This window comes from Stenella coeruleoalba (genome assembly GCF_951394435.1).
Source record: "Stenella coeruleoalba genome assembly, chromosome: 5".
NCBI classification, from domain to species: Eukaryota; Metazoa; Chordata; class Mammalia; order Artiodactyla; family Delphinidae; genus Stenella; species Stenella coeruleoalba.
Genome location: NC_137150.1, coordinates 39,134,578 through 39,278,756, shown reverse-complemented (window position 1 = coordinate 39,278,756; position 144,179 = coordinate 39,134,578). Strand labels below are relative to the sequence as shown.

The 144,179-nt window shown below is 41.7% G+C and overlaps 3 protein-coding genes across 4 annotated transcripts; 2 read left to right on the top strand and 1 right to left on the bottom strand.

Annotated features, from left to right (window-relative positions):
- The first annotated feature begins 54,986 nt into the window (after window positions 1-54,986).
- On the top strand, window positions 54,987-97,187 carry RARRES1 (retinoic acid receptor responder 1). Its single transcript, XM_079922012.1, has 6 exons — window positions 54,987-55,493; window positions 82,131-82,193; window positions 84,603-84,786; window positions 88,327-88,463; window positions 95,922-95,984; window positions 96,064-97,187. Exons 1-6 carry the CDS (start codon window positions 55,215-55,217, stop codon window positions 96,211-96,213), a joined length of 876 nt encoding a protein of 291 aa, XP_079778138.1. The 5' UTR covers window positions 54,987-55,214; the 3' UTR covers window positions 96,214-97,187.
- A 3,382-nt stretch (window positions 97,188-100,569) lies between these two features.
- GFM1 (G elongation factor mitochondrial 1) lies at window positions 100,570-143,084 on the bottom strand. Of its 2 annotated transcripts, XM_079922009.1 has the most exons (18): window positions 142,882-143,084; window positions 141,425-141,577; window positions 140,427-140,559; window positions 139,774-139,978; window positions 137,691-137,807; window positions 133,935-134,085; window positions 130,251-130,405; window positions 129,598-129,682; window positions 127,137-127,274; window positions 125,251-125,352; window positions 123,534-123,590; window positions 120,419-120,556; window positions 119,446-119,528; window positions 108,950-109,112; window positions 107,191-107,335; window positions 102,419-102,579; window positions 101,588-101,641; window positions 100,570-101,429 (listed from the first exon to the last, which is right to left on the bottom strand). In XM_079922009.1, exons 1-18 carry the CDS (start codon window positions 142,978-142,980, stop codon window positions 101,298-101,300), a joined length of 2,271 nt encoding a protein of 756 aa, XP_079778135.1. In that variant the 5' UTR covers window positions 142,981-143,084; the 3' UTR covers window positions 100,570-101,297. The 2 variants fall into 2 exon arrangements, with proteins under 2 accessions (XP_079778135.1, XP_079778134.1); XM_079922008.1 differs by having other exon boundaries at window positions 101,309-101,641.
- On the top strand, window positions 112,941-119,443 carry LXN (latexin). Its single transcript, XM_079922013.1, has 6 exons — window positions 112,941-113,668; window positions 114,996-115,058; window positions 116,172-116,349; window positions 116,665-116,801; window positions 118,747-118,809; window positions 119,077-119,443. The coding sequence occupies exons 1-6, from the start codon at window positions 113,540-113,542 to the stop codon at window positions 119,173-119,175; spliced, it is 669 nt and encodes a 222-aa protein (XP_079778139.1). The 5' UTR covers window positions 112,941-113,539; the 3' UTR covers window positions 119,176-119,443.
- Window positions 143,085-144,179: the final 1,095 nt, after the last annotated feature.

Sequence of the window (144,179 nt, the reverse complement as noted above, 5' to 3'; positions counted from 1 at the left end):
ATGAAGCACAAGTAATCCATCTTCCCTGTGTTACTAAGGCAGGTGATGAGCACCTTGGGAAAGACTGGGCAATGGTCCTACTTCATGTTTGATTTCATGCCTTTTAGGGGCTGCAGCAGAAGTGCCCCACCGTATCCTCCACAGGCACATGGCATGCTTCCAGCTGCAGCTCTTGGCTTCAGGGCTGGCTGTGGCCACCAGAGCCCACTGGGCCCATGCACAGGGTAGACTGGAAGTTCCAGGTAATTAATACCAACTGAGGAGTTGGTGGATAAATATTACATCCCCCCTTGCCACATAAGTGCATGTTCTACAATCGTTCCAAATTCCCCAGAAGAATTTTGTCCCATTCACCCACTCTGGTAACTTATTTGACAATATATACCCTTAAGGCCATCATCCCTTCCCTTCTTAGTGTCTCCTGGGATCACCTCCTGTGTTGAGGTCTCCAAGATCACCCCTAGGTTCAATGATTATGTAGAAGGACTCACACAACTCAGAATATATTAGTACTCGTGGTTTTGATAGATTACAGCTAGAGGACACACAGCAAACTCAGCAAAGGGAAAAGGTGCATGGGGTGAAGTCCAGAAGACCAGGAACAAGCTTCCAAGACTTCTCTCCCAGTAAATCACACAGGATGTGCTTCATTCCCCAGCAACAAGTTGTGACATGCTGTGTGTGAAATGCTGTCTTGCCAGGGAAGCTCTTGAGAAGCTCACTGTCCAATGTCTTTCATGAGACGTGGTCACATAGACACCCTCTGCCTGGCCTGTGCCCAAATCCCAGGCTCCCAAAAGGAAAGCATGTGTTTAGCACAAACCACATTATTGGCACAGTTTAGGCACAGTGAACCATTCTTATAAGGGTTTGGGGATCCTTCCCCAAATCCAAGTTCTCAGATGACCACCAAGGGCCTCAGGATAGCAGTCTCAAGCCTGCATGTTAATGCTTTTCTCTACCTCTCAGGTCCCTGTCTCAGGGTTCACTTAACCCAGGCTAATCCTGGAGCATGCCCTGCCTCTGAGGGTACTGTCCAGTAACTGTGTCATAACTCAACATATTTACTTTTAAAACTCCTTCATGGACTTCCCTGGTGGCGCAGTGGTTGAGAGTCCGCCTGCCGATGCAGGGGACGTGGGTTCGTGCCCCGGTCCAGGAAGATCCCACATGCCACGGAGCAGCTGGGCCCGTGAGCCATGGCTGCTGAGCCTGCGCGTCCGGAGCCTGTGCTCCACAACGGGAGAGGCCACAACAGTGAGAGGCCCGCGTACCGCAAAAAAAAATAATAATAATAACTCCTTCATGTTTCACTCATTTTCACAATGCTTTGGATTTGTATAAAGTGATACTATACAAACTAAAAAGAACTGAACATGCTCTGGGAGTCACAGGGGTCTTAACTTCTCATCCATATGTACCTCACATAAGGACTGGCTCACATTGGTGAATTGCAGTTTGTTACCACCAATAATCCCTTGTTAATTCCAGTTTTAGTCCATTCAGGCTACTATTGAATAAAACAGAATGCCATAGACTGAGTAGCTTATGAATGACAGAAATTTATTTCTCACAGTTCTGGAGGCTGGCAAGTCCAGGATCAGGGTGCCGGCAGGGACAGTATCTGGTGAGAGTCTGCTTCCTAGTTCTTTTCACTTCATGCTTACATGGCAGAAGGAACAAGGAAGCTCTCTGGCTTCTTTGTTATAAGGGCACTGATCCCACCTCCCAAAGGCACCACCTTCTAATACCATCACATTGGGGCTTAGGGTTTAACATTGAATTTTAGGGGGAAAACAAACCTTCAGTCTGTCGTAATTCACTACCTCCATAAACCCCACATTTCTTTGATTTTTGTCTAAAAATTTTAATCACTTTTATTAAGGCATAACTTACATTCAGTAAAATGTATACCTTGTCACTGTACAAGTCAATGACTCATGACAAATGTATTCCATTATGTAACCACCACCCACATCAAAACATCACCCCCCAAAAGTCCTTCACGGCCCATTACAGTTGATCCTTTCCTCTACTCCTGTCCCTATACATCCACTGATCTGGTTCCCTTCATTACAGTTTGCCTTTTCTAGATTTTTATATAAGCAGAATCATAGAGTATGTAGTCGTCATTGTCTGTCTTCTTTCACTTAACATAAGCCATTTGCGATTCATCCATATTGTTGTGTGCACCAGCAGTTTATTCCTTTTATTCCTTTGAAGGGATATAGAATGGTTTGTCTATCCAACCACCTTTGATGAAATCTTGAGTTCCTTCCAGTTTAAGCTATTATGAATAAAATTGTTAAGGACAGTCATGCATACGTCTTTGTAAAAACACAGGTTTTTATTTCTCTTGAGTGAATAACTGTGAGTAGGATTGGTCAGTTGAATGGTAAGCGTATACTTAAGTTTTTAAGAAACTGCCAAACTGCTATGCAAACTGGGTGTGCCTTTCAGCATCCCCAACGGAAATGTATGAGAGACCCAGCAACACCACGTGCTCATGCACACTATGTATTGTAAGGTTTTTTCTTTGATTTTAGCCATTCTAAAGGATATGTAGTAATAGCCCTTGGTAGTTTTACTTTATATTTCCCTGATGACTAATGATGTTGAGTGAACAACTTTTCATGTGTTTATTTAGCATTTATATATCTTCTTTGGTTAATTGTCTATTCAAATCTCTCCCCCATTTTTTCAAAATTGAGTTGTTTGTGTTCCCAATATTTAGTTGTAAAAGTTTTTTTTATATATTTGGGATGTAAGTTCTCTAATCAGATTATATTTTGTAAATATTGTTTCCCAGTCTGTGGCTTGCATTTTTATTTTCTCAATGAGGTCTTTTAAAATAACTTTATTGAGATACCACTAACATACCATACAATTCAACCATTTAATGTGTGCAATTCCATCGATTTTGGTATCCCTACAGAGTTGCGCAGCCATCACCACAATCTAATTTTATAACATTTCCACACTCCAGAAGGAAACCCTTTACCCATTAGCATTCACTCTCCATTTCCCCTTACTGTCCCCTACCCACCCAGGCCTCAGGAACCACTAATCTGTTTTCTGTCTCTATAGATTTGCCTGTTTGGAACATTTCATACAAATGGAGTCATATGTGTGGTATATTATGATTAGCTCCTTTCATCTTATAAAATGTTTTCAAGTTTCATCTGTGTTGTAGCATATATCAGTACTTCATTCCTTGTAATTGCCAAATATTAGTCCATTGTGTGAATATACAACATTTTCTTTATCTGTTCATCACTTGACGGACATTTGAATTGTTTCCACTTTTTGGCTATATTGAATGCAGCTGCTATGAACATTCTTATACAAGTTTTTGTGGATATATGTTTCAGTTCTCACTAGTAATGTATAAGGGTTTCAGCCTCTCCACATCCTTGTCAATACTTGTTATTGTCTTGTCTTTTTTTATTATAGCCATCCTAGTGGGTGTGAAGTCATATTTCTTTGCTTTGCATTTCCTGATGGCTAATGATATTGGGAATCTTCTCATGTGCTGATTAGACTTCATAGATCTTCTCTAGAGAAATGCCTATTCAGATCCTTTGCCCATTTTTAATTGGATTGTCTTTTTATTATTGGACAGAATGAATAGTTCTATCCATTCTTTTCTGGTTATATAGACTACCCAAAATGTAGTGGTTTAAGCAATAACCAATTGATACTACGTGGAGGAAAATACTTTATAGCTGGGGAAGCCTTGTGAAAACATAAGGGATTATTACTACTGATGCTCCAGGCTAACTTAAGTTCTCACCAATTCCAGCCAACTAACTGGGAAAGGAGTAAAATAATGTCTAATAATGTACTAATGCCACAGTTCTGAGCAATTGTAATCCTGGCCAACGTCTAACCAGCAATGTCTCATGTATACTCTAAGGTGAAGTCACCTATCAGAGAAGGAACTGGGCATAAATCCTCCTCCCCTCTCTCCAGATGAGGCAAGCTATGGCAGCCCAGTCCCCCTGAGAAAGAATAATATGGAAAAGAAGATGCCAAGGCAAGATGACACATGGGAAACAGGGACAAGGAGACAGGTAGTTCATTCCTTCCTTCCTCCAAAAGATCCTGGATCTTGTCAAACATTCCTGCTTGGCTCAAGGATGATCCAGGTTCTAGCCTGGCCCTACCACTAACTTCTCTATCACCTTGGACAAGTCCACTTCATCTCCCTGGGCTTCAATTTTCTTACTTTTTCCCGCCCCCCCCCCCAGCTTAATAGCGATATAATTGACAAATTAAAATTGTATTTACTTAAGGTATACAATGTGATGTTTTGATATATGTATCCACTGTGAAATTATTACTATAATCAAGCTAATTATCATATCCATCAACTCACATAGTTATCATATTTTGTGTGTGTTGTTAAAACACTTGAGATCTACCTTTTTAGCAAATTTCTGTTAGTACTTTGTTATTAACTGTAGTCACTGTGCTGTACATTAGGTCTTCAGAAATTATTCATCTTGAAACTGAAAGTTTATCCCCTTTGGTCAATATCTCCCATTTTCTTCCACTCCCACCCCTGCCTGTGGTACCCAACCACCTTTCTACCCTCTGCTACTATAAGTTCCACTTCTTAAAAAATTCCACATATAAGTGAGATCATGTGACATTTGTCTTTCTGTGTCTGGCTAGTTCACTTAACATAACATCCTCCAGCCTTATCCATGCTGTAGCACATGGCAGGATTTCCTTCTTTTTATGGCTGAATAATATTCCATTTTATATACCACACATTTTGTTGTCCATTCATCTCAACACTTGTGTTGCTTCCATATATTCCTAATGTGAATAATGCTGCAATATAAAATGAGGAAATTTAGCTGAGTCTATGTGATTTTTTCCAGTTTTAAAATTTTATGACCCAAAGGCAGTACAGTCAGCCCTCCATATCTGCGCATTCCACATCCACAGGTATGAAGGGCCAACTGCAGGTCTTGAGCATCCATGGATTTTGGTATTCATGGCCGGTCCTGGAACCAATCCCCTATGGATACTGAGGGACGACTGTAGTTGCTAACCGCCTGTTTGAGTGCACAGTCCTCACATATGCATATTTATTTAGTTTCAAAATGTATGCATGTATCACAGTACTAGTACCTTATAGTAATGAACACACACACACACATTTTAAAAGATGAGAGTTTAAAATGAAATAATATTTTAGATATTTTGATAACTGGGATGCTCTATATATCATTATCACTATCTCAAGCCACAATATAGATTTTGTCAATAAGGATAGTGAATGTGAATCCATTTTTGATAGTATTTTTAATCTTAAAGTTTTGTGTGTTGATTTTTATTGTTGTTTGTTGTAGCTATGTTTTTTTTCTCCTGCTAGGAGAAAGAGGCATGTCTGCTAGTCACTTTCTTCTTCATTTGTCCCTGCCTTGTTATTTAGCTGAGAGTCAACAAATAACCCTTATCTGTTACCCATGTGTGTTCCAAGACACAGTCAGAGATGGAGATCAAATTGATAGGTGTTACACTAAAGGGCCTTATGTACAGAGAAGAGTTAACATAGCAGGTCTGCCCTGCTTAACTTGAAAACGCTTGCAAGGTTGGCCGTTGGCTGGCATCTGGGAACTTAGATTTCAAGAGGGTTCCCATCCATTAACTGATAAATGAGGCTCACTGTGCCAAACTGTTTGTACAAATAGTGTAGTTTATGGTAAACACGTGCTTTCCTTCTGGGAGCCTGGAATTGGGATATGTGCTAGATAGAGTGCTGTGTGATCAGTCTCCAGGGAAACCTCTAGGCACTGCATCTCTAATGGACTTTCCCGGTTGGCAACATTCCGTATGTATTGTCACAGCTTGCTGCTGGAGGAATTCAGTGTCCTCTGTGACTCCTCTGGGAGAGGACTCTTAGAAGCTTATGCCAGACTTCACCTCATCCACCTTTTCCTTTTGCTGATTTTGCTTTGTATCTTTTCTCTATAATAAATCACGACTACAACTTACCTTGCGTCCTTTGAGTCCTCCTAGAAAATCATTAAACCTGGGACCTCATGACATGGCCTGCCAACACTCCCTGAAATGAAATTGTACACCTCCCTTTGTTGAAGTATTTGAAAAGAAAGAGCCTTTGTCAAACTTTCAATTTATTTATGAAAACAAAAATAAGCCCACATACAATATCTTGAGAACAATAGCAAGGAACACACAAGCTAGTCAGAGGAAAGCAATACAAATCTGTGCCTTTGGCCCATGCAAATTTTCTTTTTCCCTTCCTTTTGGCCTTACTGTATACACATAGGCTGAACTCAATAAATGCTTACATACTAAAAATATGCATTCTGCAAATGAAAATGGAATCTTCTCCAAATTTTTCATAATTTCTTTCAAATGTTTAAAACATCTCTTAAATTAGCATTAGGGATATTGGGTGTTTTTTTTAATTATGCTGCCAACCACCTCTTAGATGAACTAAATGCATTTTTGTCCAAACTTGTTTTAACACTGTCTAAAAATAAACATTTTTCTCTCATTAAAATGGACTCAATTATAAATAATGTTTCCCTGTTATGAAATTACTTTGAATTTAGACTCTCTTTACTTTGGTTTGTACTGAAGTAGTTCTTAATTTAATTATGCCAGCGTAGTTGTATCCATGCTGGCAAAATAAGCATGAGACAGTCCACATAAAACTAAACAGACCTCAAGGGAATTATATTTGAATGGAAAAAAAAAAGCCAATCTCAAAAGTTTACAAACTGATTTCATTTATACAGCATTCTTGAAATAAAAAAATTATAGAAATGAAGAAAAGATTAGTGGCTGCCGGAGTTGGGGACTGGGCGAAGGAGGCGGGTATAAAAAATAAACAGAATATGATTATTAATCAGAAATGTAGAAAGGTGAAATCCTATATATCATTTATTTGAAAAATATCATTACACATTTAATCTTTTTCATTTCCAACCATGTATAGTTTTCACCTTGGTGATGACCTTGCTGAGTGGGAAACATAATATCTTTAATACATGAGTTAAATCTAAGATGATGATCAAGAGGACTGCAGGTAACCATTTATGTCAATAATAAATACAGTAGATTACTTAAAAAACCCATACTTGGGGCTTTTTATTACAGATGCAATTGCTGACTTACCATAAATCAATGTGCTTAAAGTGCCGTATGATATCAAATGTTTAGCTTAACAGCATAAAATTGAGCAGAAACTATAAAACGTGTTTTATAGATGCTATAAAACCCTGAGGCTGGAGGTCCCGCTTTTTTGCATTACTTTGATCCATCAGGTCCACTGAAAATTCTCGATAGCCAGTACACTTGGGAACTGAAAATTGGCTTTCAGAGTTTTACTCACTTCGGTTATTATGACCTCCAAGGAGAGCATTTTATGTTTCCTAACATGAGGAGAGAAGCAGAGGCTAGTGTAGGACCCACTGAGAGTTAAATCATTGTATCCTTTGTAATGCTCTTTGTTACTAGTCCTTCCTGTTGTATCAGGTCTCCCCTACCCCCAACCCCTTGTGGGCCTTTAGTATCTGAAAAGAAGCTAATTGATATGGCAAGAGGGTAGTCTTGTTTGTCTTAAAATGTTTGTTTCTGTGAGCATTCATTTAGCAAATTGAGTCATTAAACACTGTTCTGTGGTTTAGCAATAGAAAAGACTGGGTAGAGGCAGTAAGAAAGAGTATGGAGGATGTGGATGGATGTGAGGGACCTTTAATATATAGAGGCGGTCAGATTTGGTGATAAAAAGAGATGAGAAAGAGGGGGGAAGTCAAAGATGATGCCCAGGTTCTAGGCTTGGCAACCTGGTCGATGGTGGTGCTATTGCTGAGATAGAGTACAGAGAAGCGAGCCAGGGCAGAGAGGGAGGATGCACTGAATTTGAGATACTCATGGGTAATCCAGTATAAATTTCCAATAGCAATTGGTTATTGGATCAAAACCAGAAGGCAAATTAAAAGGAGTTAACTGTTGTAAACACCACTGATGGTGTTTTCCTTTGTTGCAAATGTAGTCCCTTCCATGTAAAACCATGTATCTCATGGATTCCTTCAAAGAATTACCTAGTTCAGCCTTCCATTTTTATTTATCCATCCAACCACTAATTTCTAAGCTTAAACCATCTATTGCCCACCTCTTAGCACTCAGAAAGTTTGCTACTTTTCTTCTTCAACCTATGAAACCTGGAACTGAAAGTAATACCTTAGTATGTAGCCAGAGATCAGCACTGAAGACATGAAAACACTAAGTAAAGAAATCTATGACATGTTAATGAAGGGGTAATATGGAATGATAAAAAAATGTTTCAGTCATTCAAGAGAAGGAAGGAAAAATTTTAAATGGAACATAAAGCAGGCGGGTTAATTAGAAAACAAATAGTAAGATAGTCACTATAAACCCAACTATATCAAGAACTAATATAAATTAAGCCAAGTAAAAAGCTAAAACTGTAATACTGTATAAAAAAATAAGACACATTTGAAATATAGGAACACAGAAAGATTGAAATTGAGAGAATGAGTTCTCATGCAAATGTTTACCACAAGGAGCTGGGGTAGCTCTCCTAACATCAGACAGTAAATTGTGAGGCAAGAAGCATCACCCAGCAGGAAGCGGGACACTTTATAATGACCAGAGGTCAATCCACCAGAAAAATAACGCAATCTCAAATGCTTACACACACAATAACTTAGCTTTAACTTAAAAGTACAAAAAGTAAAAAATTGACAGATCTGAAATCCACTGAGGGAAGTCACGGATCAAGTTCAAAACTGATCTGAAGAGTGACTCACTTCTAACTCTGAACTCATTATTGCAAACCACCTGACTTTCTTGAGCACCATTGGCCTTGAAGTTGCCTCAGGGACAGTCAGGAAGGGGCAGCAGCTGGACAGTGAGCTGCATCCATCCCACTAGATCTCTTGCTTAGTGAGACCTCAAGGAAACATCTCCAGGCACTTCAAGTAAAACACTGTGTGTTTATTACATCATTAAGTGAGACAGTTGCATTCCATCTGCATTTTTCTAAATGAATTCTAATGTCAGCAGATCACCAGGGCCCTGTCCTGCCTTGGGATCCTCTAGCTTCTAGTCTTGTTGTCAAAGGACCGGGTACCGGGTCCCTCAGGAGCCCTCCTCAGACACTTAGAACAGTGAAGCGCTCCAGGAATATGGTCCAAAGGATGGTAAATATGTAGAGGATTTTAAAATGCTGGTTTCCTCCCCAGCAAGGAGCACATCGTTCGGTTCCCTGTGTCATGACTAATTTCTGCCCCAAGAGCTATTGTTACATGAGGATCATTTAACTCTCTCCATCGAGTCTGCAGAGTCACCTGCTGCCTGCCACCTTAACACACACTGCCTACTCAGGGCACAATCTCAGGTCAGAGGTCGCAATCTCTGCATTAGAATCCCTGTCTCTAGGAACAGGATATTACTCTACTACATTTAACCATCAAAGAACGTGCACCATTCTTTTGAGGTGTCCCCTCTCCCTGACATAGGGCTTTGGCCCTAGAGTTCACCCACTTCCTCTTCCTCCAGGAGAAAAGACCCCCTTACTCTTCTTTAGTGCTGGGAGAACTTCCTGGGATTCCAGCCACTGCCTTCTCCCCAGAACTCCCTGTATTTCTGCCATCTCTGCAGGATCCCACATAATCCACCTCCAGCAGTTCAGGAAGTAAACCCAGCCTCTCTTGCTGAGGGTGGCTGGAGGGGTGAATTCAACAATGAGTAGGTTATTATTAACAAACATGGTGAGATGTTACCTTGAGATATTAGTCTGTGGATTTTTCTTTCCCTGCTTCCTTATACAGTGACCAAGTGACCTCATGGGAGAGTAAAGTTGATAGAAGGTGATTGAAAAGAGCCAGAAATAGTTAATGTTGAGATTTGTGACTCCAAAGCAGCTTTAGAAAAGCAAAAAGTGAGGCTTAGGGCATGAAGCATGGAGAGAAACAGAACAAGGAGAGAGACTAGAGGAATTGCCAGGCAACTGCACCCCAGTGCCTCCCAGGGAGGCCAGAGTAGGTCTGCTGGGCTGGGCAAGGGGAGGAGCAGGTAAGAGCACCTGGAGAGGAACAGGTCAGCATCAGGAACCTGGAGAGCACCTGAGAGGGCTCCCCATCAGCACCCTTCCTCCTGGGAGGCTTTTGGGGGCAGCATACCCCTGGAGATGTTTGCTAAGCCCTTTCCACACTCCTCTGATTGGACACCCTCCCCACTTCCACGTTTCAGGACTCTCACAAGCCCCATGTATCTGTTAGGAATGCTTTCAGTTGCAAACAACAAAAAAAGTATATGATTTGCAGTGCCTTAGGCACCAGAGGTTTCTTTTTCTAATGTAACAAGAAGGCAACTGCATTTCAGGACCCAGTTCCTGAGGACCAGATTCAATTAGTTCTGGAATAACCTTCGAGGATCTGTAATTTTAGAAGCTTCCCAAGTGACCCAACCAGATGTGGAGCCACTGTTCCTGAGCTCACTGAACCTACTGTGCTCTCCCCCCTTCTGAGTTTCCAGAGTCCTTTAGCTTCCAAAGGAGCCAACAGCACTACCAGTAAACACCTGATTCATTTATTCATTCAAATAGTCAACCAGCGGTAACTGCTCACCTTTTACATGGCAGACAGCTGAGCGAGGGTCATGAACTAGACCTATAGATGCGATGATTTAACAACTTTCTCAAACTAGGTAGAATTGTCATAGAATCTATTTTAAGTACTTTTTTTCCATTGAAAGATGGGGTAACCTTCCAAGTAAACATGGTGGATTAAACACCCTCTTTTGCCTCCATTCTGTCTCAAAACCTCATTACGATATAAAGATTTTGTTAAAGGCAACAAAATCCTCAAGGATAAAGCTAAAAGAAAAGGCAATAAGAATGGAGAGAGAGATGTGAACAAAATGTTGGAAACTGGAAAGCAGATAGCAAGTAAGAAGTGACTTAGAGACCAGGCATGAGTTGCAGATAGGGGGCAGGAAGCTAACAGATTGGCCCCATAGAGCCCCTGAAAGGCAAGGGATTGGAGACACCAGGAACCTCTCAGGAGGTGGGGTGTGGGCTAAGAGGCTGTACTAAATGCAGGGGGACCCCTGGATCACTTCTCCACCCCACCAGTGAGGCATCTACTTCATCCAACAGAAAACATGCTGGAGAAGGAGCTTAAAGGCAAGTTGGCATGCTGAATGAATGGTGAGAACCACCAGCTACAGGTTGGAAAGTTCTTCTTTAGGGTAACTGAGCTCAAAGAAAAGACTTATAGACCATGATTGTTGGGAATCCTAATCAAACACAGGAATTCAGAGGAAATTAAGGCAGCCCAAAGAACAGCATAAACTTTCAGGAAAATCATAATTAATATCTTCAGAGAAGTAATGGAAGATAATTGCACCAATGAAAAAATACTACTTATAGAATAAAAATGAGTTCTCAGTTTTAAAAAAATATAAAGACAGAAAAAAAAAATCAATAGAATCCAAGCAGGCTTTATTGGGAAGCTACTGGAGGATGTGTTCCACCCAAACGAGGGAGTAAACCAGGGAAAGAGAAGACATAGGTTTCAAGAAACAGGGATTCAACACAGGAGAGTTGGATGACACATCAGAGCAGGAGGCCAGTGGGCTCCAGAGGGGCTGTGTTAAAAGTAAAACATCAACAGGTTACCGGACACCTTTGACTGTTATGAGGAGATTAACAATTCTGGCAAAGAGTTGAAAGAACATCCGGAATAGTTATAAATCACAAGATAATTTTGAACTCCAGGGAGAAAAATAAATGTTGCATTACAAAGGAAACATTATCAGTTCGCCTGAGCTAGGGAAAATATTTACAATAATCACCACAGTGTTAACCTTGACTATTGATTTAATAAAAAAAATTATGAGACAGTTACATTGGAAGAATGGGCAGAACAAGAGTGCCAAATCCTCATCTTTCACAGCAGGAAGTCAAGAGTTTATATCTAAATCTGAAAAATCAATACAGAAGCATATGATTTAGACACATGGAGGAAAGATCCAGAAGAAGCAGCGGAGCCAGTTGAAATTGAGACTCATTTCTCCGATGAAGAGGAATATGTGGGAAATGGTAATCTGTCAGACCACAGGGACTTTTCTGGTCAAGTAGTCCCAGACTTTTGTAATTCTTTCCCCCTAGTTCACAGGGTTCAGCCAAAGTCCTCCCTTGAGGATTGCCAAGTGTAAGCTCTAAGGAAACATACAAACACACACAATGAACTTCAATTGAACTTTGTTTCATCCTTTTTTTTCTAAGCCAAAAGCATCATAACAACTAGGGAAGGCGCCAGAGCCACACGGATAGCTGGGGGTGTCTGTGCAGAGGCTCTATTCCCTGAGCCTCTTGTCAACATGGAGACCCATGAGTGTCTTCACCCAACGTACAGGCACAGGTTTGAATGAATGAATGAAAGCGAAAGAAAACCCTACTATTTTTCATACATCGTGAACGCTTAACAAATTTTAGGACCAACACTGTTTGCCTCTAGCGCTTCTTTCTGTCTCGCTCAGAGATTTACTGGTCCATTGTGTGTTTTGATATATATGAAGTGTGCATCTCTAATGTGCAAGGGACACTCCTGCCTTCAAATATATTACTATCTGTTTGGGGGGGCAAAATGTGAACAAAGGAAAATTTAAGCTTATGGCCGTGGGCAGTTGAGCAGTGGGTGCAAAGGAAGAAGTTACTATGGGACTTGAACCCATAAGCTGAGTGAGGGTGTGGCGCAGGGAGGACTGACTTTCCCGACACTGGCTGCAGAGTCCCTCTATTTTTTCCCAAGTATTTTGTTCACACTGAGGATGGAAAGAAGAGAAGACAAAAGTCAACAAAGTGCAAATTTGGTTGGCTTCCCGCAAGCATTCTCATGTTTACCTTAAGGCTTTCACTCTAAGTCAGAGAAATAAGTTTCTCTGGTGATGAAATCTCACCAGTCTTTCCTTCCTGCCGGGAGGGCCGTGGGAGGAGTGCTAGGCAGCTGCCTGCTCTGCTCACTCCTTGACTCCAGATATCAATTGATTTCCTCCATTTGTGTATTTCTTCCCACTGGAACAAGCATTAAACCATTATCCAGGAGTAGCTAAGAGAACTTTCACTGGTCTAGGCCCCTACTTTTGGTGTTTTCTAATTCTGCAATTCTGTGTCTCCACTTCTGTGTCCTCAGGAATTTACTGGGTACAATGCCAGACACACCAGTTCACATCAGAACAGCCCCTTCCACATTCTAGGAGGAATGTCCCAGTGGAGGAGAATTCTTGGTCTCACATTCCACTTGTTCAGACTTCCAAGTATAGTGTCTTTATTTCTTTAGCTCCAGTTCCTTTGCTTCTATTTACTCTTGTAAAAATATCTGGAGAGCAATACTCTCAGTTTTGTAAATATTCCTTTTTAGCAAGAGGCATGCCCTTGACATTTAAACATCCCTGACTTTGGGAAATAAGATAACTACAACAGGTGTACAATCTTAAAAGGCTCTTGAACTCTATAGGTTGGTCACTTCCGGGGATCTGGTTTCTTGTATGTGTGTGTTGGAGTGCTCAGTTCTAACCATGTGTGTCCAGAACAGAGCCTTGCTTAGAGAAGTCCCTCCATAAAGATTTGTAGGTGAATGAAAAATAAAAACCTTGCATCTGATAGCCGTAAGCTTTTTCTACCGCACAAGAGAGTGTCAGAGAGTTCTCTTTTGTGTTCTTTTCAAATCCACTTGTCTATCCTGTGAGCTTCCATAGACTCTACCAATTTTGTTTGAGGCTGGCCTGGAAGCCCATGTATGCTGATTAATCTAGTGGTTCTATGGCTCAAATGTAGAGGAAAAGGCCTCTCTCCTGGCTCTTTTCAAATCATCTCCTTTGTGAGTCCAGCTCCTGGAGGCTGGGGCTCAATCTGCCATTTTCCATGAATCACACAGGCTCTCTAGAGTGGTTTATGGTGTAGGAAAATCTGTGTGGACAGAAAGCAGGTCTCCCCTTAGAAGGCATAGGAAGAAGGTCCCCATACTCTGTGTCCTGACCGTGCTCCATTTAATGGTTCTCTTGGGGGTGCTGAGCACCTACTACATGTCAGTGGTAAACAAGACAGACACGTTTCTGCTTTCAGGGAACTCGAAGTCTCGTGGAGGAGCTGGAAGTTGTAGAGTCTTATAAGGCTACATAAAGGGACACATGGCCCAGATACCCAGAGAGTGATCTCTAAGAGCTGAAACCAGGCCAGAGCAGGTGGGCAAGGAGAGTTCCCAGCAGGGGAACAGCCCGTAGGTGAGAGATGCTGCGATATATTTGGGCTAAACCTGGAACAGAGAATGCACAGAGTGCAAGAAGCTGCAGATGAGGGAGGGTGAGGGAAGCAGGGGGAAGATCACAGAGGCATCATATTAGGAGGTTTGGGCTTTATCCTGAGAGAAATGGGAAGTCACTGAAGTATCTTAAGTGCAGGGCAAGGGGGGCATAATCACATTTGCATTTTAGAAATATCAGATGGTGATTTGAACAAGCAGAGTGACAATGGAGATGAAGAGAAGCAGCAGAATATTAAGAGTCTTTTAGGAGACAGAATTTATATGTAGGAGGGAAAAGGATATGGGGGATGACGGAGGAGGAGAAGTCAAGATGAAGCTGCAGGCTTCTAAAATAAGCAAGTGGGTGAACGAGGCGCCATTCCCTGAGCTAGAGCCCACAGAGGAAAAGCAGGTTTGGAGAAGGTGGGAAGACAGCTGATTCAGTTTTAACCTGTTGAATTTGACTTACCTGCAGGAAATCCAAGCATAGATAAATGTCCATTAGATGGACACTGTGTATTTGGGTCTAGAGCTCAGCAGAGAAGCTGGGCTGAAAACAGGGACTTAGATAGCATCAGCACAAAGATGGTAAGGAAAGCCGTGGAAGTGGATGAGAGTGTGTCAGAGAAGAAGAGAAAACAAGGACAAAGCCTTGAGGAGCCCCAACATTTAAAGGCAAGACAAACGAAGAGGAGTCTGTGGCGGAGACTGAGGGGAAGCAGCCAGAGAGATGGGAGAAAAACCAGGAGTATGGAGACAGGGAAGGAAGAGAGGAGAGAGTTGTAGGGGGAGGTGGATATCTTTGTCCAGTGATGCTGAAGGATTAAGCAAAACAAGGGTGGAAAAGTGTATGTTGGATTTAGCAGCAAAGCAGATGTTTTGAGTTGAATTGTGTCCCCCATTCCAAATTCATACGTGGAAGTCTTAACCCCCAGTACTTCAGAATGTGACTATATTTGGAAATAGAATCTTTAAAGAAATAATTAAGGGACTTCCCTGGCGGTCCAGTGGTTAAGACTGCACTTCCACTGCAGGGGCCACGGGTTCGGTCCCTGGTCTGGGAACTAAAGTCCCACATGCCGCGCAGCCAAAGGAAAAAATAAAAGTAATTAAGTTAAAGTGAGGACATATGGGTGGACCCTAATCCAACATGACTGGTATCCTTATAAAAAGAAGATATTAGGACACAGACCACACAGAGAGAAGAGCATGTGAAGACACAGGGAGAAGGCAGCCATCTACAAGCCAAGGAGAGAGGCCTCAGAAGAAACCATCCATCTGACACCTTGATCTCAGACTTCCAACCTCCAGAACTGTGAGAAAATGAATTTCTGTTGTGTAAGCCACCCAGTCTGTGGCACTTTGTGGTGGCAGCCCTCGAAGACTAACTCATCAGTAGTGGTGACTTTGACAAGAGAGGCAGCTTTGAAAGCAGCATGAGGGGAAGCCAGGTGGCAGGGAGTGAGGAGTGAGCAGGAATGAGGACATGTCAACGATCGTAGTAAATGTTTTCCCAAACCCTGTCTGTGAAGGGAAGGAGAAGACACAGATGGTACCCGGAGGAAGCTGTGGGGTCAATGGAGGGGAGTTGACTAGTTAGTTGCTGGATTAGTTAGTTGGTTTAAAAGTGAAACAGCTAGTTATTAATAGCTCTGCCACTGAAGATTCATTTCAAGAAGGTCACTTTGTTTTTTACATGTTTTATAAATTTTATTTCTAAAAAGTATATGTTGTGCTAGTGTAAATGGTATTTTTTTTAACATCTTTATTGGAGTATAATTGCTTTACGGTGTTGTGTTAGTTTCTGCTGTATAACAAAGTGAATCAGCTATATGCATATGTATATGCCCATATCCCCTCCCTCTTGCATCTCCCTCCCACCCTCCTTAATCCCACCCCTCTAGGTCACTTTTAACATTCCAAGGCTAGAATTTAACCAAGACCAAGCTAACACCCATTCAGGTCAGGGTTCTAGAGTGGCACTCTCCAATAGGGCAGCCGCTGGCAGCACGTACTTATTGCAATTTAAATTAATTACAATTGAATAAAATTTAAAATTCAGTTCCTCAGTCACACTTGCCACCTTTCAGGTGCTCAATGGCCGCATATGGCATATTAGGCAGCACAGAGGATATAGAACATTTCCATCGTCACAATGGTCAATGCTGGTCAGTGCTGCCCCAGAATTTATACTATCGTCAAGTGAAGAGCTGGCGCAGACTCCACCATGTCACATGGTACAGCTTAAATGAATAGGGGAGGGTCAGCAAGAGAATGTATGTCGATCCCAAGCCACTTGTCATTCAAGAAAGATATGCTCCTATTTACAATAGCCAGGACATGGAAGCAACCTAAGTGTCCATCGACAGATGATAAAGAAGATGTGGCACATATATTCAATGGAATATTACTCAGCCATGAAAAGAAACGAAATTGAGTTATTTGTAGTGAGGTGGATGGACCTAGAGACTGTCATACAGAGTGAAGTAAGTCAGAAAGAGAAAAACAAATACCATATACTAGCACCTATATATGGAATCTAAAAAAAAATATATGGTTCTGAAGAACCTAGGGGCAGGACAGGAATAAAGACGCAGACGTAGAGCATGGACTTGAGGACACATGGAGGGGGAAGGGTAAGCTGAGACGAAGTGAGAGAGTAGCATTGACATATATACACTACCCAATGTAAAATAGATAGCTAGTGGGAAGCAGCTGCATAGCACAGGGAGATCAGCTCGGTGCTTTGTGACCACCTAGAGGGGTGGGATAGGGAGGGTGGAAGGGAGACACAAGAGGGAGGGGATATAGGGATATATGTATACATATAGCTGATTCACTTTCTTATACAGCAGGAACTAGCACAACAATGTAAAGCAATTATACTCCAATAAAGATGTTTAAAAAAAAAGAAAGAAAGATATGCTGGCTCAGACCAGGCACAGCTGGACACAGCCTGGCTGTGCTCCAGGAGAGAGAGTCTCCTTGGCTCTCCCTTTTGCTATGGACTTTGAGATTTGAGACCAGGCAGTAGAACCTGACCGATGGTATGACTTTTATGGTCAGGAGGCCTGATAGTGGAGATGAACTTCCTGCCAGCTGAGCAGGGGCCCCTCTCCTAGGGGCCAGGAGTGAAGCTGAGCCATGGGAGTCCCAGGGAAGGACCTCTGTGTCAGCAGCTTGGATTGTCCTTCCTAGAATTTCCAGGCACTGTCTCTGGTGCTAGAAAGGATGAAATGGGTTACTTTTCTTTAACCATTCTACTGGTACTGTTTTTTGCTGCTGTTATTAAAATGGATGTATTTGTTGCTTTTCATTTTTTAAGACACAGCCATGTTTGACTGCGTCTTTTTTCTTTCCTTTTTTTTTTTTTTTTTGTTGTGTTAAAATACACATAACATAGTGCTTCCCTGGTGGCGCAGTGGTTGAGACTCTGCCTGCGGATGCAGGGTACACGGGTTCGTCCCCCGGTCCGAGAAGATCCCACATGCCGCGGAGCGGCTGGGCCTGTGAGCCATGGCCGCTGGGCCTGCGCGTCCAGAGCCTGTGCTCCGCAACGGGAGAGGCCACAACAGTGGGAGGCCCGTGTACTGCAAAAAAGAAAAAAAAAATACACATAACATAAAAATTTACCATCTTAACCATTTTTAAGTATACAGTTCAGTGGTATTAAATATATTCATCTTGTTGTGTAGCCATCACCACCATCTATCCCCGTAACTCTTTTCATCTTGTAATACTGCAGCTATACCAGTCAACAATAACTTCTCATTCTCTCCTCCCCCAGCCCCTGGCAACCATCATTATACTTTCCATCTTTATGATTATGACTACTCCATATAAGTGGAAGCATACAGTATTTGTCTTTTTGTGACTGTCTTATTTCACATAGTGTGATATCTTCAAGGTTCATCTATGTTCTAGCATATTGCAGAATTTCTGTACTTTTTAAGACTGAATAATATCCCACTGTATGTATAGACCACATTTTGCTTATCCATTCACCCACTGATGGACACTTGGGTTGCTTCCACTTTTTAGCTATTGTAAATAATGTTGCTATGAACACGGGTATACAAATATCTCTTCAAGACCCTGCTTTCAATTCTTTTGGGTATGTACCCAGAAGTGGAATTGCTGGGTCATATAGTAATTTTATTTTTAATTTTTTGAGGAACCTCCATACTGTTTTCCATAGTGGCCACACCATTTTACATTCCCACCAACAGTGCACAAGTGTTCCAATTTCTCCACATCCTCACCAACACTTGTTGTTTCCTATCTTTTTGATAGTAGCCATCCTAATGGGCGTGAGGTGTTTCTCCTGGCACTTTTTTGGAATACTCTAGTGTAAATATGTCCATCCAAAACTGACCACAAAGCTGACCAGTCCAGGGTTACCTGAGCTTAAGCTGTCAGTAGGGTTTGCTGCAACCCATCACTCTAAAGGGACCTATTACACTAGTGGCCAGCAAAACCACACACACACACACACACACACACACACACACACACACACACGTTTTAAAGAAGTTGTCATTTAAAAGAGGAATGTGACCACGGTTAAAACGTTCAAACAGTATAGAAGTATATAAAGTGAAAAGTAAATCTCTTTCCACTGCTTCTCAATCCCCAGAATTCTACCATCAGGAGAGAAACACAGTTGACCTGTGTATCCTCATGGAAATTTTCTATTCACTTCCTCACACACCCTATTTTATACCACCTGCAAACTGATCAGGAAGACACAATAAATCTCATAAATTTTGTATTTTAAAAATATATATGTGTATGTGTGAATACGCACAGTTCACTCCTACGTTGTGATCTCCCCCCCATGTCGTGGGCTCTCAGCTAATAAGAGCTAGTGCGGTCACCTGTGGGGTGTGTCTATATGAACCTATGTATATATTTTACACAAATGAAAGCTTACCTCATATGCTTTCTGTATAAGTAAGATACAGTAAGATACACTTACTTTTTTTTTTTAACCTTTTAAAGGTATCACAGTGTGATGGGTTAATTTTATGTGCCAACTTGACTGGGCCACGGGGTGCCCAGATATTTGGTTAGACATTATTTCTGGGTGTGCCTGTGAAGGTGTTTCTGGATGAGATTAGCATTCGAATCTGTCGACTGAGTCAAGCAGATTGCCCTCCCCAGTGTGGGTGGGCCTCATCCAGTCCATTGGAGGCCTGTGCAGAACAAAGTGTGAGGTAAGAGAGAATTTGCTCCCTCTGCCTGTCTTCAGCTAGAACATCCATCTTCTTGAATACTTGGACTGGAACCACACTACCAGCTCTCCTGGGTCTCCAGCTTGTAGATGGCAGATCCTTTTTTTTTTTTTTAACATCCCTATTGGAGTATAATTGCTTTACAGTGTTGTGTTAGTTTCTGATGGCAGCTCTTTTAATGAATCTTCGTAAAATTCATGATCTACTCTCACTGTCCTGACCTTAAGCTGCTTAACATTTTTGTCTAATTAGTTTTCTCTCCAAGAATGGCTCTGACCTTTGCTAGGGTGATCACCTTAGAGAGGACACCCCTGAGGTCCCACGAAAGGCCCCTTGGGGAGGGGAGAGCAGCCCGTCAGTGACTCGAGGAGTGGATGGCTGCCTGCACGCCTCAAGGGCAGGTCGGGAGGAAGGACCCTAGGTGTTGCCCTCATTTCAAAATTCGACATTCCATTGCTTGGCCCTTGCAACATGTCAGAATTGGATATCTTTTGTTTTTCAAGAGAACCAATCCGTGATTTTATTTAGTTACTTTTCAATAAGTTTAAACCTTGAGGGGGTACAGCATTGCACAGATTCTACGTGCAATGGCCCTAGCAGGAAGACCGTTCTTAGCAGTTCGGCAGGAACTGCCACTGTTTCCATGGGCACGAGTTACCTTTCTCCAGATTCCTCTGGTTTTGTTTGGTTTGCCGCCAGAAGTCACTCTGTTGCGCTTTATGCACACGCCTCTTGCCCAAATAGAGTTCGGTTTCATCTGGGGGCATAAACACTTTCAGTTTTAAGAAGAGCTGTGTGCTCCTGGTTGCAGAGACCTCACTTAGAGCCAGCAGAAGTGGCCCTAGGCCCCAGCCTCCCCAGCGGTTACTGCTGTAGAAGTCCCGTTGCTGGCAGGCTTCCACAGGTGCCAGGATGGTGAACAGAGTGGATTTGATCTCTTTTGATAGGGTAAGAATCCCTCTGTTCTAATTAGAGAAGAACAAAGTACCTTTTAAATGTAATTTGTCGCAAAATAAACTATTTTGATTGCTGAATCCAAGATGCAGTGATACATGTAGTCCTAAATCTTACTCAGATTCCCTAAAACCAGCTTTAATTTCCAGAAGGTTGATACCATATTATTTTGTTGGTACCATTTATTATTTTGTGTCAAAAAATTAACACTACAAAAATGTAATAGCTCCATTAATAGTTCTGCCAGAGAAAACTCACTTCACTTTTTTAAGATTTGAAAGACAGCATATCAGTTTACACGGACATTGCCTCAAAATTCATAATTAATCCTCAAATGATGTAAGTGAAAGTTTTGCAGGTCAGTAAGGAGGAAAATAGAAATGAATTTCATTAAGAATTACGACTGCTCCAACTATGGCCTGAAGCCATGCCCTCTCAGGCTCTGTAGGATGGTGTCCTCAGGCAAAGTGGGGTTGGGGTAGGAGAGAACACAAGCAGGACACCACCAAAAAGCACCCTGGGGTCTAGCAGGATGCGGCAGTTATGATTTAGGAAGCCTCAGGCCCGTTGGGTCAGCGACAAAAATATTTAGCCCTCCTGGGGTGCTTTTGAAACCTTAGAAGCTCCTCAAAGCCCCACCGTAGGCCCAGGGCACCGAGTTGCTGAGAAAGGTCACCGCTACAAATATTGTGTAACCTGAGGTCTTGGTGGACAGACTGGGGGGAAGGAGACGCCAACACTGAGTGGGTGTTACAATAACACCCTCTTCACTGAGCTGCCAGCATCCTCCTGTGCCTGTTCCTGTATGTTCACAGCAGGGCAGCCAGAGTGACCCTTTCCAGACACTTCTGATCGTGTCAGGCCTCTGCTTAAACATTCAGGCCTCATGTCACTCTTAGAACAAGGACCACATCCTCCTAGGGTCTTCAGGCCCGCCTCTCCACCTTCATCGTCTACTTCCTGCTCCCACGCACCAGCCTTCTGTAAGCTCCTCAAGCATTCCATGAGGGCATTTTGCTGCCCTGGAGCTCTGTACAGGCTGTTCCCTCTGCCGGGAACTCTCTCCCCTCGCCTTTCCTCTGCCTTGTCTCACACTTGTGCTTCAGATCTCAGCCTAAAAGTCAGTTCCTCCATAAACTTCCTGCCCCAGGCTAGATTGCCTCTCCCAGCACCAAGTGTCTTTCCCTCAAGAATTTATCACAATAGGACTTCCCTTGTGGTGCAGTGGTTAAGAATCTGCCTGCCAATGCAGGGGACACTGGTTCGAGCCCTGCTCCAGGAAGATCCCACATGCCATGGAGCAACTAAGCCTGTGTGCCACAGCTACTGAGCCTGTGCTCTAGAGACCGCGAGCCACAACTACTGAAGCCCGCGCGCCTAGAGCCTGTGCTCCGCGACAAGAGAAGCCACTGCAGTGAGAGGCCCACGCACCATAACGAAGAGTAGCCCCCGCTCACTGCAACTGAGAAAGCCCGCATGCGGCAACGAAGACCCAATGCAGCCAAAAATAAATAAATTTATTTATTTAAAAAAAAGGATTTATCACAATATGCAATTATGCAGGCATGTGCATGATTATTTTATGTCTTCCTCCTCCACTTAGGCAGTGATCTCCACAAGGTCAAGGCCCATGTCTTTTTCGCTCACCATGTTATTTCCTAACGCCTGGCACAGGTACCTCATAGGCTCTCAATAAATGCTTCATGCATGAATAAATGGTAGAGTGCTGTCCCATCCTTTATAAATGTAAGATTGGGGTTCAGTCCCCAGCACTCCAGCACAGGGTATAATCAGCATGCAAATTTCTATCACAAATACAGTGAAGGTTGCCTCGTATCTTATCCTCTAGGATTTAATTGTATTTTGATTACTTCAATTCGTGTATCTCTGTCCTTTAAAGACAAAGAAAATCACAGACTCATAACAGTGAAGGGGACATCGTTATTTTGACTGGGTAGTTTAAATATTAGGCAAATGTTAAGCAGTCTAGTCTAGTTAACTGAGCTTCCTAAATTTTTCTACTGTTAGAGATTATCTCCCTGCCCTGGAAGTCTAGTCAAATGCCACTTAAATCTTCATGCACCCTAATAGACAAGGAAAATTTCTCTTTGCTTTTCATGTACCCTCCCTCTGACTGATGGTCTGGGAAGGGAAGATCAACCAGATGTAGTTGCAGCATCTTCCTCATCCTTCATGAGCTCTCTGAGTAGCTGACGGATGCTATGCCCTCCGTTCTCTGAAACATTTCTAGCTTCATTCCTTTATTTAAAGTGGTTTTTCTTCTTAACTTCTGTGTAGGTGCCATGGAAAAGGCAACTTTGGAAAGAATTGTAAGGAGGAACCAGCTCTGCCAAATATTAAATACATTATAAGGCTACGATAACTGATGAGACGAGCGCCAGGATTTCTGCTTCAGTAGCCATGTCCTTCGGGCACCAGAGTAACTAAAGCGCTGGAAATCCCGGACAGTGCTGGCCAGGGCTGTGATCCCTCATGGCTCCTCAGGGGGTTCCCCACTTGACCCACTTGAGGCTACCTCTAGGCCAAGGCACCCACTTAAGGATCACAGTTTCAGCCTGAGAGTGCCTAGCTTCTCCTGGCTTTCCCGGCCTCGCTTGTTTTCCGGTCGCTATCCCTTTTATCCTCTGAGTGAAAGCCCTGCTCTCTTCTCTTCCCTTACAATATCTGCGGTTAGCTTATTGGGAAGACCCTCAATTGCCCTTTCAGTGATAAGCCCCACTTGTCATAAACTGACAATCAATCCTCAAGGGCAAGTGGTGCCCATTCTTCATCACACCTGATAAGTCTCATCTTTACTCCAAGGAGAGAAGAGAGGTGTTACCTCTCAGCCCTAGAGAAATTGGACCTCACACCCAGAATGGACCAAGCTCTACCATCCACAAAGAAAAAGACAATGAAAGTTGAATATTCATTTAAAGAGAAAGTTTATATTCTGCTTTTCAGACTATAATCCATTTAATACTCACAAATATCTCCAACATACACACACAAAAAAGTGATTACATTTTTTTATATTTAAAAAACTCCCCTTGGAAAGAACACTCATTGTAATTTGTATTTTGTTTAATGTTCAATTTACTAAACCTTCAATTTTAATAAAACTTTGAAAGTCAAATTTTCTTATACATTCAAGCAATGATCATATACTTATATTACCATAAATTACCTAAGCTACAATTAAAATTTTAGCATGACTCATTTTTGAACACTTCACACACGAACACAATGACTACGGAACCCTTCAAACTACTCTAAATTATCAACCCAATTCATTTCCTAATTTTTTCTATACTTTCTAAGCCTTCTCTAAGTTATACAAAATCTAGTACTATTTACTACAATACCTTTCTAGTATTATGGAAATTTTGGTCCAAGATTTGTTGAACCCACTGTTTTTGGAAAGCCAGCTGTAATCATGGCCCAACAGAAGAAATAAGTGGGTGTGTGTTACTGTTCTACTTGTTACAATCAACCCAAAGTTAAACACGTGTCATCGCATTCATTCTTCTACTATGACCTCCTCTTCATTCATCTTATATTTTCTTTTTTTTTTTTTTTTTTGCGGTACGCGGGCCTCTCACTGTTGTGGCCTCTCCCGTTGCGGAGCACAGGCTCCGGACGCTCAGGCTCAGCGGCCATGGCTCACGGGCGCAGCCGCTCCGCGGCATGTGGGATCTTCCCGGACCGGGGCACGAACCCACGTCCCCTGCATCGGCAGGCGGACTCTCAACCACTGCGCCACCAGGGAAGCCCTAACTTTTCTTTTAAATGTTATTAACTTTGTACAAATACAACAATTCCAACTATAATTACCATTCCCTTTGTGATGGTCAAAGGCAGGTGGGAACCTCCCCAGGTCAATTCCTGTGTCCTTCCAGCACAACTCTGGAAGTCCTGGAAATCATTCTTGCTTTGCTCCACATATATCCTGAGGGTTTCTCTGCCCTGGACATGGACTCAGCTACCCTCTGGGAGTCCTGTTTCCTTGTAGAGACCAATTCTGGGTAGAGGGGTGCACAAGAGAGTGAGTGTGGGGAAAAGTGCCTCCACTGCTTTTCTCCATCATTAGGAGTGCTAGCAGGAAGTGTCTTTAAGGACTTGCATTACAATAAGGTGCTCTGATTTAACAGATATTGTTGTAACCCACTTTTCTCTTTTCTTTTTCTGTCTTGTAATTGTTACCATTTATTATTTTTTTAATTGGAGTACAGTTGTTTTACAATATTTTGTTAGTTTTTACTGTACAGCAAAGTGAATCAGTCATATGTATACATATATCCCCTCTTCTTTGGACTTCCTTCACATTTAGGTCACCACAGAGCACTGAATAGAGTTCCCTGTGCTATACAACAGGTTCTCATTAGTTATCTGTTTTATACATATTAGTGTATATATGTCAATCCCAATCTCCCAGTTCATCCCACCCTCCCTTTCCCCACTTGGTGTCCATACTTTTGTTCTCTATGTCTGTGCCTCTATTTCTGCCTTGCAAACCTGTTCATCTGTACCATTTTTCTAGATTCCACATATATGCGTTAGTATATGATATTTGTTTTTCTCCTTCTGACTTACTTCACTCTATATGACAGTCTCTAGGACCATCCATATTTCTACAAATGACCCAGTTTTGTTCCTTTTTAGGGCTGTGTAATATTCCATTGTATATATGTACCACATCTTCTTTATCCATTTGTCTGTCAATGGGCATTTAGATTGCTTCCGTGACCTGGCTATTGTAAATAATGCTGCAGTGAACACTGAGGTGCATGTGTCTTTTTGAATTATGGTTTGTAACCTACTTATAGTGTGAGATTCATTCACCACCACGTTATTTTCTTTTCTACTCTTTCTTTCCTCAAGGCAACTGTGGCTGAGAGAGCTTATGTAATGGGTCCCAGGTGACATCATCAGTAAGCAGCAGACGGTATTTCAAACCTGGTCGAATCCTAAAGCTCATATTCTCTCTGTTACACAGCACTTTGTGAACCAGAAGCTATGGTCCTAGTCCTTTGTTCATTTATTCCATCAATCAGTCCTTCCATATAGCTTAGGACTTGTCTTCTTTCTCCATCCTCTGTCGAGTGTTATAAGGTGATCCATTCTGGACACACTACCAATGAGGAAGAGAAAAAACGGTTCCTGTGATTTCATCAAAATGAGAAAGAGTTCTTTTTAAAATTATTTTTATACCTTTAAGAACTATTCTCTCAAGGCGATAAAATTACCTTATGTTTCAAGGTCAAGGTCAGGATAAAGAGTAGAGTATACATGAACAACAAAAGAAATAACCTGGACAGTGCAAGCCAGCAGAAGGATAGTTAATGAGGATTCAAATCTCGCTGAGCCCTAAATTTCACAATAAACGACTTGCTTCCTCCTTATACAATTGGCCTGATGATCAAAAATCAGCCCATTTAAAGCTCTTATCCCAGCACCTGGCATAGAGCAAGTGCTCAAAAAATATTATCGACCATTAGTAGAGTTACTTCTTTCTGAACCAACCAGCTTTTGGAACACCTACAATATGTACAGTATTATGATTCAGTCTGGGGGTTAGTATAAACAAAACAATCCTGCCTATCACATAATTAAAATAATGATTTCAAGAATTAATGTTGCTGATAAAAATGTTTATAAAAGTCACAAGGTGCTGTTTTGAGTCAGAGGAAGAAGACGGGCTGGCAGCAGGTGGGGGTGAGCCAGCTCAGAGTGATGGGAGACACTTGCCATGCTTCAGTGGTACCCTTCCACCCGTCCTCTTTCACAGCCTGAGAAAAATAAATGAGTCAAAAATAACTGAGCTCAGAACTGTGGTGGATTAACATAGACTAAAGGTACATCTTTATTAAATATTAAGTCAGGTGGTTTAAGCATTTAAGATGTCTTGCCTTCATCAAGAAGTCAAAGGGCAATCTTGTTTTTAGACCTAAAAAAGACTTTATCTCACCCCAATCCTACTTTCTCCAAATATGTCACACTAAAGTATAACTAATACTTTAGTTATTAATACTTAGGTTTCTTCGAAATTGAGTTATTTGTAGTGAGGTGGATGGACCTAGAGTCTGTCATGCAGAGTGAAGTAAGTCAGAAAGAGAAAAACAAATACCGTATGCTAATACATATATATGGAATCTAAAAAAAAAAAATGGTCATGAAGAACCTAGGGGCAAGACAGGAATAAAGATGAAGACCTACTAGAGAATGGACTTGAGGATAGGGGGAGGGGGAAGGGTAAGCTGGGACAAAGTGAGAGAGTGGCATGGACATATATACACTACCAAACGTTAAATAGATAGCTAGTGGGAAGCAGCCGCATAGCACAGGGAGATCAGTTCGGTGCTTTGTGACCGCCTAGAGGGGTGGGATAGGGAGAGTGGGAGGGAGGGAGATGCAAGAGGGAAGAGATATGGGGACATATGTATATGTATAACTGATTCACTTTGTTATAAAGCAGAAACTAACACACCACTGTAAAGCAATTATACTCCAATAAAGATGTTAAAAAAATTTTTTAATTAAAAAAATAAAAAATAAAATGTGAATACCACAGTCTAAAAAGAAAACTTAGGTTTCTTCATTCAGAGTGATTATAGTCCCAAATGGGGGTCTACTAAAGTCTTCAGTGGCCTTCCATCTGTAGGGCTGCTGGATCAAAAATACTGTAATCAGCTCAGTAGGATGTAGTAATAAGTAGGTGAGAAATTTGGAAAGTCCCTGTCCCACATATTATAAAAGTTATTTTGTGTAAAAGCAGAAGGAAAATCCTCAAACCACTGGTACACAGCAAATCTTAGTCAAAGCTGATCTCATTTTCTGTAGACAGTGGTACAAATAGATAATAAATAATTCCTTTTAGTTCCTAATTTCTCAAATACAGAATAAGTTGGCTAAGATAGCTGAGCAACCTAATTAGTAGCTTCAGCCAACTCAGTAGAAGTTTTAAAAAGATAATTTTAAAATATTATATATGACTGAAGTCTTTCTATCAAGCTCAAAAGTAGTGTTGGAAATACATGCTAGAATAAACACTACAATGAAAACCTAAGCTTATACTGTTATATATTTTTTCCCCTTGTAATTGGCACTTCTGTATCATTTGATCAAGTGTTCATTGAGAGAGTCACCTCTCAAATTTCTAATAAACGTAGCACAAGTTTTGTAACTCTCTGTGAACCCTTCCATGAAAAGGGGGCTAGAAAAACTATACACATAAATATAAGTGATTCCCCCAGGACTATGGGTGTCCAGCGAGTTTGTCATCTGTCTGCTGCTATGGATAAAGAAGAGTAAGTCTTTCACATGAAATCAAATCCCCAGGCTTACTCACTCACAGAAATAGGAGCCACGTGTACGTTATTCCCAGAGCACAGGAATCCTAATCCAAAAAATTAAACAGTGCAAGGCAGAAATAGAGACACGGATGTAGAGAACAAACGTATGGACACCAAGGGGGAATATTGGGGGGGGATGATGAATTGGGAGATTGGGATTGACATATATACACTAATATGTATAAAATAGATAACAAATGAGAACCTGCTGTATAAAAAAATAAAGATGTTCAAAAAAACCAAAAACACACAAAAAAACAAAAAATTAAACTGAGAGCTAGTCTGGGACTCCAAAAGCCCTTCGATCTAAGAAAAGGCAGACTACCCTGTAAGGATACCAGAAAGAATTAGTGTTTCAAAAATTTGGAATAATCTGACCATGTGCCCAATGTTAGGAACATATTTTTTTTCCTGTCACACTTAAAACATTTATCAAAGTTGAATATTTACAAAAATTGATCCCTGAACAACAACAAAAAGAATCTCAGTAAGTACAAAAAGTCAGTACCACCAAGAAAATACAATCAAAAACAGATTTTTTAAATGAATCAAATGTATTTGAACAATAAGAAATAGTTTTCTAAGTATTTCATGTGTTAAAGAATAAACCATTATAAAGATTACAAAATATTTAGAAATGGGTACCATTCTACATGTGGAATGCAACAGTGCTTAGAGAAGAACTTAGGTACAATAGAAAAGAAGAATTAAAAGCTAATGCTCTAAAGCATTCAGTTGAAGACATAAAAATAATAGTAAAACAAAGTAGAAACTAATAAATGTAAGAACAGAAGTGAATGGGAAGCTAACTAACTAGGTTTAATAAAAATCAAAAGCTGACTCTTTACAGACCTGTAAAATGGATAAAACTCTCCAAAATTAGTCAGTAATAAACAAGAAAAGGCACAAATAAATAATACTAAATATGAAAATTAAATATTGATATGGGAAAAAATTTTTTAATTTCATGAAAGCTGTGAACAATAGAACAATTAATAATTAGATGCAGTAGACAATTTTCTAGAAAAACATTAAAAAATCAAACAAGAACTTTAAAAGCCTGAAAAGATCTATAAACTTTAAAAAATAAGTCAAATCAGTAATAAAAAAAAATTCAACAGCTAAAAAATGGCAATGATCTTTCAAAATGGTTCAGCAACTTGGGAAGACAATTTGGCAGTCTCTTGCAAAACTAAACATACTCTTACCTATGATCCAGCAATCACACTCCTTAGTATTTACCCAAAGGACTTGAAAACTTATGTCCACACAAAAACCTGCACATGGATGTTTATAGCAGCTTTATTCATAATTACGAAAACCTGGAAGCAACCAAGATGCCCTTCAGTAGGTGAACAGATAAACTGTTCATTGGTTGCCAGGGGTTGGAGGGAGGGAGGGATGAATTAGCAGATTGCAGAGGATCTGTAGAGCAGTAAAAGTACTCTGTATGATACTATAATGGTGGATACGTGTCCTTATGCATTTGTTAAAACCCATAGAATGTACAACACCAAGAGTGAAACCTAATGTGAACTATGGACTTTTGGTGATAAGGATGTGTCAACGTAGATTCATCAGTTGTTAACAAATGTACCACTCTGTGAAGGATGTTGATAACGAGGGAGTCTGGGAGCCTGGGGAGAGATGGAGTTTATGAGAACACTCTGTACTTTCTGTTCAACTTGGCTGTGAATGTAAAACTGCTCTTAAAGAAAAATTCTATTTAAAAAGAAAAAAAAGCGAGGAGCTAGCGACAGGGAGGGCAGGGGGTCTGGGCTTAGTTTTGGGGGAGGAGGTGGCCAGTTTAGGGTCTCAGGAGACAGGTGGGGGAGATGACAGAGTTCGATGGGACTGGGGGGGTGGGGGTGCCAGGAGAAGGAAGGTTGAAGGAGAGACTTGATGTTGGGGGAACTGTGCTGGGAAGAGCTGCGTCAGAAGTGCCCACAGTAACCCGGGGGGAGGACAACACCCCAGTCCTGGCTGTCGCAGCTGCCTGCTGGAGAAGGGGAGCCTGACCTCTAGGAGGGCGCCGCTCCTGTGTAGGCTGAGCGGCCCCCAGTGCCCTGGTTTGTATGGAAGGAGGAAGGCAGAGAGACAGGAGGAAGAGGCTGATGGTCTCGCGGCCCTTGCTGGAGACACACTTGGGCAGTCGACGCCCTCTAAATTTGCAGGAAGGAAGGCAGTGGGGTACAGGGATGCAGATGGGCAGGGAGGGCAGAACTTGAACTTGTCAATACCAGCAGCCCCCTTTTTTCCAGACAGAGGGTTGTGAACCCGCCTGGCGTTGTGGAAACTGAACTTAGCTTCGCGGGGCTGACAGTTCTGGCCCAGGGCGGTATGTAATTCTGGCTCGGCCTGGGACAGGGTCCAGCCAGGCCCAGCTGGGTGGAACCCAGGTCTGGGTGTGAGGGTGGTCTAGGGAGTGATGGAGGTCAGGTGCCACCCTGAGCGGTTACTGATATGGCACCTGGTGTATCTGACAGGCGGGAGCTGTAGGCAGACAAAATTGACGCCCACTTTATTTTCCAGGTGGCAGTGCACCCCTTTGGACTTTTCCTCTAGGTCCCATGCTTACCTCTTCTGTGACCTCACTCTGCCCCTCCTCCTCCCTCTAACTCTCTCGAGGTTACTCCTTCACTTAAAACGTTGCTTCTGGTAATCTGGTAAGCCGGGAAAGTTGCTGGAGTCCCTGCCGGAGTCGGTATCGTCGGTAATCCCGAAGGAGGAGAGGCGTCCCCAGCGGAGACTCTGGGTGGGCGGGTTGGTCTTGCTTGCCGGTGGAGAGGGTGGGGATTGAAGGTGCACCCTTGGGTGGGCCCACAGCGATGGTACCAGCTGAAAGCTACAAAAATGCTTCGTAGACCGTGGTTTGTTACTGTAGTGTTCATCATGGCAAGCTGGTGGCACCAGGAGAAATGGAGCCCCTGGCCAGTGTGAGTCGTAGCAGTGCAGGAGGGGAGACCCTGGAGAAGGAGAGAGCCCGCCAAAATTGATGTCTACAGATTGAATTTCCAGAGGCTTAGGAGGAGGAGTTCTTCAATGTCCTGTTTCCAGGCCTTGCTCAGGAAGCCCTGTATTCATTCAGGAGACCATCCTTTAAGGTTTTCCGATGAGCTTATGAGGGGGCAATCTTTAAAAGTCCAAAGCAGATGCATCCGGGGCCTTCATCAGATGTGTTGCTTTGAGTGTGTAATCCGGGAGCAGCGATCTATGGGCACGTGAATGCCAGCAGGCACCTGTCCTGTTCCGGGGTGGAGGTTTTCAGATGCTGCATCTTCTAAATTCAGCCTCCTGTTGTACTAGTTCTGTGCTACGCACCTTGCTCCCAGAGGACTCTGAAGCTGTAGAACGTTTTAACGCGATGCCACAACGCAGAGTGCTGCCTTGTAGATGGAGCTTGCAGATGCATCTCCGTGACCCTCTCATCTACCCGCCCGCCTTCCTGTGCATTGGTCGGAGGAATTCTTAGTGTGATGATATAATCTGTGTGTTGGGAAAGTGTTCAAGATTGAAATGTCTTAGGCAAATACTTAAATGAGCAACTGGCAAATTGAGGGGGTCATTGTACTGTGCTGGAGGTACGAGTTGGTCATGCCCAAATTGTGATAGAAATGGCAGGTCTAGTTTGGGCATTCCTACTAAGAAGGGAGTGGTCAGGGTACCGATAGTGATCTTTGATTCATCTTGCTCTATGTGTTTTTTAACTTCGATTTTACTTGATCAGATTTCAGAGCAATCTTAGTGTTCAAATGAGAGGACCCTGAGGTGAGGGGTGGTGGGGAGGGAAAAGCCTGCGGCAGGTGCTGGGAGGGGTGGGAGGGGCGGGCCTGAAGAAAGGGAGAAGGGGGGAGGGTTGTGGTTAGGTGTGGGTTGTAGAGGGTGGGAGTGGTAGGGAATGTGGGTTGAAGGGAATTCTCTGGAGAAAAGATCAGTAGGCAGAGCTCTGGGGAATTATATAGAGCTCATGGGCAAATAAAGTACTAGTTAATAGTAAATTGTTAATGCTAGTTAAATTATCGCTTGGAAGCACACAAAAAAAGTTGCTTGGAAACTTTCTAAAATGCTTAGAACTCTGCTAAGTGCAGGGGAAAAAGCAAAATTGCTTTGCTGCAAGATGGGGAAGACTGAAAAGATAACTGAAGACCTGGTTATTGGTGGCTTGAAAGATTGGTGTCCGAAACTTGCATCAGCAGGTTAACATCCTTCACTGCTTTCAAGCGTCTTACATGGTTTATCTGGAGATGTGTGGTATTTGGGAGAGGTCTTCGAAAAGACTTTAAATACCCATATTGTGGGCTTTTAAAGTAAGCTTGAGATTTTGGAGTGCACTTAAGAGGGTGAGATGTACTCTTATGGGTTTGCAACATTTTTTTCCACTGAGGTTTTGCAGTTGAAAACTTGAGCAAAGTGAAAATGCAATGATTTCTAAAGGAATTTTGTGTTACTTCCTGCCTTATAAGCACATCTCTTCTTTGTGATGAGTATTAGAAACAGCAAGAGTTTTGACTTTTCGTCGTCATTGTAACAAGGAGAACCTAATGACTTTTTGTGATCACTGTAAAATTACTGTAATATTTGGGAGCAAACAATCCATGTAGGCTTGCTAAGGTTCCAGTTAGTAATCCACTGTATCTTTAGTTTGAATGTTTGTGTTTTTTAAGTGATAACCGTATTAGAGAGGAAGCTATCAGCCAAAATCAGTTTGGAAAATAAGCAAAACTGGGGATGGGGAGGTGCTTTATTACTAGATTATGGTGTGTTTGTGAAAATTCAGGGAAAGATCGGAATCCTTTGTGATAAAGTAATACCAGTGGCTTTTTTATCATGTCCCTCTTCCCATTGAACTTCACTTTGAAAATTTTAAATCTCCAATATTTATACACTTGGGATCTTTCTAGGTTCTCTTTTTAATGTTTAAAAATATGTTGACATGATAGTTCAGTTCTTAACCTGTGATTTGGGCATGATGCAGTAACTGTCATTGGTATTTAAAGAATACTAGTCATGCATGTATGGGGAGATGGTAAGCTGTTGTGAAATTGAAACTGTAAAAATAGGAGGAAAAAGTACTTTTATGTTGCTCTGTATGGGAAGAATCAGTCTTGTTACACCATGTATGTGACTGCTAATCATTTTTCTTCCCCTTTCCAGCATGAATAAAAGTTTGAGTTCTAAACTCAAAAAAAAAAAAGAAAAGAAAAAAAAGCAACAATCCTTGATAGTTTTCCAAATATTTGAAGAAAGATAACAAAAATCTTAAATAAGATTTTAGCAAACTAAATCCAGCAATGTATTAAAACCTAAAAAATAAAAAATAAAGTGAGGTTCATTGCCAGAATGAAACAGTGGTTTAGTTTCAGAAAATCTATCAATGTAGGGGCCAGTTAGCATGTTAAAAAAGGAAAAATACATAATTATTTCCATAGATCTGGAAAACTCATTTAACAACTTAAAACCCATTTATAATTAGAAAATAAACTCTTAGCAAAGTAGGAATAGAAGGGAAAGCTCATGACCTCATAAAAGATGTCCTCCAAGAAATCACAGCAAACATTATACCAAATGATGAAACATTGGAAGTGTTTCCTCACAATCAAGAAAAATTCAAGGATTTTCAATATCAGCTCTTCTATTTAACCCAAGGTTTCAGCACCCACAGTAAGACCAGAGGTGAATATAAAATGTTTAATGGTTGGAAAGGAAGAAAAAAATCTTACCATTAATTGCAGACAATATAATTGTTTATGTATGTATTTGTTTTCTGTTTCAGGGTAATAAATTATCACAAGTATAGCAGCTTCAAACAGTACACACTTATTACCTCATAGTTCAGTAGAATTTTGTTCTCTGCTCAAGGTCTCAGAAGGCAGAAATCAAAGTGGCTCCCTGTTTCTATTCTCAGTTGGAGCTCAGGGTCCTCGTCCAAGCTCATGCAGTTGTTGGCAGAATTAAATTCCTGTGGTTGTAGCACTGAGGTGTCCATCTCCTTGATCGTCTGGGAGCTGCTCTCAGCTCCCAGAAGCCGCCTGCAGTCCCTTGCCACATGCCCCGCCCTATGACAGTGTACTTACTCAAAGCCTCCAGGAGAGTCTTTCCTTTCCATGTGCTAAGACTGAGTCTTGTATGATATAACAGTAATGGGAGTGACTATCCCATCATCTTTACCATGTAAAATAACCTATTCAAGGGAGTGACTATTCCACCATATTCACAGATCTTGCCACACTCAGTGGAGGAGATTACATGGGGGTGTATATCAGAAGGTGAAAATCTTGAGGACTTTCTTAGACTTTTGCCTACCACAACACAGAAAATCTAAGAGATCCTTTAAAACTATTATACCTAATATGACATTTTAACAGGTTGCTAAATATAAAAGATCAACAGATGAAAAAACAAAAGTATTTAGACAAGAGTCAACTAATAAAAATTGTAATAAAAAAGAAGTTTCCAATCTTAATACAAAACAAAACAAAACCACCAGGTATTAAACTAGGAAAAAAATTCTAACAAAAATAGTACATGATCCAGGGGAAATTATCAAATTATAATGAAGGACATGAAAATGAAGTACACCTAAACAAGTAGACATATGTACCACAGTCACAAATGGCAAAACTTAATATTTTTGTCTGTTTGTTCTGTTGGGTTATTTTTGGCCGGGCCATGCGGCTTGTGGGAACTTAGTTCCCCGACCAGGGATGGAAACCAGGCCCACAGCAGTGAAAGCGCCAAGTCTTAACCACTGGACCACCAGGGAATTCCCCAAAACTTCTTATTTTAAATAAGTCATTTCTCTCCAAATTAATCAATAAATGCCATGCAATTCCAGACAAAACCCCAACAAATTTTTTTCATGGAACTTGTCAAGTTCATTCTCAGATTAATAGCAAGTAACAAAAGGAAAAGTACAGCTAAGAAAAAAATTGAAGAAGGAGGAGGAAGAGAAGGAGATGGGGACTCACACTTCTGGATAATACAACTCACTAAGAAGGAGACACTAAAATAACGAGTGCCAGGTGTCTGTAAAATAACAAGCCCAGATAGACAAATCAGCCAAGGAACACATTTACATACAGGTCCCCACACGTGTGAAAACCCCATTCATGGCAAGGGTGGCATTACAGTTTAGACCAGTGAATGATGCTGGGACAACTGGCTGTTTATTGGGGGGAAAAGTCACTTTTTCACCCGCACATACAAAATTATAGATACTAGGGACCAATGCAGAAAACAACATCTTAACACAGGTAGAAGAAAATAAGAGCCTATTCTTACGACATCTGAGTAGGAAAGGAATTTCTTTAATGAGATAAAAGCACGAACCATGAAAGAAAATCTAACTCTGATTACATTAAAGTGTAAAACATATGTAGAACAAAAGTCAGCATACATGAAGTGAAAAAAGCAATCCATAGACTGAAAGAAGTTTTCAATACCCATACTCGACTACGTCAACGGGGCTCCACCGCTTGCTTCCACTGGGTTTATCAATGGAGAGCCCAGTGGAGTGGAGGCAGGCAAGTGCTCTGAGGTCAGAGCATCTATCCTCCCCGTATCCGTGGATGTCCCCATGACTGACTGTGACTCTCAACCAAAGACCGCAGCTCCTGAAAGAGCCCTCTCCACACAGCCTCACTGTCCCCAGCTTTCTCCTCTGCTCCACTGGCTTAGGGGTCCAAGGGCCCCACTGTTAATAGCCCTTATGGTTTCCTTAAACCCTGCCCACACCTTAGGTATACTCACTTCTGATCGCCTAATTTACGTCGGCCATCTGTTCTCCCCTGGGACACTGACTAGTAAACCTGGTACAAATGCTGCTGCTAATGTGGTGTAGCCCTGTTAGGCAAGTTACTTAACCTGTCTGACTCCAATTACTTCATCTATAAATGGTGCAGCCGTGGGAATTAGTTAGTATGACTTACATAAGCTCCGCAGCACAGCATCCAGCACATGAGCAGACAGTAACGGTTGCTATTGCTGTCATAATGGTGGTGGTTATTACTGATGTTACCGCTAATACTTCTTCATTGCTACCCAGTGATGTAAGTAGGACCTAACCATAGCTGGGCAAAAACACCAAAGCTGAACCTGAGACAGGATTCCTAAAACATAATTTGCTATCTGACTTAAAGAACTTCCCAGAGTTTTCCTAACGTCACCATCATAATAAATGTTTCACGATTTACTATTTCCACACTCTTTACGAGGTAGTATTACAGAGAGTTATCTTCTGTCCACTTATGATGAATGGGCCAGTCCAGTTCCTCTCTGGCAACAAAAGAAGTCTTCACTATTTGCAAAGCCAGGCCCCACCAATCACTCACATTCACCGGACACCTGCAGGTGTGTCAGCCACAGCAGTCAGCGATGCATTTGCAAATGCAGGGCTCCTTAACTAGCAGCCAACACAAACCAGTGATGGAGGCCAGCCGGCACCCACTCCTGCACCTCTGCTGGCTGCAGGCTTCATGGGTCAATTCTGCCAACCAATGACCATGACATTGGTCCTTACGTACCTAATGACACTTATGTCCAGACAGATTCAATTTTATATACATATTTGTTAAATACTACAAGTTACAACACAGAAGAAACACTTTTTAATTGTTATGACATGTTGAGGTATTTGAAAAAAATTATGCAATGGGAATTGTGGGGAAACAATGTAGTAAACACTTGGTTACCTTGCCCCGTGGAGAGGGAGGGACATTCTAAACTGGAGGGACAGTTGAATGTAGGAGGGACATTCAGATCATGTATATCTCTTAATTTTATTCTTAGAGCTTATTTACTCCACCCTAATTATATCTGCATGGTGTCTAAGATCTGTTGCCATGTTAGAGCCTTAGACCGTGTGAAGGGTAAAGGAGGGACCTTCCTAGGGTGATGGACATGCTCTGTACCTTGATTGGGGTGCTCATTATATGGACGCATACTTTTGTCAAAACTCTTGGAACTGCACACTGAAGACCTGGGCGTTTCTCCGTAGGCCATAGCTCAGCTGTAATCGAGGTTATAGGAACAGGTAGAGGAATAGAAAAGTTAAAACACAAGTTCTAAGAGGATACATTTGAAAGTATAATATATCCCACGGTACCAATTTCTTTATGTGACAGAATGAAATCTTGGAATACTAAGCAAATCGATCTGAACTCCCCAGGGGTTTACTAACTAATTTCTGGTGAGAGGAGGAGACTCAGAGACCTGTGAGCGACCAAAGGGAGTCAATTGACCATTAGGGCTTTGCAGGGAGTAAACCGCCCAGGTAATTATAGGGTCAGTGCCTCAACTATCTGTGCTCATTCAGGTGGAGTTGACCTGGTGACACCCTCACCTCTTTGGGAAAGGCTTCAGCCCCTAAAGTATCTTTATTTTTCAGGAGCATATGCTCAAAGTCATTGTGGTTTACCCCCAAGGGCCAAAACACAGTGAGATGGATTCCTAGGTGGCTGAACAAGAAAACTACAGATTATTGACTGACAGCTTGTTGTTACTCTAAAAGGATGTCTCGGTGGTGTGCCCCAGGGCTCTTTGTCAAACATAATCAACAATTTGGATGAGGGCATAGAAGAAGTGTTTACCAAATATTCAGAAGTCACACGCAGGCGTGAGACCACCAGTAAGAGATGCTACATGCTCACCATTCACATCACCTGGACAAGAATGATGCCTGGGCCCAAGCCAAAATGTTAAACTAGAATAAATTAAAAAACAAACTGCCATTAGTTTGAAAAAGCCAATTGCCAAATCCAGGGTGAGAGCGGGGAAACCAGACTTGAGGGAAATAAGCCCTATGGTTTTAATTGACCACGTGTACACTTATGAGCCAATGGTTGTACAGTTGGTTACAGATTGACTGCATTGACAGGTCTGCTGAACTCAACACTATTGTCTCTGGTTCCAGGTGCTGCATTTTACGAGTGACGTTGACAAGCTGGAGTGTGCCAGAGAGGAGGGACAGGGTGGGAGGAGACACCTCATTCTACTACCAACATTTTAGGAAACATATTGCTTAGCCTGAAAAAGGGTAGACAGGTACGGGTTAGGCCCTTAACCATCCTGATTTGCCCAGGACTGAGAATGTTTCCAGACACAGAGCTTTCAGGGTTTTGTTTTGTTCTGTTTAAAAGATTTTTTTGATGTGGACCATTTTTAAAGTCTTCGTTGAATTTGTTACAGTATTGCTTCTGTTTTATGTTTTGGTTTTTGACCACAAGGCGTGTAGGATCTTGGCTCCCCGACCAGGGTTCGAACCCACATCCCCTGCATTGGAAGCTGAAGTCTTAACCACTGGCCCACCAGGGAAGTCCCAGAGCTTTCAGTTTTAAAGCTGGGATAATCCTAGGCAAACCAGGACAAGCTGTCACCCTAGGTCGAGGTGACAATGGGGTAAGAGGTACCAGGACATACGACTGCTGATTTCCAAATATTTGGAGGGGCTTATTCTCAACGGCCCTTATGTGGACCAGATCAGTGGTAGAACTTACCCAGAGGCAGAGCTGAACTCCAGGTAAGAAAGACTCTGAGATTCCCAGGGAACTTTCTCAGGAGAAGGAACAGCACAGGGCAGGTCTGCATGAGGAGGTGGTCATGACTCCTGGGGTATGAAAACCCTTTAAATACACACGCACCAGAAAATTCATCATGGTCACAACCTCTGCATTCAGTGATGCTTTTATTATATTAATATAGATTATATATCATTCTACATAATATATATATTATTCTATTATATATATTATTTTATTACATTAATCACAACAGTGTCTTGATACATTTGGAAACTGGGAGACATGATTTAACCTTTCTATACAGAATGCTCTGCTCCCAGCTCCCATGCAAGTCCTCCAACCCCCTCGCCACTTCCGAGTTTGCCATCCACAGGGGATAGGGTGAGGCTGGATGTTGCCTGAGATTCCTTTCAACTCCAGGGTTCTGTGTGTCCTGGGCTTGGCATCGTGCTTGAGCTACAGTAAGTGCTTATCATCAGCATCATCAGTGGCAGGGAGCATGCTCATGTCCTTTCGCAATCACTTCTTTTCCTTCCCAGACACCACGCTGCCTGAGGCAGAGCCCTCGCGGGTAACTGAGTAACCAAAAACCTGACAGAGGCCTCGCTGAGTAAGGGGTTTGTTTTCTCACAGAAGAGGAAGTTTGGAGATCAGCAGCTGCAGGGAGGTCATTCAAGAGACAGGCTCCTTCTTTCTTCCTGCTCCAACTTCCTCAGTGTGCAGCTCTTGTAGCAAAGTGGCTGCTGCAACTCCAAACCTTGCACCTGAATTCCAGGAAGGAAAAAAAGGGAAAGGGGGGCTTCCCTGGTGGCGCATTGGTTGAGAGTCCGCCTGCCGATGCAGGGGACACGGGTTCGTGCCCCGGTCCGGGAAGATCCCACATGCCGCGGAGGGGCTGGGCCCGTGAGCCATGGCTGCTGAGCCTGCACGTCTGGAGCCTGTGCTCCGCAACGGGAGAGGCCACAACAGTGAGAGGCCCACGTACCGCAAAAAAAAAAAAAAAAGGGAAAGGGAAGGCCATAAGAGCACCCCAGCTGAGCCAGACCCCTTTTAAAAGCCATTCCTGGCAGCCCCATGCAGAAATTCCTTGGATGTCATTGGTCAGTACTGGGTCACACAGCTACTGCTGGCTGCAAGGGCATTGCCACGGCATTTAGGGGACACATTGCCACCCTGCACGACACTGGGATCTGCTTAGTAAGGAAGAAAAGGAGAACGGATATTGGATAGGCAGAGAACAATGTCTGCCTCAGCCACCTCTGGGCATATACACTTGTCACCTCCCTGGCTGTCCCTGCTCCTTGGGGAACTAAAAAACCACCAGTCCTAATGGCAGGGCTGGAGTCTGCAGCCCCAATAGGAGGGCGAGGATGTCAAGAAGAGAGTGAGTACAGGCTGCCATGCCGTGTCTCGGCAGGGAGCTCCGTGACACCCAAAGCAGAACTGGTCGAAGTTAACCCTGGGCCCAGGGAATTTTTGTTTGTGACAACAGCACGGTTGGAAATGGTAAAAGGATTTGGGTTAGCCTTTTTTTTTCTCAAGACTGGTGGAATTGGCATAACTGTTCAAAAGAATGTTCTACCAGGACCCTCTGTTCTAAAAACAAAACCAGAATGACTGAAAAGTGAGCCGAGAGGAGGCAGGCCTTGTGCAGAGTGAGGAAGGTTAGTTACATGGTTTGTGCAGTGATGAAAAACACAGAAGAGCTAGTCCTGGTTAGATGATTCTCCCTGGCTTGCTGTCTGCCAGTGCCTGGAAGGTGCCAGTGTGCGTACCTACATTAACCTGGTAGCTCCCAGCACCCCCACACACAGGCACCCAGATGAGAAGGCACGTGAAGCTGGTTTTGCATCACCCCAGCCACAGCTTCCTAATCCAGCCCTGCTTGAAGCCTGGTCCCTGGACCCGAAGCAGCATCGCCAGCAGCACCTGGGAACTCGGTAGAAATGCAAAACCTCAGGCCCATCCCAGACCTACTGGGATTCTGATATATAGGCAAGTTTGAGAATCCCTAGCCTAGGTCAGTGTCTAATAGCAGGGAAGTATTCAATAAGAGTTAACTGGTCTGTGGTTTTCTACCATATAGCTATCACAAGAGAATTACTAAGCCAGTAAAAAGTGAAATCAGTACTATCTAATAAGTTCAGAAAGAGTTTAGGGTGTTCAATGAATTAGGGAAACTTTCTCTATAGGCCTGCCATTGAATTTACATTTCTTAAAAAAAATTTTTTTTTTAATTCTAATCACAGCATCTGTCTTAAAGGTCATAGCAAGAAATGATTTGTTTGCAGAAGTTTATTTCATCAGAGTTTTGGCACCAATTATAGGGATAAGATGTATCCAAAAGTTCTGCATACTCCTAGCATTGTCATAGCCCCAATTAACGAGACAGGCCCCAATTTTAACATGATATCTGTTATGGGATAAATTGTGCTCCACCCACCCCTCACCCCAAATTCAGTCCTAACCCCCAGACTTTAAAGAGGTGACAAGGTACAATGAAGTCATTAAGGTGGGCCCTAGTCCAATATGACTGGCGTCCTTATAAGAGGAGGAGATTAGGACACAGACAGGCACAGAGGGAAGGCCATGTGAGGACACAGGGAGAAAACGGCCATCCACAAACCAAGAAGAGAGGCTTCAGCAGAAACCAGTACTGCCAAGCCTTGATCTCAGACTTCTAGCCTTCAGAATTGCGAGAAAAATTTTTCTATTTGATCTACCCAGTCTGTGGCATTTTGTTAGGGCAGGCCTAGCAGACGAATAACGTTATACAAAAGACTCATGATGAAGTTGGGCCTCTCCTGGCACTTATGTGGTGGTAGGCATTTGTGCTGTTCCAAATACTTTCAGCTCCCTACCTCCTGGGGAACGTCATGATACTGTACCTTCCACCCTCTGAAGAAGTTAGGCATGGCCATGTGATGTGCTTTGGCCTATAAAAGGTGAGCAGAAGTGACATCACTTCCGGCAGGAACTTCACGAGCCTGCGGACAGTTGTGTCTGCTCTCTTTCCCCTCAGCCACAGCAGGGAACAGTCTCCTGAGGAAGCTATTCCATCAGCTTGGCCCCGGTTGGCCCCCAACCAACCCAGTAATGGACTCACAGTGAGAACGGCAAGTAAACTTTTGCTATTTTAAGCCCTGAGATTTTGGCATATTCATTATTGCAGGGAACCCAGACTCTCCTGACCGCTACATCAGTTTACTCACCATTTCAGATCTGAGTCATCTCATTTACCCAATCTCAAACATTCAATTGTTTTGTTGAATTCAGATGATAGGCCTATCCATTAAACCATTGATGGGGGGGCAATGGATTTTTTTAAATCTAAAATACATGATACTTGCATGCTAGTAAGAGGGCACAGGGCTTCTTACAGAAGGTGGGAAGATGTCACTGAGGTTAGTCCCAAGAAAAGACAATTTCGCAAGTCTCCCTGCACTGGGTAGGCACAGCTAAAGGAGGGTACAACCAACGTGCTCCAAACTGGCAGTTCCCTCTGATTATCATCGCATTCATCCCACACCTGGCGTTTTACACAGAAGAGACTGAAGCCAGTTTGGGTGGTTGAGCTGGGACTAGACCTCATCCCTCCTGCCTCTCAAACAAGAGCCCTTTGCACTAGACTGTACTTGTTTGTCCTTTAAGAATCAAAAGACAGGGCCTCCCTGGTGGTGCAGTGGTTGAGAATCCGCCTGCCAATGCAGGGGACACGGGTTCGAGCCCTGGTCTGGGGAGATCCCACATGCCGCGGAGCAACTAGGCCCGTGAGCCACAATTACTGAGCCTGCGCGTCTGGAGCCTGTGCTCCACGACAAGAGAGGCCACAACAGTGAGAGGCCAGCGCACCGCGATGAAGAGTGGCCCCCACTTGCCACTAGAGAAAGCCCTCGTACAGAAACGAAGACCCAACACAGCCAAAAATTTAAAAAAAAATAAATTAATTAAAAGAAGACTCAACATTAAAAAAAAAAAGAATAAAAAGACAAGAATCTCACTCTAGCCAGCAGTAGCAGCTCCTTATCCTAAAACCTGGTCATAATTCTATTACCAATGAAAACTGTTTTGCACGAACATTTGTTTCCAAAAATGAATATTCCTATGATCCAACTTGTATGCTTTTTTCAGCCTAGGTGTGTAGAACTTCTGAGGACCCTCTAAGAACAAATCCCGTTTCTGGGCTACCAGGTCTTCCACCTTTTGGCTTTACCCCAGGTAGCCCCTGGTGCCACTCCAGCCAGCCTCACTGCAGCCCCATGTTTGCTTGCTCAGTAACCCCTTCTGCCTGAAACAGCCTGCCCCTTGATATTCTCCCAACTTGCTGTCTCTTCTAAACCCACCACAAATCCAGCCTGTCTTGAATAGTTTCCTGCCTTGAAGATCCACCCACTGCATCATTACATTCTAAGAAACACAACCAACCTCTGTATGTATATAAATTGTCTAGGCAATTGTGTTATCTATGTATTACTCAGATGATTTACTTATCAGCACTTTATTCTCACTATTAGATGCATGCCCTGTAATGTACCTGTGGAAAGAATGGTAAGGAGGGAAAGAAAAGCAGAATGGAATGTGGGTTTTCTGACATATTGTTGTGTTATCTAGGCTGCCATATGTGGGCAGATGCCTTCCTCTGTGGTGTGTGAAGTTGGTTTTGGTTTCCCTGATAACATACTCTATGCAAGTTTGATTGGTGAACAGTAGTGTCATTAACAGTTTCATAAGTCAGTTGCTCCAGGAAGTTTATGGTATACAAATATTAACAACTACTGGAGATTTTTCTTAGAAGACTGTAAAATTCTACGATTATTGCCAGGAAAAAAACACTTTAAATTCCTTTATTTCACTCTGTAATGCATATTCTCAAATAGGAAGGAGTAAACTTTATAATTTCAAGTTTAAATATTTTTTGCTTGGGAAATTAAAACGGTCCCAATTTATAATTTATTTCACATCACAGTTTACAGATCGCCAAATAGAATGTTAATTCATTCTCAGAATGGCAAACATCCTGTCTTAAGGGAGTGATGGAAAAACAAAAGGCCATGCCAAGTTAACCATAATATGTATAACTGGTCTACAGTGATGTTGTGTTCTTAACTAGCGTGACATGCCAAAAATGAGGGCTTACTTTGGAAAATTGCAAAATCCTATACATGCAATACTGACTGTGTTCATTTCATTACATTTTATAAAACTATCTGTTGGCAATTGTGTGTCAAAATGGGCTTGTCAAATCTTTGCAAGAGAAGGAGTTGTTTTTTTTTTCCTCAAAGCTACACAATCTAAATTACTTTGTTTCAAATGTGAAACATGGTGGATTTTTAAAGAATTGTTTCATGCCCACAGGTAAGTGGAGCAGAGAATTGCATAACAGTTCTATTCATCTGCTCAAGCTTGGCAATAACTCCGCATCAAGAGTGGCCCAGCAGAGAGGCTGTCCACACTGTGTGCTTTTGCTAACACCAGTGTTGAGATCTACGTGTAATCTGAGTACAGGCTTCTGCTTTTAGAAGCCACCAGTTTCTGGTTAGCCTAAATGCTACTCACAGTGTCCTAAGGCTGTCGAGTTCCTCCTGCACCAGAGTTGGCCCACGGGGACCTAAGTCCACTCAGGCTCATTGAGATGTGGAGAGAGTGCCCCCCACAATACAACTAAGACTTTATTACATTCTCCCATGGCCCCCATGTTAACCAGAATTAAGTGCCGCTTTCACTAGTGGTGCCAGAGGCAGCCTGCCACTCTCTTGCAAAAATTAAATCTTTCAATTTAGTACTAAAGATTGAGTGCTTCCTTCAGTATTCTTCTCTTGAAATAAGATAATCCCAACTTCCCTAACCACAAAGTCATATTTTCCGGCCTTAATTAGCTTTGTTGCTGTAACCTAAACCCCTCCAGTCCATCCTGAGTCTCTCTGGTTGTGGCACATACAAAATGGTGCTTGGAGAAAGAAGGCGCCAGACCTAAGTGTGAACCCCTTCCCTGACCCCTCTAGGGATGCAACCGTTGGCAAGTCACTTACCTCTCTCTGTTCCCCAGTTGACCCCTCTAAATTGTGGGGATTAGATGAGATAATTCCGTTACGGAAAGTATCCAGCATTGTGTCTGAAATGCAGCTCCCCAAAATACTACTTTCTTTCTTTCCCCAAATCATTATTGTAGTGAAAGTCAGTTGTCTATAACTGCGTGTCTAACGTGATCATCACCACCCACAAGTGGCTGTGTATATTTAAATCAATTAAGATTAAATATGGTTTAAGATTCAGTTCTTTGCACTAACCAGATCTCAAGCATTAAGTAGTCACTTGTAGCTAGTGGCTACCATGTTGGACTGTGTGGATGTAGAACATTTTCATCAGAAAGTTCTATTGGATTGTGCTGGTTACCATATTCACTTGGATTTCAAGGCTTCCAAACACATCCATGTCAGTCTCTACCTAAACTGTGTCATGTGAAATCTGTAAGGTCGGATCTTAACAAACGGCACCGCGAAACAGAGGAAAGCTTCAAGTGAGCTTTATTAGGGAGCGCTCCTGGGCGAGGTTCACTGGACCGAGAGAAAGGGGCCAGAGAAGTCGCACCCGGGCAAGGGTTGGGCAGGATTTTATAGGGGAAGAAGGGAAAGGGGTGTGGTGAATCTGGGAGGGCGCAGGGTATTCCTTATTTGGTGGTCTCTTCGGGTATCCTGGGGGACCGTTAGTCCCGCCCCTCGAAAAGCGGGAAGGCTGGGCTGGGTTCAAAGTCCCCAGGTCAGTTCCTGGAACTGGGTGGTCCGGAATGTCTCCAGGGCAGTTTCTGGAACTGGGTTGTCCGGAATGTCTCCAGGGCAGTTTCTGGAACTGGGTGGTCCAGAGAATTTCGGTCTGATGCAACCTGTGAATCTGATTGTGTTCCCCTGCCTCGGGCCAGTTGGCCTTACAAAATCTTCCCTCGGTTAACAGGAATAAATGCAACCACTTTGTTTCCTATCACATCTACTTTTTTTAAAATTTATTTTGATGTGGAAAATGTTTAAAGTCTTTATTGAATTTGTTACAATACTGCTTCTGCTTTTTTGTTTGTTTTTTTATTTATTTTGGCTGCGTTGGGTCTTTGTTGCTGTGCGCGGGCTTTCTCTAGTTGCGGCGAGCGGGGGCTACTCTTCGTTGAGCTGCGCGGGCTTCTCATTGGGGTGGCTTCTCTTTGTTGCGGAGCACGGGCTCTAGGTGCGCGGGCGCAGTAGTTGTGGCATGCGGGCTTAGTTGCTCCGCGGCATGTGGGATCTTCCCGGACCAGGTCTCGAACCCATGTCCCCTCCATTGGCAGGCGGATCCTTAACCACTGCGCCACCAGGGAAGTCCCCTGCTTCTGTTTTGGTTTTTTGGCTGTGAGGCATGTGAGATCTTAACTCCCTGACCAGGAATCAAACCCACACCCCCTGCATTGGAAGTGAGGTCTTAACCACTGGACTGCTAAGGAAGTCCCTCAGATCTCTTTTAGAAAGAACCTTGTCTCCAGTTGTGTGAGTCTCACTAGATTCAGCTAGAAATGCTCTCTTCTTGGCCCTCACAGATTCAGAAAACAATTGTCAGCTGTCGCACCGCAACCTAGACCTACATCTAGTGCCCTTGGCACTGAAGCCTCTGCCTTGCCCTTGAGGATCTGGTGGGGTGTGGGCATCACACTGAAAGCTCCACTGGTGGTCTTCCCAAAGCAAAAGGCCATCTTTGGGGACTTGCTGCAGCCAGTGTGAGCCTCAGGGAGCTTATGGACCCTGCGTTGAGGACACGGGGAATTCCCCCACGAGTTCCAAGCACCCTCAAAGGAGAGATAAAGAAGCCAAATGTCTAGGACAGCAGATGGAGTGAGCAGGGCTTCTGTTCTTTCCATCACCAGTAAAGTGTCTCCCTCCAGGGGTTTCAGGAGAGATGTTGTGGGCCATGGATACAGCATGGAAAATGTGCAGGTTTGCAGGGTGAACCAAAACAGAAGACAAGAGGTCACTTCGAGCATGCTAGATGCAAACCCAAAGAACCAGGTGAGCTGCACAACGCTTTTCTCCACAAGCGTTTCTAGTTCCGCGGCTTGGAGATAAAGATCATCTCCGTCACACCTGAGCTACAGTTAAGCAGCTTTCAATAGTCAAGGATTGATTATCCATATTCTCCCAATTCCACCGACCTTCACCTAGGTCGGTAAAGAATAAAAAAACAATAGAGAGTCACATTTTCTGACTTGCCAATAGCTCCCATAAAAGATGAGATTAAGAAGGCTAAAAGTAATAGCTAAGATTTTATATAATGACCCAGCAGTTTTTAGTCCCTACTATCTCTTCTCATCATTTGTGAAAAGAAGTCCACAGCTGATTGCATTCCTTTCAGGATAACACCCAGGGACTTCCCTGGCAGTCCAGTGGTTAAGACTCTGCGCTCCCAATTCAGGGGGCCCAGGTTCAATCCCTGGTCAGGGAACTAGGTCCGCATGCAGCAACCAAGAGCCCACATGCCGCAACTGAAAATCCCGCATACTGCAACTAAGACCCGGCACAGCCAAACAAATGAATTTAAAAAAAAAGATTACACCTAAATTTTTAAAGTTAATAACAGTAATCTCAGTCATAGCCATTACTGTGAAGTGCTTTACTTATGTGTAGATATTAGGGCACGTGAGCCTCACCAACGACTCTGTGAGGGAGGATGTATCCCCAAGGCACAGGCTGGGGGTGAAGCAACTGGCCTCAGCTCACACTGGTGCAGCTGCGCTTCAAACCAGGCAGCCTGGCTCCAAGTCTGAGCTCTGAGCCGCTGCGCCATCTGCAAAGGAAAACAGAAAGGAACCGAAGAGTTACAGTTTGAGTTAGCCCCTCCTGCCCCCAGCTCCCTTCCACTGTTAGCAGCTTCTGACTGTCCTTCTTAGAGATGTTCTGTGCCAACATCAGTATCCAGAAAGGAGAAGTTGTGGCATTACATCACGTGTAATGGCACATAAACTCACTCGCGTACAAATAGGGGACGTCTTCATTTTTTTCTAGTTACTGACATAGACTTTGCTCTCCAAGCCTCCACGGCGGGAGAAAACGTTGTCAATAAGGGTACTCGGGCCTTTGCGAGAGATCCCATCCACCCCGGTGGTGCTGCCCTGGACCCTCCTCTGAGCCATGGCCCGGGTTCCAGTCTCTATCTTAGGGATTCCTTCTCCTCTAGCAGGGTCTTTTCTCCGTCGCACTCCTCCTGAGTCTGCTCTTCTTAGAGTAGAGCCTGAGCGAGTGCAGCTGACAGCTCTCCAGCCTGGGCAGGTCACTTCGCATCTGGGCTCACGGCCTGGCTTGGCCCCTGTGGCTGGAGAAGGTCCACAGCCAGGCTGGGAGTCGTTGGGGGAAGGGTGTCCCTTCACCACCTGGTTCAGCCTGACGCTGGTGGAAGCTGCCAATATGGTCTCCTCAGGTTAGAGGCAGCGGAGGTGTTCCCTGTCCCTGGCACAAGCAGACCCCCAAGGGCAGCCTTATAGCTCTTTGGTTCCTGCAGTAGTACCTGCCTCAGCAATCCGTTAGGAATTTTTCAACTGGGGCAGCAAAAGCATGCTTCAGTTGGCTTAAACAATAAAGTTGGCATATTGGCTCCTATAATGGAAAGGCCTGGATAGGGCAGGCTTCAGGTAGGCCGGGAGCCAGCAGGTCAGTAATATCCCCAAGGACCTGGCTTCCTTCTGTGCCTCACCTCAGCCTTCATCCTGAGGCCCGCTCCCCCGAGGACGGCAAGATGGCATCAGCAACTGCTGGGGCCACGGCTTCCTCTCAAAGTCCCAGCAAGGGAGGGAGGAACATGCTGTCTCAGAAGGGCGAGGGAGCTTCTCTCCAAGACCCCACCAACAGCTCCTCGTGACTCACTCGCTGTACGGTCAGGCCATTCAAGATGGCTGTTCTCGTGCTCTCTGTACATCCCCTGCTCGACCAGTCCCTGCTTCACTCACATCACCAACCAGTCCTCTTAATTATAGGGCTTAATCAGAAACTGCCTACATGCTTGCCTCCTGTCCCAGACACTGGTCTCCCTGGTAACTGATGAGTCAACTTGATGTTAATTCCCCCTATAAACGGTAGCCTCCTTCTCCCCAGAGCAGTGAAGATTGCAGCCGGTGTCTTGCCTACTGTACACAGTGGGGTGTCACTCCAGGACCTTTCGCTTCAGACTTGTAAGTTTCCCCTATCTGATAAACTGTTGATGTCTCTGTAGCTGTATCTGGGCTCTTTCTTCCGTCTCATGGCTGGGCAACTCCAAGACTTGCTGGCCTGTTGGGTGCAGCCCAACACTTGCCCAAATAGGTCCCGAGCCTATGCCTAAGCCCCCTACAACGACCAGGGGTGTAAGGGTGGAGGAGGAGCCAAGTCAGGGCCCCTGGAGTGAGGTGTATTCAGCAGCATTGGAGAGGGGCAGGCAGTGATGAAAATCAGAGCTGCATCACCCAGAGGAAGAGGGGACACTGCTGGGAGGCCCCAGCTTTTTTTTTTTTTTTTTTGCTCTTTTGCTTTCCTTTGCTAGAAAAGGTGTTTTCCTCCCATTTTATTTGATAACGCATTTTCACAGAAACATGAGTGTTTACAAATATGTCCACAAGAGACTGCTGGTAAAAAACCTTAAACTGAAACTTTCATCAAAAATTAATTTACAAGGGCTTCCCTGGTGGCACAGTGGTTGGGAGTCCGCCTGCCGATGCAGGGGACGCAGGCTCGTGCCCCGGTCTGGGAGGATCCCACATGCCGCGGAGCGGCTGGGCCCATGGGCCATGGCCGCTGAGCCTGCGTGTCCGGAGCCTGTGCTCCGCGGCGGGAGAGGCCACAGCGGTGGGAGGCCCGCGTACTGCACAAAAAAAAAAAAAAAAAAAAAAATTAATTTACAAGACCTCCCCCCCCCCAGTTGTCCAAAGGGGTCCCAGGGTGGAGAATCTGGACAGTGCTCTGGGCTGGATCTGTGCAGAGATAAACTTTTCAGCTCTTCCAACTTCTGTAACCTCAGATGAGCCGAATGCCCACTCGACGCCACCTGTTCTCAGGTGTATTCTCAGGGCTTGGATAAGGAACATGGGGCTGCAGGTCAGGGAACTGGCCTCTGAGTCCTCATCCACACTCTCTAAAAGCCAGCAGAGCTGGGAATAGCCATGACAGTCATGTCACCATGCCTTTCTTTCTCTGCACATCATGACCGAGTCCCGTCAGGCCGCTGGTGAGGGTACTTCAGCAAGCCTGTGTTGAGCCACGTCCAGGGAAGATGCATCCCAGCCCCTCCTTCCTGGAGGAGGGAAGCCAACAGTCAATGCCTCTCGAAACCCTCCCATTCAGCGCTCTGGCCTGTTATTACTCAAAGGCATAGGAAGGGGCAGGTGCAGATGCTCAGGGCTGCTAAATGCCTCTACTTCGCACACTGAAGAGCTGCCAGTGCCTGCAATCTGTTCAATCAGAGCTCAGGTCTCTTGGGCTCAAGACTTGGACCCTATTAAAATGACTGGGCCTGAGGCAAAAGGGGAAACATGACTGGGCCTGAGGCAAAAGAAGGGTGTTGGAAGGGTGGGGTGCAGAGGCAGGAAGACAAGCCTGAACTGTATGTATAAGGTGAGGTCAGGCTTGCTCAGACTATGCTGAGTGATAGAATTGTAACGTCCCTGTAGAAATGGTGACGAAGAAACTGATACGAAGTGCATCCATACACAGCATTTCATTTATGTAGTTATTTAGAATGGGTAATGCACGTTAGAAAAAAAAATACTGCGAAAGGGTATATAGTAAAGTTTCTCACACCCCTGTCTCCCATCTTATAATTGCTAATTTCTTATGAAACTTTTCAGACATCTTTGCACGTTTCCACATTTATGTACTCATATGTGTATGTCATTTGTTTCGTTTTAAACAGTAGCGCACAATTTGCCCTACTCTACACCTTGCTGTCTGTTAACATTATACCTTAGAGATAGTTCAATATCTACACGCCTGGATCTCACTCCTTAATAGTTGTACAGTATCCCGCTAGATGGAAGTACCGTAATTATTCAGCCGTGGGAGTTAGATTTTTTTCCAGCCTCTTACTCTTCATTCTTTCCTAAAGTTTGTACTGATGCCCAAGATGTGCCAGGCACTGCTCTAGGGATGGAGAGCAGAAAATAAGATATTTGAGGAATTTACAATCCACATACAGAGAGGAACATTCTCTGTGTACATGTGTGAATGTATCCTTTCTATAAACTATAGAGGTAGAATTGCTGAGTGAAAAGGTACATGCATTGCTAATTTTGATAGATATTGCAAATAGCCCAAGAAAATGTTGTATCAATTTCCTCTCACTCTCTGTTCTGAATATTTTCATGCGATTAAAAGTCACTATAATTTTTTATATTTCTTAAACTAAATTCTGCATATAAAAATGCTCACAATCACTTGAGCAATGGCTAAGGAACTAGGAAACATGACATATGGGACACTCTTGGTGGGGGGGGCCAGACCCTGCTGACTAAGATTTTCCTCCCTGCCTCCTGCAATGCCAAGAAGGAAACACGGGGGTGGGAGGTGGTACATGTGACCCAAGAGGACAGGCCCTTTGGAGAACATGGTGTGCAGTTAACAGAATCGCCCATGCACACGCTATCTGACAAGGAGGAATACACACACACACACACACACACACACACACACACACACACACACACAGTAGGAACTGAGGAAAAAAATATTAGTGATACCTATGACCTAGGCCTGATTTCCTTAGTATTTAAAGAACTTCTACAAATCAATTAGAACTCCAACAACCCCACAGATAAATGGACAAAGGACAAACACAGTTCTCAACGAAGGAAGTGTTCTCCTGTGTTCCAGAAAATCTGCTAATAAAATGAATGCTGTTAATTAAAAACTTTTAAAATGTGTGTTTCTGATTAACATCAATCTGCCCCAAGTGTAGTCATTACCACTATTAAAAACAGCTGGCCTCAGAGGAGTCCTCTGCACTCAGCCAGCCACACTTGTTCCCCTGGCCCTTTCTGTGTCTGTCTTTCTTCCTGTGTAAGACTTTCTGTGACTCACCATCTCATAAGCACTGATGCTGCCATCAGCCATTCCCACCCTCCCCTCCCGGCCTCGGTGACAGATTCCCACTTGCCTGCTTCTATCCACTCTCCCTGCAGGGACCCCGTGGGGGCTCTGCCCAGATCCCCAGGATCCCTTTCCCTGATTCTGCCCCTACCACTAAGTATGCTTTTGCTTCCAATCTGAGGTACCCGCAACACTTCTCAGGAGGGCTGTCCTGTACGACTGCCCCTTTGTACCCAGATAGAGAGCCTGAGTGCCTGCATTATGTTAACCAGGGTGGCCCCTAGCCAAGAACCCACAGGCATAGATATGGAAGCCCAGATCCCCTGCGGGGAGAGGAATTCATATTCCGGAGCTCCTCTGCTGACCAGGTGAAGTTACCCTTCTTGTAACTTTGTCTGAGATCCTTGCTTGCTACCCTTTTTCTAGGTCCTTACTGGTTTCTCCTGGGAGTGTTTCCTTCATAAACCACTCTCACATAATCCTTGGGTGTGCCAGCAGCAGGCTCTAAATGCGATGTAAAACAAAGTCTTCTTCCTTAGTAACAAAATCCTGATTTCTTTTTTTTTATTCTGGCATGCAACTTCTCCCAAAAAAAGGCTACCTTTCCCAGCCTCCTTTTCAACTAAGGCTATGACTAAGTTCTTAACAATGAGATATAAGTGGAAGTGCCCTATAGGACTTCTCAAAAGCCTGTAAAAGGGCACTCCTGCTGATGGCTAGAGCTTGTCCTGTACTCTGAGGATGGGGGCCACACCCTCAGATGTGGGAGCAAAGATCTGGAAAAACCCTGGGCCCCTAACAATGTCATGGACCTGCCAAAACTAACCACAGATTGCCTACAACTTCTTTTATGTGAGGTAAGTTTCTCTCCTGTTTAAGCCAATGTCATTTGTTTTCTTCGTCCTATGTGGCCAAGCCTAAATCCTAACTTATAGACCAGACCACTGTGATAGAGGCTGAAAAAAGGCAGATGCGAGCTTCCCTGGTGGCGCAGTGGTTGAGGGTCCACCTGCCGATGCAGGGGACACGGGTTCGTGCCCCGGTCCAGGAAGATCCCACATGCTGCGGAGTGGCTGGGCCCGTGAGCCATGGCCGCTGAGCCTGCGCATCCAGAGCCTGTGCTCCGCAGCGGGAGAGGCCACAACAGTGAGAGGCCCGCGTACCGCAAAAAAAAAAAAAAAAAAAAGGCAGATGCTTGCTTTTCCAGCCTCCCTTGCAGCTAGGGTTTGCTAGTGTGACCCAGTTCTGGCCAACGAGATGTATGAGAAGGTCGGGTGGGGAGAAGTGTGGGGGGAAGAGGTTCCAGAAAAAAAAATTTTCTTCTCTGATGAAAAAACAAAACAAAAACCAAAACAGGTGCATGATGTAGAGCTCTCTTGCTACCCCGGCAACCTACTCTGTGCTACCTGCCTTTGGTTGCAGCATGTGACGATGTGGTGTCTGTAGCTGTGACAGCTATTCTAAAATTATGGAACTACTGGTCAGTCTGTGGACAAAAAGCCAAACAGCTGAGGAGAGCTGTGTAGAAGGATGGAGAGAGCCTGAACCCTTCAAGCCATCCCCGAGACCTCCCACTCCACACCACTGCAGAGTCCACAACGTTAATCAGTTTTCCTGTTGTTTGCAGCTGAAAGCAGCCCAACACCCACTGGGGCTGAAGCACTGAAATAGAGTAAGGAATACTTAGTCTTTATAAGACCTAGAGGTGATAATTCTCAAGAAACCTACTACTATTACCCCTTGGAGGGGAAGATGACTGAGTTCTGGGAAGATAATTATCTGCGTTAGACTGCCTCTGAAGGCAAGAAACAGAACCTCCAGCTTCAAGGAACATAATAAATAAGCTCCAGGATCAGCTGATCTGGGTGCTCAACAGTGTCATCAGGAACCCAGTCTCCTCCCCTCTCTCTGCTCAGCCATTCTTCAGATGGGCTTCATCCCCAGGCTGTTAGCAAGATAGGGGCATACGGAGTCCGCCTGCCGGTGCAGGGGACGCGGGTTCGTGCCCCGGTCCGGGAAGATCCCACATGCCGTGGAGCGGCTGGGCCCGTGAGCCATGGCCGCTGAGCCTGCGCGTCAAGAGCCTGTGCTCCGCAACGGGAGAGGCCACAAGAGTGAGAGGCCCGTGTACCGCAAAAAAAAAAAAAAAAAAAAAAAAGATAGGGGCATACTTCCACGCGGCACATCCAGACACAACAAGGGTCTACCAAGTCCTGCATGCTCTGCCTCCTCTCCATTATCCCTCAGACTTCGCATCCTGATACTTTCCTCCTTGCTCTCTCCCTCCAGCTGCATTTGCTTGCTCTTCTTTAAACATGCCGGTGGACTCCTGCCTCAGGACCTCTGCACTCGCTGTTCCCTCCACCTACAGTGCTCTTCCCATACATGTCCATCCGGCTTCCTCATCTCCTTCAGGTCCTAAGTATCACCTTCCCAGTGAGGCCTGCCTTGACCACACTATTTAAAATTACAACCAACTCCCCATCCCCTTTCAGGCTTAATTTTTCTCCAGCATGTAACTGCATCCATCATTCCTTTGCCTCTCTGATTGTCTGGGCTCCCCTTGCCCAAAAGGTGTGCTCCAGGGGTACGGAGATGCTTATCTGATTACCCTCTCTTCACTTCCCCCAGGGCCTAGCAGAGTATGTGTTCCATAAATTTCTGTAGAAGAAAAGACAGACAAGAGATGGACAACATCCAGAGGGAGAAGTGGGGGAGGGAGGATGTTTTCAGAGATGGTGACCCCATCGCATCACCCCCTCCCCAGGCTTCCCCCGGCATATCTCATCCAGAATCGCACATGTGGGGCCTCAACCAGTCACTGGCAAGGAGAAGGGACTTCCTTTAGCTCCACAGTGGGGCTGGGGTCAGCGGGTGTTGGGGAGAGGTGGACCCCTGAACAAAATAAAGAGAGGTAGGAAAAAGGATGAGGGGAATGCATCTACTTCCTGGTTCTCCTGGGCTTTCTCTCTGTGGCCTAAAAACAATGGCCATCTCATCCCTTCACTGCCAAGCGTCTAAAAAGAGTCGTCAACCCTCACTGCTTCCACTGCCCTACAGCCCAATCCATGCCTCACTTCTCTGGAATCTGGCTTCCACGCCCATCTGTGCCGCACCAGGGTTATCAATGTTTCTAAGTCCACTGGGGCCTCTGGGGCCTTATCTGGCTCTGCCCTGCTGGCCACCGCAGCCTCCTCTCCAGCCCCAGTTCTCTGGCGACCTGTCCCACTTCCAAGGTCATTGTGCTATAAGGACCCCCAACAACGCCGGCTGCGTCCCGCCCCCTTCTCCACCTGTTTCCAATTTCATCTTCTGGGAAATGAGCTCCAAGCCTTGGAGAACTGAAGCAGGTTTGCTCTAAAACCCTAAGGGCTTCGAAATCACAGCAGCCTCCGGGGAGAGAAACGAGGTCCCCAAGCTGGGATGGGGGCGCGGGGTGGCGCCAACCCGGCCGCTCTCCCTTGGGGGAGGAGCGTCCACTGCTCCCCTCGTCCCCCTGCCCGCGCGGCCCCAGCCAGATACCCGGGCCCCGCGCCGCGGAGGCGCCGCCGCGTCCGCCGCGTAAGGAGACGGGGCATTGGGAGCCCAAGCGTAGTGGGGCGGGGCGGAGGGGCCCTGGGGCTGCGGGAAGCGCCGAGAGGGTGCGGCCGAGCGGGACCCGGACTCCTTCCAGCCGCCGCCCCGGGGGCGGAGGGGAGGGGCCCGCGCGGCCTTATTGACTCGAGCGCCGGCGCAGCCCGCTCGAAGCCCGACCCGTCGAGCGTCGCGCCAGCTCGCGCCCATGCAGCTCCGCCGGCAACCACTTCCCGCGCCACGGCCGGGGGACCCGTACCCCGCCGCCCCGCTGCTCGCGCTGCTCCTGCTGCTCGCCCTCCAGGGGGCGGCGGCGGCGCCTGCGGGGTCCGGGGAGCCCGAGGACTCCGGGTGGCGTCAGGACGCGGAGCCCCCGCATGGGCTCCTGTCGCAGGCGGCGCGCGCGGCGCTCCACTTCTTCAACTTCCGCGCGAGCTCGCCCAGCGCCCTTCGAGTGCTGGCTGAGGTGCAGGAGGGCCGCGCGTGGGTGAGTACCAGAGCGACACAGTGGGCGCGCGCGGGGACAGGCCGCGAGCCGCGTGGGTGGTGACGCCTGGGTACGCGCGCCAGTGCGCCCGGCGGCGGATCCGCGAGGGAGACTGTGATGCGCCAGGCCCCTGCTGGGATCCCGGCTCGCGCCTCGGCGCTGGGAATTGTTTAGGCGTGGAAAGGCCAGTCAGTGCGCGGAGTCAGTAGAAAGCTGGCTCGTTCTTTCTGGCATTTACGAGGCCATAAAGATTTTTTACAGGGCAGCTCCCATACCTGGGAAAGAGGTGCATGGGGAAACTGAGGAGCAGGCCCAAAAGGCAAGGCTTAGATCTTTTATGCGACTACCCAGAGTTGGTTGCTATGGGGTGGTCACGGACCATTAGTTCAGGGCGGAATTTCCAAAATCTAAGCCAGTTTCCAGGCCGAACCGCTGACGTTCCCTGGTTAATTGCAGGCCATCCTGCAAGGGCTTCAGGATAATATTGCAAATTTACGCGTTGGCCTGGGCAAGAACCTTCGTAATCCTGGCGTCTGCTTTAATCTAATGGGAGTGAGTGAACCAGGGCTGTTTTCTTTGTGAACGGAGTGAATAAGAACGTGGCAGCTCGTTCGGTTGCTGATTTCAAGGCACTGGCTGTAGGTACCATTTTGTGCCTGTGGAGCTACGTTGTTTTCTTCATCAAGTAGAAGATTACGAAAGTTACAGAACTACACTTAGCCTGTCCCAAAAGTGACGATGCTTTTTCCAGTAATCCTCCAATATTCCACGAAGCCTGTAGACTCAGCCTTAAGGAATCTAGAGTTTAGTAAATAGTGTAAATAGAATTTTAAAGAGTGGCTGTAGGATTTTTCTTTAAGACTGTTCTAGACGTGGTGTTAAGGGTGTGAGAAAGCCATTTGGAAGTTCGGCCTTGGTTCTTCAAAGACTTAACCCTACACCCAGCTTGTCTAGATTTATTGAATGATGAAATAAAATTTTTCCTAAAAAAAGGCAACCTGTGCTTGTCACCTGTTCTAACAGATCTTTGCTCTGTCAGGGAGGAAAAAGTTCAGTTTACCAGCCCAACAGAGAAGTGAGGGAACAGAGCTTGAGAACTTTCTATCAAAGTAAGTGAGTCGCCACCTCCCAGAGCCCAAAGAGGGGCCCCCCTGAATATTTCCTCCCTGGTTATCAGTGGCAAGGATTCCCTACAGAACACCAAGCTCCGATTTCTAAAGTGCACCAGGAATTTTTCAGGTCCTAGGAATTTTTTTCTCTTGCTTGTAAGACCATAAAAATAAATAATAAAATAATTTGCATTTTCATGCATTTAGTTAACCCCTTATTGAAAAAATAAAATACTTGGCACTTTTCATAAAATGAACTAAATCCAAGTGAGTTAAGAAAAACTTCCTGTCTTATCCACAGAGAGCTCAGTTACTGTTTTCGCCTGTAATAATATAATCCTGAATTTCAAAGGGATCTCCTTTTTTGGCCTAAAAAAGCTGGGAGGGATAATCAGTAAATTAGAGACAGGTATGCAGGAGAGGGATGAGGAGTTAAGAAGTAGAAGAATCCAGGACATTGACCCTAAGAAAAGGTACCTTCCTCCATCATCTGGTTTACCTTTACATTTCCTCCCAAAGTGATTATAAATGTTTTAACATCAAGGAGCCAAGGAAGAGAACTTAGTGATCTTCAGGGCCAAGACTCTAGAGACTAAAGTGGTTTCAGTTTCTCCCTGGAATTCAGTGAAATTGCTTGATTGATTGAAACTGCTTGAATGAGGAGAACAGGCACCACCTGCAAGGAGCCTTCAATGCAAGGAATTTCTGCTTCAATTACAAGAGCAGTCGTAGCATTGACAAGAGTGGAAAATGATAGACCCTCAAAACTCTTTATCCAATCAGTGCATTATTAGAGTGAGCACTGAGTTGCTGGACAATATCTGTCATTCCTCTAGGACTGACCCGGGGTTAGCAGGTGGCTGGGTGGGCGAGAGAAGTGTAGCTGATAGCATCCTTCTCCATCCTCGGGGTCAGTGCATCCCTTTGTATTACAGATGAGAGGCTGGGACCAAGTCACGGTTTTTCAAACTAATGGCACACTGTTGGGTTATGAAATTTATTTATTGGTTGCAGTTTTTTTTGTTTGTTTGTTTTGTTTTAAATGGAATAGTTTGGAATACAAACTGTTTAGAGTGCATTGCAGAAGACAGGGTAAGTAGTGCCTCAAAATGTTGCAAACATACATGTATGAACTGGGTCATTATGAAGCATGCAGTTCTTGCTATGTGTTTCAGCCGAAAAAATTTTGAAAGCCAGTGAACCAAATGATTCTTAAGACCTCTTAACAGCTCTGAAATTCCTTGATTCTAAGTGATGTTTCGGTTCTGCAACAAACCCTCATTTTAGGAACACTGTTGCCCTCTAGTGGTAAAATGCAGTAATAGCTGTGGTAGTAAATGCAAGGAAGTATTGAGAAGAAATCAGAGCTAGCTAGCGAGCTTGCGAGCATTCTGCTTTGTTTAGTTTACTAATTGTAAGGAGAGATCACAGACCATGACTTGTGTTCCCTCATTGCCCTTGTCTGATGACATCTCTTTCCTGACCATACACTACCTTTCCACGACCAGGAGGCTCCTATTTTTCTGATGCCTTAGGACCCAGAGCATGGAGGGGTGGTGTTGAGAGCTCCTATGCTACCCAGGGTATCCTAGATCAGCCCTGCTCCCGACGATGTGAGGCTGTCTCTTACACTGAGACAACTATCCTCTGGCCAATCGTAAATCCTACGACAACTGCCCCTGCCCCAAGCAGCTGGTGAGAGGCCAGCCCTTCCCTGGCATTTAGAGAGACTGGCGAGATCTTTATGTGCACAAACTTCAGGAGAAAGGCAACCCATTTGAAATCAGCCCTTGCTTAGGGATTGCTCACAAGGACCAGGCCAGGACCAGTAGTTGGAAACATATCAATAATTGAAACAATTGACCAAAGGTGGGGCAGGAGGGAGTTACGCCCAAACCTTAACTGCTTCAATTTAAATTAAAATCAGTAAATATAAAACTATCATCTGTCTTTTTGTGTAGGGCGAAGGCCATTAATTGGCACTCCTTGCAGTCTTTCTAGCAAGAAGACACACCCATAATGGGCATCTGTGATTTCCATTTTTGTTTATTTACAGTGGAGGGAGCACTTGCAAGAATACAGTTCACGATCCTTTCCTTTCACTTTTTTTTTTTGACTTTTCTTGCCTAACTATGACTCACCCATACGCAATTTACCAGCAAGAGTTTTAGAGACTTGATTTCATCAATTCTTTCTACTGCATTTAACTTGGATTTTGTGGACATGACATCTTTTTTTTGTGCCCGCTCTTCACCAGAACATTTAATTATGCAGTTAGGTAATGAGTACACCTGGCATAGGTAAGTTTGGGAGCAAAACAGCTGACCTCTGGTGAGAATCGGGCCACCCCAGCGCTGGTGGGCTGGGCTGCTGCGCCCGCCCGCCACCCCCCCTCCCCCCCCCCCCCCCCCCCCCCCCCCCCCCCCGCGCGCTCCCGGGTGTGTCTGGGCGGAACAGAGCCGGTCTGATGAGCCACAAGGCAGCTGGGTGAGCGCCTAGTCTACTAAGAAAAAGCTTTTTCTTTTATCCCTTTTCAATCTATGAAGCACTTTAATGCAGCACAATTCATCTAATTACTGCTCTCCTTGAAGGCTTCTCTCCATTAATGTCAATAATTTAGAGGTGATGGTTCACAAGAATAGGAAAGCGATACATCAAGCCGACCATAGAAATGAAAACTGGAGACTGAAGAAGGCCGCAATGAATACGGAGGGGAAAGATAAGTAATAAAACCCTTAAGTGAAAGAATCTCTGCTTTCACGCTAGCAAGGCTCCTAAGTGCTTTTACAGCCCTCATGAAAGAACAGTAGGGGGTGGCTGTCGGCAGGATGCAGGTGGCGCTCCTCAGCGCCCTCTGCCGTAAGGATGAAACATAACAATCCTGAAAGCACAGAACCGAGGCCCACGTCCGCCCTCCTTTCCGGCCACTGCCACTGATGAAATGGCACAGGTGCCCCCAATGGCTCCGCTCACCTCCCACCGCGGCGCCCACCTGATCTGCAGGCTCTGATTGCAGAGTCTGGGTCCAGCATGGGGTGGGAAAGGCCACTGGCCCTGAGGGTATACTTAGGCCTTGGCCTTCCTGGCGCATGTCCCTCAGTCGCTCAAGCCAGCTGCACGTGGATGAGCTAACGCTTTTAACCAGCTTGTAAGAAGTTGTTTTTGAACAGCAAACTTTTTTTTTTTTTACCAGCCCACAGCATTTCCACTTGTCTTGCCACACGGGGAGTCATGGCCAAGGGTGCATGTGATCGTGGAACATTAGTAGTGATCCCAAATAAATTAGGCCACCATTGGTGGGTTGTGAATTTAGCCATCAGGAGTGTGGCCTGGCTGCACACTCTTCCTTGAACGGCCTCAGTGGTTCTGCTGCAGACGGAATGTCAATAGCCCTAGAATGACTAATCTTGTTTTTTTTTTTCTTTTTTTTTTTTTTTTGCGGTACGCGGGCCTCTCCCGTTGCAGAGCGCAGGCTCTGGACGCGCAGGCTCAGCAGCCATGGCTCACGGGCCCAGCCGCTCCGCGGCATGTGGGATCTTCCCGGACTGGGGCACGAACCCGTGTCCCCTGCATCGGCAGGCGGACTCTCAACCACTGCGCCACTAGGGAAGCCCAGAATGACTAATATTAATGAGACAAGGAATGTTAACTCCACACACGTATACACACACACATGCACACACAGTCTCCCAGATCCAACCTGACCCTTGATCTCAATTCATCAGCATGAATCACCCTAGAGATTTAGTCACACTTTTGCAGCCGTGGTATTTATTTGCCTTTGTGACGGCCCCTCGGTTGAAGAGGTTTGCCCAGAGCTGGTCCCACAGTAGCCGTAGCAGTTCCCCACTCTGGGTTACTGCTTAGGATGGCCCGAGACGCCTCTAGCCAGTAAAGTCGAGTTATGAAAGAGTCTTGTACTGTAGCTGTGTACGAGATGTACGTGAACCCACAACGGCCCCACAAGGAGGTGCCAACACAGAACACTATGTAAAGGATCCCAGGTAGTTTTGTATCTGTATTAGTTTCACTGCTGTAACAAATGACCACAGACTTTGTAGAAAATAACAAAACAGAACAACTCCCACAAATTTATTCCCTTACAATTCTGGAGGTCAGGAGTCTGAACTAGGTCTCACTGGGCTAAGATTAAGGTGTTGAAAGGGCTGCATTCTTTCAGAAGATTCTAGGGGAGAATCCATTTCCTTGCCTTTTCCAGCTTCTAAAGGCCGCCCGCACTCCTCCATCTTCACAGCCAGCAGGTAGCACCTCCTGAGTATAACATTACTCTCCCTTATAAGGACCCATGTAAGTACACTGGGCCCACCTGGATAATCCAGGATGCTCTGTCCAACTCAAGATCCTTAACCCGATCATATTGGCCAGATCCCCTTTGCCTTGTAAACATGTTCACAGATCCCAGAGATCAGGATGTGGACATCTCTGGGGGCCATTACTCAGCCTCCCACACCCAGCTTCCGGGTGGCTGCGAGCTCATGCAAGTATTTACCACACTGCCAAACACGTGCCTCTACCCAAGAGGTGGCAGCACTGGCTGATCTCTGCAGCCTTGGTAACCTCCTTACCCGCAAACATGCCCACCCTCCACACCCCGTGTTGGTACCTGACTGTAGGCTGCTTTGTTCTCTTGCCCTGCATGTGTGTCTGCTTCCCCAGGGTGGAAGGCCTCCCTTCTCTTTATCGCCACTGTCCTAGCATAGGGACCTGCTAGAGACAAATATGAAATATTAGATGAAAACAAAGGTAGCTGGAAGGGTGCTGGGACCACTGGGTATCAGGAACAGGAGGCTGGGCAAGGCCCCGACCCATTCCCAGCCCTCCTGCAGGAGGAAGGAGATCGAATACCTCAAATCTCTTACAACCAGCCTTTTCTAATTTTCTGAGCCCCACCTTGAGCTAGAGGGGAAGCGGAGGGGAACACTGCCTCTGGCCACTTCTACCCTGGCTCCTTTGGAAGAAGGGTCAAGAACTCGTACTCAGAGTTGGCCACACAGATGAACACACAGTATTCTGTCTCTTTTTCTCCACTGCGCCTTAGCCTGATGAAGTGTCCCGTGCAAAGATCTCCTTGGACCCCACAGGATGGGGCCTGATCTGGAGGTCATTGACTTTTGTTCCGTAAACTGCAATCGCCTTATCTGGCATTGCCCATAAGGCATTGCCCGAGAGAAGGAAAATGCAATGAGATAATTCCAGGGTCTAATGTAATACACTGATGTTCTCTCTGTCCAGAACATAAGAGCAGCATAGCAATTTTTGTCCACAGATGAGTTGTTTACTTATCTCCAACTAAGCCTGACTCATAAAACTAACCTTATAAAATGAAGAAGTTTGCTTTTCCCGGAATGGCATGACATTTATGTTTTCTTACCAAATGTGAAGGCTGGAGGGGACATTTAGAAGCCCAGTCTGTTAGGCCAGTGAGGCCCACTGTGTGCCCGAGGGGAGATTAGCATCACCATTCGAGCTCTTGACAACTCGTCTGTCCCCACTGCCCACCCCCTCGATGTGGAAACATGAAGTTTAAGGCTGTCACCACCGGCTCTAAGGTTACATGAAGGAACCATGCCTAGGAACCAGTGGCAGAGAGAAAAAACAAAAGACAGGCTTCCCCCAAAGCACAGGGTTTTCTGTTTCCTTTTTTTTTTTTTCGCTGCGGGGCATATGGGATCTTAGTTCCCCAACCAGGGGTCAAACCCACATCCCTTGCAGTGGAAGCGCAGAGTCCTAACCACTGGACTGCCAGGGAATTCCCAAGGGTTTTCTTTCTGTAGATGAGCTTTGGGCAGAATCTTATCTTTGGAGACTCCCAGAGTCTCGGTGTTTTCGTGACCCCTGCGGCATCCGACAGCAAGGTTTCTCTGGGTACCATCCCTGCTCTTACATTTGCCCTAGGTTTTTGTTGTGTTTTTTGAGTGAGTTTAAAGGGGGTGTTAGGTTTTTAAAATGTGCTCTTAGAATAATAAATACCTATTCTCCATCCCTTATCAAGTTCTTCAGTTTTATGTCCAGTACTCACACCCAGTATTTCAATGACTTAACTTTAAACAAGCAAGCAAATGTTGTATAGTGTCTAATATAGAGATAGTTGGACACGTGTTGGAGACATCTCTGATCTACTGACATGAAAACAAAAGCTTTGTGTTTTACAGAAAATAGCTTTGTACTGAAAATGAGACATGGCTTAGTAGAGTTGCTATTAGAACATGTAATTTTTAACTTCCTGGATATAAATGGCATTACACGGCCAAGTCGTTATCCATGTAGCAGGAAGGAAGGAGTGAATTTTCTTCAAAAATGATTTAAATCCAGACTGCCTTCTCCACATGTTCCTGCTTGAAAGACAGCACATGCTGTGTTGCCACGGAGTTTTACCAGCTGCACCCCCTGAAGCAGAGGGTCGATCTGTCCCACGAACTTCCTAAATCATCATGACCTGATTTGCCAAAGACTCCAGGTGGACCAAACTTTGAGATGACATTCCTCCGTTTCGTTTAGTTTCATGATACCCTCAAACCTTTGGAGAGGATTAATTGTCATGTCCTTAATCTCCTGCTCATCTGTCTTCTAGTGACAGTCACTGGAGCTACTTGTTACTTCCTGTCCCTCCCTCTGGACTTCAGTGGTTCTACTCAGTGTCTAGAGAGAAGTTCTTAAAGTGTGGTCCCTAGCAGTAGCAGCATCAGCATCCCCTAGAACTTGTGAAAATGCAGGGTCTCAGGCCCCACTCCAGGTTTACTGAATCAAAACTTGGGGTGGGGCCATCACACTGTGTCTTACTTAGCAAAGCCCTCCAGGAGATTCTGTTCCAGCTCAAGTTTGCGACCCATGGCTCTGCAAGAAAGTCCCTTAAGGGACCTTCTCTAATCTGGCCCCATCCACCATGGTAACCTCCACTCCAAGTATCCCCGCTATTAAGTTGCTAATCTCCCCAGCCTGGCTGCTCACCTGTCTTCCTGAGTGTCCTCGCCCTCCTTCTCCCCAGTTGTCTCCAGCCTAGTCGTCCTGGAGATTTCCCCCTCCTGCGCTGCACTGGCTCAAGCTCCCACTTAAACCCTGCCTGAAAGAGTGCATCCAGGGACTCCTTCCAGAGTCTCAGATCATCGTCACTTCCATACTGTTGTGGTTTGTTGTGGCCTCAGAAAAGATACATTGAAGTCCTAACCCCCTGGACCTGTGATTATGACCTTACTTGGAAATAGAGCCTTTGCAAATGTAATCAAGTTAAGATAAGGCTATACTGGGTTAGCGTGGGCCCTAAGTCCAGTGACTGATGTCCTTATAAGAAGGTCATGTGAAGATACAGAGAGAATGCCATTTAAAGACAGAGGCAGAGACTGGGGTGATCCAGCTTAAAGGCAAGGATTGACGGCTGCCGCCAGAAGCTCGGAAGAGGAAAGGAGGGATTCTATCCAGAGCCTCAGAGGGAGGCCGGCCACGACAACACCTTAATTTTGGACTTTTGGCCTTCAGAACTGTGAAAGAATCGATATCTGTTGTGTTAAGGTACCCAGTTTATGGTACTTTGTTATGGCCACCTAGGAAATGGATACACACTCCACTCCCTGCCTGGCTCTCTCCCTTCCAGAAGGTCTGCGTGGTCTTGTCTACAGGAACTGTGGTTTTAAGCACAGTCCAACTCTCTCAATGCCTCTCTCTCCCCTCCTCCCTCTCTCACACTTCACGCCCGCACACACACTCACACTTCCCACACACACACCAGGCAGCTTTCTTTCCGCCCTCTCTTAAAGGGATTGACTGGGTCTGTTTGTATGACCTCTGTGCTGTATAAGGGGAGAGCAGGGCTCTGGAGCCAGGCTTCGCTACTTACTGGCTCTGTGACTTTGGACAATTCCTTAACTTTGGGCAAGTGCCTCAGTTTCTTCATCTTTAAAATGGGGATAAGATCAGTATTTACCTCAAAGGACTCTTGTGCTGTGTTAAGTAGTTCCTGGGCACTGTGTTAAACCACGTGAAGCATGTAGTGAGAGCTCAATATATGTATTATAGTTTTTATCATGATTCTACCCAGTGGCTAGCAGAATGCTTTATACACAAGTGCTGAATAAATGCTTGACATTGATTAGATAGGGATTTGAGGAACATTTTTTTTGTTTTTTTTGCGGTACGCCGGCCTCTCACTGTTGTGGCCTCTCCCGTTGCGGAGCACAGGCTCCGGACGCGCAGGCTCAGCGGCCATGGCTCACGGGCCCATCTGCTCCACGGCATATGGGATCTTCCCAGACCGGGGCATGAACCTGTGTCCCCTGCATCGGCAGGCGGACTCTCAACCACTGCGCCACCAGGGAAGCCCCTATGGTACACTTTCTTAAACAAGACTTTAAAAGTGGCCTGTTTCCCTCTGAACTGATTGCAAGGGAAGCCCCCAAACAAAGTGCTGGTCACTCTCCTGAAGAGCCTGTCCTGAGGCAGGGCGGCTGCCTGGGGCTACCCTTCCTCATGGCCTTTGGGGACAAAAACCAAGGAACCTACAAAATCAAGCAAACACACACAAAAACAGGTTAGAACATAAACCACATCATTGGCGGTCCGTGACTTTAAAGCATTTAGTTCTAGGCCACAGTACATAAGTCCTCTTTTACACGTAATTAAAAAGAAATGTGTAGCAAAGAGCTACTGCTTCATTCCTTCAGGTTATACAGCCATATAGTAATTTGCTGTGTTTGCCAACTTTTTCTTTACATGAAAAGCTTTATTCCGGAAAAGATTAGAGCAAGACGCTGTGCCCCTGGCTGTGCTTGGACAGGGATGTGAACTTCCTAATCCGTATGGCATGTGGGCAGTTTTGGCAGCGTGGGGATGGGAGAAGCAGAGCCCCATGATCCGCTCCGTGGGAACACTCCTCACGTCGGGAAAGCCAGACCTGCCTGTCACCTTCCCTGCAACAGCCTAGGCTCTTTAAAAAATGTCTGTGTAGCTTTTCAAAAAATGTCTTTAAGTGAATAGATTAGCTTTGCACCATCTGGCCGTCACAACACGTGTTGTCAGCACAGAGGGAGGAACGCCTGACCTTGAGAGTTTGGCTTTGGCTCCGTCCCAGGTACGGAGCTTCTAGATTCAAAACCACTCTAGCGGGCAGTTTACCTCACTCTGCAAACCTGATCACACCAACAACATGAGGGACAAAAACACAAGTTTAAGATACGGGGTGGGGACATCCATACCGAGTTACTTCGGACTTAACGTTTTTTAAATGACTTTCTATCTTGTTAAAAGCCCATTCATGCACTTGTTGGTTCCAGGTACAAAGCTGAGGGAATAACACCCTCATTACCTTTGCTTCGTGGAGACCCCTCTCTGATGGCTGTTTATTCTCTTTTATCCCCTTTCCCATTGTCGACTGAAAAAAAAAAAAGCACAACCTATAAGTTGAGAATTATGTTTTATTCGATGAACTTAGAACTATAGCCCAGATACAGCCTCTCAGATAGCTCTGAGGAACTACTCCAAAGAGGTAAGGGAGGTGCCAGGATAAGTAGGAGTTTTTGCTGGAAAAAAAAAACAAAAACAGGGGCTTCCCTGGTGGCGCAGTGGTTGAGAATCTGCCTCCTAATGCAGGGGACACGGGTTCGAGCCCTGGTCTGGGAAGATCCCACATGCCGCCGAGCAGCTAGGCCCGTGAGCCACAACTGCTGAGCCTGCCCGTCTGGAGCGTGTGCTCCGCAACAAGAGAGGCCGCGATAGAGGCCCGCGCACCGCGATGAAGAGTGGCCCCCCCACCCCCCCCCACCCCGCTTGCCACAACTAGAGAAAGCCCTCGCACAGAAACGAAGACCCAACACAGCCAAAAATAAATAATTAATTTAAAAAAACCCCACAAAAACAAAACAACATGTAGTTCAACGTCAAAAGATTACTGCTAATCACAAAAACATCTCAAGTTAGTGATTTTAGTGCTTTTCTATGTATGGGAAGATGCAAGAGTCTGGGCTTATGTAAATCATTCCTTTGATAAGCATCTTAAATATTTAGGGCCAGTATCCTGTGTTTCTCCATCCCGAATTCCCCTCGGGAAGCCTGCAACATCCTTTGTTTACTGAAATGGCAGGCGACATTCTTTGTCCACAGTGCCTCTTCTTTCTTTGTCCACAGTGCCTCTTCTTGGTCATAAATTTGACCAACATTTGGGAGGCATTTCATGACCAATTTTGTCCCGTGGCTCTAGGAAAGCTCATTCCTAGATCAGGTGAGGATTCTGTGGATAGGCCACTCAATGTGCTAAGGTTTTTGGATTAGGCCCTGTCGATAATCTAAAATTCTCTGGATTGCCTGTTCTACTAGTCTGTTATGATCCAGGAAATGTTTTCTCTTGTTGCTTCTTCCCATGTCACAGTTGCACTCTTACAATTATTCTACGTAGAGTTATATATGTGATTGATTGCCTCAAGACATTTAGCCATCATTAGTTTTGTTGGAGGCCTGGTTACACGTTGGGTAATGCAAGAGACAATAATCTCATAAAATAGACAGTATGTAAATAATACACCTGTAATGTTAATGAAGTATGGCAGAGAAAGGCACAAGCCATAAATAACTTGAAAACAACAAGAGAACAAATTAAAACAATGATGAGTATAACTAGTTGTAATCTGGTCTCAATAAGCCATCAAACCCACAGGGGAGCCAGCTGGATAAGCCAAATTCTGGAAGGATCATGTAGAGAGAAAAAGGTAAATGTTTCATCTTTGTTTACAAAGGTCCACTTTATCAGTTTGTTGTAGATCAAAATTAGCGTAAAGAGAAAGATTTTCAGGAAAAAATTAAAAGCCAGTATATTTCAGAAAAAAGTCATAAAATTATAAACCATATTTATCAATTCTTTCAGTCCCATGTAATTAATTCCAGTTGATCTGGATGAAGTCATCAGGTTTTCCATTAGGGTTTTGTAACTTCTTACTGAGTCCAGTGGTATGATCTAAAAGTTATCAGAAACAAATTTGTCAAAAGTCTTTTTTACGAATCCTCTTGAGAATCGTCATTTTATAAAAGCATCAGAGTAAAATAGTGATTGTCTATAAATGACAAAAGACTTAAAATGGCATGGTTAAAGATCCGTTTACAGTGTAACTGGCGAGAAACTTGGTTATTTCTGTGTCATATGACATTTTAAGATAACAACTAGAATTATAACTGATAACATTATATCAGGACGTATCAGATTTTTAGGAATTCCATATAAGTTTTGGAATATCTATATTAATGACATTTACCCATAAAATAAGAAGGTTTTATCACACTTATTTGACAATGTTTCCCATGTAATTTAACATGGCAAATAAACCTAATTAGTTTAATATCTCTCCTTGGGATGTTTCAGGGGTCCTTTGAAGCATCCCAAAGTTAGTTGGAAAGTCAAAAGAATCTTAATTAGAATTTGATATTTGGGAAGTTTGTTATAAAAAAAAAGTCAAGTTTTTAAAACACTTGGTCAAATAGGATCATAGGTCACTGTGAAGCAATAGTTATTCACTCAACCAAAGTGACAGTAAAAGATTTTTAAGGCAAATAACAGATGATTTAGAAGGCAAAGAAACTCACAATCTGTTACCAAAAGTATTTAGTTCCACATTCCAAGAAAACTCTGTTCTCTTAACACAGAAAACCAAACTCCAGTCCTGCACCAGCCCACCCTGAACAACAAAATTCACTTACCCAATTAAATTCAATCCAAACCCAGCCTGGCCATGCATGGAACAACTTTTTCAGAGCTGTCTTTCTACAAACCTTTCACACTTTCTATATCCATTTTAGTTTGTCACTTATTTTTCCGCCCTGAGACAACCAGCTCTAGGACAAAATCTCTCTCTTCCCTTAACAAAATGTACTTCCACTCCTCATACCTTCTTTGCCAAAAACACTCATCCTACTTTCCTTGCATACTGGATCATGTGAACCTGGAATTCATTCTGGCCTGTTTCCTTTATACTTGGAAATATTTAATTTGTAAGTGCTTACTAGTTAATTAAATAGAGCTCTTTTATAAGTTTAATTTTGATAATATTTTCCAGAGGTAGAAACACCTATATGTGTAATGTACACACTGACATAAACAAACAAAAATAGAGATCTCATAGCTTCACTTTAACCCTTAGTTTTGAATCAGGTATTACGGTATAAACTTACTAGTTTATAAATAAGTTGGAATAAGTCAAACTTATTTTCTCAGATGACCAAGACTTTACTATTGATATTTGTGGAAAAGACTTCTCAGATTTGTATTTGTTCTTGATAATCCCCTAAGGAGGCTGTGAATTAGATTTTGAGCGAGGGAGCCTTTCCAATGGTTTGAGTTTTAAAAGGCCATTTTTTTCCTTTTTTTTTTTTTTTTTTTAACTTGTATCAGGTTTTACCTGATTAAGCAGATTAGGCTCAGTCTCAGGTCATTGTAGCTTATCTACATTTCTGATTTGTAGAGATTTGAAAACCAGACAGTTGCTTTTAATTCCCCAGAGAACAGACCTGCTGCCTAAATTATACTAGAAGATTGATTTGTCCAAAAACATTTTCTTTAAGTTGCTTTTTTTATATCAGTGAGAAGATTTCCAACTAAACTGAAATTCAAGAGTTCTATGTCCTAGAATTTTAAGCTTTTATTTATCATGCTTTCAAAAGTTTGCATAAGGGATTCAACAAAGGCCCTCTTTCTGAGTGCACAGGTTAAACCTAGAGCAAGGATCTCCATTATTGTTTTTATTGGCCCCTGAATGTTAGCACTCAGTTTTTATTTCATATTGTGTGGTCTCAGGTAACCCTGTTGGTGTCTTTTAGTATGTTTAACTAATATTGTCTGAGGGGCAGATTTAAATGCCCTGTCTTATACCAGGAAGGGGGAGACATAGTGTCTGTCTTACAGTATAATTAGGGAAAAGAGATGTAACCACCTTATAGAGCCCATTTAAACATACCAATTTATGTAAGCTTTCATTTCAATTCTATCAAGTTTTATACCTTTAGCTTTAGTTTCCTTTAGGACCCCATCAATAAGTCTTGGTCTTACAAGGAGTCTTAGATGCTTTTCCTTTTTTTAATCTCCCAACCATTTAATCTATTTTTGTATAAAAGGCTCTGGGGTCCCCAGTGAAGGGCTGAGCTGAGGGATTCAGGCCCTTTTGTCAATCTTTTAACTTGATTAATTGGCCTAACTGTCGCCCCAAGCAATTGCTGGTCAGGTATCTCAATGTGATTCCGCCCCCGCCCCCCAGCCTTTATATATATAACTGGGGTAAATCAGACTTGTTTGGGGCCTTTTATGTTGGGGACCAATAGGGGTCCCTTTAACCTACCCAACCTTAGGTAGTGTTGTATCAAAACCTTTTGTTTTAATCCCATTAACATCTGTTTTATTTATCCCATTTCTTAATAACCATCTAAAGATTTTTATCCTTTTGGAAGGAGTCCCTTTAAAATTTCCACCTTGCTGGGAAGAAGTCTCTAGACTTTCCCCTCAGTTTTTTCTCCCTCCCTCCCCATTAATCAACCTAATTTACATTAGTTAACCTAATGTTTTTATTAGAATTTGTTAGACCCACTGAGGGGAAGCAAAGGCCACAAATAAGACTTCCCAAACTGTTTTTTTGTTTGTTTTAAACTAAGGGAGTGGGACTTCCCTAGTGGCATAGTGGTTAAGAATCTGCCTGCCAATGCGGGGGACATGGGTTCGATCCCTGGTCCAGGAAGCTCCCACGTGCCGCGGAGCAGCTAAGCCCGTGTACCACAACTACTGAGCCTGCGCTCTAGAGCCTGCGAGCCACAGCTACAGAGCCTGCAAGCCACAACTACTGAAGCCTGAATGCTCTAGGGCCCGCGTGCCGCAACTACTGAGCCTACATGCTGCAACTACTGAAGCCCGCGTGCCTAGAGCCGTGCTCTGCAACAAGAGAAGGCACTGCAATGAGAAGCCTGCACACCTCAACGAAGAGGAGCCCCCGCTCACCACTAGAGAAAGCCCACGTGCAGCAATGAAGGCCCAATGCAGCCAAAAATTAAAAAAAAAATAAAAGAAATTAAACTAAAGGGATTCTTTTGATTAGCCATTTTATATATACATATACCTATACATCTCCACCTTCTGATTTTTTTTATAGGTGCCAATAAACTATATAATAAGGGCTGTCTAAAAATTTACCAATTTTGAAGTTTCTCCAATTTAAATGATCCATCATCTGGCCATTAAGATATATCTTAATAGTGACTCAAACTAGGAAGATGAAAGAGGCATCCCCACAAGAGAGTGCAAAGCCTACAGAAGATACAGAAAGTTTACTCATGGGAATCCCCTGGCAGTCCAGTGGTTGGGACTTGGCTCTTTCACTGCAGCGCCCCGGGTTCAATTCCTGGTCAGGGAACTAAGATGATGCAAGCTGTGCCGTGCAGCCTAAACAACAAGAAAACTTTACTCCCCAAAATAGTCAAAGAAGGTAAAGACCTTTGTTGCACAGGTTAAGATGACAAAACCCCTGAGAGTTGGTACAGCCAGACAAAATGACTTCTCAGAATCCCAGCCTATTCCACCGACTGCCAAATGTGCACCATATGTGCACTTTCCGGTCATATGGTAGTTCTATTTTTAGTTTTCTAAGGAACCTCCATACTGTTCTCCATAGTGGCTGTATCAATTTACATTCCCACCAACAGTGCAAGAGGGTTCCCTGTTCTCCACACCCTCTCCAGCATTTATTGTTTGTAGATTTTTTGATGATGCCATGCTGACCAGTGTAAGGTGATGCTTCATTGTAGTTTTGGTTTGCATTTCTCTAATAATTAGTGATGTTGAGCTCTTTTCATGTGTTTGTTGGCCATCTGTATGTCTTATTTGGAGAGATGTCTATTTAGGTCTTCCCCCCAGTTTTTGATTGGGTTGTTTGTTTTTTTGATACTGAGCTGCATGAGCTGTTTGTATATTTTGGAGATTAATCCCTTGTCAGTGGCTTCATTTGCAAATATTTTCTCCCATTCTGAGGGTTTTCTTTTCGTTTTGTTTATGGTTTCCTTTGGTGTGCAAAAGCTTTTAGGTTTAATTAGGTCCCATTTATTTATCTTTGTTTTTATTTTCATTACTCTAGGAGGTGGGTCCAAAAAGATCTTGCTGTAATTTATGTCAAAGATTGTTCTGCCTATGTTTTCCTCTAAGAGTTTTAGAGTGTCTGGCCTTACATTTAGGTCTTTAATCCATTTTGAGTTTATTTTTCTGTATGGTGTTAGGGAGGGTTCTAATTTCATTCTTTTACATGTAGCTGTCCAGTTTTCCCAGCACCACTTATTGAAGAGGCTGTCTTTTCTCCATTGTATATTTTTGCCTCCTTTGTCATAGATTAGGTGACCATAGGTGTGTGGGTTTATCTCTGCGCATTCTATCCTGTTCCATTGATCTATATTTCTGTTTTTGTGCCAGTACCATACTGTCTTGATTACTGTAGCTTTGTAGTATACTCTGAAGTCAGGGAGCCTGATTCCTCCAGTTCCATTTTTCTTTCTCAAGATTGCTTTGGCTATTTGGGATCCTTTGTGTTTCCATACAAATTGTAAAATTTTTTTTCTAATTCTGTGAAAAATGGCCTTGGTAATTTGATAGGGATTGCATTGAATCTGTAGATTGCTTTGGGTGGCATAGTCATTTTCACAATATTGATTCTTCCAATCAAAGAACATGGTATATCTCTCCATCTGTTTGTGTCATCTTTGATTTCTTTCATCAGTATCTTAGTTTTCTGCATACAGGTGTTTTGCCTCCTTAGGTAGGTTTATTCCTAGGTATTTTATTCTTTTTGTTACAATGGTAAATGGGATTGTTTCCTTTATTTCTTGACAAGATATTTCTGTGTATTAGTTTTGTATCCTGCAACTTTACCAAATTCATTGATTAGCTCTAGTAGTTTTCTGGTGGCATCTTTAGGATTTTCTATGTATAGTATCATGTCATCTGCAAACAGTGGCAGTTTTTTTTTTGTTTTTTTTTTTTGCGGTACGCGGGCCTCTCACTGTTGTGGCCTCTCCCGTTGCGGAGCAAGGCTCCGGACGCGCAGTTTCAGCGGCCATGGCTCACGGGCCCAGCCGCTCAATGGCATGTGGGATCTTCCCGGACCGGGGGCACGAACCCGTGTCCCCTGCGTCGGTAGGCAGACTCTCAACCACTGCGCCACCAGGGAAGCCCAACAGTGACAGTTTTAATTCTTCTTTTCCAATTTGTATTCCTTTTATTTCTTTTTCTTCTCTGATTGCCATGGCTAGGACTTCCAAAACTATGTTAAATAAAAGTGGTGAGAGTGGACATCCTTGTCTTGTTCCTGATCTTAGAGGAAATGCTTTCAGTTTTTCACCATTGAGAATGATGTTTGCTGTGGGTTTGTCGTATATGACCTTTATTATGTTGAGGTAGGTTCCCTCTGTGCCCACTTTCTGGAGAGTTTTTATCATAAACGGGTGTTGAATTTTGTCAGAAGCTTTTTTCTGCATTTATTGAGATGATCATATGGTTTTTATTCTTCAGTTTGTTAATATGGTGTATCCCATTGATTTGTGTATACTGAAGAATCCTTGCATCCCTGGGATAAATCCCACTTGATCATGCTGTATGATCCTTTTAATGTGTTGTTGGATTCTGTTTGCTAGTATTTTGTTGAGGATTTTTGCATCTATGTTCATCAGTGATATTGGTCTGTAATTTTCTTTTTTTGTGATATCTTTGGTTTTGGTATCAGGGTGATGGTGGCCTCGTAGAAAGAGCTTGGGAGTGTTCCTCCCTCTACAGTTTTTTGAAGAGTTTGAGAAGGATAGGTGTTAGCTCTTCTCTAAATGTTTGATAGAATTCGCCTGTGAAGCCACCATCTGGTCCTGGACTTTTGTTTGTTGGAAGATTTTTTTTTTTTTTTTTCAGTATGCGGGCCTCTCACCTGTTGCAGAGCACAGGCTCTGGACGCGCAGGCTCAGCGGCCATGGCCCACGGGCCCAGCTGCTCTGTGGCATGTGGGATCTTCCCAGACCGGGGCGTGAACCCGTGTCCCCTGCATTGGCAGGCGGACTCTCAACCACTGCACCACCAGGGAAGCCCTGTTAGAAGATTTTTAATCACACTTTCAATTTCATTACTTGTGATTGGTCTGTTCATATTTTCTATTTCTTCCTGGTTGAGTCTTGGAAGGTTGTACTGTTCTAAGAATTTGTCCATTTCTTCCAGGTTGTCCATCTTTTGGCATATAGCTGCTTGTAGTCTCTTATGATCCTTCGTGTTTCTGCGGTGTCAGTTATAACTTCTCCTTTCTCATTTCTAGTTTTATTGATTTGAGTCCTCTCCCTTTTTTTCTTGATGAGTCTGGCTAAAGGTTTATCAATATTGTTTATCTTCTCAAAGAACCAGCTTTTAGTTTCATTGATCTTTACTGTTGTTTTCTTCGTTTCTATTTCACTTACTTGTGCTGTGATCTTTATGATGTCTTTCCTTCTACTAATTTTGGGTTTTGTTTGTTCTTCTTTCTCTAGTTGCTTTACATGTAAGGTTAGGTTGTTTATTTGAGATTTTTCTTGTTTCTTCAGGTGAGATTTTATTGCTATAAACTTCCCTCTTAGAACTGCTTTTGCTGCAGCCCATAGGTTTTGGGTCATAGGTTTTCGTTGTCATTTGTTTCTAGGTATTTTTTTGTTTGTTTGTTTTGGCGGTACGCGGGCCTCTCACTGTGGCCTCTCCTGTTGGGGAGCACAGGCTCAGCGGCCATGGCTCACGGGCCCAGCCGCTCCGCGGCATGTGGGATCTTCCCAGACCGGGGCACGAACCCGTGTCCCCTGCATCTGCAGGCGGACTCTCAACCACTGCGCCACCAGGGAAGCCCCTTTCTAGGTATTTTTTTGATTTCCTCTTTGATTTCTTCAGTGATCCATTGGTTATTTAGTATCATATTGTTTAGCCTCCATGTGTTTGTGTTTTTTACAGTTTTTTTTTCCTGTAATTGACTTCTAATCTCATAGCATTGTGTTCAGAAAAGATGCTTGTTATGATTTCAATTTTCTTAAATTTACCAAGGCTTGATTTGTGCCCCAACATGTGATCTATCCTGGAGAATGTTCCATGTGCACTTGAGAAGACAGTGTATTCCGTTGTTTTTGGATGGAATGTGGCATAAATATCAATTAAGTCAATTAAGTCTGGTCTAATGTGTCATTTAAGGCTTGTGTTTCCTTATTGATTTTCTGTCTGGATGATTTGTCCATTGGTGTAAGTGGAGTGTTAAAGTCTCCCACTATTTTTGTGTTACTATCAATTTCTCCTTTTATGGCTGTTAGCATTTGCCTTATGTATTGAGGTTCTTTTATGTTGTGTGCATAAATGTTTACAATTGCTATATCTTCTTCTTGGATTGATCCCTTGATCATTATGTCCTCCCTTATCTCTTGTAATAGTCTTTATTTTAAAGTCTGTTTTATCTGATGAGTATTGTTACTCCAGCTTTCTTTTATTTATTTATTTTTAACATTTTTATTGGAGTATAATTGCTTTACAATGTTGTGTTAGTTTCTGTTGTACAACAAAGTGAATCAGCCATATGTATACATATGTCCCCATATCCCCTCCCTGATGAGCCTCCCTCCCACCCTCCCTATCCCACCCCTCTAGGTGGTCACAAAGCACCGAGCTGATCTCCCTGTGCTATGCGGCTGCTTCCCACTAGCTATCTGCCTTACGTTTGGTAGTGTATATATGTCCATGCCACTCTCTCACTTTGTCACAGCTCACCCTTCCCCCTCCCCATATCCTCAAGTCCATTCTCTAGTAGGTCTGTGTCTTTATTCCCATCTTACCCCTAGGTTCTTCATGACATTTTTTTCTCTTAGATTCCATATATATGTGTTAGCCTACGGTATTTGTTTTTCTCTTTCTGACTTACTTCACTCTGTATGACAGACTGGGTCCATCCACCTCACTACAAATAACTCAATTTCGTTTCTTTTTATGGCTGAGTAATATTCCACTGTATATATGTGCCACATCTTCTTTATCCACCCAGCTTTCTTTTGATTTCCATTTGCATGGAATATTTTTTTTTCCATCCCCTCACTTTCAGTCTGTATTCAAGTTAATGAGTTTCGTGCTTTTCCATGTACGGGAAGATGCAGGAGTCTGGGCTCACTGAAATTATTCCTTTGATAAGCATCTTAACTATCTAGGGCCAGTATCCTGTTTTTCTCCATCCTGAATTCCCCTCAGGGTTACACCGTAGGGGCTTAATGGCTGCAGTATCCTGCGTTTACTGACATGGCAGGTGACCTTCTTTGTCCACACCTTCATTCCATTGCCCTCCCATGGCAGCCACTTTGAAAAGGGCTGTTGTATATTCTTCTGTCTGTAAGTGCTCTTAGAAAAGATATTGTTGGTGTGTGTGCAAATTTTTATTTAAAACATTTTTGTAAGTGCTGTTTTGCCGTGCGTTTTGTTGCTTCTGTTTGCGCGCCCAGCCTTGAGGAGCTCTGTTGGTTGCTGTACGTATGGCTAGTTGGCTACCTCTCCCTGCTGCACAGCAACCCCATTTTACCTGCCCGCCCCCGAGGGACGCACACCAGATTGCCTCCCACTTCCCACCACACAGATGATGCCTCAAGGAACATGCTCCCACGAGTCCCCTGTAACAGCATCACAGCTTCTCTGGGATACATACCCAGCAGTAGGTTGTTGGATCATAAGGTGTGTGCAGTCTTGATTTGACCAAGTCAGCCAGACTGCCTTCCAGCTAGACTGCACCAAGCTACCTCCCCCCAGCAGGAAGGGGACCCGTTCCAGGGCAGTCGGCTCTTGTTCAACACTTGGAAACGAACTGTCGAGGAGACACCCGTGCTGACGAAGCAAGAGACGTTATTAGGAAGGGGAGCCCGGGAAGAGAGCAGCAGGGTAAGGGAGCCCAGGAGAACCGCTCTGCCACGTGGCTCGCAGTCTCAGGTTTTACGGTGATGGGGTTAGTTTCTGGGTTGCCTCTGCCCAATCGTTCTGACTCAGGGTCCTTCCTGGTGGCACGCGCATTGCTCAGCCATGATGGATTCCAGCGATAAGGATTCTGGGAGGTTGGTAGGACATGTGGACTGGCATCTCCTTGCTCCTTTTGACCTTTCCCGAATTCTTCCTGTTGGTGGTGACTTGTTAGTTCTGCGTTCCTTACCAGGACCTCCTGTGGCAAGATAACTCATGCAAATGGTTTCTGTGGTGCCTGGCCAGAGTGGGCAGTTTCAGTCATTGGTTCCCCTATCAGCCATGAACCCCCCAAACCCGGCCGATGGGTTGGCCCTGTGCATTTTCTCATTTGTTGCCAATCTAACAGTTGTACGGTGGTCCCTCACTGCTTCTTTAGCTGGCAGCCCCCGATGATTCACTTGTGCGCAGGCCTTCAGAGCTCTGGTAGCCCAGGTAAAACATGTGATATGCTTAGAACCACACCTAGCACAGGCCCTAGAGGGTGTCTGTTGTTGTTGTATAAATACAAGCGTCCTTTAAATGATGGTGGACATAATAATGTCCTAATACAAAACATGTATTCTAGTGATTATTTCTGATCTTGAGTGATGTGACTGGTCAGTTGACCTGCTGGTTAGGACTTACATCCACATCTGTCCACCATAAACTTCCCTCCATTTCCGCTGTCCCCACCCTGGTTCATCCACCCCCTCAACGAGCCTCCTGGTCTCTGCATTCACTCCGGACCCCTCCTCACTCCAGCACCACCAGTTCTCCATGTGTGGGCTAGAAGGATCTTTAAAAATCTCATTCCTGTTCGTGGCTTCCCGTTTCTCTTAGGAAGAAACTCTTACTGCAGCCTGCAGGGGACGGCCCCTGAGCACCCGGCCAGGGCCAGCCTCTTCCGGATCCTGGCTCCCATCTTTCTGCCCTCTGCCCCCCAGCTGCTCCCCAGCACCTTCAGCCCCATCTTCCCTCCATGTGGAATGTTTGCCAGCCCCCCACCTTCACCCTGACACCCCAAAGTCAATTCCTTCTTAATGATCAGAGTTCAGCTCAAATGTCACATTGCTGATCCCCAGACTAGATCACTTCTCCAGTTATCCTTTCATAGCTCTTAAGTCATCCATGATCATATAATCAGTTCTACAGCCATCTCTTTGAAGTTCTCTTCCTGTCACCTGACTGCCCTGAGGGCGGCTGTGACAGTCTGTTCCCTGTCGTCACCTAGCCCTGCGCTCACACGTTCAAAACTCCTGGGGTGGGTGTTGAACTACAAAGACCTCTTTATCACAGGATAGTTTAATCAAAGGCAGCTGCAGGGAACTCACAGCCCTAAAATGTCCCGAGGAGCGTGAGACACTTTGTCCCAGACAGGGAGGCCCTGGCTGGTGCTGCTTTGCCCAGGGCCTGAGGCTGCCACCTTATCTCAGGAGAACCAGCAAAGCTGCCTCAGGGGAACTTGTGGCTCAGAGGAAGGGAGCGGGAGAGGCCTTTGTGGGAGAAAAAAGGGCTGTGTCTTGATAAAGGATAAAGTACAACCAAAAATATAAAAGTCTTATTTTGGACAGAATGTAGATGCCTTTAAGAGTGCCTAATTAAAACAAAAGAAGGAGATCAAATCGGGAAGGAAAAATTACTCTTCAAAAGGACAGCTCGGGGAAATTCCCTGGTGGTCCAGTGGTTAGGACTCCGAGCTTCCACTGCAGGGGGCGTGGGTTCGATCCCTGGTCAGGGGAACTGAGATCCCACAAGCCGCTGTACAGTGGGGCCAAAAAAACCAGACAGCTCCATTCAGCTCACAGCCTTGGTTTGGTTAATCCACTTGTTCCTTTCCCTGCAAAGAATAGGTACTGGTACATCACTTTGCCTCCGTGTGTTTTCAAAAAAATGTTGAGTCAAATAATATCTTAAGTACTTTATTTAAAATATGCGCAGTTATATCAAGAATGAGGCAGATTTTTGTGAATCCTTGTGGGTAGCAAGTAAGTGTGCCCAGTTTATTACCGATGGGAAGATTGGTGGTCCTCAAGATTCTTCTCAGTGAAGACACCTTCCCTGGGGGGGATTGCAGCCAATTCTGTGGCTTCAACCACCACCTCTACTGAATGTATTTTTATGACATGCAGCTGCCTCCTGGCCGTATTCCATGTCCCTGAGCACAAAGAATGTAGCGCCAACCCTGCTGCCCCTCCTCTTCCCATGAGTGGCCTCACCACCCACCCCACTCACCCCCAGCTAGCAGCCTGAGGGGCATCCTGACTCCCGTGTAGGAGGCTGCGCTTAGACCCCTAAGTGGACGGGAAGGGCAGACTCCTAGCGTGCATGCAGCAGGCCAGAGGGCCCTAGGACTGGCGCAGCAAGCAGTTTAAGCTTTAGACCTGCCGGCTGGCGGAAGTGTTGCCTCCTTTGAGTCTCAGCTGTTGGTGCCCGAGTGGCTCGGGTGAGTTGTTCCATGTGTCCCTCTAACTCGGGTGGGGCGACGAGGACACTGAACTTTAGGAGACTTGGAGACGGATGTATGGAGCGCCTTGTGCAGCCACTTTCGTGCAGGCCCTGTTTACACCCTTTAATGATTCACTGCGAGCTCTAGGCAGGAGAAAACCAATGTGAAAACAAGCTAGATGGAGTCTGTATCTCAGCCTTCCCTAGCCGCATCCTCGGGCCAGACCCTGCTTTCCAGCACAGTTCTTTCCCTCCCTGATGTGTATACGTTTTGTTTTCTTTGTTTTTGCATTTTACTTTTTTTAATTTAATTTTTATTTCATATTGGGGTATAGTTGATTTACAATGTTGTGTTAGTTGCAGGTGTACAGCAAAGTGTTAGTTATACATATATCCATTCTTTTTCAGATTCTTTTCCTGTATAGGTTATTACAGAATATGGAGTAGAGTTCCCTGTGCTATACAGTAGGTCCTTGTTGATATCTATTTTATATATAGTAATGTGTATTTGTTAATCCCAAACTCCTAACTTATCCCTCCTCCCCACCTGTCCCCTTTGGTAACCATAAGTTTGTTTCTGAAGTCTGTGAGTCTATTTCTGTTTTGTAAATAAGTTCATTTGTATCATCTTTTTAGAGTCCACATATAAGTGATATATGATACTGTCTCTGTCTGACTTACTTCATTAGTATGGTAATCTCTAGGTCCATCCATGTTGCTGTAGATGGCATTATTTCATTCTTTTTTATGGCTTAGTAATATTCCATTGTTTTTAGGTACCACATCTTCTTTATCCATTCATCTGTCGATGGACACTTAGGTTGCTTTGAAGTCCTGGCTATTGTAAATAGTGCTGCAGTGAACATTGGGGTGCATGTGTCTTTCTGAATTATGGTTTTCTCAGGGTATATGCCCAGGAGTGGGATTGCTGGGTCATACAGTAGTTCTATTTTTAGTTTTTTAAGGAACCTCCATACTGTTCTCCATAGTGGTTGTACCAATTTACATTCCCGCCAACAGTGTAGGAGGGTTCCCTTTTCTCCACACCTTCTCCAGCAGTTATTGTTTGTAGACTTTCTGATGACGGCCATTCTGACCAGTGTAAGGTGAACCCAGGCCCTCTTCAGTGAAAGTGCCAAGCGCTAACCACCGGACCGCCAGAGAATTCCCATGTATCCTGCAACTTTACTGAATTCGTTGATTAGCTCTAGTAGTTTTCTGGTGGCATCTGTAGGATTCTCTATGTATAGTGTCATGTCATCTGTACACAGTGACAGTTTTACTTCTTTTCCAATTTGGATTCCATTTCTTTTTCTTCTTTGATTGCATGGCTAGGACTTCTAAAACTATGTTGAATAAAAGTGGTGAGAGTGGACATCCTTGTCTTGTTCCTGATCTTAGAGAAAATGCTTCCACCTTTTCACCATTGAGAATGGTGTTTGCTGTGGGCTTGAATAGGTTTTAATAATGCTAAAAAGAGTGAGCATATGTTGTTGGACTTTTACCCCGACCCAGGCACAGTCGAAGCTCTATTTGTGCCATGTCTTACTCTCCACAACAGCCTAAGTACTGCATTATGTTAACTGGGGCTCCCACAGACTTTGGCATCAAGTTCCAAGTTGATCCCAAACTTTTTTACAAAAAAGAGGCTTTTGTGACCTTGCGCCAGCCTCCCCAGACAGCCTTTTTTCTAGCTTCACTGCCTTCCCTGGAACGCCAGGCCCTGCACCCCATTCCCACATCTTCGCCTGGGCCCCTTGCTCTAGATAAGCCCCCCCTAAACTGAGTGCCCGGCACACGTGCAGCTCTGGCCACATAGATGAGCTGCACTGTTGATATATCTGTTTCCACACAGGAAGTAGGTTTCTGGTCAAGCTGGACTGGATATTCTGTTTCCTTGTATATCTCTGGTGCCTGGCATAATAGGTGGCAAAAAGTGAATGCGAAGACAGACTTGTTTGTATGAATTCTATAATTTGTATGAATTTGTCATTGAAATCAATGTTTCAGCGTATACCAGGGCTTGTTTCAAGACTGAGCATGAGCCCTAAGCAAACTGCTCTCGTACATGTGCTCTGGGTGCCCCCCGCCCCGTCTCCCAGCAATATCCATATATCCACATGTTTAAATATTCTTTACATAAATAATTGCCACAGAATCTCGCCCTCCATCCTCTGGTTTCCCAGAATTTTTTAAAAATCTGTGATGGGAATAGATGATATCTGGTCTACTTCCAATAAGTCAACCCTGTTTGGTTGTTGTGTTCTTGATTCAAGGGAAATTGTTGTTTCCAGAATCTAACTTAATCAACACTATGAAATAACTTCAGCTCCAGGCAGCGGAAGTTTCCTTTCTTCTCTAGAAAACACTCCTTTTACTGAATGGTCACTGTGGTGTTTAAAAAAAAGTTGGCCAATAACATAAAGTTCTTCTAAACAGTCAAATATGCTTCAATGATATGGGTATATATACTCTAAAACTCTGCATTGGGTGCACGTGTGGGTGCCCCCTGCCTACCCTAGGTCCGGGTGTGGCTGCTTCCATACTGTCCCTTTGGCCCCAGCTGAGGTCTCCTCCCAGATGCCTTCCTTGACCACCTTAAGAAAAGTAGCCACTCTGCCCCACCGCTCTCTCTTCACCATCTGAAAACCCATTATTTATTACGGGGTGCACCTTTGTCGCTGGATCCCGTGTTCAGCTGTGAGCGGCAGGAGGGGGGCCGCTGATGGGGCCCAGTGCCCCGCACAGGGCGTGGAGGGGCACTCCACGGCTGGGGAAGGAAGGAAGGAAGGCCCCTGCCTCTCAGCCCTGTGTGCTCATGTCTGTTTCTCATCTAGCTGCTTCCACAAAGCCAACTTGTAGCTTCAGGACCACTGTTTCCCCCTCTCAGCCTCCCTCCTTGTGAGTAGCTGTCAAATCAGCCAGCAGAGTGTCATGATAAGCCCAAAATTTGGGATCTTCTCTCTTTGTAAAAAATCAGCGATTTTATTCAGGTACGAATGCTAGAGCTGCAATTTGCATGTCATGTTATTCTCAGAGAGCGAGCGGTTCTTGGATATGAAGGTGTTAACAGAGCTTCCACGAGGCTAAAGTTCTACTTCTGTGTTTCAGATTAATCAAAAGAAGGAATATAAAGTTGACCTGGTGTTTACCACGGAGCTCTACAATCCAGAGGTAAGTTGCCATGGTTTGTGAAGTGTGCTATTAACAACTTGTATGAATTTTTTTTTTAAGTGAGACTCTTAATATGTAGTGACCTGGAGGTTTGCCTTTTTTTTTTCTTTCCTGCTTTGTTTTCTATTTGTTCTCAAGAATTGAAGACAGCGCTAGGCAGGACCACTTCATGGTCTCACACAGGGTTCCTTTTACCACGTCCACACAGCCGCCGTCCCCTCCTTCCTCTGCCACTGGGAGGGCGTTTCACACCCCCTTTGGACCCGGTGCCCCTCCCTAGCACCTCCGAATCCCCAGAATGATTCACTCTCAAATGCCAACCTTCTCTCCTGTCAGCTGGTGGCATTTCTCGTTAGCGGGCCGGCATAGCACGAGGCCACCTCCAGGAGCTTCCGTGCACAGAGGCATTCCGCAACTCAGAGCAGCCCACGTGCGCCGCAGGCATCTTCAGCCTCTCCTTCTGACCCAGCGGGCCACGGTCACCAAGTTTCCTTTCCCCACCACCTCCCCCTTCGCAAGAAGAGAGGAAACAGAGGACTCATACAGAAATTAGAGCCAGATGGACTTCCCGGGGCTGGGCCAGGCTGGGAGGCAGCACCCGGAACCGGGGTGGAGGGACCAGCCCAAACCCCTTTGTGTGGCGCGGAGTCAGAGCAGGGGATGAGCAGGCAGCATGGGCATTACGGTGTCTCAGGAAGGCGGAGCTTCGGAGAAGGCATAACCCCTCCGGCTGATGCTTCTGGAAGAAAGCTTACCAGCATTCACAAACAAGTTCTGACAAGAAAACACTATGCCAACTTTGCTAATTAACCTAAGAATTAACGTTTTCTTAAAGCATAAGGAAGGTGCTTTTGGTTTCTGTGTTGCAAACGAAGTGTTAGATTAAAGCTAAAAGGAAAACAATTACTAGATTACTTTGACCAACTGTGCTTCTCTGAAGGGCTAGCTAATTGAAATGCTTCCTTTCGGGAGGTAGGGAGAGTTCTTTCATCTTCTGGCAACTGTTTTGATTCTGTGGAGCTGTTTGGGGGGAAAGGGAAAGAAAAACAAAAGGGGACAATACCTATTGCCTTTTCTCTTCCCTGGAAACGGTTTTGACACCAAAAGAGTCCACGTACCAGCCCTGTCTTCTGCCTTTCATAAGCCTCTTCCCCATCGCTCCCTTCACCGTTTTCCTGTATTGCACCGATCATTAGGATTTTAATGTACCACTTAAATTTGCTCTCCTGTAAACCAGCACTACGGGAGAAGACGCTGCCCACTGGAACTCCTATTTCAGTTTTTTTGCATTAGTTCAAGGAGGGGGCTTATTTAGCAGATCCAATTTTAAGTATGGTTTGTTTCATTGTGGGCTTTTTCTTTTTGTTGTCTTAACTGGGACTCCACCCAGTTTAAATGACTGTAAACGTGAAAAGAACTCAGTTGCTCAACCAACCATGTTGTAACAGGAGTTACAGCCCATGGATGGGTTTTGAGTGCCGCCATGAACTCCCTCAGATTCTAGGCTCAGTGGATGGTATGAGTGAATGTGCATTTTTCTGGGAAGCGGTTCCCTGGCTTTTATTGTCGGGTTAAGGAATCAGTGACCTAAAAGAGTGGAGAAGCACCGTCCCAGAAATGAGTTGTACTCTTGATGTCTACTTAAAGCATCCAGCTACCCAGCTCCATGTGTCTCTGGATTGGAAAGTAAGTGAGGGAGATCCCAGAACACTCAGTGTGTCTACCTTTAAATATGAGTGCAAGCAGACTTCCTTCGGTCACTCAGGTAGTTGAATCAGTCCCATTTGGGTGATCTGTCCCTCCACTTCTTCTAGATTAGACCTCGGAGTAGAGAGATGGCGTTCTCACAGAGCTGGGGCCCTGGCATCACACAGACACAGCTCAGGTCCTGGCTTACCACTTACTAGCTGTGAGACATGGAGTAGGTTCCTCTTTAAACTTGTCTTAAACTGTAAAATTGGAATAAGAGGACTGAATTCATCAGGCAGCATGAAGACACTGTCATTTGTGTTGATGGGAATCAGCTTCCTTTTGGTTCAAGTCGGCCAGCTTGAGGGCCAAGTAAGCATTATGTTGGTTGGTCCACGGTAGAGGGGAAAGTACCTCCATCCTAGCTAGAGGTTTGAGCCGAGTAGCACCCACAGATGTCAGCGGTATTTCTTTGGAAGAGGCCCAGCATTCTTTCATAAGGGCACCATCAGAAAGCAGTTTTTTAAATGACAGCAGACTGAAGATTGTTGTGTTTGGCTGTGAGCACAAAAATCATTTTCTACAAAGCAAAGAATACTACATATGGACGCCAGTGCATACCTGCCATGTACGAGGAACTCCCCAATCTTGTGTGTGTTTTTCATTGGAGTGAGTGGGGAGTGATAAGGAACCATTCTAATTCCAAAATCTTTCTTTCAGGAAGGTAAGGAACATCTGGGGAAATGTTCTGCTCGAGTGTTTTTCAGGAACGAGAAACCCAGACCGGCCATTAATATAACGTGTACTCGGCTCATTGAGAAGAAGACAAGACAAGAAGAAGATTATCAGCTCTACAAGTACATGAAGCAACTTAAAAACCTCTTGGATGTTGTCAGCATACCTGGTATGAACCAATATCTGGAATTTCTGTATTCAGGAATGCACGTCATTACTATATCTTAAAAAGAATGATCATGGAAGCAACCTAAATGTCCATCGACAGATGAATAGATAAAGAAGATGTGGCACATATATACAATGGGATATTACTCAGCCATAAAAAGAAACGAAATTGAGTTATTTGTAGTGAGGTGGGTGGACCTAGAGTCTGTCATACAGAGTGAAGTAAGTCAGAAAGAGAAAAACAAATACTGTATGCTAACACATATATATGGAATCTAAAAAAAAAATGGTTATGAAGAACCTAAGGGCAGGACAGGAATAAAGATGCAGACCTACTAGAGAATGGACCTGAGGACACGGGGAGAGGGAAGGGTAAGCTGGGACAAAGTGAGAGAGTGGCATGGACATATATACACTACCAAATGTAAAATTGATAGCTAGGGGGAAGCAGCCACATAGCACAGGGAGATCAGCTCGGTGCTTTGTGACCACCTAGAGGGGTGGGATAGGGAGGGTGGGAGGGAGACTCAAGAGGGAGGGATATGGGGATATATGTATGCATATGGCTGATTCACTTTGTTGGACAACAGAAACTAACACAGTATATTGTGAAGCAGTTATACTCCTATAAAGATCTATGTTTAAAAAATGATTATCTAAAAATGTATCCCCCAAATGGCAATTTAATTCAACTACAGAATGTGGTACACCTGATTATCTGAACAAAATTCACAAGTATCCTTTTCCTGTTTTCCCCCTCGAGTACAATATAGTGACTCCACTGAAAACTATCTGTGCCCCTTTAATCTGCCCACTTCTCATCCCAGACGCAGGGCAGGGCAAGAGCTGGACTCCAGGGAGAAGAGGTGGAGGTCGTTGCAACAGGACCCACACGTAGGGGTGCAGTTCTCAGGGTTGAGTCCAGAAGCTGAGGAGAAAAATTCTAGAGGTTTCTGGTGGTGGCTTTGGAAACTTTAGGTGACGGGACCCCATCCAGGGCCTCTGTCGTGTGCATCATGGCCTTCTGCACCAGGGCCGGGCGAGCTGTCTCGGGGCCTTGCTGGGAGGCTGCAGGGGAGTCAAGCTGATCTCATTTTAGGTCCAGAGCTAATGGGCGGTGGTGCCGTCTCTTATAAGAAATGAGCCCTGCCTCTGAAGTGACTCAGCTGAAGTGCAGCAGAGCCCATTTGCGCTGGCACTCAGCAGGGTCTGTGGACAGCAGCTGACACTTGGCACTTACCGGCAAATCCAATCTCCAAAACCACAGAAGTCATCTCTGGACTTGCACTGGGGTATTAAGCTTGACATCTGACCACCACAGCGCTTCCTGCCCCACTGTCTCTCTCTCAGTTCACTCATTTGCCCGGAGACTGTGACAGGCCCGCGTCAGCATGGAGGACCTGTGGTCCATTTCTGGCTGCATCTGTGTCCCATCCATTACTGAGACTAAGTGTTCTGAAAAACCCGGAGGTGGGATACTGCACCTTGGCGTTTCTCGAATTCAGAAGCTTGGCTCATTCGCATTCTAGTTCTCTGACAACTTGGATTAAATCCTGTTCCAAAGAATTATGAAGAAAGTTCAGAATCTTACATTGTAGTAGCATTTGTTTATATTTAACTGCCTGAAATAAATGGGCCATGACTAATACTTAAAATCTATGGTTATTTAGGGATTGGTCCCCTCATTAGCATTAGTTGGGGAAATAGGGTTTTATATATTCTTCTTAAAACACAAATTTTAGAAATCGTATTGGACCCTTTCTTTGAAAGGGTCTCAGTCCTTTTGCCACAGGGTCTCTAGATTTTGGACGATTTTTAATAATGCAGGTTAACTGGATCCTGTTCAGTTAAGTCCTATATGCCCACAAGGATTATTCTGTAACAGTCTAACTTAACGTGGCTGCTGTGAAGCTTTGAAAAAGCTTTTGCTTAATATAGGGCACGTTTTCATCAACAAAATCTACAAGTTCTCTTGTCACTTTAAATTCAGCAGAGATGTTTAATGGTGCTTATAGCCTGTATATCTAAAATTATCTATTTAAAACTGAAAAGGTTTGGTTTTAGGTAAGTTGAATCAAAACCTATGTTGGAGCAGCCAGTTCAGATCTCAGCAGATGCCATTCAGTATTTAATCAATCCAGGGTATTTGACTGTTGAGCAGTTTTCTCTACAACTGCTAAGTGAGAAGATCTAATCCATTTTAGGCTATCCTTGCTCTGCACTGTTTTTCCCCTAAAAAAAGCAGTTGTCTGGTTTTTATGAAGAGTAGAAATTTCTCCTCTTCTAATGAATTCATAAACTTCCTATAGATGAGCCCAACTACATGACATACAAAAGAAAAGACTGGGGACCTGGGAATAACCAAAGTCCTAAGTGACTCTGTAGCAGTGCTACTGGCATTTATAACTTTCAGTTGTCCTCATTATTCACAGTATTTTGTATAACTAATTTTTCTTCTATGGTAATTCGTTTTGATCTCACAAGTTAAACTCCTAGTGGCACTGTAAGACGAAGGAAGTCTGTCACTCTCTCGCTTCCACACACACGACAGGAATTCAAGGCTCAGCTCAAATCTCATCTCTGTGAAGCTGTCCCCAACCTCTTCAGCCCAAAGAAACCCCCCCCTTCCCTGTGTCCCCTCAGCTCTCTGATGCTCCCTTTTTCTTAAGGAAGGTGTCAGCTGCATTTCCACACTGTCAAGTGGAGGGTAGGGCCTCTCTTTGCATCTCTCACAGCACCCAAGCAATCAGTGAATGCCTTCTGAATTGACTACCACTATAAACCGGCCAAGTCTAGTTCTACCAATACAGAGCAGAATTTATGCGAAAGATTATTTTACTAAGAAGGATTCATTTCCTAATAAGCTGTTCGTATTCCTCACATATTATACTATTATTGGGCTTTAATATACACTATCTCTTTCAAACTGCATAAATGATGGTCCATGAATAGCTCATAAATTACTTGCTAAAATTTGAGTTCCTAAAAGTCACAAGAGGTAATTTATTAGTCATTGTATCCCTACCTATAGCAGTATCTGACACTAAGTAGATTTTTTATAAATGTTTGCTGAATTTAAAAGATTGCAGTTCCAAAAACAATGCCACAGGAAAAACCCACTTGATTTCTTTATGTGGTCAAAAGTGACAGATGCCGCCAATACACAGATTAGCTTTAACGCCAAGGATCAGAGAAGGACAAAGACGTTTGGTAGACTGTCAAAGACCAGCACATTGACTGTAGACCCAAACCAGAAGGTAATGTGGAGAAGATGACTGATAGATGTTTCCATCTAATTAAAAGATTTTAGATTAGAGGTTTTAGATTAACTTTGAGTATCATTATAGCTCTTAGTTTGCATTTATATTGTACAGCCAATAGCCCTTAAACTGTTTTATAGTAGCTTTACTCAGCAGGGCAAGTTGAAGCATGTAAGATTCCATACAATACAGAAACAGACAGTCACACTTCACTACTGAAACTTGTAATATTTTGTCCTGAAAACGTCTTAATATGAATGTACTTTTTTTTGTGCCCTCAGATAGTCATGGACATATTGATCCCTCTCTGAGACCCATCTGGGATTTAGCTTTTCTGGGCAGCTCTTACGTGATGTGGGAAAAGACAACACAGTTTTTACACTATTACATGGCACAGCTCAGCAGTGTGAAGCAGTGGGTAAGAAAAACTGACAATTAACTTGTACCACAAGAGATACAACCAATGCAATGTTCTTAGACTAAATTAATGTGAACTTCTAGATCTGTGGCAAGAGTTTTAATTGCATTTCATTAACTCAATAAATATGTGAATGCCAGGTATGGTTGTGGGGACTGAGGATATAGCACTAAACAAAAAACTCAGTGTAGCTCCCCTTATTGAGACTAATTCTAGCAAGAGAAGAAAGACAGTGAAGCAATAAACAAGTAAACATGTGGTAGGTGCTATGGAGAAAAATAAAGTAGGGAAAAGGGAATGCAGGGTATTGACAGAATTAAACTTTAGTCTAAAGCAAGGCCCCTCTAATTTAAGCAGAGGTGACACTGGAGCAGAGGCCTAAGGGAAGTGAGAGTGAGCCACGCCTCCAGAAGGGAAGGCATTTCAGACAGAGGGGACGGAGGCAGCATTGTGGCTGATGGGTTGGAGAAACAGCAGTGAGGCTGGTATGGCTGCAAGAGATTGAGCACGGGGAGCGTGCCGGGAGATGAGATCGGATAGAGGCGGTCAGTTCATGGAAGGCCATTAGAAGGACCCTGTCTTTTACTCACTACAGGGTTTTTAGCAGAGAAGTGACACGATCTGACTTAAAACAGGATCATTCTGGCTGCTGTGTTGAGAACAGACTGTAGACAGACAAGGGTGGAAGCAAGGAGAGCAGTAATGTATTGCAGTAGCCTAGGCAAGGCCTCGTGGGAGCTCGGACCAGGGTGGCAGCAGTGGATGTGGTGAGAAGTGTTTGCATTTTGAAGGTAGACTGACAGTATTTGTTGATGGGTTAGATATGGATATATCCAAGAATGAGAAAAGTCAAGGATGATTCTTATGATTTTGGCCTGAGTAACTGGATGGAAGGATAGAGTTTTCACTTACTGATTGGGGAAGACTACAGAGGAACAAATTTGCGTGGAAATTAGCTTGAGTTGGAGCATTCTAAATTCCATAACCAAGCAGAGAATTTGTATCGTCATCTGGACATAAGAGTCTGAAGTTCAGGGGAGATGTCTAGGCTGGAGTCATCACCACATAGATGGTTTTTAAAGCCTCAAGAGTGGATGAGATGAGAGAATGAGTGTAAACAGAGGAAGGTTATGTAGGGATTGAGTCCTGGAACACTTCCAACTTTAGCGGGTTTAGAGATATGAGAAAGAAGTGTTTCAAGGATGAGAATTGACTATCTATCAAATGCTGCTGGAAAGTCAAGAAAGATGAGGACCGAGAATTGCCATTAGGTTTAGGCAAGCTGGAAGTAGATGGAGAGCTTATCAAGAGCTGTCTCACTGGCACAGTGTGGGCAAAGTCCTGATTAGAATAGGTTCAGGAAAGAATGGGAGAGGAAGTGGACACTCCATGTCTTTCAAGGAATTTAGCTATAAAGCGGAGTAAAAGGGAGGGAGGGGGCTAGAGCTGGAGGATGCGTAAGCACAGGGTTGAAGGAGGGTTTTCCGTTGTATTTTTAGATTGGGCAATTTAACGGCATATTTATATGTTGATGAGAAAAATCCAGTGGAGAGGGGCAAAGTAGGACTTGTAGGGAAGAGAAGGAAGACTTGTTGGAGTTAACATCTTTGAGGAGATAAGGAGGACATGATCGATCCAGGAGATGACTGGACAAGGGCACAGAGTTCACCTGGAGCAAGGCTTTCAATGTGGCACAGATGCTGGTAGGAGGGTGGGTATCACGTGGCGGCCTGTGGAAGTTCTTTCCTGACTGCTTCTGTCTTCTCAGTGAAAAATGAGGCAAAGTCACCAGCTGAGCGTGAGGATGGAACAGGAGGTGAGAGGGGGTGGGAGTGCGTGGATTCGAGCATCACGCAGCACTGCAGGCCTCTGAAGGTCTGTGGTCGCGAATCTAGAGAAGGGCCAGTCACTCAACTGGTGGGGTGCGGACAAGGAGGTGGCTGAGGCACCTGTCATGTGGAGCGGGAGGGGCACTTCCAGAGTAAACAGTATCAACTACTCAGAGGCAGGCTGAGCCAACCATAAATACACATTTCTAAAAATCGTTTTCTTCACGGGTGGCTGAAGCAGTACATTCGCCATGGATGGAGAGCAGTGAGTATCTTCTGAGTACAAGGAGTTGCCTGGCGTCCAGTCAGCATTATTCATGGTGGTAACAGCTCGGTGTACCTTTCAAAGGCCACTTGTGAAGCAGACAACTGTTTGAAATGTAGTTTCATTCCTTATCGAAATGAACGTTTCTTTCCCCTATGGAGTGGCTTTGATAGAAATGGCCGTGTAATTGACTGCTGTTACACCAGGAGTTAGGGCACAGCACCGATTCTTTGGCTGCAGGTAAAAAGTTTCTCTCGTCTACCAAGACAATCATGTCCTCCACAGAAGGCTTTTCCTTTAACTGAGAAGTTAGGGGAAATTTTTTGTTTAGTGTAGAAAATGGCGTCAAGATAATAGAACTAATTTTAATGAATGTCAGAGGAAAACTCAATAAGAATAGAGCAACAGGGACACAAGAGAAAAACTTAGGATCTTTTAATGGCATTGTTTTCCATTCTTCTGCATTTATAAATGACACATCACCTAAGTAAACACCAGGACGTACTATGGTTTGAAAACAGCAGCCCCGTTTCTCACTCATTCTAGCCAGTCTGTCTTTGATGTCCATCATCTGTCCATTAATATCCCTACAAGTGGGAAAGTGGGGACAAATGTAATTGTAGAGCTAAGAAAACAAAAATGCAGGGGGAACAGGACTTTTAGATTTTTTTACCCTGTGGTGTCTGTGTTTTAGATAAATAGTAATTGAAGATGCAGCTGACTTGGTTGGATCACCTAAGGCAAATGACTTCTTCTCTTAGGGCTACGAAATGAGGGTCAACAAGCTTATTGAGTGAAGCCCTCGAAACTAACATAAAGCTAAAATACGGAAGCAATTGGGAAATTTGGATTAAGGTTGATATGCATTTCAGATTAGAGTTTGTTTTTTTTTTAAAGCCTACAGCACCCAGTATTCCCAGGCGGCCTCCCATCCAAGTTACTAATCAGGACCAACCCTGCTTAGCTTCCAAGATTAGAGTTCTCTTAAATAAAAGCAAGCACATACCCAATAGATTTTCAAATTCTGCTATTTGGTGGCTACTAAAGATTCTTGTGATCTTTTAGAAAAATAAGCAACATAACAACAAGCAAAACAAGCAACAATTTCTAAAAAAGTCACCACAATCAGAAAGTCTAGGGACTGTCCCTGGAGACCAGAAGCAGGACAGTAGGGCTGACAAAGCAAAGACAGAAGCAGGGAGTGACTGGAGGTGGCCCAAGGTAGCTCAGGAATCTATAGGGATTATAGTTTTTTCCAAAAGCTTACTGGGTGGGAATTACTCTCTCTCCACTCAGGGATAATCCAATTGTGTAAGGCAGTGCAGCCTTATAAACTTCACAGCCCCAAATGAACACAGCCTGAGAGAAGAGTGGGCTAAGAAATAGCTGAAATACAAATATAAGACCCATCTTACCGGCAGTTATTGCCTTAGGACTGAAGAACAGATGTCATTCCCAAACCATGAGGACTAAGCCAAGGGCAGGGGAGATACTGATGGCTAGAAAAAAAAAAAGGATAAGGACTTTCCTGACACCCTTTAGCCTTTCTTTAATGTGAACTGAGAAAAGTAAAACTGTTACTTTTCCAGCATTGTTCCAAATCTTATCAGTACCAGATACTGTCAGCATCCCAAACTATCTAACCGGCAGCACATCACTGGCAGCCAGCCCAAGTCTTCACCCTAACTAGAGGCCTCCATCGGCCGACAGTTCATTACAGAAACCATTGTATCTACCTCATTCTGCTAAGAAATCTACTTTTGACTTGACACCATAAAACTCCTTGAAAAGAACATAGGCAAAACGTCCTCTGACATAAATTGTAGCAATGTTTTCTTAGGTCAGTCTCCCAAGGCAGTAGAAATAAAAGCAAAACTAAACAACTGGGACCTAATCAAACTTATAAGCTTTTGCAGAACAAAGGAAACCATAAACAAAACGAAAAGACAACCTACGGAATGGGAGAAAATATTTGCAAACGATGCGACCAACAAGGGCTTAATTTCCAAAATGTATAAACAGCTCCTACAATTCAATATCAAAAAAAAAATCCAATCAAAAAATGGGCAGAAGATCTAAACAGACATTTCTCCAAGGAAGACATACAGATGGCCAACAGGAAAAAGATGCTCAACATTGCTGATTATTAGAGAGATACAAATCAAAACTACCATGAGGTACCACCTCACACTGGTCAGAATGGGCATCATTAAAACATCTACAAGTAACAAATACTGGAGAGGGTGTGGAGCAAAAGGAACCCTCCTACAACTGCTGGTGGGAATGTAAATTGATACAGCCACTATGGAGAACAGTATGGAGGTTCCTTAAAAAACTAAAAATAGTTACCATATGATCCAGCAATCCCACTCCTGGGCATACATCCAGAGAAAACTATAGCTTGAAAAGATACATGCACCCCAACGTTCACAGCAGCACTATTCACAATAGCCAAGACTTGGACGCAACCTAAGTGTCCATCGACAGATGAATGGATAAAGAAGATGTGGTATAGGCACACAACAGAATACTACTCAGTCATAAAAAAGAATGAAATAATGCCATTTGCAGCTTCATGGATGGACCTAGAGATTCTCATACTAAGTGAAATAAGTCAGAAAGAGAAAGACAAATACCATACGCTATTACTTATATGTGGAATCTAAAATATGAAACAAATGAACTTATTTACGAAACAGAAGTAGACTCACAGACGTGGAAAACACACGGTTACTAAAGGGGAAAGGGGGTGGGGGAGGGATAAATTAGGACTTTGGGATTAACAGATACAAACTACTATATATAAAACAGATATGGACTTCCCTGGTGGTGCAGTGGTGAAGAATCTGCCTGCCAATGTAGGGGACATGGGTTGGAGCCCTGGTCTGGGAAGATGCCACATGCCGTGGAGCAACTAAGCCCGTGCACCACAACTACAGAGCCTGCGCTCTACAGCCTGCGTGCCACAACTACTGAAGCCCGCGTGCCTAAAACCCGTGCTTTGTGACGAGAAGCCACCACAATGAGAAGCCCGCCCACTGCAATGGAGAGTAGCCCCCGCTCACCGCAAGTGGAGAAAGCCTGAGCGCAGCAACGAAGACCCAACGCAGTCAAAAATAAATAAATTTATTTAAAAAATAAAATAACCAACAAGGACCTACTGTATATCACAGGGAACTAGATTCAATATCCTGTAATAAACCATAATGGAAAAAATATTAAAAATATGTATAACTGAATCACTTAGCTGTATACCAGAAACTAACAACATTGTAAATCAACTAAACTTCAATTAAAAAAATATCAACTTTTGATAGCATATATTAATAACCTAAGCCTACTTATTCTCTACTAAAACCACACTGGTTCTGCTAGGGATCATTCCTTTTTTTTTTTTTTTAGTGTGGAGGGGAGCAGTAGGGGTAGGGTAGGTCACGAGTAAGTATAAGGAAACCAAATACTTCATTCTGTCTCTAGGAAGATTAAAGTGCTAGGTTATCAGAAAAATGTGACAGTAAATCATCAATTTGGACTATAAGGATTTGACACATGTGATGATTTGAACAAAACCAAGGAGATTATTTCTGAGTATTAAAAATGATGGCTTCCTGGCAGAGCCTTGCTTGGTGTGGGCAGTGCCCCCTGGGTACTTTGCCAGGCTGGGCTGCGCCGTGTCTGGGCTGCAGCTCTTTAATAAGGCCTGGTTTGGTTTGGTCTAAGGGCGCTTCCCCCTGAAGGAGGAAGAATCTATGAACAGAAACATGAGGTGTGTCTCAGGAGCCTTACTGAGGAAGGTCTTAATTAAATGAAGAGGGTGCCCAAACATTATAATAATCCAAATTTTTGTTTGGATTATTAAAAAATGGGTAACACTTGGTATTGAGCAGAAGTTTGTCAGATGGACTTGGAACGCCATGATTTGTTTCAAGCCTTTCTTCCTTTTTGCCTAAAATCTGGGGATTGCCATGATTTCCTTAAACGCTATTTTCAGAAACAGAAAGAGGCACTGTCCTGAAAAAACACTTTATAAGACCAATTTTTTAACTGTAGAAATACATGGTAAACAGACCTTGAGAAAAAGTGCAGGCAGCACAAAAGTCTGAGACAAAAATTACACAGCACAGCAGCCAGCTGTGTCAATATAGTCCAAGGTCAACATCGTCACCAAATAAGAGTCAGACAAGGCTAAATGGACCCCCCAAACCCAGCAATGCCCAACTGATAACTGGAGCCTCCAGAAACCGTTCCTTTAGATAAAAGATGCTAAATTTTCTCTCATGAATTCTGACTTTGCAGCCTGTGTTTTGGATATTTGCTTTCACCATTCATGGGTACACTGCAAGGCAGAAGGGAAACCTACCCAATGACGCAAAGCACCACAGAAAAGAAGTCACTTTCTGATTGATCCAGGCCCTCTCTTGTATCATATCCCTCCAGTACCCCCTCCACCTGATGGAAATTTCACGGCTTGTAAAAGTCTTCATCAATGTAAGCAAAGGGAAGATAAAACTTAATATCAAGTCCTTTTTGTTTTTGCATATTCTTAGTCTCAATGAAAGCCTGGTAGATTAAAATCATAATCCAAATTAATTTTTTTACTCCTTCTCTTCCATTTTTACTAGTAAAGGGATAAGCACTTTTGTGCCCCAACCTTTTCTCCTCAAAACAGTTACTGTCAAAAAGAAAGCAGGAAATCAGTTTAGTCACTCTTAAAATTTATAGAAATCAAGAGAATAAAAGAGCTGAGGGAGACTGCCTGCTTACCTATAAAATGTGCTGGTTTTAGAAGCAGTGTGGTACCGCATGAAGGATGTGGGTGGTGGAGTCAGTAGATCTGGGTTTGAATCCCCACTTGTCACCTACTAGTTGTAACCTCAAGTTGCCTTCCCTGTAAAAGACAGAATTCCATAAGAACATGTATAAAGTGCCTAGCAGAGAACCTGGCCCATGGTGTCCTTCTAGAAATCCTGATTGCCCTGCCCCTTGTCTTACTGCCTGGCATATCAGGGCTATAAATCAGCTTGAGGTGCATATACAGTATCTAGATTCCTTAGCTTGTCAAAAGATTCTCCCTATTCTCATAGACCTTAATCTCCATCAAAACCCATAAACATTAGAGAGAAAAAGTGACAGAAGGACCTTACTAGATTATCATGACAGTGGCAAAACAGTAAGAATCAACAACTTCCACATCTTAATGCAGGATACCACCAAAGGAGATGAGGCTAGAATCAAAGAGGCGGCAGGTGATTCAAGGCACCCATCCACCCATTCAAGGCAGGTGATACAAGATGAGCCTTCCAAATTCTAAGCTAATATAAACCCACACTATCTATCGCACTAACTCTTTCTTTCTTCTTCTAGAAAACAAATGAAGATGCAATTGATTTTGATTATACTGTTCTACTCCATGAATTCTCAACACAGGTAAAACAAAACGGTATATAGAACTGTTTAAACCACAAGTTTTTGCAGATCATAATATTTTAGAACTCTTATTTCCCAGGAAATGATTCCCTGTCATATTCACGTGGTCTGGTACCCTGGCAAACCACTGAAGGTGAAGTACCACTGTCAAGAGCTACAGACACCAGAAGAAGCCTCTGGAACTGAAGAGGCATCAGCTGTGGCACCGACAGAGCTTAGTAATTTCTGAAAAGCAAAAAAGATCTGTTTATACCAAATTCTGAACAAAATGATTATATTAAATAGCCTAAATCATTATTCTAGTAAAATAGCCAAGGTACAAGGCATTCTAATAATTTGGGAAAGCCTGTGATTACAAGTAAATACTCAAAAATTAAAAGATACTGGGATTTTTGGTTTTCGATTGGTTTGGTTTAGTTTTCAACTGTGGGAGCACATGCAAACTGAACTCTGCTCAGTGCTAAACAGTTACTCTGCAGGTTCCTCAGGGTTTCAGCCCTAAAATGTAAAACCAAGTCAGTTAGTGTGTGCTGCAGCTGGACCAGTAAGTATTTTAAAACATAACAATAAAATTGATGGTCACATCTATAAATCTGCATTTCTCAATATTCTGAACATATTGTAGCTAACTATTCTGTGTTGTTAAATTGCTTCTACCTAGTATGTAAAAAAGATAATATATTTCAATGAAAGCAAATTGTAGGGAAAATATTACCTGTTTAAAAGGAACTTTACTATTTTTTATGATTTTGAGCAAGTATTCCTTTTAAATTTGATATCTACTTTTAAATGTGTTTCTAAATAAAATGTGTTACATGTGTTTGTAGAGATTTGTCTATATAGGCAAAATTTGTGCTAAGCTGGAATTAAAGGATATTTATATATTAATAAAAACTTTACAAATAAAAGGAGTGTCTCAGAGATAAAGCCGAGAGTGTCTCAGAGATAAAGCCGAGTGTCTGCAAACATGTATTAACTGGAACAGTGATGTAACTGAAAGTACATAAAGTATTTACAATTTTCATTTGTAAGGACAACTTGGACCCAGTGTTGGCCTAAGTAATTTATAAAAACAAACAATATGTACCATTATCAGATTCGTGGAGTACCTCCCCAAGGCAGGAAGAATTGATCCAGGAAATGTGGCCAGCATTTGCCTCTCAAAATTAGTATTTAATGGAATGCTTATATTCATGTCTCAAAACCCCTAGCCGGGTTCCTTGATCAGTAGCTGGTTAGGAAGCATCAGCCTTTTTAAAACATACCAAAATGTTACCTTTATGTCTGTAGTAGAAAACTGAAAAAGTTTATACTAAATAGAAAAAATTTTAAGACATGGACTCTTACAAAATAAAAGTAAGATGAATTATACTGTTACTTTTTAGCAGAGGCAGATCATGTATTATTCTGTTTAAAACCCCAACCCCTCTGCATTCATCTTCCCAACATCCTCTGGATTTAAGGACTGTAAGTTTTCCAAAGCACTGGAAACAATCATTTAAAGAAAACATCAGATCTCCCACATATATGATAATGCAGAGAAAATACTTTCCCTAAGATATCAAACAATCTAGTGATAAACAATGCCAGAACCAAGTAATAAACTCTTCTAACTGAAGTTCCCTAAATATCTTGGAAAAAAAAGTGCCAAGAGCATTATAAGAGCATATTCAATGTCCTGTGATTTTTAATCTTTCAGTGTCACGTTAAGAGCTAGAAAGGGGTTTCAGCTTTCTTGTCTCAACTTTCTAAAAGTCCTCTCATCGTTGTAAAGGCATTTTAAATTAGTGAGATTAGGCTCACAAACGTGATCATAATTCAATCAGGTAAGGAAGCTAAGGTGGTAACCCTTTAACAGATTTCGGTATAATCGATTATGAAGGTGAATTTACACATATGACATACAAAAAAATTACCTAATTTATAAATTTACAAAACCTATAAGTTAAACCAACTAAAAATTTCTCAATTTCACCACCAGAACATCTTTTCTAGCACAAACTCTAGAACTGCTGACTTGATTTTACTAATACTGATTTTGCTAGCTAACAGAGGAGAAAAATTACTTCATCTGCCTTGACATAAAATGAAAACCTCTAAATTCCCTAAGCCCTCTTTTATTCATTAAGAGTCTAAAGAATTCTGAATCACTCTGACCCAATGACAGTAACAGAGAGCATCACATTTATTTTCCTAATCTCTTTAGAATTTTCAAAAATTTTAAGACCTACAAAATAACACCAGGATTTTGCCTGCATTCCATTTGACTCTACTTATCGTTTTGTTTTCCCTACCTGAGTTATGAATAGTTAGAAGTTAAACAAGTTCTTCTGAAAGTCAGTTGGAAGTTTCTATATTGGCCCTTGAATGAATGACAGTGCTTCATGACATGAGTTTATCACACTGATTTCTCTCAGCTTAGAAAATTCTATGACCTGTTCTGTGACCTTTCCTAACTTTCAAAGTGCTACAATCACTAGCATGCTGCCTGGCACTTATTTGAAAGGATAAATGAATCCATGCTCCCAATAAATTGCCTGTGAAAACATGAACTGTTTCAACGATGCATTACAGTTTTATTTGAAGACGCTTTAAGCAGCAATTAAAGCTCTATTTCAAAAATTGACAGTTCTAGCAATGCACGTAGATGTTTTCTACAAAGGGATATATTCCTACATGTCACAATTTACCACTTACCTGGTGGCTGCCTCACTTCACTGGCATCAATTTTAAGTCTCATCCAGATTTCGAAAGTATTAAAATCTGAAAAATCCTAAAATTTCAGTATTAAATTTTAGTGACTTCACAACGTAAATCTAAGAGTGAGCAAGGAGGCAAGGAATAACAGAAAATTGACTGTACATCTTTAAAGATAAACTTACCAAGCTAAGAACCAATAGCCCAATCACTGACGTCACACAAAAGAATACTAATAATGTGACACATCTGAACAAATCCTGCATTTCATGTTTTGGAGGTACACGTTATACTGCAATGGTCTTTAACCTTGCCTGTATACTAGAATAAGCTGGAAACCTTTTGATCTTGATGCAAAGAATCAGAGTATCTAGGGGTTGGCCTGGGTATTTCTCTTTAAAGCTCCCCAAGTAATTTTTAAAGTGCTGCCAGGGTTGCGAATCAGGGCGATACTGAAGCAGGCCTAGTGCTGCTACCATTCTCCAACACAAATAATACTGTCTTTAAATTAGCCAACAATCATCCTTTACAACAGTAGTATAAAAGAAACCCTCATTTATGAATATTCTCATTAATTTTTTCCTTATACAGACTTTGGCTGGTATGTGGTCTTTACCAACTCTAACCAAACTAATGAGTTAACAAAAGATGTGGACTCTGGTCCTGGATGGGTTCCTATGTGATCCTATTCTAGTTACTCCCACCAGCTGGGCCTGTGTCGTTGCCTGTGAAACGCTGGTGTTGTGTTAGATATCTCGACTCTTTTCTGGCACCGTATCTTCATAACCAAAATGTTTTCACAAGTAAAAAGCACTTCCAAATTTATCCATCTTAGTTCTAATATTTTTGACTGTTAGCAACAGCAAGAGGAACTGTGCTAAATTCTATGAAGGTATTTCCTCATCAGGAACAATATTCAAAGTCAGTGTGAATAGCATGAGATGTTGATGAAATGCCAAAGCAACACAATTTTTCAGGCTTGATGCTACTGTAGCAACAGACATATTCATGGGAAAATGCACTTGGTTTGATAAGTATCATAACTGCATTATCAATTTGAAAAGTTAATGAGCTGTGTGGTCTTTAAGTTATTTACCTTACTCTGTGCTTTTGCCTCCTCTATTACAAAATGGTCATAATAATAGTACCTAGTTTCATAGGGTTGTGAAAACTAAAATGAATAATGCATTTAAAGCATTTAACAAATGCCTTGAAAACATTTGCTCAATACTTTTTAAAGGTCTTTTTTTCTAGGAACCTGAAGTTATAGAGCCAAATCTACAAATCAAGAAAAACAAAGGAATTTAAAACAGTTATTTCAGTCTATTATCCACTAAGGGAAAGGACTAGGATATGTCTTTCACATCAGATGGTTTTTGGATGAAGCAATTCTGCACAATATGGTAGAACTCCCTGGCAATGTCCAACATTCTCTAGCTTAACATTTGTTCTTTCACAATCTCAATGAATACAATATCTGATACATTCCAGCAGACTCTAATTCAACTAGCATTTAATAGGTGGATGAAATAGACTAGCCACCAACCCTATAGGTTATTATTTCCAGGCTGCAGAAACAGTAAAATGAACATAGACAAGAATAGCATATGCAAGGGCCTTTTTTTTTACCTCACAGGTCTGCAAAAAAGTAACATTTATACTCCTAAAAACAAGCAGTTCAAAATCTGCAGAAGCCACAAATTGAAGCAATCAGCTCTATATAAAACAGCTAGAAATTGAGCTAGCATTAGAAAATCTGAAAAGTGTTCTCCATTTCTTTTTAAGAAAACACTTTATCCCCGTGCCTCATTTATTTCATAATGAAGTTTGTACCTTTTCATCTCCCTCACCTATTTCTCCCCTCCTGCCCCTCCCTCCCCTCTGACCACCATCTACTGGGTTGTTCTCTGTATCTGTGAGGCTGTTTCCATTTTGTTATGTTTGTTCACTTGTTTTGCTTTTTAGACTCCACATTTAAGTAAAATCATACACTATTTGTCTTTCTCTGACTTATTTCACTTAGCATGATACCCTCTAGGGCTAGCTATCCAGGTTGTCACAAAGGAATCCACTCTGAAACAAAAAAGGTGATGCTCCAAGAAGTGTTATGATATATGCAATTCACTTTCAAGTATACAGCAAAACAACTTGAAGGATGGAAGTATGCAACACAGATGGACAACAAACAGAAAAAGCAAATATGACAAAACAAATTATTATCCCATAAACACTTGACAAAACTGTTCATTGTTGAGTCTAGATGGAAGGTATATGGCTGTTCTTTGTACTATTTTTTCAGCTTTTCTGTATGTTGAAAATTCTTATGAAAGAATGTGGACGTTTATACATGTTCTAAGCTTATTCAGTATAACAGAAATAAGTATCTTCCTCCCTCAAATAAATATTAAATATATTTCAGTAATATTTTATTTGAGGTATAAAACCAATCAACCATTGAGACATACACAGAATTAACTATGATATAACAGAAGCTCCTGAATATAATAGGAAGGGCTTCTAAAATTACTTCTTTTCAGGCTGAATTTATTCCATGAATCCATTAACATATCTAAACCTTGCAGATACAGTTAAAGTTAGTCAACAAAGTGAGGAAAGTTAGTTCTTGGCGTTTCCTTTTTTTACAGGAAGTTGACCTGTAGCTTCCAAATACTTATTGATAAGGTCTTCTTGTGTAGCTGGTAAACATGGCTGATATCTGCAGTACTCCATTGTATATTCTCCCTTCCCCTGGGGGTTTAACACAAAAACAGAAACAAAAAGCAGATTTTTTTTTTTTTTAAACAACTATCAAGTAAAGTCATGAAAAGACAAGATTTCACAAAAATGATGATTTTGCAGGATGGTCCCCTGAAGAACACTGAAGTAAAATTTAAACACTTGCTTACCTCTGTGCATGACCTAAGTTCAGTAGAATAACCGAACATTTCATTTAGAGGGACCTGAAAACATACACAGTAGATATTTCAGCATTGCTTATTGAAAAATATTTGAGAAAAATACAGAGAAGACTTAGTCATTTAACTCCTTCCTTTAGACTCAGGTTTCTACTAACTACTCTGGTTTAAAAGAATTAAAAGCCAAATAGAAACCTGTTTTTGTTTTACCACAGTAGAAACCCTATTTGAAAATAATTTCATTTGGCAGACACAACTAGAAACCCAATCTTTCAGTTTCACGGAGCAGACGGACACCACTAACAGCCGTCCCTCTCATCCCCACTCCACGCAGCTGCAGCTCAAGCACTCAGAAGTGTTTCTTCTGTGAAAATGTGAATACAACTTTCCCTTGGACGCCTCAGTGATAGGCCATATGCCAAGGGTAGTGTCTTCTAAGAGGCCTTAGGTAACGTGATAAACCCTTTCTCCCATGAGATTTAAGTAAGGGACAGGCAAGGGAATTAAATATTATCCCAATAAATTAGAACATCATAAAACGGCTATGCAAACAAAGCTATAATGAGAAAGGTAATTATGCATCTAATAAAATGACATACTCACAAAAGGCCTACCTGAAATGAATCTTATTTTTAGATTTTGCACTTAAAGAGATACTCTAACAGCAAAGTACAGAAATTGCCACATACATATAAGCCACAAATTCAACACTCAGCCATGGAAATGTGCCAATCTGCTCTACAATTTCCAAAAACAAAAGCTAACTCTGATTTCCTCTTGTGGATAATAAAAGCAAGGTTGTCAGTGACTAACAGTACTTACATCTGCATATAGTGTAAAATAGTCCTCAATTCCATCTTGTCCCGTGATTATTCCATGGCGCCGGTTAATCCCTGCAATCACTGGTCCCTGAAATTCATTTGGAGCTACAACTTCCACAGACATAATAGGTTCAAGAATACATAATGTGGCATTTGCCAGGGCTAGGGTTTGAAAAAAAAATAAATTGGTTTATTAATCTTTAAACAAACTGGAACTCTTTCCTATCCACATATACAAAAGGGAAATAGAAAGTGCTCTCCCAAAGGTACACACATAAATGATAAGGTTAAAATATGTGATCTGGACTCATTTTTCTAGTAGCAGCAGCAGTCACTCTTCTAAATGGAACTTACAGTAAGACATACTTAATTCTAATATTAGTATGTCCATTACCATATTTTTATCCTAAAAATCATTAGGTTGCAGAAATAATATAAAAGGGTCTTAAAACAACATTCGATCAAGTCCCTTCCCATTTAAATTATGCAGTTGAGGGTTACTAATTCTTTCTGAAATCCTTCGGGAATAAAGACACTATCTGTTAAGCCTCTGACCAAGGTAAATCAATTCTTTCTTGCTGGTCCCTGGCAGACAGTTACTTATACTTGGAGACAATAATCAAGTCATGCCTGAGATATGTCTAGGCTAAACAATTTCAATACCCGATTGAGAATTAGAAAACCAAGTTTCTAGTTTCTGCTCTGCCTCTAATAAGTTATATGCCTTTTGGAAAAACACAATCTGTCCAGGTCATGTTTCTTCACCTACAAAATAAAGACATCGGCCTAGATGCTAAAGGCCATTTAAGCACTAAACCCCAATGTGTTTTTTATGTGTGTTTTTTTTTTAATTAAAAAAACTTATTTTTTTAATCCCACTTAGTACATAACAAGAACACTTCTTACTGTGACAAATGTTGACTGAGATTGAAAATGTAACAGTGTGGAGAGAATATAAAAAAACTTCAAACACTCATATTTAATTTGGACATTATGATTGTGTGGAATAATACTTCCGCCTCAGACTGGATGAATTATCTTTAAATAAAGACTTTAAGCGTAACATGAAAAGGTGACAAAACGTTTTGTTTTAAAATAATCATAATTTTCCAAGCATCAATTTGTTTATAATAATCTAGTCAGCAATTATTCTTGTATATTCATTAAAGCACTTGTTCTAAAGACACTATTAGTTTAAGTGCAATAATTATAAGAACAGCCATTTAATATACTTGCATTTCTTTGAAATGTTTTCTAATTCAAATCATATCTTAGCTCAGACCTAACTGACTCATTACTCTTAATTAGTGAATTTTGTTCTGAAAAGAGGAATAAATGAACTCTGCAGACTCCTAAGTTTCATTAGCTAAGCCTGCAGAATTCTATGTAGACAGCTAAAGCAGTAGACTAAAAATTCTAGACTGCAGAAGAAGCTCTATTTCTTGTTAACTTCTTGGGTTACCACAACAGCAGAGCTTCCTTGGCTCTAAATAAATGTAATTAATGCAGAAGAAGGTACCTGGAAAGAGAGATGTGAACAGACATATTAAAATTTAGTTACACATTATCTAGTGTTTTCAATAGGTCAGTGATATAAAAGAGCTAGAGTGTGAGACAGTCACATTCTAAAGAGAAAGAAGGGCCCAAGTATATAGTGTATAGTATATAATTGTTGAGGACGACCTGTCCAGTTCTCGGTTTCATATTCCCTCACCCTGCTCCTTTCAACTCCCTCTTTTTTCCTAAATCCACCTTCTGATTTCACCTCGCCCTTATTCATGCTTTTCTCTGTCCCATTCCATATGACAAGATACCAGAGCTAAATTCATCCTGCCATTTTTTAATAGTCACATGGCAGCCAAGCCCTACAAGCAATTTTTCCGGAAGTAGAATAAAAAGCAAGTGAAAATACCCACACCATCACAGGACCTTTAAGCCAAAGTGGTGCGTAGAGATGGTAATGTTTCTATTTCAGCCCCCTAGGGATAAAGTTGATAACACCAGGCTGGGTGCTAACAAGGTTGTGTGAGAAGGTGGTCAAGGGCTAGGCTCTGGTCTGGGTTTAAATCTCGGCTCCACCACTAACTAACATGTAACCTTGGGCCATTTGATTGACTACTCGAGTCTCAATTTTCTCAACTATAAGGCCACTGTTGAAGATAAGATATGATAATTCATGTACTCAACATAATACACAGCACAAAAGTGATCAATAAGTGTTATTATGACCACTCTGAGACCAAAAGCTGGCAACTGGGTGGCACTGCACAGTGCTAGGTCAAAGGTAATGTGAAGGGAAGAGGGATTAGACTTCACTATGCCCAAATATGTGTGTGCAAGTGTTTTCAAGTACATTCTCATCTAATACTTTGGCATTACTATCTCCAAACAGCCTGGACTTGCCCATTTCCACAGAGTTAAGTATGAAGTAGAGCCAGCATTCGAACTCGAAGCCCAGGAGATCAGAAAAGGCACACTGCTGAGTAAAATGAGCTAACATGACTCTGGGTAGGCCTTTATTTCTCTTGTAGAGTAGCTACAAGTTCAATGTTTCTGCAGAGACCAAGCACAGCGGTCTAAAAATTGGCCATAGACAATGATGGCAACGGTTAACATCCATGGGGTGAAACAGTCCCTGAAAGAACATTCAATTTCACGTTTCAGTTTTAGTTACTGATTAATCTCAGGGGCAAAGTTTACATTGTGACTGAAAATAGTTCCAGTTTTCTTTTTTTTTTTTTTAATGAAAACTACGTGAGAATTTGAACGATTTTTCTTCCAATTTTGATAATAGAGAATAGCTCAAAAGTATAAGCTAATCTGATACTAGGCTAATTTATCAACATTTTCCACCCTAAAACTCTCACATGATAATCAGTGGAGGTGTATGCATGCATGAAAAGCTGATTTTCTTAAGAGCCCAGCAAAAATTTCCTTTTACCCTTTTATCTTTCAGTCATGGAGAAATAAGAATCAGATGATGATACAGCAAAGTAATTCATTTTTCACACTTGCAACCTATTTGCACATATTTATCTGGCAAAAACCAATACTCCTCAATTCAATTATTATCTGGTGCTTTTCCTTTGCACCCCACCAGGCAATCATCACACATAACAGTATTTGTACACTTAAGTATTTACAAACTGAGTGTACATATTTACCTGTTTAGTTAATATGCATAGACATACAGTCTTTTTTCATGGCTATATATGTGTATGTTATGGGCATATAATCTATATTTATTTATATTTCATATAGGTACAATTAAAAAGGTTGAGGCTCTTTGTTAATTGATTTTACCAATTACCTTGCTTTATGTAACCTCTATCCAGGAAAGCTACCAATTTCCAGTCAAGAACCAGCATAGAACAGTTGATTTCTAATTTGTTTTAACTATACTTTAAAAAAGTATCACAATGTATACATTTATCAAATCATTACTTTAAATATTTTACAGTTTTGTCAACTGCTCAATAAAGCTGAAAAAAAGAATATGAAGTGATTACAACCAATTTGCCAGTTTAAGATTTATTAAAGTGGTGAACCCCTAGAAGGCAAGAGGCAGGTGTTATGTACAATCTGAATCATGCCTAATAAAGTCTTATTTTCTTTGTGACTTTATTTCCCTTTTTCCTATTAATACAACTGACAGACTGTGACAAGGTTTCTAGATCATAAATTTCAAATGCATTTTTAATAGCTAGCTGGGGTAAAGAAAATGGAGGATTCTCTCACCCTTTCACAACTGAGAAACAAAACCACAAATTACTAATGGCTCCCATTAGTTTAATTAAAATAAGGAATTAGCAACCTGGTCAAGGAATAAGCAACCTTCTCCAGCCACTGCCCCACACCTGGTCACAGATGCAAACAGACCAAAACCAACAAAGTCCAAAATTCATACAATAACATCCTGATTTTCCGAATGTCTGGAAATGATGTGTTAGGATTAATTTTCTGCTGTCTATTTTGACCCTCTCTGACAAAAATATCTCTGAAATGTTTTGTGAATCATAATGTAATTCTCTGCAAAACCCCACTTATGGACATAACTAATGAATTACCATATAATGGATATGGAAGAGATGACAAAGAGAATGAATTTTCTGGCTCCCAGTTACAACGTAAAAGCCCCCAATGTCAAACTGCTGTGCCGTCATTTGCTTTTCTCTCTTAAAAGCAAGAATCAGATATAGCTGCAATTGCTTAGGGTTCTGTTTCATCAGGGTTTTAATAGACATATTATTCTATGTGGGAAAGGTTGACAATTTTAGCAGTTTAACAAGAAGTCTGCACTGAGAATAAGGTTTACTGAATTCTTTCAAATGCCTAAAAGCCTACAATGTCATATATGAAAAAGTTGTTTACAAATTTATAGATTTTTCTGACATCTGAATAAATCACTAAAAACAGGATGACTATAGTTAATGTTTCTTTAAAATAATTCTGAGCATTTCTGTCTTCTCTATTAAAAGTAGAACTTACAGATTATCTATGAATTTAAACTTACAAAAAATACCAGGTAATTTAGGAGAACAAAGTAGGATTTTAATTTTGTAAGAAAGAAAACACAGTAATCTATCCTCACTTTGATTCTATGAGTACTTGCCCAGAGTCTATCCATGTCCCCTGGTGTGCTGCTTACTGCTCTGGTGGGGTGGGGGGGATGGGAAGAAGACCTAACCAACACAGTGCTGCCTTCTGCGGCTCTGATGGTCCACCAGGGAAATAGATGCACTGATGTGGTGGCAACTGCTAGACACAGCGTACCTTGTTTAAGAGCACCTTCTCCTGCGCGGATGAAAGAGATTTCATTGGAATCCACCATGTGATACGCTCCATCTTGCAGGACAAACCGGAGCCCAGAGAGCTTGTGACCAGACAGAGGGCCCTTCTCGCAGGCATCCAAAAACCCCTGTTAATGAATGAACACAACTTCTGGAGTGAGTGGGTTTCACTCACAGAAGCATTATGAAAAACCCCCAACCGTTTTAGTATTCAGAAGTGTAACATTTTTATGTATGCTATATTTCATTCTTTAAAAAAAAATTATTTTTTTAAGTTGAACAGCCTATTTAAGTATTATTATTGTGGAATCTAGATGAGCAATCCCTTGCAAAAGTCTATTACTTAAAGGTGAGAGCTGGTTTGAAAGTGATGCTGAGAGTGCTAGCAATCACTTTCTCAACCTTTTCTTCAAGAATTACTAAACTCTCATGATGCATTACAGAGACAGCATGATCTTAATTTTACAAGGAGGAAACAGAGGAAAGGCAAATCTAAGAAATTCTCTAAAATAAAACTTCAATCAAAACTGACATCTAATCAACAGCTGTGTCTTAAGCTCCTACTATATACCTATCCCTGCTCTGCCTCATTGGCAGATCACTACCTAACAGCTTTAGTGTTATACAATGTCAGTAAGAACTAAAATTAAAAGCTGATTTCATTTTTCCAAAGCAATTCTTTTTTTAAAAAGCAGCTTTATTGAGGTATAACTGATATACAATAAACTATACATATTTAAAGAGTACAATTTGATAAGTGTGCAATTTTTTTTTCCATTCAGTCACTTAAATACTCGTAGAGCTCCTACAATTCAAGATAGTTTTTCATGGCAAGACAATCACACAGCTGCACATGTAGTACAATATATTTCTGACATTCAAAACTGTAAACTCTAAATGCTGAAAAATATCTGAGCTTTCCTTCACTTACATTAATCCTGGAGAGTAAAAGATAATTTAAAAGTGTGTGAATGACAAACTATTGTCTTGAAATAAAGTATAATGAATGAAACACACTAATCACAAAAAATGCTACCAAAATTAATGCTGAAGCCAAAATTATGATCTGTTAATAAGGATTTCTAAGTTAAAAGGTTAAAAAAAACCTAAAAATATCAATCTACAAGAATAGACAGTTGCTAAAGGTTTACAACAGTCTTAAAGCCAGTTGACCTAGAAAGCCAACAAATCACTAGTAACCCATTATATGTGCAAATCACTTCACAATTCCCGAAGAAATATCAGAGTCTTATCTGATCCTTGAGTTTGTAAGGGGTTCGGAATTAAGTACTATATGCTCAGTTTACAAAAGAAAGTGGCTCTGAACACCATGATTTACCCAAGGGCATGTTAATCACTAGCAGAGATGAGGACAGCACCCAGGTGTTGGGAACCTTAATGAATGTACATTCTACTACATCAGTACACCTAAAATTTTCATAAATCCCTAACGCCTACTGCAAATTTCAAGTGCTGATTATAATCAATGAAGTAGTTTTAATTTATCAAGAGAAATACAATAACTATGATTAAGAAACAGAATGACTTCCCCTCGTCATAGCATATATTTATAGCTCTTGAACTTAATGATTCTAATCAGATGGAAAGCTTAATGAGAAAAAGCAGAACTGTAATGAAAATGAACCACAGAAAACAATGTGATAGCAATGTGCTTTGATACCTAATAGACTGTTTTTGATTTTTTTTTAAATGCCATAAAGTTTTTGTTTGTTTGTTTTTACCTTTTCTACGGCAGGCACAAATTGCTTTGGAACATTTGACCCGAATGTTTCATCTGAAAACTCCAACTTAGTGTAGTTCTCTGGGTCCAGAGGCTCCAGTACACCTATCACTTTTCCAAACTGGCCTGCACCACCTGATTGTTTTTTATGTGTAAACTCAAACCTGAAAGTAATTTAGGAAGAAGAAGAAAAAATCAACATAGCATTATATAATCACCAAAATGAAATAACTCCTACTAATTTAAATGAAAAACCACCTCTCATCATTTTTACTTTTTCCTTCAAATACGATGGCCTTGCTATAAAATTATTATAGAATTTATTTAAAAAGTAATCCTGTCCTTTCTGTTCGTACTTGGAGGTGAGGGTGAGGCACACCACCAAAGTAATCCATGGTTTTAATTCTGCTAATTCTGAATTTCACAAGTAGAAAGTAAAAGTCAACAAATTAAAATAAAAAGTTTGTGTAAGGTTCTTATTCTATTAATAGTAATCTACATTCCAAGAGCTTACCCATTTCTTTTGGAATGCCTCCCTTCCCTGGGACACAGTGTTCTCTCCTTAAATCTCTATGAGGACAATTACCTGAAAATAGGAGCTATGCAGTTAGTTCATTGAGATAGTTGCTATTTGATTTTACAATTTGTACACTATGGACTGAGAAAATATGAGAGAAGGGAGTTTCAGGCGGAATAACTAACACCTGAAAATGATTAATGGCAAAATGATCATGATTAACATAAGTCATTCAAATAGACACACAGGGCTTCCCTGGTGGCGCAGTGGTTGAGAGTTCGCCTGTCGATGCAGGGGACACGGGTTCGTGCCCCGGTCCGGGAAGATCCCACGTGCCGCGGAGCGGCTGGGCCCGTGAGCCATGGCCGCTGAGCCTGCGCGTCCAGAGCCTGTGCTCCGCAACGGGAGAGGCCACAACAGTGAGAGGCCCGCATGTTGCAAAAAAAAAAAAAAAAAAACCAAAAAACAAACAAATAGACACACAGGTCAGTGTTTACTTGAAACTACTAATGACAATATAAATAGGATGAAATAATCACCTTACACGCATACTAAATATACGTAAACACAGGTTACAATATCATTGAAAAAACATTTCATGAGTATCTACTGTTTGCAAGGCATTTTTCCTTTAAACTGAAACCTTCCTCAAGACCGTAAGATGTAAGAAGCTGGCTGCTTTCAAAGGTGTCTGCAGATAACTGCAGGTAAATGGGCATTAATGAGTGTGTGTTCCTGCGTACAGATCTGTGAATGGTTTGGAAGAAGTAAACAGCAAATTTCAGTAGATGTCAGCTTGGAATAAGCAGTTTCCATAGAGAGCCTAAGCGTGAATGTGCCTGATGAACTGCCTTTAAATAATCTTCCAGCAGCCAAGAGCTTCAGGATAGGCTGGGAAACAATGCTGAACGGTTGATTTTCCCGGGAGAGAAACAAACAGCTATCAGAACCGAGAGCAGGAAAAGGAGAAGAGAAACAACTGCCAAATCACCACAGAATTACTGAAGGGATTCCAAAACTGTGGTCCACTGACGTATTCTCTAGTATGCTCCAGTTCTCTGAGACATTTCAAATTGTTTTCAATTTGACAATAATATGACATACAACATACTCTAGATCTGTGCTGTCTATATGATAACCACTAATCATGGATATTTACATTGAAATTAAATAAAATTTAAAATTCAGTTCCTCAGCTGCACTAGTCACATTACAAGTGGTCAACAGGCAGGTGTGGAGAGTGGCTACTGTCCGGGACAGCAGAGCCAAACATTTCCATCACTGCACAAACTGCTACTGGACAGCAGTGCCCTGGAGGGCCAGATCACAGCCAAGCAATCCCTGCAGTTTCAGGGACCATGGCTGCGTTTATAATCACGTGGATGCCAAATAACAGGACACTTATGTGCCAGGCTTGTGCTAAGCACTTTTTATGAACTGTCTTACTTGTTCTTCACCACAGACCCCAGGAAGTAGGCACTATTTTTTATTATTATTTTACAGGTGAGAAACCTGAGGGTCAGAAAAGCTAAGTAACTTGCCAAACGTGATACAGCTCTTAAGTGGCAGAGCCAGGATTTGTACCAAGACCAACACTCTTAATCAAACATGTTTCTAAAAGGCTAATAAGAATATAAACTGATTTAAGCTGCACACGATGCATTCACTTCAAAAGCTGTTAGAAAACACTGCACAGAGAGATTTTACTGTAGCTTAAATAGAGAAGTGGAAGAACTAAGACATCACTTGATAGGCACTGAATAGATATGCTGAAGGCAAAAGAATCCATGCTCCTGTGGTCAGACCACTGGAATTTTGTAAAAGACAATTTCATTTTGACAAAACATCATCATCTCTCACATTAAAATTACTGTTAATTAGAATTGTGTTGGTTTTATTGTGTATCTCTGTTTTGTAGATTTATTTTGACTTCATAGTCTTATCAAAGTTGCAAGCCATAGGCGTTTTTACTTAAGTTTTATGTCCATACAATTATTTAAAATAATAATTTAATTTGCCCAATCCCAGAGACCCATAATAATTTTGCTACTTTCAAGGTAACTCATACATTATTCAAGTTTGTAGATAATGATCTCTTGACTTACCACTAATGAAATTTTAGTAAGTAAGATTTCAAGGACTCAAATATAGGAATAAGATTCTCTCAATGCAGTTTATTTACGTAACATCTAAATAGGCAGTTTAAAAACTTTAATATAATAATTATATTTTAAAAAGAACCTAAATTGGTATGTGTACTTTTAGTAAATAAATGCCTGATATGTCACAACCTCTGTTACTAGCCTTGATCGACAGAGATGGTAACTGTATCCGTAAAGCTTCAAAAGGGTGATTTCATCTAGGAAGCTCACATATTGTACTCCTCACAACTCTAACTGGTAATAAAACAGATGTTAACTAGCTACTTGTGAAAACTTCAAAATTTCATTATCAGCAAAAAAGCTCTTTCTGGGTAATTAGAATGTATTAGGCCACTCCTTCTTGGACACTATCAAAGGAGCACATAATTCATACAACTAACACACAAATACAATGACAACCTAAGAGGTTGGCTGATAGATGAATGACTCACACCCCCACCCCCCCCCCGCCCCCGCCCCAAAACAGAAAAACAAGCTTCAACTTTTTATAAAAAGCCTTGAGGAGAAACTAACCCTTTCATCCTCTAGTTACTTGATGGTTGTTGGCTAATATAATTAGAAAGAATGGGAATGCCTTACTACTTACTATTCTTTAAAAATCTACTTACTCCAAATACTTTATTTATAAATAAATAAAAAAGGGTATTTGAGGAAAACAACACATTACAAATACATTTTTGTTAACTTTTTTTTTAAAAAAGCAACACAATATATGTCTACCCAAGGAACCTTCAAAATTCGTTTTGGGAAAATAGCAAAGAGTCTTTATTTCTAAGCCAACAAGCTACAGTGTCAGTTTGGCTATACATTTGATGAAAAGAAATCTTAGCTGGTAGATCTACAGCAAATCCAAAGAACAGCCTAGACTATAGTTCCTTTAAAGCTCACAGGAGGTAATTAAGAGATCTGGAGAGTAAAAATGCACTGCCTACTAAAAGTCTGTGCTTGCTTAAGGAGCTTTAAAAACTGCTTTTGTTAGAAGTTACTTCAATGTAGTGCTTTGTATAAATTCAGTTTTTAAGTAAGTTTTAATCCTCAAAGTAAAATTTTCAAAGTGATTCAGAAAGTTGGAAGCATGGTGTGATATCAAAACCTCATCTTTCAAAGATCAGCAAAGGGAGAGGAGTGCAAGTACCTTTTAAAATTCTCCTGACCTAAATTACATAATCCTCCAAATTAACGCTATCGTTTGCAGTCTCTCGTACCCTGATTTGGGCTGAACTGATACACCACCACAGAAAGCTGGGTATGAGCAAGCCTGTTCCTGGCCAGGGAAGGGAAAAGAAGGAATCACAATGACTCACTACCTGGCGCTCCTTTGTACTTTGCCCCGTGCCGGACACTGTGGATGGTGTATAAGGAAGTTGCGCTCGTGCCGGACACTGTGGGTGGTGTATAAGGAAGTTGCGCTCCAGTCTGCAAGTAAAGTAACCAGCCTCCTTCCACGAAGAGTAAACTTGAAGCCCCAGAGACTCTCCACTAAGGCGAAGGCCCGAAAGCCCCTCCCCAAGCTTCTGTAAAGGTTAATAAAAGGAAGGATGCAGTCCCTGACAACCCAGCCCAACGACTCCCTCCTCACCCCCCCTTAAAGGAGGAGAGGGCTCTCTCTAAACAGGGACCAGAGAGTAACAGTAGGCGGTAGCAGGGCGGGGCTCCAAGAGCAGCCTCGGTAGGAGCCAGCTCCCAGGCAGCGGCTTGCAGAATCGGAAGGAGGGAGACAGGGAGGGAAGGAGGGAAGGAGGACGACAGGGAGGGAAGGAGCTGGCGGCCCCGCCCCAGGCCCCACCCAGCCCGAAGAAGGAGGGCTGACTTTTTCCGCCCGGAGGACTCGGCAGCAGGCAGGACGGGGGTGCCCTTCCCTTCCTGTGAAGCTCGAGCAGCCCCACGCAAGCCCAGCCGCCGCTCACCAAGAATGGCAATCCCTCCGACCCACTACCCGGCCTCCAGGGCGGCCTCGGTGGTAGAGAGCTGCATCAACTACCAGCAGGGCAGCCCCCACAAGGTGTTTCTGGTGCAGACAGTCAAACAAGCCAGCCTGCAGGTGAGTCGGGCAGAGGGTGGTGGCGGCACCTGCTACCGTTCCCCCCACCGTCGAGGGTCTCAGCTCCACCTGCTCCTGACTCCCCACACCCCTTGCCCGTTTTGGGCCTCAAGGCTAGCTGTCTCTCTAGAGGAGTTGGCTTTTCTGGGCTTGGGCTACACTCCAGTCTCTGGGGACAGCCCCAGGGCTGTTTGTTGTTTTTACGGGAAGGCAGAGACACTGATGGTTTTTATGGGCCCTGCTACAAGGAAATCGGTAAATGTTCTCAATTGGGGCGGCTTCTCCCCTTTCCCCAAGTGAAACTTATAGGAATCATTTTCAAAAGGATCTTAAAACTGGCGCTATGTTTAGCATCTACTACTCCAATCTGGGCCAAGAGAAGCTCCCGTCTTGCAAAAGATTCTTCACTGCCTGAATTTTAAGATCAATCCTTTATTAGACTCTTAGACCAAAATGAAGGGGTAAACAAAAAGCAACAGAAACTGACAAAGCAGAGTAAAAGTACTGTGGCCTGAAGCTTCACTTCAACCATCCAAACACTACTGCCAGTGACTGCTGTGAATGATGGGCCCCCTCTGGCTAAAGGGTTAAATTTAAACTGCTCAAGACCTCAGCAACCACTAAGCTTGTTTCCGGTTTACTAAAATCTAATAGATTTGAGACTGTCCCTTATTTATCTGACAGAAGTTTAACTGCTAACAGTCTTTAAGAGCTGACAGGGAGTAAATGTTATTTCAAAACCACACAACATAATTAGGTACAAATTCTCCATTACATCTTGATTCAAAAGTGAAATATCTAAACGTCTGTCTGTTATAAAATTTGTTAACGCATCATTTTGCAGGTCCACTAACATACAAGTAAAAGCAGTACTTAACACTCTCTAACCACTTCGCAGTATGCTGCCTCAAAATGGAATTCATCTTCATTGAACACTATTTGGAGGGGTACATAAGGGTTTATGAAAAGGCTTTTCAATGGTGCATCCTATTTGTCACCTTTAGAATTAAAATTTTCAAAATTTCTTACGTGGAATTTAGGATCACAGATCCAGAGGTTAGAGTACTCTGATGACTGAAAGTGGATTATAACCGATTTTATTTATATATGCTTTTATCTCACCCTCTTGTTCTCATCCAAAATAACCCTGCTAGAGGACCTGCTAAATTAGATGTCACAAACATGGTGACATTCCTTGGTCAAGGTGTAAGGCCTTAATCATTTACCCCCAACAGTCAGCACCATGCCCAACCAAATGAGAATGGGTTCTTCTAACAATGTAAAGAAATTGAGTTATTGTTATAATAACACATTTTCTTAATTTTAGGATATTCCGGGAAGAGGACGAAAGTATTGCCTTAAATTTTCTGTGGAAGAAATTATCCAAAAAGTAAGTGAAATGTCATGTTATTATGAAATAAAATTTGATTCCTAATATTCCATATCACCTCTGCTGATCAAATCATAGGGTTAATTTGGTTTTTAAAAGAGTTGTTGTAAAATCCCTGCCTCAAAAAAAAAATGATCACCATACAAAGGTCAGTTTTTACTTTTTGTGTATTCTGAGATACACTTAGTATTTCTATCACACTGTTTAGAAAAGAGACTCTATATACTTCAGTTCCAATAAACTTCCTTTAAAAATGTTACATACTCACAGGCCAGTATGAATTTATGCCTAATATGAACAAGTGTAATAATGAACTCTACAATCATCATCACTTTTTAAATGTCTGTTTCATTCTGTTTTTCATTTCTTTTATTTAAAGAAAGCAAGTGCTTTCTGAGATATTTATGAGCAATAGAATGGCCAACTGATACCACTGTGTTCAGATAAGAATCTTTCAGTAATGGGGCAGGGAAATTTAAAAAATACATACACCTGTCAAATTATTAATGAGACAAACTTAAAAGGAAGGAACTGCCACTTGTATCATAACCATCCTGAGATTTAAAAAAGCTTGCCCTTTTGTTAAGCATAATTAAGAAGAGATACAGGCTAACATAAGGAGATTCGTTAAAAGGCATTTGAGCTGCTTGATAGTCATCTTTACAAAGCAGAACCAACGCTACAATCTTCTCATTTTATATTTGTATATAGATTGCAGAATCTGAGTTTGAAATTTCTGTTATTTCAGGAGGAGAGAATAAGAGTAATGGACAGACTTAAAAAAAGTAACCAGAGTCTAGAGTTGGTATATAAAGACAGATTAAACTCTGCCTTACAAATGGACTTCCCATTAATACTGAAATACATAGTTTAAAATGAATTTACAAGATTATGAGACCTTATATGTTATAAAATAAGTTACCTATTTTAGATACCTCTAAGAAAATTATTGGGCCACCACCAGTTAGATACCTCTGGAATAGGTACACTCAGGTCAAGTCTGAAACAAGATCATTAGGGGGGCGATGCTTTAAATGTTATAACTCAAAGAACAATAATCAGTAATGGATGTCCATCTACATGTAAAGATCTTTCACAAAATGTTTCAAACAGCAAGTTACAGTGAATTGCACAGCTGAAGTACTGTACCCTCCAATGGGACAAGATACTGCACCAGAAGTCAACTTCACATTTGAAGGAGAAATTGGAAAGAACCCAGATGAGGAAGATAACACATTTTATCATAGACTCAAGTCTATGAAGGAACCACTAGAAGCACAAAATATTCCAGGTATATAACTATATGGCACGGAAAAATATTTTTTTCGACTTTAAGATCAATATCAATTACCTATGCTCAAAATTGTTAGATGTTAACATTATGCTGGCAATATACTGACTTTTGCAAAAATATTTATTACTAATCTAATTCAACAACAAAAAAGCCTTGAAACTTTATAGATCAATCTATGGCTTAATTAAATTAATTACTTTCTGTACACATTTGAAGAAAACTAAGACATGACTTAAAATTTAGATTTTTTTAAAGGTTAATACTGTATATATAAAATAATTCCATTTATCATATAAATGTTTCCCTCACCAGACAGTTTTGGAAATGTACCTCAAGAAATGAAGCCAGTTCAACATTTAGCCTGGGTTGCCTGTGGTTATATAATATGGCAAAATTCCACTGAAAATACATGGTATAAAATGGCAAAAATTCAAACTGTCAAGCAAGTGGTAAGTAATTTCTATAAAATACACTATTAACAGATTTAATATTTACTGAAGGTGTTATAATTCATGATTGGATGAACAGTGCCCCTTTAGTCATTTTGTATTTAAGATAGTGAAGTCAGTATTTGAAGGAGAAGTCAGTTATCAAGGCTAGAGAAGGTGAAGCTGCAGTTTCAAGAGAGTGAAGTCTTGAATTATAAATAATTTGGCAATAGTTTTTGTGTGCAGCTTAATACAGATTATTTCCTTTTGCAACCTAAGTTTTGTGTTCAAATTACTATAATCATGTGATACTGAAACCACCTCTGCTTTTCTCCTCTAGTAAAATGGTAGTGTCAGAGCTAGAGATATGGCTGGATTTTTTTCCCCCAGGATCAGCTGGAACAAAAATATTAGCATCTCAGTCTTTGTGAAGCTTGCTGTATATAATTATCTTTTATAACCCATTTAGTCATAATTGACAACCTCATATCTTACTTGTTGCTAGCCTTGTATTTTAAGTCTGATATGACTATTCCAAACTGCCTCTTTCTAGACCTTAAAGAGATTAAATTCTTTGAGTTTAGCTTTATTAAGAGGTTTAAAAGAAAAACAAAATATGTCAACTAGTAGTATTCAATGGAATACAAGAAAAATACTCTGTAAGAGAAAAGCACTTTCCATTGGCTTGTTTCAGTTTGTTGATAACAAACTGCAAGGCAGTTGGAGCACCTTTACTCCACAAGCTTTTGCAGCCACTTATTAGATAACTTTGGACACTGGAGGACAGGATACCAATTACAGTACTCAGAGTGTAATGCCAAATACCTAGCATCACTATCTATAACACTTTAAGAGAGCCTTTTTCTAATGCATTTTTGTAGATAGCAACCTTGGTTACAACACTCCTATAGGGGCACTGAGGCTCAGATAATTGAGTAGCTGGGTCCACGTTACAGAGGATATACAATCACAATCATGATTTTCAAGCCATGTTTTTATAGCAAAATATGCAGTGTTACTGCTTTATGAAATAAATTTCCTGTAACCCTTCACTAAATTGAAGTTTTAAAGCATTAATGAAAATCCCAACAGAAGAGTTTAACCACTGCTTCAGCGTGTATATATTATATATCTTTACCTATTATGATCCAACACGTAAGAAACCTTCCTGATTTTTACCTTATCCTTAAAGGACATTCTTTGTTGATATAGTCAAAGAAGGGATTGCTTCAAGATACTATTAAGGAGAGAAGAGTACAGTTTTATTTGATCCTGGGGCCATATTTATAATTACTGTCAACCAAAGGAGCCACAGGAGTTTGTGCTGCCTCTTGGAGTCTAGGGCTTGTTTCAATACATCAGTTATAAGCCTTAAAGAGCCTTGGGTGAGTACAGCAAAGTTCTGACGACCATGGTTTGAAACTCTGTAGATGCAATATTTCTGTGCAGCTGATAGTATAAATACTTTATATGTCCAAAGCAATAAGCAGCATAGATCAAAGCTTTAGTTACAAAATCAAACATTACATTTTATTATTTTCAGTTTTTTAAAAGAGAATTTCTATTATAAAATTGGTTTCCTTTAGTGTAAACTCTCATTTCAGCAGTTTATATCCCTTAAACGATGCTTTTCTGAATAATGGAAACATTAAAGAATTTAAATGACAAATTATAGACTCTAATGTTCTTAGTAGCTACCACAACTCAGAAACTAAAAACAGAAAGGGTAAATGATTTTTAGAGTAACAAATTTTTTAAAAATCATGATTTTAAAATGTAGTTTGAAAAAAATCTTATTTATAAGAGAATAGTTTTTCTGCCAGGCTAAATAAATGATGACATTCAATTTTTAATTTTACTTAAGTGGAAGTATTACTGTCATCTACTAATGAAAGCTGATTCTTAAAATTATCATTTTTGCCAATGATATCAAGTTTTAAATGCAGGTTTTTATTTTTTATTATAGCAAAGAAATGATGACTTCATTGAGTTAGACTACACCATTCTACTTCATGACATTGCATCTCAGGTAGAGTATCATTTTCCTTTATTTGATGCTACTTTGAAAATTGAGACTCATTTTGTAGCCACAGTATGCCTTATTAATTTTGACTCTAAATCAGAATTCATATAAATTCAAATAGGCACCAGGTTGAAATATATTACACTTGCAGCAATTTAACTTGTTTTGTGCTTTCTTTATGAGGACTGTTTTGTTTCTAACAAAATATAAACCCAACTGTTTCCTTAAATGTTTTCTGAATTTTATCATAGCATCGGTTTCCTTTACTTGCAGGAGATTATTCCTTGGCAAATGCAAGTTCTCTGGCATCCACAATATGGTACTAAAGTAAAACATAATAGCCGTCTACCAAAGGAAGCACAATTGGAATAAATGAAGACTGTAACATTCGATGAAGTATAAACATGCTTATTAATGATGTGTATACCAGTCTTCATTGATATCTAGCTTAAAGGGTCAGACAAATCTCGTAAGTGTCCCTTTGTATAAACGGCCTGAACTACAGAACTATATAGCTTCCATAATAAAGAGCATCACAATGTAAAAGTGTCTTATCAACAGTAATAGTGCTATGTATATCCCCTAATAAAAAGCTTTAAATTCCAGCCTCATAGTTTATGTTTAATCGTTTTGCATACTTACGGGACAGGGGCCGTAATGGTTTCTCTGAAAGCAACTTTTGGCTTTCCTGTGATACAAGGACAGCCATATTCTCTTTCCATCCTCTAAAAAGAGCAGGAGAGATCTTTTTGATATATTTAAATTAAAAAAATAATAAACTAAAGGAAGAAAAATCCTAAGAATCTCAAATACCTTAGAAGCATTCATTTAAATATGATAAGCAAATGATAAATCTTAAATCACTTAAGTACCTTATGAGGATAAATACATGATATTAAGCAATACAAACTGCTTTTACAGATTTTATATAAATGAATTCTAATTTAGAATGATTAATTTATACTTACCTCCAATTAATCTATCCACTAAAACTTTATCTTTGCTCCATTTTATTACATATTTACTGGAATAGTATATGAATCTGCTGTCATAATTTTCTACTATCTCAACTTCAAAGATATAATCAGAACCAGAATTTTTAATCGTAAGTCACATATATTTTGTTTTCGTTCTCATACACACAAGACCTTTCCTAGGTAAGCAGGAGCCCCATCTACCCACTTGTTTATCTCCATTATAATGATCTTCAAGTAGTGACTTGAGAAGAAAACAGGCAAGAAATGGCCTGAAGAGTGGGTACTGGTGGGCCGATTTCTCAGCAGGTTTCTCCCTGAGGTTGTCTTCCTAAGGCTGAGACCAGGATACACTCGACCCAAGGGACCATAACCTAGGGATGGATCAATGGTCTTACTGCAAATCCCCTGAGCCTTGATTCTAGAAGTCTGCAATGTTTTACGAATAAAAAGATTTAGAAACCAAAAGTAATTAATTAGTAACACACACTGGAAGAAGCAGTATACCACATCTAGATACAAAAACCAGAGTGAAGCTTGAAGAACCACTATTAGTTTACAACCATTAGATTGAGAATTATCGACTTTTAACAAAACATAGACATAAATAAAGTGAATTTAACTTCTTTGTTATTCATTACCTGAGCATAGATTTCCAGGTGTAATTCTCCCATTCCAGATACAATTGTCTCTTTGCTCTCAGTGTCAAAGTGGACTTTAAATGTGGGATCTTCTCTTGTAAACCTGCCAATGCCTTTTGAAAATTTTTCCAGATCATTCTTTAAAAAAAGAAAATCATTACACATTTTACTAAGCATGGTAAGCAATGAAATTGTTGAAAAAACTTTAATGAATGAAATCAAATACATGAACAGTTAAAAAATAAAAATGATCTACCATCTAGTTTCTAGGCTATATCCTTTTAATATGAGAGCTTGGATACCACACAGCCAAGACAGCAGGGAACAGCTAACTGAGAGAATTTTCTTTTCACACCAAGATACAGGAGTCCAAGACTTAACTCTATGCCCTTTCCTATTATATTGACAAAAACTGTCCATTTGTGGAAAACTGCCCATAAAGCGGAAAGCAGAATCTGTGTTACTGTGTTATATTTTAGAAATCCTATACATAATCAAAGGAATCAGCATGGTTACCAAGATTCTACTGTAGATTCAAGAGGGCAGTTAAGACCAACACTAGGCAAATGCACATGAGACCTCTCCCTTTCAAAACTATCTGCTTGGATGCGGTTTGATGCACCTTTATTCTCCTTAGATGTAACTTCCTTATGTGGTAAGCAGAATAATGATCTTCTAAGGACATGCCCTAATCCCCCCCAAACCTGTGACTGTTACCTTACACGGCAAAGGGGACTCAGCAGATGTAAGTAAAGTTACAGACTTTGAGATGGGGAGATTATCATGAATAATCTGGACAGGCCCAATTAAATTGCATGGGCCTTTAAAAATGGAAGCTGAGGGACTTCCCTGGTGGCGGGCGCAGTGGTTAAGAATCCGCCTGCCAATGCAGGGGACACGGGTTCAATCCCTGGTCTGGGAAGATCCCACATGCCACAGAGCAACTAAGCCTGTGCACCACAACTACTGAGCTTGCGCTCTTAGAGCCCACGAGCCACAACTACTGAGCCCACACGCCGCAACTACAGAAGCCCATGTGCTCTAGGGCCCATGTGCTGCAACTACTGAGCCTGCATGATGCAACTACTGAAGCCTGCATGCCTAGAGCCTGTGCTCCGCCACAAGAGAAGCCACTGCAATGAGAAGCCTGTGCACTGCAATGAAGAGTAGCCCCTGCTCGCCGCACATGCACAGCAACGAAGACCCAATGCAGCCAAAAAAAATTTTTTTTAATAAAATAAAATAAAAATGGAAGCTGAATGAAGAAAGGTAGTGGAGAGATGGGAAGAGAAAAAGAAGAGACAGGAGATATTTGAAACATGAGAGGGGCTCATTTTGCTGTTGCTGGCATTGAAGACAGGAGGAAGGGGGCTATGAGCAGCCTCTAGAAGCTACAAACAGCCCTCAGGTGACAGCAAGGAAATGAGGACCCCAGTCCTACAACAAGGAGCTGAATTCTACCAACAATTTGAGTAAGCAAGGAACTAAACTGTCCCCTAGAGCCTCCAAGAAAGAAACAACACAGCCTTGCCAATACTTGATTGTAGCCCATTAAGAACTGTGTCCGAATTGTGGCCTACACAACTGTAAAATAATACATCTGTGCTGTTTTAAGCCACTAAGTTTTTGCTAATTTCTTACAGCAGCAATAGAAAACTAACACGCCCCAATCACCAATATTAACAGCTATCACATGTGGCTGAAGATGTGTTATGTGTTTTGTATACGTCATCTCAAATTCTAACCACAAGGCTGCACGACAGAATTATCCATGTTTTACAGGTGAGGAAACTAGGTACAGACAAGTTGCTCAAGTCCACAGAGCTAGCTGGGCTTGAATCCTGGGTTAGTCTATCTCCAAAGTCTTTTCCCTTTTTCCTGCACTAGCCAGGGACTCTCAACTTACTAGAAGATCACCCCTGCCCCACTACTGAGATTCAGGGTTTTATGCAGTGATTTTATTATTTGATATATATTAATTCTCCAGGAAGCAGATAACCCCAAGACACCAAAAAACCTTTTGAATATTGATGCGTTTGATTTCCCTCCATGATTGTGAACTATCAACAGTTAAATGTCTTACATGAACTCTGGAGTTAGGAATAAAGAAGAAGAATATCTTTAACTTCTAGTCCTTCATCTTCTGAAGGGAAAAGCAACCAATCTGGCAAAGTACTTGGAGCAAACTGTGGCATCTCACTGTGGTAAGATGTAAAGCTCGCCTTTCAACTTTCTGAGATAGGGTGACTGAACGTTTTCTGCCACCTCAACATTCTCTTTTCTATAATGAGAAGGGCCTGGAAAATCTCAGTTCCTCAAAATAGACGAAGTAGTTGCTGTTAATATATCCACAAGACAATAAATCAGAATACGTTCTGTAAATGATAGTATCCAGATGACAAGAAATCATAAAATGTTCACTCAATGCATGAATGAGTTAATGTCAATATATCACGTTAAAATGACTGTTATGAATGTAACTAACTTAAGAACTAAACAATTATGTTTCAAGATCAGGACTAATTCCAATGACAAGCAATGCATATGCAGAACCTATTCAAGCAATTTTGGCTAAAAAGCTAAATGACATCAAATCCAATCATAAAACTTTGTGTTTGAAAGTGAGTCAAAACAGTCTTGTTTGAAGGCCTTCCATGTTATAGTCAGACATTTACTTCATAACTACCACAGACGTAGAGATGTGTTATAATCCATGAGGCAATTAATCTAAGCAATATTTTAATATACTTTACAGTGAGGTTTTTCTGCAACTTAGGACAAATGCCTCAGTTGCCTCTCTTCCATCTCTTATGATCTGAATCTAGGAAGTTACTCACACTTAACACTCCACAGCCAATGATATACCTTTACTATAGTAAAGAGTTATAAAGCACAGTCTCATGAATACTTTAATACCATCAACTTCTTCAAATATACTGTGAAGTACTTACTACTAATAGACTGGTAAATTTTAAAAGGTGATCTGAATACCGAAAGAGGAAATAGAGACCAAAAGACTGCTGGTTATCACAAGACACCATGTGCATTGTGGAGACAGACAAAAAAGAGCTCAAGTTTTTACTGTGATATACTGAGCGTTAAATCAAACTCCTACCTTGTTAGAAGGCTTCATTGCTATTGAAATGACAGGATCAGGAACATGAATTGACTCCTAAAATATTTTTCAAAGAACAGAGAAGAATTCAAATACAGTACCTATGTGTCAGGGGTGGATTAATTTTAATTAATTTTAATGTTCAGAACAAAAGACAAATACTAGTCAACATCTTAGGGTAGACAAATATATCTTGGTCTGTTTTTCCTTAAATAAATGAATACACTAACATATATAGGTGTCCACTTATATGATCTCCTCCCTCCCAAAATAACAAAAATAAAGCATCTATTTACTTAACTGTTTAAGACCCTTAAGTTTGTTGACACTTTCAGTTTAACATAATCGTTACATATAATGAATTCAAATGCTCAGATGTGGAATACTTATTAGCTAGTGGCTACATCTGCTATAGCTATCTTCTGATAAGTTATTTAATCAAAATATACTGCCATCACTGATAAGAGAAGCAGAGAAAGGGACTAGATTCTTTATACATATGATATCTCATTTAATCAGTCACAACTCTGAGAGGCAGATATTATTATCCCCATTTTACAAATAGAAGCATTAAAGGCTTGGCAAGAAGAATAACTAACTTGGCCAAGGGCCAGCAGGTAGCACAGGGCAGAGGTAAGACTGACCAGGGTCTATTTGCCTCAATGCCTGAGTACTTCCCACAACCTCCAGTCCCTTCATATTGGTAATGACAAGTTTAGAAAAAACCTTATCAATAATACTTGTCAAAAAGTCCCCTTATCTAGATCCCCCAAAAACCTTTACAGATTTATGATTTTTGTAGTGTCCTAACTTCACATGTAAAACCATAGACATTAGAGAGTATTTTATACAAAAAAGCTAAATTATAAAATTAAGAATTCATCGTATGATACAGGAGCTATTATAGTGCTCATCTGTTATGTTGGACCAGTTCTTATATAAACAACCCACTGTAAATTCCTTCCCTGCAAATCACCTATACCCTGTGTACTCATATTCGTCCTTTACTGAATGAATTCAGGAGAGGGAGCACCCTCATGAACACATGGTCATACTGTGCAAGAGCCTGCTGTCCTGTGGGGGCAAAAAGGGGAGGAGTAAAGGGGACTGAAAGGCGGGGACTGGAAGGTGGGAATTGCCCGAGCATGCTCTTCCCTTCAGTCTCCCTCAGTGATGAAAAGGGACCTATGAGTTCCACAAGGCAGGCTGTGTACAGTAAGTGGGACTGTCTAGTTGCATCCTGCCTGCAGGGCAGGGTTCTGTTCTGTCATGCTGCCCTGGAGTCTAGCCAAAATGTTACAGCCTGCTCTTACAGTTCTCTAGGGGATTGAGGGAAGGGTCCAAGCTCCAGCTGCCGAGTTAATAAGGAAGGAGCACTTGGCTGGGACTAGCCTGATGACGGTGACAGCAATTAGAGGTGTGTCCACAACGGGGAGGCACATCTCAGGGTAGGAGTCAGCGCTACACATGCCAGGTTACCTGGTGGAGATTTTCCCTCCATGCTAAACCCTGGAGAATGGTGGAATGATTTTACTACGAAAAACCAGGGAAGTTAGCTAACAGAGCACTTCTTTAGTTGACATTAAAAGAGCCATAACCAACCTACAGTTGATGCCCGTGGCACTCAATGAAAACTTCTGTGGTTGTTTTTCTGAAGTACTAAAACATAGACTTTTGAAACGCAAGTGATAAACAGCTTTGAAGTTAAATGACTTACCATAGAAAGGCCACTATTATCTTTGTTTGTGAATGTGTCTCCACTAGCACAGTCAATGCCAAACAATGCACAGATGTCTCCGGCAAACACTTCCTCAATATCCTAAATAAAGAATACAATATGACACTTGCAAGTAATACAAACCAGGACATCATAACTAAAAAGTAACTGCACAATGAACACATTGTACACAAACAAACGTGGCAGAATCTCACCATGAATTCCACGAAGAAGGAATTAGATAGAATCAATGCAACACCAACAATCAACCACGGCAAGATATGCCTTCAACAGGGCCCTTATTTAAACCACACCTCAACTGACAAGATTTTACTTTAAATGGAAACTCCGAGCTATGGCATCTTTACTTGGAGGATCTGCAGTACTGACGGAACACAGAACCTCACGGTTCTAAAGTTATTTCTATAGAATTAAAAAGCACGTAGTATAGAATGGATAAACAACAAGGTCTTACTGTATAGCACAGGGAACTATATTCAATATCCTGTGATAAACCATAATGGAAAAGAATATGAAAAAGAATGTATATATATGTATAACTGAGTCACTTTGCTGTACAGCAGTAATTAACACAACATTGTAATTCAACTATACTTCAATTAAGAAATAAATTTTAAAAAGATAAATTCAAAAAAATAAAAAATACAATTCTATCAGAAAGAAAAAAAGAAAAACAAACAAAAAACATGTAGTACTATATGTGCTGTCACAGTCCAACAATGAGATGTGTATGACAAAGGCATACAAGGAAAACCTGCAAAGGAAGTTTTGGAAAACAAAGGCAGGAGAATGGAGTCTACCGTACTTAAAATAATCTTAATTTCTCACAGATGCAGGCAGTTAAAAAAACACAGGAAATCTAAAAAAACACAAGAATAAAGCACTGGTTCCTCTAAACTTCCTAGTCTTTTTTATATTGACAGTTCATTAATAACAGCCGTGGCTGTGAATGAGCAAGTGTGTGTGTCTTGCTTTACTGGTTACACAGCTGTACCGATCTCCTAGCTTCTGGCCCATGAAAGAGCTGTAACAATCACTAATCCCTCTAGCCTGCCCCCTGCTGCCTATCTCAAAAAAGAGCAATGATGTCTAATTTTGAAAGACTGCCTGTTCATTTTCCAGGAGATAAAAAAGTTATGGCCACTGAAAATTTCTGAATGTCGTAACATTTTGCTTAGACTAATAAATTTCTCTAGGAATATAGAGCTGAATTGAGAAAGGGTGCAAGAAGGAGACAACCTCACACACTTGGTATTCCTGCCAAACCTTAACCCTATGGACCACAGAAGGCTAGGACAGATTCAGAGCCAATTCAAGGATTCAAGCCATAAGCCAAAGTTTATCTCCCAGACTAGACCTTCAGAGGTTTTAAATGCTCAGATGAATTCTGGCATCAATATGGCCCTTCTGGGGGTTGGTTCTACTTCCATATTTCAGGAAGTAAATCTACTGAACAATGTGGGAAGTTATGTATGAATTTATTACTCTCATTTACCTTTGAGAACCACAGTTCCACTGTGCTAAAAACCTATTATACTCTTCGTAAGGATAGCTCTCGAGGAAAGTGTTGAATCTTGTGCTCCGAATCTTAGGGAACTAATGTCCCTTTTCCTTAACCTTGGCCACTGAGGAAATACAGCTAACTCACAAATGGTGGTTTTAAATGTGTTCCTGACATTTGCTAATTTAGCCTACACCAAAGTGCCACATGAGAATTGTAGCCCACCTAACTAAAAAGGAAGAAGCTAGGAAAACACATTCAACTAGAAGTGATTTTCTTGTGGGGCTCAGGATACCAAGAAGGTAGATATATTTCACTTGCATTAGAGAAATTTCTGATCTCACAACAATGCCCAGGTACTCGCCTCCATCATGTCGGCATGCATGTGAACCAGCCGTTGCACCCGTACTTTCTTTCTCGTCCTCGTATTATAGATGGTATCACCCTTCTTCAACTGTCCTTGATAATTTCGAACATAAGTTAACTGTCCAAATCGACCTGCCTAGAAGTCAAGATTGGATAAGGTCAGAAAGAATGAAAAAGAAACACAGGAATCAAAATTAAGAGGAAAACTTCACAACTACCTTCAAATATCTGCTATCAGTTTTAGTAGTACAACTTATACACATGCTTCAGTTTGTTGTCATAAACTACTTTAATACTAGTTTTGAATATAGATAAGTTAAATGGTTGTTCTTTGATATCAAAATCCAAGATACTACTTTTGCTTCCTCTAAGTTATTAGAAAAAGTTTTAAAATTTATATAATAAGGAAGTTATTCCATAAGTTCAGTTTAATACAAGAAGACATAAAAATAAGGTATAATTATTAGAAAGACAACAATGTTGGAGAAACTAACATTGTTAGTTAGACTACATGTTAGAGAAACTTTGAGAGTCACCTGGAAAGCTATACAAATAAGAGTTCTGTAAAGTGACTGAATATAAAATGAATAATCAAGGATCATTTCCTCCTGAATAGTAACACTAACTTATTAGGTAAGTATTTAAAAGTTGCCAATTCTTCCCATGTTAATTTCCAGGTTTAACACAATAGCAATAAAAATCAGAAGAGGAATTTTTAAACATTTTATTAGTGACTTTAATATTAGAAGAATGGATAAAAATAGAAAATAACTCTGATATAAGAATATATTAAATACTCCAAAACATAAATAGTATAAAACTAGCACAAATTAAACTGAACAGTCCATAGGGTATAGTATAAATATCTAAAATGTTTAATTAATTTGTCAATAGAAGATAAATGACACATGACAATCAATGAAAAAATATAACATTGTTCAAAAACTGGTAACTAGACAACTGGTCTTCTATTTGAAGGCAGAGGAAATACATTTAGATCCTACCTCACAGCATTCAGCAAAACAAATTCCAACTGGATTAACAATGAACAAAACAAGAAACCCCACCACAAAGAAGGAGAAAGAAAAGTAAATCTTTACAAAATATAATCAAAGAGGAAGATTTATAAGGTTAAAAATGAGATAATGACTAAAGACAAAGACTGATGTATTTGTCTATGTAAATTTTAAACTGCAAATTGTTTTTTAAAAAACTTTATTAGAGAAAGGCTCGTACAAATAAGTAAAACACTTTGACTCTAATTTTAAAAAAGGAAAGACAAAAGAAATAAAGAGGCAATTACAAAAGAGGAAATACAATTCCATAATGAATATATGGAAAAATGTTCTCTATTATTAGGAATTAAGGCAAGATGAAGTATTAAAATACTATTTTCATTTATGAAATCAGTAATGATTTTTAATAAACAATACTCAATGCTGATAAAGATTCACTGAAATAATCTAACATATACATTAATTCTGAGTATGAAAGCAATCTGGCAATATAAATCATTAAATATTAAAATATTTCATACCTGTTACTCAATAATTACAATTCTGAGGATCCTAAGAAAAATATTCCTAAATATATATTTTTAAAAGCTTTATGCATAAAAATTGTCACTGCAATGTTATTTCTACTTTTTAATTTAAAATTACTTTTTCTGGTTTTAGAAGTAATAAAAAAACATACTGTAAAAATTTAAAAATAAAAACTAGGAAAAAGCCCTCCCCAATATAATTCCATCCCAGAAATAACCACTCTTTAACACTTTCAAATTATCCAACTTTTTTCCCACTTAAAATATTATACACAGAAGCAATAACACAACAAAAAGCACACCCAGTCCCCAAATGTTGGTTTCTAATACCATTCACAATTAAAAGAAATCAGGGCTCTTAGAGAAATGGCTGATTCTAGGGCTGGGGCAGGGAATATACAACGTAAGCCTGGAGAATCCTGTAGTGCCAGAAAGTAAGCAAGTATTCAAAAAAGCAAAATACAGTGGAATGTCTAAGGGGCACAGAAGCCAAGTGAAACAGCTCCAATGGCCAAAACTGGTCAATCTGGCAACAAAATAAGTAACATACCACTGGATTATAACTCAAAGTACAAACTAAATATCCACGAGTCCATACTGATAAAAATAAATGATTGAATAAATAAATATATGGAGAGAAAAGACAATTCTCTTATACAGAAGAATCTCAAATAACTTACATAGATACTGCTCCCTCAAGGAGGAAGAAAATAATTCCCAGCCCTTAAGTGTGGGTTGTGCCCAGGAACCTTCTTCTAAAGAGTCAATATGGAACGGGGTAGAGGGGAAAGTAACTTTACAGTGGAGAAACCTGTAACCAAATATTTCCTAGGAGTCATTTTATAATAGGAATAAAAGCCTAACAGAAAAGAAAATTTCTATATATAGCAGTTAAATACATTAGAAAGCAACTTACCTCCAGTTTAAAAGCCAGGCCTACAAATGGATGGGAATTGTCTCTTTTGGGGTTCATTAAGATTTTGGTTTTCTCTTGTGAGTCACTTAAAATAAAAGAAATACACATTTATGAGATGCAATATTTCATATTTCTTTTATATCAATTTGTTTCATCAGAATATTATCTGAGAAGAAGCACATGTGCAGTAAACACTTCTGGGCTGATTCATAAGTGAAATTTCACTGAAAGGGATCAATAAGAATAACTTTTCTGGTCTTAATTACTGCATTGTGACAGGACCAGAGCAGAATAAAAAACACAAAAATAGTCTGGCAGAAAAAGAAAAATTATCAATGAGAACTTCAAAATTTTTGTTTCTTAAAGCATTAAAAAAAATACAATTGGTTCCAAATGAGTAAATTTTCTAATGATGTAAACTTTGATAATGAAATAAATCATATTTCTAACTTACAAATAGAATATATGGGAAGGTATAATAAATATTTTTCTCTATGCCAAAATCGTTACCCAAATAGAAATGGAGATTGATTTTTGTAAATTATGGGGAAAAACCCACAATCACAACTACAAGAACCATTCTTAAATACTTTCCCAGTGCACAAATGTTAAAGTCTTTGTGCATAAATTAAAAATCAATTTCCAAGACTTACTCCTGATTGAGAATAGCATAATTTTGGACTTCAGATGGATTTGGGAGGTATTCTAAAACAGCATCTAAAAGAGGCTGAACTCCTTTGTTCTTCAAGGCGCTTCCCAAAAAGACAGGAGTAAATGACCTATTTAGAGTGGCTCTTCGAATTGCGAGCTACAAACGAAAAAAATTAATGATTAGTTTATCTTAAAGTTACATTTTGTGTTTCAGATCAATTACAAAGTGACAAATCAATGAAATGAATTGGTACTCTTTGGAGTACTGGCTCTGGTGAAGACTGGAATCAGGTTCTCTATAACTTAAGATCAAAAGAAAAAAAAAGAAAAAAAAAGAAAAAAAAAGAAAAAAGGCTATTTAACTTTCAACACTGCAATTGCTTTCAACACTCCTGGAATGTCACTAACTTTCAATTTGGCAAAAAAAAGAAAAAGATATATATATACACACATACATAGAAAATAAACACACACACAGAACAGTGTAAGCAGTATGTTAACAATTGTGTAAGATAGAGGGAACAGCAACACACACACACACACACACACACACACACACACACACACACACACACACACACACACACACACACACGTGTCTCTGGAAAGATACACCAGAAACTATTAACTGGCAACCTGTTTTAGGGACAGGGCAGAGAACTGGGCAGATGGGAGCCAGGTGGGAGACTTTTTCCTGTGTACCTTTGTATAGTTGTTAAATGTTTAAATGATATGAAAGTTTAAACGATATGAAAGTATCACCTATTAAAAAAACATTTAACTGATTTGTTTTCTTTTTTTAAAGGACATACATACAGGAAGCCAAACAGTACAAACTGCTCATAAATTAAGGGCTGTGATAGTAACAAGGCTCTAAAATAACGACCTCCTGGTCACGTCCCAACCCCTCGTGCAAGCACCGTCCATGTGTCCCAGCCTCATTCCTTACTGGCTACTGGCCTCAGAGGGAGCAGTGGACCTTTAGCTCTAGCAGCTGGAAGAGGCCAACAGCAGTGCTGTGCTGTGGCCACAACCCACCACTGCAGAAATATGCAGCTGCATACAATTATTTCTCAGTCCTCAGGAAAAACAGAAAACTAGTTATCCTAAAAAGCTTAAAGCAAAACATTTATAACCACAATTTCTAAACATCACAATGAAAAGTAGGATAACAGCTGAGCACAATAAAAGGAGTATAAAAAGGAGAAAATAGGCATGGTAAGAAAGCAATTACTATTTGGAGCTATCTTAAAACACTTGCCTTTGCTGTTGCTAGGGACCAGAAATGGCTTGGTCACTAATCACTTAGGCTACCCTAGGCCACAACGTCAGGTCTTTGACTTTCCAACCCTCCCTATATGCAACAGTAGGAACATATGAATCTTACCACGCTTAACTTTACATCCATTGAATAGAGAAACACATGAGCATGGTTGATAAATAGAAAAAAGGAGAAATTAAAGCTAACCCTATACCAGCCTAACAAAAGCTTTATTTTCCGGAAAATTTCCCTAACTTTTATAAGAATCACATTCACACTTGAAAACCGTTGCCTTTCCACTGTCACTAATAACAATATACCCAACAACAACATAGAAACTAAAGTACACCCATGTATCCTGGCAGAAAACAGTAAACATAGCAGGGCTAAAACTGTCCTCCTTATAAAGGCCTGCTTGCAAGGCTGGGCCCCTGGCTGAGGCCTGGGGATCTGGATTTCTGGGAGGTTCCCAGCATTCCCAGAACTGGTAAGACTGGTTCACTGTGCCTATACTGTTGTACAAACAATGTAATGTGTGCTAAACACCTACTTTCCTTCTGGGAGTCTGGGATTTGGTACATGCTAGGCAGCAGGTGTCTATGTGACCAGCCCCCAGTAAAACCTTGGCACTGAGTTTCTAATGAGTTTCCCTGGTAGACATCATTTCACAGGTGCACTCACAACTTTCCGCTGGAGGAAACAGGCAAGCACTGCAAGACTGCACTGGATGCCTGGGAGCTTACGCCTGGTTTCTTCTGGACTTCACCTCATGTGCCTTTGCCCTTTGCTGATTTTGCTTTGTATCCTTTCACTGTAATAAATCATAGCCATGAGTGTGATTATGTGCTGAGTCCTTACTCCTAGTGAATCACAGAATCTGACATATTCCCTTTCATAGATCGAAACCTAACTCTCTACTGTGGTTCCTGGGTTACGGTGCTTGACTTCAATTAAGGCCCAGACCTATACTTTCCTACGTGGTGCTCCTTACTCATCAGAGAGCTGAGGTGATAAGGCCTTTGTGACTGGTAAAGAACTCAAGCTATGAGATAAATTAGTAAGCATCTCAGCTTCAACAGGGTTCTTTCCTTGTGCATTTGATCTATAAACTCCCTGAGTGCAATGTCTTACACACAATAATTACTTGTCTGATCTCTGCTAAGGGCACCAAGTGGTTTGGCAAAATAAATATCAGTCTTTTTATGATTTTTATTTTTATGATAAAATATACATAACAAAATTGACTATCTTTACAATTTTTAAGTGTACAGTTCAGTGGCATCAAGTACATTCACATTGCTGTTACCACTATCCACCTCCAGAACTTTTCACCATCCCAAACTGAAACTCTGTACCCACTAAACTTCCCATTCTTCCCCCCACCAGCCCCTGGTAACCACTATTCTACTTTCTGTCTCTAGGAATTTGACTATTCTGGGTACCTCACAGAAGTGGAATCATACAATATTTGTCCTTTTATGTCCTTTTACGTCTGGCTTATTTCACTTAACGTCATGTCCTCAAGACGCACCCATACTGTAGCATGTATAAGAATCTGATTCCTTTTTAAAGCCAAAAAATACCCTCCATTGTATGAATATACCAATTTTGTTTATTCATCCATTGATGGACATTGGGTTGTTTCCAACTTTTGGCTATTGTGAATCATGCTGCTATCAACACTGGTGTACAAATATCTGAGTCCCTGCTTTCAATTCTTTTGGGTACACAGAAGTGGAATCGCTGGATCATACGGCAGTTGTAGGTTTAATTTTTGAGAAATCACCATACTGTTTTCCACAGTACATGCATCATTTTACATTCCCCAGCAATGCACAAGGGTTCCAATTTCTCCATATCCTCACCAACACTTATTTTGTTTTTTAAATAATAGTCATCCTAATAAGTAAAGTGGTATCTCATTGCGGTTTTGATTTGCTTTCCCTAATGATTAGTGATGCTGAGCATCTTTTCATGTGCTTATTGGCCATTTGTTATCTTCTATGGAGAACTGTCTATTTACAAACTGAATACCAGTTTTAGGCAGGGATCTTCTCTTTATTTTTTAAGAGCTGAACAATCAAGTAAAAAAATCTATACAGCCTTCCAAATAGTACAACAGGGTACATTTCTAATTTATCTTCTTTCTTCTTAATAAGACTATGTCCAAGAGGTTGGAAGTGTAAGTATCTTTTTTCCTAGAACTATGACTCCTTTCCCATTTTACATAACTCACTACTTAAAAAAAGAGAATAATTTGCCATGTCAAATATTTTTTTAAGAAACCAATTATGTTAACAACTTTGCTCCGATTTCATTAATAAAACCCCTGCATAAAAGCACCATGTCCCTTCCCTGCAAAAAAAAAAACCCCAAAAGCCCTCTTTTGTCTTATTAATATAAGATTAATTTTGAGAGCACTTGCCTTTAAATCAGAAATTGAGGGAATTTTTTCTTCCAGAAACATCTCACCAAGTTGCTCATCTGAATTAGCAACACATTCAATCAGCTCCTGCCGGTGGTCAGCTGCCGCCGCCCTGAATTCTGCTGGAATTTCCCCGTATCGAACAACCTGACTAAAAGTAGAAATGTTTTATTTTGGTACTTTAAGAATATTCAGTTAAATTGTAAATCAACTATACTCCAATAAAGATTAATTTAAAAAAAGAACATTCAATTAAGCATATAAGCACCAATGAAAAAGATAAACTAATGGCCAAAATATTTTTTTTAGATAAGAGCTCTGATATATTTGCGTTAAAATCACAAATAAGAAAAATGTGAATCTTTAAAATTCAGAATAGTGGGCAAAATACTTTAAACAAGCAAAGTAAACTGCTCAAGGCTGTACTACTAGTAAACAGATGAGCCATGATTCAAAGCTAAAATGACTCCAAAACCCATGAGTACAGGTGACCTTTGAACAACACAGGTTTGAACTGCACAGGTCCACTTATACACGGATTTTTTTCAATAAACATGAAAAAATATGTGTATAACATTGTATACAAAACTTGTATTGAAGTGGACAGCCTATCATTATATAGGAATAAGATAAGTGATATTTAATATGAAATTAATGTGTTAGTTTTCTTACTGTTTTATAACTTTGCTTTCAAAGAATTATATCACCATACAGTATGCCTTTCTCACATAATTAAAGACACTGTGTATCATCACAAGTAATTTTTTTAAGTCACAATGCTTCCAATACTGTATTATGAATATGATTATATGATATGCCATAAAAAATTCTATAACGACTCATTCATTAGCATACAGACTAGGCTACTGCATTACATCAATTACACTAGGCTACCATAAAGCAATATAGTGCTGCTTCTTCCTTATCAATGTATGAATTGTTATACCTGTATATAAATATGAATTTCTTTTCATATTTTATCTTTTCATTTTTGATATCTAGTGTTAGTAATACATATAACATCTACAGTGCTTTGACTCATATAAGATTTTACTGATGTAGGTATTACTTTCCATATTGATAAATACAGTACAATACTATAAATGTATTTTCTCTTCCTTATGATTTTCTTTAACATTTTCTTTTCTCTAGCTTACTTTAAGAATACAACATGTAACATACAAAATATGTGTCAATCAACTGTGTTATAGGTAAGGCTTCCAGTCAACAGTAGGCTATTAGTAGTTAAGTTTTGGGGGAGTCAAAAGTTATACTTGGATTTTCAACTGCACGGGGGGATCAGCACCTCTAACCCCCACATTGTTCAATGGTCAACTGTACTTGAAAATTCTATTAACCAAATTAATCAGAATATCACAGTCAGGACTTCCCTGGTGGCACCGTGGTTAAGAATCTGCCTGCCAATACAGGGGACACGGGTTCGAGCCCTGGTCCAGGAAGATCCCACATGCCGCGGAGCAACTAAGCCCATGAGCCACAACTACTGAGCCTGTGCTCTAGAGCCCACAAGCCACAACTACCGAAGCCTGCACGCCTAGAGCCCGTGCTCCACAACAAGAGAAGCCACCACAATGAGAAGCCTGCGCACCGCAAGGAAGAGTAGCCCCCACTCGCCACAACTAGAGAAAGCCCGCGTGCAGCAACAAAGACCCAATGTAGCCAAAAATAAATAAATTAAATAAATTTATTAAAAACTCCATGTATCAGTAGTTTTCATAATCTTTAAAAAAAAAAACAAAAGAAGAATATCACAGTCTCTGACAAGCAGGATTAGAGACTTGACTATTCCTTTTCATTAATAGCAATCTTTAACACAGAACACTCCATTCTGTAGTTTTAAAAAAAAAAAGGTTACTAATTATGACAGACTCTTCAACCTTGACCTCAGTTCTCCGTCCCTCTAGGGGCCAGACAGGTAAGAGTCACAAATAAAATACAAAACAGAGAAATGGATATACTTGATATTTAGAAACATCAGTCTTAACATTTTAAAAGGATTTCTTTAAAAATGGAATCTAACGTCGAAAAATAACAAGCTTTTCAGAAAACACATTCCTGGGGGAAAAAAAAAGGGAAAAGAAGCCAATTGCAAATAATTGCAAGTAGTCAGAAAATAATTCTTATTGTCCTAAAGAATGCTCTTCACAGCCTTCAGAACTTAATTTTTCCATTTTGGCAAGCTCCCTCCTTCTTAGTCTTTCACGTCAGAATCTTCCTTTCAAAATGTACATACCCAGTGGTCTAGGGCTGGGAAAGGGGGCAGGTATGTTAAGAAGTTCCACCTGGGCTTCCCTGGTGGCGCAGTGGTTGAGAGTCCGCCTGCCGATGCAGGGGACGCGGATTCGTGCCCCAGTCTGGGAAGATCCCACATGCTGTGGAGCGGCTAGGCCCTTGAGCCACGGCCGCTGAGACTGAGCGTCCAGAGCCTGTGCTCCGCAACGGGAGAGGCCACAACAGTGAGAGGCCCGTGGTTCTGATGTACAACAATGTTTAAAAGCCTCTGCTTCAGTAGGCAGAAACGTGTGCCCTGGTAATTCTGAGGAAGCAGATTTATTCATTTACTTAAAAATCTTTTTTGAGTCTCTATTTTGTACCAGACAGTTCTTGGGCTGGGTACACAGCAGCAAATAAACCTGATAAAAATCCTTGTCCCTTACATTCTAAGGAGTGAGAGAGAAACTTTGTTGTCATTACTTAGTTGTCAAACAAAAAGTAAGAGTGAGAAATGCCTTGTCCACTGAATAGGCTTGATCTTTTTCCCTACCTACAAGACGGTCGATAAGGATAAATTCTATATAGTTAACTGATCACAATGCCTTTCACCCACCTGCCAGACCAGCAATCTCAGTTCCATAGCAGAAACAGGAAACCCCTAATAAAGGACCTTCGGAGAGAACTGCCGGGCTACTGGGTCCACGCTTCAGAACAAAGGTTCATTTATGACTCCCCAAATTGTCTAGAATAGTGCCATTCAAACTGTGGTCTGCAGACCTGAAACATCAGCACCACTTGGGAGCTTTCCAGAAATGCAAACTCCAGGCCCACCCTACAGCTACTGAATTAGAATCTCTGAAGGTGAATCCAGAGATTTGTGTTTTAATAAGCTCTCTAGGTGACTTTTCTGAATGCCATGGTTTGATAACCACTGCGCAGTTACAATGCTTTGTGTGCAAAGGTCTCTTCAAAAGTTGGTTGACAGACCAAAACCATTTCAAAAGTTACCAATTTGCTTTTTGTATTGCCTAAATCACAGGTATACAAGTTTTAACTTCTTTTATATATTAATCTTTTTATTTTTGTAATCCCATGAAGTAGGTAGAGGAAATATTTATGATCCCTATTTTCCTCCCAGTTTTTATAATAATACCCAGAACATAGTAGCTGTTCCAGAAAAGTCTACAGAATGAAAGAATACATGGATGAATGCATGAACAAGTAGAAAAAGAGATATTACATCATTAGCTCAAGCTGAAGGTCTCCTTTCACCACACCGTGTATATCATAATGCGATATAAATATATCATCCAAAGAGTAACATACTCTCCCTTGGAATGAATACTAAGCAAAATGGGGAGTAACTAGGATTAAAAGCATTAAAACAAAATCATCTTAGAGGATATTCTTCCAGCCACATTTCAAAAAGAAGTTTATATTTAAAGCACTCATCCTTTTCCTTCTCTTTGATACTTTTTAAAATATAAGATTTTAATAGAATAGTATATTTTTAACACTTACCCAAAGTCTCCATCAAAATAGATGGCTCGTTCCTCAATAAGATCTATAATACCTTTAAAATCACCCTCCAAACCAATGGGTAATTGCACAAATGCTGCATTATGACTTAGTTTAGACCTGAAAAATAAAAATACATGTTTACCCCTTTTTTCTCCCCAAATCCCTTTGAAATGACAAAACAAATATAAAAGGAAATCAATGGCAGATCTGTGGAAGTGATCAGCAGGTCAGAGCGGAGGATACAAAAGCATTTGGGAACAGACTGACAGCCAAACTCACTGTGCTCAGGAAGCCTCAACCCTATTCGGGCAACAAAAAGAACTGTAAGATACGTATTTTCCCATCAGATCCCCAGAATACCCTGGATCAGAAACAGAAGAGGGAAAAACAGGTCATTGAGTGGTTGGCCAGGAAATTAAAGCATAGTGGGATAATTGTACCCACATCTCATTCTTGGATCAGCTGACTCTAGTGAAGCTGAGTATAGCTATCTGAAAAGGAAGTTCCTTAGGGGGAAAACCCTTAGAGTGGGTATTAAAGTCAGACACTCATCATCGGCCTGTACCCTCAATCAGGCACAACCACCGAAGAGAAATCACACTCACTGGCAGGGATTTACACTGAAGTAGAAATATGCTCTAGCTAACTATGCTCTAGATTCTAGGTACCCATCTATAACTATGGATAGATAACTAAGAACCACCAAATATCTGAAGGAAATCAATAGCTTGCAAGAGAGGTGAAATTAAGAAATAGTACTAACCTCCAAGGAGAAAGTTACTAGAAGAAAATAAAATGTAAAGATCTAAAAAGGAATTACCTCTATTAATAAAGATGTCACAATAAAAGGGAAAGTTTATAGAAATTAACTACATAACTGCTGGGATTAAAAAGAACAAAAAACAGGCTAAATAACAGAAGGGATGCAGATGAATACCAGATTAGTGAGTTGGAAGACTGACCTCAAAAATTCTCTCATAACCCAGTGAAAAATTAGGAGACAGAAAGTATGAGAAAGTATGGTAGAAAAGTTAAGACACAGAGGCCAGATTCAGAAGTTTCAAGATCTGTTTAATGGGAGCTACAGAATGAGGTAACAGGTAAAAGGGAGTGGTGCAAAGAAAGAACCAAAGTAGTCAAATAAATGCTGAAAGAGAATCTGCCTGGAATTCAGGAAAAGACTTGGTGCAAAGAGACCATCTATTGCCAACCACAAGTAAAATATAACTAGAAAAAAAAAGTGAAAACGTTTCGTTATCCCAAGAAAGTATTACAAATGCCCAATAAAGAAATATTTCACTCTCATGTTCTCAAAAACATCACTTCCATCAGAGAGCACACAGCAATACTGTCAGTTAAAGTTCCTCAACACGGTATCTTTTGTCATCAGACACATCATTCTTAGTCTCTCCACTACCACAAACCTTACTGCCTACATCCATCAGCTCTGCCATGTGAAACTTGGGTAGGAACTCTACCACTACATTTACAGATCTACAAAAGGTGAAAAGTGAAACTCCGACTCTTTTCAAAGGCTGTGTGAAACGCGTAGTATTGTGCAAAATGTAAAATCGTATCAATACCACTGGATTATGTCTGATTCAGAAAGGAAGTATTGCTGTTGTCTTAACAAATATGTTAACAAAGAAAAGCAAGAGAATATAGCGTACTAATTTAAGTCATTAATTAAAATTCTTCAAATGAAGGTTAAAATTGAAGATAATCCTCTAGCTTTGTCTAAATAAATGCACAGTACTTTTAGAATCTACCCTAGATTATAACTTCTCTAATTAGAGCAAAACACTACAAATTGCCAGATGGTTTTCTGAATTCACCTTCAATCTCCCTAAAATTTAAGTCATATTTCTTCCATTTTACAGAGAAAGTAGTTGATGAAATCACATCACAAACCAAACTACGGACCTTAGTGTTCCATTTACTGTAAGTCATACACATAGATGAATTTTAAAAAGGGAAAAAAAATTTAAGGGGATAAAGCTTAATGACACTGAGTTAACTGTCCTTCTGGATGTGAGGCTTGTTATCCGGATCATCACCCCCGCTCTGTTCTAAGGTTCAGTACCTCATTTGCTGCAGGGCCCGGGCTGGGTTGGAGCCCATTCGGTCGAGTTTGTTAATGAAAGTTAGAAATGGAACACTGTAGCGCTTCATCTGACGATTAACAGTCATGGTCTGGCACTGCACCCCTCCAACGGCGCACAGAACAAGGATGGCGCCATCCAGCACCCTCAGGGCTCTTTCAACTTCTATTGTGAAGTCCACGTGCCCTAAATGAGACAGAGAACTGTGTCAGGGTCTTAAAAAGCAGTATGAATTTTTACAACATGTACAAGTAAAAGTTCTTCTATCTCTGATCATTACGTATGTCTTCTAAATAAAATATGAACTCCTTAAACCACCAATACTGTTCACTTACCATAAGGTTCAGGGGCTCAACAAAATCACTTCAAAAGATACTAGGGCATGGGCATCTTTGGAATCAGCTGCAACATGTAAAAGGCAAGAACATTCCTACTCACAATTTCTTTGCACTATTTTTCAAAGAAACCACTTAAAGATGAAGTATTCTAGGTCCCAAGTCAGATTTCTCTAATAGGGAATTCACAGTCACACTTTTGAGTATTATTTTGTACTCAAAAATGAGCTAGATCACAGTAAAGAACTAAATATGCCACTGCCAAAACAAGCTGCAATAAAACCAAGAACTTAGCTCACCAGGAGTATCTATAATGTTGATATTGACATCTTTCCACATGGTATAGGTGGCCGCTGACTGAATAGTGATTCCTCTTTGTCTTTCTAGTTCCATGGAATCCATGACAGCACCAACTCCATCTTTACCTTTTACCTAAACACAAGCACAGCAATTCAGATTTCTCTGTCCCTGCATTCCAAGAAGGAAAGAAACCTTCACAGATGGAACCAGAACACAGATAGTTAACTGATGCAATTTTCAGAGAAACCTAATTGTCAAACCATATCATCTCATGGAGTAGAAAATTGATTACAGGTTTTGCCCTCTATTCACGCTAACCCTTTTTTCATTGCCATTTTTAGCAGCTGCTACCACTGAGCATTACCTGGTCTTAGAGCCATCCTTGCTCCCTCTGCACTGTTCCTGCCCACCAGCCCTGTGTTAGTCTGTGAGCAGATATGCAGAGAAGAGATTTTTCCCTGCTGTGTTTCTTGTGGACTTTGAGGTCTGGGTGGGAAGAATTCAGCTTTTAAAGTCTGTGATTTAATGAGCTGATCTTCATCTGAAGTAACATTTTTAAGTGGAGAGTTGAATTACTCAATAATATGTAATGTAATGTCTTCAGGAGAGTTTCAAGATTTTCTAAAATAATTCTTTCCTGACATATGTATTTTTAAACTATTAAACTCATTTTAAACCCTTTTTCCACTTAACATTATAAACATCTCTCCATAACATTTAAAAGTATGTAAACATTATTTTAATGGCTGCTTAAGGGTACATCATACTGACTTAACATTCTTAAAAAACAGCCTACTCAGTATACCCACAATGATGGTCTCTAGAAAGATTCCTCAGAGCAACATTTCAAGCCAACCTGACCTATCCATTTTGTGACTCTGATTAAAGATCCACTGTTACCATTCTTTTAATCTTTCAGGTTTGTAAAGTTTCTTAAATCCTTATAAAACAATTAAAACCAGGGTCAAACTAATGGCATCAACCATGAACCACATACCTCATGCATTTTTGCAATTCTGCCAGTGTAGTAAAGCACTCGTTCTGTTAATGTAGTTTTCCCAGAATCAATGTGAGCTGAGATTCCAATATTTCGTATCTTCTCATTAGGTATCACCCCTGATGAACACCATCGGCAAATCTTCCAATTAGCCTGAAAAAATAAGAGAGCTCAATTCAATGCACTTTTCATGAGAAAACAGTGGACAATTAGAAAGGGTTTAGTGGACATCTTTCCTCCAAGAAATCTCAATGGACACAAAACGTCATATATGATTGTCTGAAAAGGCAAAAGAAGGAATGTCTCAACCTGAAACTCCTGTAACCAAAGAAGAGGTTGCAAGAGAGAACAGAAAAGACATACTCTTAAAAATAAATAAATAAGTCAGAAAAGATATATTCAAATTAATTAATTAAATAAATAAAAGGGAACAGATACTTTTACCGGATGGCACAAGTTTGAAAATATACACTGGGGCTGATAAAATCAGAAAAACTGCTCCCAACAACTACTTTAAAAGGAAATATAGTTTTTACTCTAAATTTTACTTTTTTTTCCCCTTCCTCCTTACTGTAGTTCACAGCTAGCAAGGACGTTTGCGGACTTATATGCTCTATGCAGTGGTGCCAATAGCTTCAAGGCAGCCCACAAAAGGTCTCCAATTCCTTTCCACCCCCAAACAATTAGTAACATTAAAACAACAACAACAACTTTATTTTACTCTGGTGGTGATGGGGAATCCTGCATTTATGGAAACAAGACACCATATAAATCTCTCTATATAGGACTGCCCATCCAAAATGCACTGCAGCCACTTCTGGGAAAAGGGAAGAACTTGGAAAACCTGGGTAAAATGGAATCTGGGTGATCGGCACTTGGTTGATTAAATCCCACCGATATCAGCGAGCAAAGCAAAGGAGGTTTGCATGACAGGAAAGGCTCAACTCCTACCTAATCCTAGTCCACTCTGCGCTCCCCGCGCCCCGCACAAAAGGCAGACACAGAACCAAAGAAAGGTACTGGGAGGGTCGGGCTCCAAATCAAACAACCCAGGGTCAGCTGAAAGAGGGATCAGTCAGGCCAACGACACTCTGTAATGAAAAGAGCACGGCATAACGAGTCAGAAGCCCTGGACACACTAATTTTTCTCGAGTGAAGGTTGTCTCGACCTTCACTCCAGTCACCTCTCCTCTCTAAGTTATACCAAAAATAAGACGCTTAACCGTAAATCGGAGGCCGCCGAACCTCCCAGCGCACCGAGACGCTGCTCATTAATAACCAGCAGCTGTGCAGATACCGAGGGGCTTTTCAGCGCTGAGGTCGACAGCTCACATTCGGAGCTGTCAGTAAGGAGGTGCCAGGGAGGGTAGGAGTGTCACTTCCTCCCTGGCTCCGGACACACCGCAAGGTCCCGGGGACAGTCCGTGGTGCGGTGTCGCCCTGCCGGACTCCACTACCTGCTTCCATTGCCAGCACAGGGCGGTGGGGACCCGCGGGAGCGGCCGGCTCTCCACAGCCGCGGCGGCGGCGGCGGCGGCGGTTCCGAGCAGCCTCATGGCTAGCGCAGAACAGACGCGAACTCCCCGCAGCTCCGGCTCTGCCCGGCAACCAGCACCACTACTACAGGCGTTCACAGGCACGCCGGCAAACAGTGCCGGAAGAGGACTTCACGTGCGAAGCATGAGAGGGCGGGGAGAAAAAAAGAGAGAGGGAGAAGCTTCCGGTTCTCAGAGCCGAGCAGCACCCTCCGCTGCCAGGGTGCCCTCTGCCGACTAGGAAGAGGAAGTGCAGTCACTTTGCGGAACTAATCAGGGTTTTGGCACGCTACCAGAAAGATGCAGCCTTTAAACGTGGTTGTTTTCCCCATACAGCAGAGTGCAGAGACGTTTATAATAGAATTTACGTTAAAAAAATGCAAAATTGTTATCTATGCTACTACAGAAATATGAAAAAATAATTGATCTATAGGATGACCTGTAAAGAACGTGGAAAAATAATGAACTATCTACAAGTGCTTTTTCTCCTTTCAAAATGTTTCACCTTTGTTCTATGTTAAACATTATATGTCCAGTCCTATAGAAGACAGCATCCTTGAGGATTCCACTTGGATCTCTTAGAGGCATCTCGAACTTAATATGTCCAAAAAGGAGCTAATGATCTTCCACCAAAACCTTCTTCTGCAGTCTTCATCCGATAAATGGAAACTCCGTTCTTTGAGTTGCCCAGACCAAAAATGTCACTTTGAACCACTCTTTGACTCTGCTGGTCTAGTCTGTCAGCATATGCTATGGGAACTACGTTCAAAAATAGATCCAGAATCGGCAGCTTCTCTCCACCTCTCAAAGCGCTGCTATCTCGAGGGAATTACTGTAATAGCCTAACTGACCTTACTGCTTCTGCCCTGCGACTGCTCAGTCTATTCCCAGCACAGTAACTAAAGGGATCCTTTTAAGCCTGGCCATGTCATTTTTCTACTGAAATCACTCAACTAGTGAATTCACTGTTGCTGTCATCTCTACTTTTGTGTAGGCTTGAAATTTTTCATAACTAATTTTTTTAATCTGAAATTTTTAATGACCTTAAAAATTTAAATAAATTAAAAAAAATTAACCTTCAGAATAAGCACCTACATTACAAGGTCTTGCTTGAGCAGCCACACCAGTGTAACTCTACGTCACTTGCTCATTTTCCTCCAGACACATTGGCCTCCTTGCTGATCCTCACATGACCAGAGCCTGTGCTCTCCTCTGGATAC

What these genes read in the sequence shown, in the direction of transcription:
- GFM1 (XM_079922008.1), bottom strand. Translation starts at nt 142,980, where the DNA reads ATGAGGCTGCTCGGAACCGCCGCCGCCGCCGCCGCCGCGGCTGTGGAG. An exon ending in CAACATTATAGATACTCCTG is followed by an intron (nt 139,979 to 140,426) that starts GTGAGCTAAGTT and finishes TGTCTCATTTAG; the next exon opens with GGCACGTGGACTTCACAATA. An exon ending in TATTTTGATGGAGACTTTGG is followed by an intron (nt 134,086 to 137,690) that starts GTAAGTGTTAAA and finishes TTCTACTTTTAG; the next exon opens with TCAGGTTGTTCGATACGGGG.
- LXN (XM_079922013.1), top strand. Translation starts at nt 113,540, where the DNA reads ATGGCAATCCCTCCGACCCACTACCCGGCCTCCAGGGCGGCCTCGGTG. An exon ending in TCAAACAAGCCAGCCTGCAG is followed by an intron (nt 113,669 to 114,995) that starts GTGAGTCGGGCA and finishes TCTTAATTTTAG; the next exon opens with GATATTCCGGGAAGAGGACG. An exon ending in AGAAGCACAAAATATTCCAG is followed by an intron (nt 116,350 to 116,664) that starts GTATATAACTAT and finishes TTCCCTCACCAG; the next exon opens with ACAGTTTTGGAAATGTACCT.
- RARRES1 (XM_079922012.1), top strand. Translation starts at nt 55,215, where the DNA reads ATGCAGCTCCGCCGGCAACCACTTCCCGCGCCACGGCCGGGGGACCCG. An exon ending in TGCAGGAGGGCCGCGCGTGG is followed by an intron (nt 55,494 to 82,130) that starts GTGAGTACCAGA and finishes TCTGTGTTTCAG; the next exon opens with ATTAATCAAAAGAAGGAATA. An exon ending in GGATGTTGTCAGCATACCTG is followed by an intron (nt 84,787 to 88,326) that starts GTATGAACCAAT and finishes TTGTGCCCTCAG; the next exon opens with ATAGTCATGGACATATTGAT.